General features: G+C 39.9%; 1 protein-coding gene across 1 annotated transcript; it reads left to right on the forward strand.

Annotated features, from left to right (window-relative positions):
- Positions 1-1,778: 1,778 nt before the first annotated feature.
- On the forward strand, positions 1,779-71,403 carry ARSB (arylsulfatase B). The gene is made up of 8 exons (XM_086629058.1): positions 1,779-2,057; positions 4,896-5,082; positions 7,528-7,718; positions 8,279-8,486; positions 34,425-34,668; positions 46,602-46,672; positions 70,200-70,328; positions 70,886-71,403. Exons 1-8 carry the CDS (start codon positions 1,779-1,781, stop codon positions 71,149-71,151), a joined length of 1,575 nt encoding a protein of 524 aa, XP_086485184.1. The 3' UTR covers positions 71,152-71,403.
- Positions 71,404-144,179: the final 72,776 nt, after the last annotated feature.

The raw sequence follows: 144,179 nt of genomic DNA on the forward strand, positions 1-144,179 counted from the left end.
TTGAATGAACAAGAATGGTCTCCATGGGAATGGAAATGTTTGAATGGAACTTTACCTAAAATAAGGACATGGAAGACGTTAGTAAAATATACAATTCAGTGAGACAACTGTGACTTTTGATGGGATCTGAACTAAAAACAAGATAAATTGGGACTTTCCAGTCTTTTGAACAATATGAATCACATCTCAACGAAGAAAATGTAACTCATAGTCACATACCAGCAAGTCAGCAATCCTGGAATTTACTTCAGGGAAAACTGACTTCAGGACAGTATTGTTGCTTCTTCTTCCAATACCACACATTCTTATTGTAGAAAAAAAAAGTGGTATAACTGATCAGTGTTGTTGTTTTCAAACTAGCAGGGAATTCTTTGGGATTTATAAAAAAAATATCTGGTAAATTCATAGAATTATCCAGTAGATCTCATTCATAGGAGCAGGAACTTTCTTTCTGCAGAGACCTGTCAATCAAAAAGAAAGTAAACAGGAGTCTGGCATACTGAATATGTGCCTTTTTTACTGAGAAATATGATTTTTAATGTGGATTATTCTTTCACCTGTCACCAAATGGTTATATAAATTTGGAAATGCACATGCGTACCATTCCAGCTAAATACGAAACACATGGTTATTTGATCTTTACTTGGACGCTGAAATTTACGTGTATTCCATGGATGAACAAAATCCACCAGAGCTGACAGCTATTTCTGTCCTTTCGTAGTCTTAGGTATTTTGTCAAGATTATAACTAAGACAGTGGTCGTTTACAATATTGCTTTAGAAGATTACAGGGTTTGAAGAAACAGCCCTGTTGACATAGCTGTTATTTCTGCTTCTGGGTTGCTTCACTTCCTTCCTCCTCAGTAACAGTCACAAGCGCCATCTAACAGCCAGACCTAGGTCAAGACCTCTCATCCATACGAACAAAACGAAGAGAAAAAAAGAGCAGGGTTGCTCAAGATTTTGCAGAAGGGGCAGGCAGGGGAGGGGGTGAGAGCAGCAGCTGATGATGGCAGGAGATAGGCCATGCACTTTCCTCCTACAGCAACGACCGCCGTCTCGCGCAGCTCAGATGCTTCGTCAGTGGCGGTGGCGATTTGTCTTTCCCAGGCTGCAGCACAGGCTGGCGAGCGGCGAGGCCACGGCTGTTTTGCAGCTGCCCCACTTTGCTTATGCACAGAATAAGCTCTGTTGGCAGTTTCAAACCTGGGTGGGCTGCCACGGTGTCGCATATGACAACAGGAATAACAGTTGGGTTACTTGCACCAGAATACAGTGTTCTGTACTCAGGCTGCTGGATCGACTTCCTTGGAAAGACAGCCGACATGAAACACAAGCCTGCGAACAGTTCCCTGATTTCCCTAGCAAAGGCTGCAGGGCTTAAAATGGATGTCTCCTGTCAGAACTGAAGGAAGGTGAACTGCAGCGTCACTGATTGGGATACCCTTCTAACACCAGCAATAACGTTGCAATCTCTTTTTTTGACTCATTTAATAAACTAAACGGCCTCAGCTCCGCCGCGTCCACCCACAACAGGTGGGTGAAACAGGAGCCTCGCTGCTCTCGTCCCGGCACCAGCCCGGACCGAGCGGCAGCACAGGGCACACCGGCACAGCAGCGCCCGCCCCCGCCCGGCGCTGCCGGTGCCCGAGGGCCGGCGCGCCCCTCGCCCCCGCCCCCCGCAGCCTCCGCCCGCCCGGCGGGAGGAGCCGGCGGCCGCCGCCGCCGCCGTGGCCCGTCCCCGGGGCGGCCCCCGCGGCCCAGTTCCTGGTGGCGGGGATGGCGCGGCGGTCGGCGGCGGTGCCGCCGCCGGTGCTGCGGCTGCTGCTGTGGCTGCCGCTCTGCCTGCCGCGGCCGGCGGCGGCGCGGCCGCCCGCCCCGCACCTGGTGCTGGTGCTGGCCGACGACCTGGGCTGGGGCGACGTGGGCTGGCACGGCTCGGCCATCCGCACGCCGCGGCTGGACGCGCTGGGGGCGGGCGGCGTGCGGCTGGAGCGGTACTACACCCAGCCGCTCTGCACCCCCTCCCGCAGCCAGCTGCTCAGCGGCCGCTACCAGGTAGGGCGCGGGCCGAGGGGGCAGCCGGACGAACTCGGTCCCGGAGGTGTTGCCCCAGCGCGGCCGTGGCCGCGGGAGAGCCGCCGGGGCTCCCTCCGTCCCTCCCCGGCAGCGGCGACGTCCTCCCGGCCCCTTCCCGGCGAGCTGGTGGGGCGCTTCTGGCCTCCGTGTTTTCAGCAGCGCCGTGTGTAGTTTGGCCTTGTCGTATCTCATGGAAAGATGCGTTCGGGAGAAGGCTACTGCGCGAAAACCGGTTGCGCTTATACGCGGACAAACTTACTCCACTTACTTCTGGCTTGCTAGCTCAGCGGTAAACGAAGCACGAGCTTAGTGCAAGTTGTTCTGCTTCAGAAAAGCTGAGGTGCCCTCTATGTTTCAGTTTTATGAACAGGCATGGCACTGTATCATGAAAAATATTTCCGACATAGCTGCCTTCCTTTAGGTGCTTCTGAACTGGACAGGTGTGTGGTGAACGCGCAGCCAGAAGCCGATGAGCAGCACTATGTGCTCAGTTATGCAGCTTGTTTTCCAGTGTAGTGTTTGAGTGCATCCTAACCTGTACATTCTTCTTTGTATGGTAACATAGGTGTAGGCATTTATGCTCCCCTTGGTGGAGTGCACACAGACCGATCCTTAGTCAGGGCATCCAGCTGCTTCGTAACCCTAGTCATGATTTATTCCATGTTTTTCAGTTGCACAGGTGTAAGAATTGCACTTTATTGCACTGCTGTAGTCCCCTTCCCCCTTCTTTTTATTGCAACTTTGGCAGAAACAAGGCGAGGGGAAAGAAGAATACAGCATGAACAGAAAGGAGAACTCCCAAAGGGTTAAGTGTATTTCAAAGACCTCTGCACTCTCTCACAATGTCCCGCACATGGATATTAACTGTATGTGCAAAGATTTGTCAAAGAGAGAGTTCAGAATGAAAATAAATATCATCCTTTGTTAGTAGACGTAATTGCCTGTTGTTGAAGGAAGGTTGTCGTACGTGATACTTTTTGCAAGCAAACATTTGGTCTGTTTTCTAGAAACTCCGAGAGTCTATAATAAAGAATAGGTAATTGATTTTTTTTTTTTAACCAGCTCTTCAAAATATTTTATGTAAATAACCTAAAACATTTTTTCCTTTTGACTATTCCTATAATACAGTTCATACTCTGAACATTTTTATCTAGGAATGGGTCAGCACTAAGTGGACAGTGCTGCATCTAATCTTTAAAGTGGAAATTGGAAATGCTCATAGTTGAGTCCTGATTTAAATTCATCATATGCTTCTGACTTGATAACTTAATCATTTTCATGTTGACCTTGTTACAAATGAGTGAAATAATCTTTGAAAATGGAAGTAGTTTTTCTGTAAAATTGAGGAGACATGTGCAGGAGATAATTATGTAGCAAATATGTGGGATTTGGTTGGGTTTTTTTTTGTTGTTGTTGTTGTTCGGTTTTTTTACTCAATGGTATGATTAACAATTGCTCAGAGATTTGAAAAAGTAACCTGAATCTGATCCTATCTGGAGTTGGGATTTTAATAGTTCTCCTTCGATCTATAAAGAAAGAAGAGCAAAGACAATGGTTTATGAAAGCTATAATTTTTTATTAGTAGTATTTTCCTCTTCTTTTTCTTGATTTCTAGAGACAATGGAAGATATTACAATGCTTTGCTAGCCTGTGTCTTTCACTATAGTAATTACATTTTTGTAATGCTGGGTTTAAAAAGAAGAAATTTTTTTTTCCAGTTCCTGTTTCGAAGAAGATTAGTAACTAGTAGGCCCATTGTGAGAGTCTACTTACCCACTTGTCTAAGATCAGGGCTTATGTGGTTTAAAAGTGAGTTCAAAGTGTTACTATGATGCTTAAAAAATTAATCATGCAGCTTGCTACACTGTGCTTAGTGGAGTTATAGTATCTGATGTCTTGTGCTCTAGGGGGTCTTGGAGCTTTTGTGCTTTGACAGAGGTAGATTACTAGGAATACTTAGTAGGTAAATAAGGTGTGCTGGTTTTTGTTTTTGTTTTTGTTTTTTCTGGAGGAGGAGACGGAGTTGTCAAAAGTCAACTTACAGTACAAAGTAACTGAAGAGATTTCTTGCATCTTTTGCAAAAATGTAGTACTCCGAGTATCTCTATCAGTCATGTTTTTGTAAAGAGATACACCACTTGTTAAGTTTTGTGAAGAGATGTTCACCACTTGTTAGGTTTGGAAACTTAGATGGCACTGTTAAGAGGTGAGATCTAGGTCTGGAGCTTGTGTTATCCCTAGTATCTAAATGCCTTTTTTGGAAAAGTGAGCTCACGCTCACTTTAAGCATGTAAATCAATATATAATGTATGTATATAATGTACATTTAGAATAGTAATGCAAAAAGCGCTCTCTTAGCCTTTGTCACCTTTTCCTCCGGTGACTGTTCTCTGGTACAGGCAAAAGCTGGGCAGCTTCACTTGCCATGTGCCCATTTGCCCATTTCCATCCCATTTATAAATCTGTCACTCCATGTTGAGGTGTTGTCCCTAGCTTGCAGAGAGACCATAATGGTTGTTGTTACCTGTTATGTTTTTAGATGAAAGCGCAACAGGCTTTACTTTTTTTTATTGCACTAGATTCATGCCTGGGAAGATCTCGTAAAACCCTGCAGTGCTGTTTCCTTGTTTTCCTCCATACTTCCCCTGCGGCTTCCTCATCTTCTTCCTCAGTGCTACATCGGTGAAGACATGAAGCCCTAAAACTGATGCTGGCCTCTGATGTAGCTTTGTTTCTTTTTGCGCATGCTGATGAAGTGGCTTATGGGAACGTGTTGCTGTGTTGTAACTAACCCTGCATCCTTCTTTTCTCTGCTAGATCCACACAGGTTTGCAACACCAGATAATTTGGCCCTGCCAGCCCAGCTGTTTGCCACTGGATGAAAAACTCCTCCCAGAGCTGCTTCAAGAGGCAGGATACGTTACTCACATGGTGGGGAAGTGGCATTTAGGGATGTACAGAAAAGAATGCCTTCCAACCCGCAGAGGATTTGATACTTACTTTGGTAATGGTTAGATTTAACATGGGTAGCAAATGCAGAGTTAAAAATTATGAGAAACTGCCTGTTTCCTCTAAAACTGGCAAATTTACTAGTAGTGTATAAGTAAATCAATACCTGGGCATCCATGTTTTCCAAAGTAAAATAAGGTAGTGCCTTAAACGTATGCCCAAGCCTTACAACTTATTGAAGAAAGTATCATAAATATTTAGTGGCTCCAAAGAAAGTAGTTCTCTCGTCTGATCTGCATTTAACTTGATTCCTGATGATTAGAAGATTTAAGATGTAGTGATTAGATTGGTTTTATAAGTGTCTTTAATCTGAACATTTTGTGTTAGATCAGACAGCAGATATTGTTTGCTCTGCAAATAATGTTACACTTCTAAAAGCTGATATTTTGAAGAGAGAAATAGACATCATAGTGCACTGTGGTCCTGCTTTGTGAATAGAGTAGCATTGGTTTTCCAGAACCTGAAGCAAGCAAAAGGGTGCGAGGGCCTCTGTAGAACAGTATCCAAAAGGTCTGTTGCAGGAACTCACGATTTATGAAGTCAAATCCTCAGATGTAAAAAAAAATTCCAGAATGAGATTGTCCAAGTGTGAGTGTGTTACAAAGCTTACTTGGAGCTACACGTTGTTTATTCTTCCTCTCGCAGAGGCTCATGTCCCAATATGGATTTTACGTCTGCTAGATTTGCACAAGTGCCACTAATGTCAGGTGAATCAGGCTCCCTGCAATACATTTCATTCTCTGTGGCCCTGAATGCGAAGTTGTCTCTCTCCACTGGATTGTTTTTAAGACACTTCCATTAAATGTAGCATTTCTAAACAATTCATTGTCTTCAAAATAACTTTCCAAGCTGTTGATAGTACTGCTGCACCCGTCTACAGCTGAGAAAGTAAGATACAGATAAGCTTACGCTGAAGTCCGTGTTCCTCTTGCCTAACTTTAGGTACTCAAGTGAAGAGCCTGGCTGTGGTATGTGCGTGTTACAGACAGCGATGATCGAAACTTTAGGTGGGAAGAGCTGCTCCCTTAGATTTTGTCTGTTGACTCATCAGGGAGCTTGAAGCTGTGGTTTCACAACAGAATTAAGCTAATATATGTGGATGGATCGTAATGTAACAGCTAGTTGCTTAAACATATATACCTCCTCCCGTCCCTTCACAGGTGCTTGGGGTCTTTTTGACATCATAGATGTAGATGGGCTGGCTGTCCTTGTGGAATCTCACCCTGGGACCGAGAAGGCTCTTAATGCGGGGGCCTTAATACAGGCTGGCTCTGGGCATGGTCATTGAGTGCCCAGTGTGACATTATTTTTCAGAGAATGTAGCAGTTTAATATCCTATAAGGTTCATATAATTCCAGTAGGTGTTGATTGCAATTAAGGGGCATTTGATTCTTCAGCAAACTTGATGCAGTGTCTCCCACACAGGACAAAAAAATGGAAAAATGGACAAAATGGAAAAATGCAACTTGCGGCTCTGAGTACATTGATGTAGGCAGTCTGCCCACAAAACCTCTCCTTATGCTTTGAAAAAAAAGCCTTTTTTTCCTCCTAAAAATGTATTAGAGTTTCATACTATTTTAAAAACAGAACGTCATTCTTTCTGTACCTACTTCCCCCCCCCCCTCCCAGGTAGCTGTATGTGCAGCTGGTGAATAAAAATTCAAGTTCCTCTGGTTTGGATTTTTGTCCTCAATTTTAGTTTTATTTTGCAGAACTTAAGAATATATTTTACAGATTTGTCTGGTTTTTTAGGGTATTGGGGGATAAATCTGAAATCTAATTTCCAAAGTAGCAATTACTGAGATTCAAAAAATTTTGAAAAGGTTTGTTTCTGATCAATAAAAAGCAAAAGCACTCAATGCTTAACAGCATAGCCCTTGATAGGAGCAAATTTATATGTCTGTAGTTTTTGCATAGTTTCTTTTGGGTGTCTTTAAACGGTAGTGTCTTTTTTTCACCAGTTGGTGTCAGTAGCGGATCAGAAGTTGCTTTACAGCTGACCAAAAAATGCGTCATGCTCGGATGTTTTTTGATAAATTAAAAAAAATTCCAAACTTACGTGAAAATACAATTATGCAAAATCACACCAGCTAAAAATCAGGATAGTACATGTGTAGGTCACTGCCTTTTTTATCAGTGCATTAGTTTGATGCTAATCTATTTGTGTCAAGTTATGAAGTCATTGAACTGCTTTCAGAATGTTTCGTGTGTTTTGAAAGTACGACTTATATTAACAATAAAAAGTCTATGAAGTATTAAAGGTTGAGCTACTTAGACCTGTGAAGGGATGTTGTTGCAGACGGTCAAATGCTGAATGAATGTTTCAGCTCAAAAACACTAAAGTTTTGACCTTTTTTTTTCACTTTTTTTTTTCCCCCTAATGTATCTCTTTATATGACATTATGTTGGCCCACTTATTTGACATCTTTTCCTGTTGTAGGCTATCTTCTGGGGAGTGAGGATTATTATTCTCATGACCGTTGTGTCCTGATCAAAGCAAAGAATGTAACGCGCTGCGCTCTGGACTTCCGAGATGGAGAAGAAGTTGCAACTGGGTTTAAAAACATGTACTCTACTAATTTATTCACAGAAAGAGCTATAGATCTTATAGCAAATCATAAATCTGAGAAGGTACAGTCGGCAGCTGTTTTTGATAACTTTTTTAAAGCATTCTTTAGTGCTAAAATTAATGAGATATTGATGGAGACACCTGCCCTTGAGCAGTAATTCGGGCCTTTTCAGCAGGGTGCATAGAGGTGAATGTGAGAAGTAGTGCTGGTAAAACCTGCCTTGTTTGCTGTCAGAATCAGCTTTGGCTGCACAGCCCTGGCCTGCTACCCTTCTCCGTTTCTTTTTTAATAATAGAAGTAATGAATTTATAGAAGTGATTTAGCATGTAGCTTGCTTTTCTAAAAAAGAATGGAAAGTTTAAGGGGAGAAGTTTTATAGAAAGAAACTGTTAACAACTGTGTTATGAAGAAAAGATGCACCTGATGTTTTCCCACAGCTTTACAAAAGTCCTTTATCAAAGTTTTATTCGGTAGTGCTTAGGGATCAGAAGAGAGAAGTGTAGAAGAAATCAAAACACAGTGCCTGCAGCTGTTGATGAATCAGGGCTGCTTTTGCTGTGGTAACTTTTATGTTTAGTACTTTATGTTCAACTAATTTCCATTCTATCCCTTCTACCCCAGCCCCTCTTTCTCTACCTTGCTTTTCAGTCTGTCCATGAACCTCTCGAGGTCCCTGAAGAATACTTGAAGGCGTATTCCTCCATTAAAGATGTGAAGAGGCGTCATTATGCAGGGATGGTGACTCTTATGGATGAAGCTGTAGGAAATCTTACTGATGCTCTGAAAAGATACGGTCTTTGGGACAACACAGTTCTTGTTTTCTCTACTGGTGAGTTCATTTAAGTATTCTTTCAGTAATCACTTTGATAGAGTGTCTAAGAAGCTGACTGCAGAGACTTATGGCCCCTCTGTCCTTCCTCCATGTATTTTCTAACTACCAAAGAGTGATGAAAGTGAAACAGGCTTTATACCAGAAGGGGCAGTTTCTCTCCCACCTCTTACAGCTTTCTCAAGCATGGCAAAAACAAGTCTGAAGAAGTGTCTATGCAAATGAGGAATACTCCTGTTGGAGTAAAAACAGTATTGTTAGAACTGAGGAGTATGGTGAAGTTGGAGGCATCTTACTTGCCCCAGTGGTTACTGAGTTTCTGTCGGAATCAAATCCTTACTGAGCACGATCTACCAAATTATTTGTCCTGAGCTATAGGTAGCCGTCTGATTAGTCTAGAAGTTGCCACATGTTGCATGAAGTACGAACAGCCAGACAGCAAGCAGTTGGAAGCCCAAACTCTTTATTTCCCTTGTTTTCATATAACGTGTAATTTTTGACTTGCTTGAGATATTTAATTGGCACCGTACTCCCATGAAGCAAAGGTCTGTTCATAAAAAAGCTTAATATGCAATGATACAGTCTGGGCTGCCAAATTACAGGCTGAGTTTTTGTATCTACTAGCACACGATCTGTTTTCTAGATTATTAGGATAACACAAATAATACATTACAAAGCAGTCTCCTTTGTTTCCAAATTAGGAATGAAACAGAACCTTTTTGATATACAGCTGCTTGGCAGGGTTTCAGGAACATAGTTGTTCTTGTTTGATTGGGAGTGGGAAGTAGCCTTTCAGTGCTTACTGTTACTCTTTTGCCCAGGCATTGCATATTAGGGCTGTCAAAATGGCAAATTAATTTTCTACGAACACTAAAAAAACCAAAACCCACACCAAAAAACACAAACCCCAAGTTTTGATGAAAATGCAGTGATGTGTTTTGAGTTCAGCAGCTGTTTCCTGTAGCACTCGGAATCTTGGAATTTCATTTTGAGTCCAAACCTGTTTGCGTTGTGGTTTTACATTTGTGTCCAGGTTTTGGCTCTAAAAGGATTCAATAAGTCGTCTGTGCCTGTTTCTGTTTACGATGTTTTCATATTTAGAACTGAAAGTAAGCAAAGCCATGTGGAAAATGATACCGATATTTATTCCAAGTGAAAGGAATCCAGTCTTTGCTGATGGGGTCTGGGTAGAGTTATTTCAGTGATGTTTGTTCGGTACATTGTGACATAAAACTAAAGACATCTGAGTTGGAATTACAGGGTATGACTGAATTAAAAAGATAAATTTATTTTTTTGTTGATAAACCATTTTTTTCCAAACAACGATAGTATATCCTGCTTTTAACAGTAGTTATCTTGTAATCAGTTACAGGTATGTTTCAACAAGAGTCAAACGGTCAGGAGAATCCAGTCTCTGCCCTATCTAATAGAACTTATCTTGAGTTAATTGACATCTTAAGCTGTTGGGAATGGAGTTTAATGTAACTGAAATGCAGGGAAATTGGGCCTAGATCAAGCAGGTCAGGGGACAGTGACTCAGGTATTTTCAGTGTTCTCTCTTCACTTCAAACAACTGATCTTTTCAGGGATAAAACATTGCATGCATTAAAGACCCAGTTTCCAAAGAACAAATGTTGAAACCATTAGGCATTTAAAAAAAAAAAGCGTGAAATCTATTCAGCTTTTCTATATTATATTTATCTGTTTTGCAGATGGTGTGTTTTAAAATTGGCATTAGAAAGTGGTTGAAAAGAAACACGAGAGGGTCTGCAGTTGAGTGTCTTGTTCAGAGTTGTGCTGTGTGAGATCTCTGCATGGATTTCAAGTCCTTTGTAAATGGGAGTCTTAGTGTGCCTTGCTGTAGGTATAATATGGGTGTCTACTTATAGTATGATATTACCTTCAGCTCTTGAGCGCATGCCTGCTCAAGGAAGCTGTGTCCCCTCTCCCTGCCCCAGCTACTCTCCTGGGACTGGAAAACCCTCCTTTTGCTCAGTATGGCAAGAGAGACACATTTACCTTTACAAACAGGAATTCTCTCTGAGAAAGTTCTGCCCATGTTTTGTGGTTAAGAATTAATTTAAGGATTTAAATAAAGACTGCGAGGGAAAATCTAGGAAAGGATAAAGCCTATCCATAACTTTAATGAGCAGCACCTATGTGTCTCCTCAGCGTAATAGTTAAAGACACAGCATCATAAAAACGCTCTGGCTTGTTTTAAGCCTGTGTGGTTTGATGACTGTAGTGTTGGAAACCTGTAGAGGAAAAAAAAGTGAAGACCCTACTTTGTGGTAGATTTTACTAGATTCGTTACTAGTCCCTGTTTAGCTGCAGCCGAAATTCACACTCAGATGTTTGCATCTCTCACTGCTTCAAAATTCACCCCCCTGCAAAATAATTTACAAGCGATACTTGCTTTCGCATGCTATAGCAAGTAGCATTGCAATAAACATACAGTCTTACGGTTCATTCCTTCACTGTGAAGTGTTGACCCCAAAATTAGAGATCTCTTTTTAGTGAGTGCTCGCTGAAATACTCTAGAACATGGTGTAATCTTTGCTGTCATGGTAGATGTCTTTTGATTAAAGTCTTTCATATTTCTTCCTATTTGTACGTATTGTGGCTCAGCCAGGATTGCCTTGAGAACATGCCAGTTGGCTAATGGAAATACTGCATGTTTTTAAAGGGCTTTGTAAAATGTATGGAAGAACTCCATTTCCTCTTTGAAGAGAACTGATGGAGATAGCAGGCTAAAAGTGAAATAATCTGATGATTAGCAAAATCTGTCTCCATCAGCATATCGTGTAAATCGCCATCTCTGGTGTCTTTGGACAGATGCACAAGCTATTTCTACATGTAAATAAGAAAAAGGGAAAGATAAGTTAGTTCAATGGTATGTCATGTAATATTTGTGTATCAAGTAGTAGCTTGAAAAGTCTTGACTGGTGCGATATGAAATAAAATTTGCTTTTACAGACTGGCTTTTATACTGCAGATACAAGTGAAGTCTATGCTAATGAGATCAGTGGTGAAAATGAAGTCATTGCCTGTTCCAGGAAAACAGATAAAAATAGATGCAGCAATGTCTTGGGTACCTATGGCCTTTTATCCACTTTGAATCAAAGAGAATGAGATGTAATGTTTATTTTTCTTTTTAGGAAGCATAAGAGATTACAACTACCAACTTTTCCTGAAGAGACCTTGATTTAAAATAAATAAAGGTCATAAAAAGCATTTAAGTGGTTCAAATTTACCTCAGCACTATTAACACTGCCTTAGAGTCCAAGTTTTGCTTCAAATATAGGCCTGTGCTTTGAGGTAAGAAGTGAGGGTTTGCCGTGAATAGCATGTGTTTATAGTTTCTGCAACATATTGTAAGTAATTTCAGTGGAAACTTGCCAATGTAAGAGGAAAGGAATCTGACCTCTAATTTCAGTTCTGTATTAAAACTACTATCCTTTGCTCTATTTAACCTTCAGCTTTTTAATATGCTAGTAGTTTTGAAACAAAACTTCTTACTGCTCTTACTTCCAATATATCTGTTAATTCTTAAATGTGGATTAGCACTGTAGTGTCTGGTAGTTGCCATAAGAGGGCTTTAAACAGTAAAATATGTGGAACTTTTCAAACCTTGGTTCACGTTGCTCAGAGGAAACCACATAAATCCTTTCCATAATGGAGCATGTGACAGTGATGACTCTTTTCCTTCCAGAAGAGGATTTTTTTGTCATTTTAGAATTGTGATTAATAAGAGCTTAGATTGTTTTGGACATACTTAGTGATGTTTTTACAGGCTCTCTCTCACCCCTAGTTTTTTTTTCCCCAAAAATTTCATATCACCCTAATAAAGACTTTCTCTCAGTCTGTTTTGTTATTTTTGTTTGGGTTTTTTTTTGTGTGTGTGTGTATGGTTTTTTTTCCCCATTCCAGACAACATGTTGTGGCTTTTGTCTAATAAAATGTTGGGATTTGTTTTGCCTTTTTCCAGCTCCTACTTTGGTAGAAACCAGGGATCTGACTTTTACTAGTTCCCTGAGGCAGTTTTTTATCTTCCTCCTGATGTCTTTGTTCCTGAATGAACTCCTGCTCTTTCTCTTTTGCCGATAAGGGACTTCAGAGAGACTTTTAATTGTAGATTGTCCAAGCCAATTGAAGGACAGATTAGTTAGAGCAGTTATTGTCTGGCTGTGGTGCTAGAGGTTCTAATTTTAAAGGTTGCATTGTCAGATTTTTTTTTTTAGTAAACCTGCTCAATTATGGATCTGAAGACTCACTTTAATTGGTCTTGTCAGGAGGTTCTGGGAGGTTCAGTACGTTGCCAGCAAGGAAGATGCCTGGACATCTACTGCCTGAGCATCTGCTGCTTCCTAAGAGGAAATAAGCACAGGTGCCTTAGCTGCAAGCACCTTCAATCGAACTAGTTATTTGAGTCCCTATATTCCCAAATATTACATTTCTGTTTCTTGATTATTTAAGCTTGTTATTATACAGGCAAAAGTTGTGGCTGATCGCTGAACTTGGCATTGGTCCGAGTTGTTGCATGTCAATGATAGTGAAAGGTTCATGTGGTTGGTGTTTTGTACTCCAGTGTTGGCTTTTATTCTTTTTTTAGGCTTATTCCACATTAAATTATGGGTGGTAAGAATAAATTTCCTGGAATGAAAAGAATATCTTCTCTGCCATATCATGCAGATAATAGTAATGAGACATGTAGTCTGTTTTGTAAGAGTGTATTATCAAAGGTGGAAATGTTATGATGGAAATTAATTTCAAAATGAAAACTGAGAAGTTGCTGATAGTCAATAGGTTGACAGGTTTGTCCTTCTGTTTTAAAATCCTGTGAAAACCCAAGATGTTTTGTAGGAAATGTTTATGTATCTTCCCTTCCTTCTACCATTAACCTCTCCCCATCCACCCTGCATTTTCTGTGCAAAACCTAACACTCCAAGCCCAAGTCCCTTAATAGAGGTTGACCTTGTGCCAGACACTCACTTCTGTTTTCGCTTTGTGCTTAAAAATTCCATCATAAGTGGAATCTTGAATTTTTCTTCCTGTTTTGAGCAAATGCCAATGCTTAAAGTGAAATTCACTTGTAAATGAAACAAGTGGCTTTTGCCCAGAGTTGCAAGCTGCCCCTTTTTGTGTAAAGCTTTGACTTAAGCATGCTAATTGTTATCCTAGCAAATTTTTTTCTCAGGCTGAGATGAATGCTGAAAACAACACATTTTACGTGTTAACAACATTTAATAATTTTCCACAGCTCTCAAAAGGTCGTCTTGAACTATGATTACTATTAAACTATACTGCTTCGTTCTCCATAACAGTGTTTGAGAAGCCATTATTCTTTGTGTCAGAATCTTCTACACCCAAATCAGTTGTCAGGTTCAGCGCCCTGTCACTGTGACAAGTCCAAAGTTTTCTCAACTATGTCTCATTTAACTTTCTTACTGCAGACATATGAACAGTTTGTCAGGTTATTCCTGTTGCTTTTAGGTTAAAATTTCCCTCTCTGTTTCTCTTGTATTTAGTGATGGTGAATGCTAGTGTAGACCTGACACAGCAGGGTCTGTAACTACTGAGACCTGTTTAATTACTGAGACTGCTTACAATGAAAGCAGTCGCCTGCAACTGTCTGCGCTAGGATTGCTCCTATCATGAAAGCTGTACTGGGAGGAAAAAAAAAAAAAAAGAATTCAATAGGATGAAAAAGGACATTGTGCACTCAGCTTTTGTAGGGCTAAATTTCTAACTGTTGGAATCTTGTGAACATCAAATGCGTTTTTTTCCCATGAAATCAGTTTTCCCTTTTTTTAATTTTTTCCCCCACTTTAGGAAAGTCAGGAGAATCATTCTGGTGAGTTACAAAAAAACTGTAGAGGTTGATTTATCTGGGCACAACACAGTAAAAGTTTCTCTGTAAATGCTCTGTAAAGTTGCTCAGCAAATGGTGATCTGATGCAGGAGAGGTATTATGTTTCTTTGATTGAAAATAAAAGCCCTCTGGGTGTATTTAAAGCTCAACAAGAATTACATTAGCAGAACTTTATAGTAGAAGGTGTGGTTTTCTCTTCCTATTGTCCCTCTAATGGAAAGGCTTTCAGGAGTTCTTGCATCACACACACAAAAAAAACTGTATTAAGCACTGAAAATATATTAATGCGTCAGCACTCTGATGACGCTTTTTTTGAGTGGCCTTTCTGCTGCTTATATGGAGCATTCAAGTTTACTCTTTCCACTGAGAGTGTACAGTGTCAGATTGAAGTACGCAGCAGATGTTTTTTAACCAAAAGGTTTTGGTTCATTTCATTGGAAGTACATGTTTTGTGTTAGACATCGGAGGGAGTGTGCTTGCATTTCTGTCACACTTGCAGCATGATTGAAAAATGCAGCAACAAATGGATCTTTCAGATGCAATATGGGGAAGCAGGGAAGAACTTGAGTTCAAATTAAGGGCAAAGTTACTCTCTAATTCATGCTGCGAGTCTCTTATCCAGAGTGTAGATCTCTGCTGTGTATTCTGTACTTTCTTTTTTTTTTACTGAAACCTCAATGGGAGTTCCGCACTTGGAACACACACAGAATAAGCATTATTCATGCTGTGAAGATCAGAGGGAGAAATTTTCCCCAAATGTGATCCTTTACCGCTATTATCGACAGCACTGTCTGTTTAGCTGTGAGTCACAACCATGAGCTTAAATCACACAAAGGAAGGGCTCTGAAGTCCTGTTCGGTGACCTAGACTTTCAGCAAGAATGTTAGAGGTCAAAAATGAGATGCATTTACAGAGCTGTGCATTGAAGCTGTCTGGTGGTTGCTTGTATTGTGTCTGGCACTAGTAAGTGCTATTTAATTCCCTTTCATATATACAAAATTCACCTAGAAAATTAAAAAACGTCTTCTAAAAAAGAAACAGCTAACTACTACTTGTTTGTTGATATTGGCAACTGATTGTAGTGTTACATTCAAACTTCTGTGTATGACAGTTATACATGTAGACTTGTCTCGTGCTTATATCCATCACTTCTTTTTTAAATAATTATGTATTAAATGGTATGTAGTGGTATCATGTCCGCTAAATAACTGTGTGGGTTTTAAACTATTGTGTCAGTGTTGCTTGTAGTTCCCCTACTTTGCTTTTTATTACTATGAACTATTGACTGCCTCTATAATTTCAGTAGTATTTAGAACAAAATCATATAAAGCCCAGTTTTGCATTAAGGAAAAGGGATGTTGGCACTCATGTAACCAAAACTGCTGAGGTTTGCTTTTTTCTGTGATCTCCCCATCAGAAATAGGCAACAGCAAGAAAGGTACAGGGATATGGGTTTTGTCTCATCTTCTGTCTTTTGTTTGTCTGAGGTTGTCTGCATGTTGCATGTCACTCCTTTTATTTATTTTTAGTTGCAAACTTCAGAAATTTGTGTTGTAGAAGTATTGTAGGTAACGTGAGTCACTTCATTGACGTGCTCCGTTTTCGACAGTACTGAGACACTAACATTGTTAAATTGGCTTGTTAAATTCTGTAAGTTACATATGAAATAATTTCACAGTTAATTTTTAATATACTTTCCAGTTCTGCTTCAGTTGGATGGACCCTCACACTGACCTCCATATGGCTCCGATTAAGTATAAGAGCATGATTGCTCATAAAGCCTCAGCCCTTCAAAGGAGCACTAGATATATAACATGTAACAAATGTTTACAGAATTAAACTGTGGGTGAATTGGATATGCCATCTTATTTCTGGCATCTTTTTCTGTGCTTGTTACACCCATTATTATTCAGTAGTTGTGGATTAAAGGAACCTATCTGATCACTAGTATTCAAGGTGGAATTGTATTTTATTTTTAAAATGCAGTATTACAATATCAGAAAGAAAAGTAAAAACCTCAGTATTGGAAAACAAAACCAGAGTTTCACAGAAGAGAGAAAGAAGCAACGTCTTCCGTCATCCAGTTTAGTGTTTCATACTGTTTTGGATCAGTGAGACAAAGGTAGTTGAAAATCTGTCCTCAATCTGTCATTCCCTGTAATTCATTCTCTGTTAAGGGAATTGTGCTGCCTGGCTGATGGTGGCACAGTGGTAGGATCGCTTTAGATACTGTGAAATTCGGGATTACAAGTGCATTTCTGTTGTTGCTGTTCATAACTCATTGTAAAATCTCCTAATGCCGTAGCACAAGAAGAAAAGACGAAAAGTAGTCCCAAACCATGTGAATTTGAGTTTCTTTTTACTTTTCCATCCGTCTGAGCTCAGGTGTTGCACAGTGGAAATACATCAGAAACTTGAGGAGAGAGAAGACTTCTGCTCCTCCCTTACTTTACTGGGACTTGGTGGGTATGGGTTTCTGTCCGTTTCCCTGATTGCCCATCTTAGGTATCCAAATGCTGAAATGTTTTCCACTTTCTGTGGGAGGCTGTCTTCTCATGTGACACTGTAGGTGATTTCAAAAAAGCTTAGAAAAACTTTGAGCAAATAAAGTTTCTCTGTTTTTCCTCCCAACTCTTCCTTGCACAAGTTTTAGTATTTCTTTCTTGACCTTTGTTGTTTCTTGTTTTAGACTACCACCATGAATTCACAAATACATTTGATACTATTAAATTACCAAATACTACTAAAGATACTAAATATTAAGATATAGCCAAATATATGCCATTTACTGATTAACTGATTTTTTAACCAACGTTAACAAAGGAGATAGCTACATCATCTTTTTTGTCTATTGCCATTATTCTTTTAGAACCTATGTTTCTTCTATAGCCAACTTTCGAACATTGAATACGCAAGGAGAAGAGGAATACTGCTTTTAGCATGACTAGGAATCACTCAGCAGTGTGGATATCTATACTGAATCTGTCACGTAGAGCATTAATATTTTTTTAATATCTGCTATTACATTTTCTTAGAATAGCTTGATTTTATAGAATCATTAAATCATAGAGTTGTTTGGGTTGGAACGGACCTTTAAAGGTCATCTAGTCCAGCCTCACCTGCAAGAAGCAGGGACATCTTCAACTAAGATCAGGTTGCTCAGAGCCCTGTCCAACCTGACCTTGAATATTTCCACAGATGGAGCATCTGCCACCTTTCTAGGAAACCCTTTCCAATGTTTCACTACCCTCGTCATAAAAAAGTCCTTCCTTATATCTATTCTGAATCTACCCTCTTTTAGTTTAAAAACCATTATCCCTTGTCCTATCACAACAGGACCTATTAAAAAGTCTGTTCCCATGTTTCTTATAAGCCCCCTTTAAGTACTGGAAGGCTGCAGTAAGGTCTCACCAGGGCCTTCTCTTCTCCAGGCTGAACAGCCCCAGCTCTCTCAGCTTGTCTTCATAGGAGAGGTGCTCTATCCCTCTGATCATTTTTGTGGCCCTCCTCTGGACCCCCCTCCAATAGGTCCATGTCTTTCTTTTACTGAGGGCTCCAGAGCTGAACGTGGTACTCTGGGTGGAGTCTCACCAGAGCAGAATAGAGGGGGTCACATCCCTCGACCTGCTGGCCACGCTTCTTTTGATGGAGCCCAGGACATAGTTGGCTTTCTGGGCTACAGATGCACATTGCCAGCTCATATCCAGTTTTTTATCCACCAATACACCCAAGTGCTTCTCTGCAGGTCTGCTATGAATCCCTTCATCCCCTGGCCTGTATTGATATTGAGGGTTGCCCCAACCCATGTGCAGGACCTTGCACTTGGCCTTGTTGAACCTCCTGAGATTCACATGGGCCCACTTCTCAAGCTTGTCCGGGTCCCTCTGGATGCGAGAATTTCCAAGTAAAAACTCCACATAACTGTCCTTCATATTATTTTCTGTGTCTCACTTTCCATTATTTGATGTTATTCTTATGCATAAAATATATTAGATATATATTTGTGGGTGATATCACTTTAGCGTGCATTGAAGGAGTAAGATTTTTTCCCTCTGCCTTAATTTGTGGGAGAGTAAAACCAGCAGAATTTATTTAGTGTCAGAATATAGATGTGCTGAATGACAAGGAATCTGTACATTTTACAGGTTTTGAGGTTAAAAAAACCATAAAGAAATAATAAAATCCATAAATGCGTGGTAAATTTAGATTAGATATAAGGAAGAAATTCTTCACTCTGAGGTTGCCCAGAGTTGTTGTGGATGCCCCATCCCTGGCGGTGTTCAAGGCTGCATTGGATGAGGCTTTGAGCAACCTGATCTAGTGGAAGGTGTCCCTGCCTCTGGCAGGGGAGTTGAAGCTAGGTGATCTTTAAGGTCTCTTCTAACTCAAACCATTCTGTGATTCGATGTTGGTTATTCCAGATTACAATAATTTATAGTAAGATATTGTAGCAGTTAAAAATTAATTGACTTCAAAAGTGAAAGGAAAGTTTTTTTCATCATAGTTTTGTGCTCTTGCCTATAGATTTTCCTGATCATCTGCATCTCTAAGATTTAGAAGGGGTTTAGGCTTAGAAGGGCATAGTGTTGCCCGTCTCCTGTGCATTCAGAAAAGAAAGAGTTTTTTTGTGAAACAAGATTGGGAACTGTAACGGAAGGTTTTAATATCAGAAAAAAAAATCTGTAAAATAGCTAAGGCTAGAAGATGGAAAGTGTCCATCTTCAGAGCTAGTAAAGTTGAGCCATGTGAGTTTGAAAGTAACTGTGTACGTTAGATGTTAAGATTTGGCCATATGTGACGGTATCAGATCATGTAAATGTCTGATGTGAAACTGGCTTGGAGAGCTCTTACCACAGGGTCCATTGCAGTTTTTTTAGCATTTCGTACTAACACTGGAACTAATAAGCTAATTTCCCCTCCTTTTGTAAAGATCCTTGTTTGTATTTTTCAGTTCCTTACAGCTCAGTCTTAATCTTTCCTCTACTTGATCTATGCGTTCCTACTAATTGTCTTTAAGCCCTTTGCAGATCTCTGCATCTCTGGATGCCTTCATGTGCATTCTAAGACTGGAATATCTGTCTCTTTCTATACAGCATCTATCTTTACATTTCTCATTAAGCAGGAAGAAACAGCCCCACTTTTTATCTGAACTTTGACCATTGCTGCTGTGTGGAATGCTGCCTGTGCCTGCTCTCAGGTTTGACCCCTAATTGCATTTTCTCAAGTTAAAATATAGCCAGAGCTTTGTGTACATTGAAGTGAGCTGACCCTGAATTCTGTATTAAGATTCCTGAGTTGCTTGAACTTGGTTAGGAAGAACCAGAAACCTAAAGCAGGAGTTTTCACTTATATTTTAGAGTAAATGCCTTTGACCAGCTACATACAAAAACAAATAATGAAGCAACAGTACTGCCTATCTTTTGTTATTAACTTCCTGTATTATATATGATACATGTTTAGGCTATGCAAAAGATTGTTACTGATCACTGCAGAGAATTGCGTGTGTTGGAGCACTGCATTGGTTCTGATATCTTGCAAGAAGATATTTTATCAAATTAACAACAAAATAGAATATGTTGACATCTGATACTCAAAATTTAATGACAGTTTTAATAGTTATGTCTTCTTGAGTCTACTTTCTGTTTGGACTGCAGCATTGTAACACATTTTGCAATCAAATCAGCATTTGTAACAAGTGGATCTTAAGAATGGCATCCAATGCCTAGGTAGATTTACCTATTTTCCTGGATATAAGGAAGAAATTTTTTGCATTGAGGGTGGTGAGACAGTGGAACAGGTTGCCCAGAGAAGTTGTGGATGCCCCATCCCTGGAAGTGTTCAAGGCCAGGTTGGATGAGGCTTTAAGTAACCTGATGTGGTGGAAGGTGTCCCTGCCCCTGGCAGGGGGGTCAGAACTAGGTGATCTTTAAGGTCTCTTCCAACCCATTCTATGATTCCATCCATGCTTTTCTGTGAAGTCCAAATTTTTTCAATAGTTTTCTTCTATTACTGTTCTCATGGGGGTTAAGAAAAAAAAAGTGTTTTCTATTGCTTTTCTCATGAAAGTTGTATGTAGTTGCAGTTTTGGCTGCAAATGATGTGAATTCGTATCTGTCTTCTTGAATGTATCACACATTACACTGCCATCAAGTTGTATTCCAGTAATTTCAATGGATTGAAAAGGCAAAGCTTTTTTTTAAAACAGTTTAATAATCACATTTTACTGACCACAAATGGTTCACGTTGACTAGGAGATACAAACTGCTGCTGGCCAACAGTTACGGTTCATTAGAAAGTCAAAGGTAGCAGAAGGAATGCAAGTGCAAAAAAAATTGAAGGAAAAATGCATGCCTCAGGAGAAAGAATAACTGTGTAGACAGTGATGGTGATGAGTGGGACTAAGGTTAGGAGCTTTTTCTGCCCGCAGGTGCCTCCCTTCAGAGGCGGTTGCCCCTGAGGTCTCTCAGCTGTGTTCAGGGACAGCATGTGGCTTCCTGTGATTCTCTGCAAGCAACCTTGGGTAGCTTGAACATTTTTAATAGTTACAGTGGTTTCAGTTTCTTAATCCAGATAATTTGTCAGAACAGTGTTAAGAGTAAGCACGCATGCAATTATACCAGCCTGTTTTAGGAACTGTTGACCCCTTGTGCGATCTGAGAGCTTTTAATTAGCTTAACTCTTTAAATTAGTTTAGTCAGAGCCAAGAGAGCACATCTTGCTGCAGCCTAAGGCAAATGAGATAGGCTTTGGGAAAACATGGACCTGAAGACATTGACTAATTTAATGGGTCACTTATTCCATAATCCTGAGAGAGACCTGAAGTTGGATTTTTTAAGAATTAGTAACTCCTTTGCCAAAGTGGGAGTAGGGTGAAGATGGGACTTATGGACTCACATATATGGGTAAGGTAATGGTTACTCAGGAGAGCAGCTGTAATTGTGGAGACTGGGGGAGCTCACCACACAGGATGCCACCATCTCCTTGTCTCACCCTTGTTTACAGTGATTCTGCCCATTTGACTGAATCAATAGGTCTTTGCTAACACAAGATTGGACTGAACAGGCTGAGGAAGGATCATGTGAGTGGTTTGATCAATAATATGAAAAAGATTATAAATTCTGGCTGTTGGTGACATCAGGGATGACAAGCAATAGCTGACAGACTCCTTTTGCAAGCACAGGTTGAACCATAAAGTTGATGTGCTTTATGGCTTTAATATTGCTACATTAGATAAGGAATCTTCTGCAAATGAAAGGATTAACTTATTTCCTAAGTGTGAGTGTACTGGGAAAGACTTGGCCGTGGATGGCTAAAGCTCTGTTTGTAGTGAAACACTGTGTTTGAGCTGAGGAATCTGTTAGTGCATTTTGGATTTTGCTGCTTCTTTCCCAGTATCAGGAATGGAACAGGAAACCAGTTAACCCATAAAGGATAAGAGTTTCCAGGATAAACTTTCTAAGGAATGATCATTAGGCACAAAAACGTCTAAACCGAAAGGCCCACCAAGAGCAAGATATGCAATTTAACTATTCCTTTGAAGCCTACAGGTATTTCCGTTGTGCGTATGAACAGCTCCCCTTAGAAATCACTGAGAGTTATATGTGTGTATTTGAGGACTGAATGTAGTCTGTAAAGCTAGATAGTTGCCAAGAGGAGAGATTTCACAACTTCAGGACGCAGGAAATATGATCAAAAGTGGCAGAAAGTTCAAGGATGATGATGTTGGAAAAAGGTTGGATCTTACCAAGAGGAAATTGCTGGTGACCTTACTGAACTATCATGGTGTCTTGCAGGCATGTTGCAGAGATTCAAACATGGGAGCAATTAGAAGAGGGCACATTTTGGCATATAGCTGGGAAAAAAATGAGTCACAAAGTTGGAATAAAACTATTGTTATTAAATTAAAAATTTTGAGTTTAAGTACTCCTTTGTGTCACTTGAATGAAGCATTGATGTGACAAAATTAAGAAGGAGGAGAATACCAGCTACACTGTAAACACTAGGGCTTTTTGTGTTTGTTTGGAGAAAATAGGTTCAGTTTTACCCAGCTTAACATTCTTTTTCTTAGATTCAGCAGTGTGGTATTCACTGTTATTACCTGTCACCCAGCAAAGATATTAAATAAATAACAAGCAAAAAATTATTGTGAAATGCTCTATTCAGCAAATATGTTCCCTGCCATTTCCCCACCTGGAAAACATAATCCATTGCTGAAAAGCAGATTTATGAAAACTGGTTAAAAACACTGCTTAGATCGTTAGGGAAAGAAAATTAGATATGTAAACTTCCATTTCTCTTAATTACCTGTGTTTCAATGTCACCACATTACCTTATCACATAATCCCTTTCCTCCCATGTAAATTTGATTGCATTTAGCAAAGCTGAGGTAGCTGTTTGGAGAGGCTTGAACGTTGCTGAATGTACCTGTACAAGACTGATGGATTTTCCACCTTGTCTATGCATGCTGAATAAACTCACCTGCTTCATTTCATTGTCGTCTCTAGGAGAATGAAACAGCCTACAGGAGACAGAATAGTTGCAACAGATTACAAAGTAATTAACTTTTTTTGTTGCCCCTGAAGTTTAAGACTAGTGTTATAAAGAATATTATTTTCTTTACTCTTTTATTTATGTATTTGGTTTAGAGAGTTGTCGGATGGAATTTCAGTTTTTGTGGTTTGTGTGCTTGGTGTGAGAGTTAGCTTAGGGGCAGATACTTCTAAGGTGCATGCTGCCCTTTTTTCAAATGTCCGGTGCGGTAAGTAGTAACTGAAGAGTTTTGTTTCATTTTTATGTCTTTATGCCAGCAGACGTGTGTTTCTTTCTGGTAGTGAATTGAGCCAATATATTCTGGGTACCGCTAGGGCCCCAAGTGATTAAAAACTCAAGTCACTCCTCTTAAACAAAAGTGATGTGAAAAACAGATGTAAATCCGTCCAATTGCCGGAATGGAGTCATAGTTTGCACTGTGTAAAGCCAATGCCTGTGCCTGCACTGAGAAGAAAAAAAGACATCTGGGTCCTAGCAGATGAAATATTAAAGTTGTAGATGCACAAGAGGAGTTGGGCTACTGCTGGATGAGCAAGGATCAGCTGAAATGTTCCTGACACTGAGTCCCTGCCACTCCTGCTCCTAGGAGCAAACGTCTTAATTCCTTGTGTTGCGGTTTCTGCTGTTCCTGGGCTAGTTGGAGAGTTTCAGGGCAGTTTTCCCTGGCTGCAGGCGCTGTTGGAACGTGCCCATCTGCACCGCCTTGCTGTGCGCAGGCTCAGCTGGACTGCCCACAGCCCTCTTCTTCCTCACCAGCCTTTCTCCCGAAACCTTTCCCAGCTGTATCCTGGTGTGCTAAACCACTTAAATTAGCTCCGTATTGCTCTGTTTATTGTGTGCCAAAGAAGTCACAGGAGGCAATCGGAGCAGTCCCCCTTCAAGGAGATACCAGGAAGAGGGGTTACAGGATATAAGATGGAAAATGTGCGTTCTGGACACAACCGTGAGGCTTTAATGCCTGTATATTAGATTATTTGTCTCTGCTGTTTGCATGTGATTCTAAGTTTTGGCAGCTTCATATCCATGCAAGTGGGTTTTTTTGATTGTTTGTTTGTTTTTTCATTTTAAAGGGGCAAAAAAAGCGTTAGGTCAAAGTAGTTGTTTCTTCCCTCCCCCTCAAAAGACAAAACTGGAGCAAAGTGGTATATTGATCCTCTAAGGCTGGCAGCCTTCCCTGCAGGCTGTGCACACCTAACGTTTCTGCTGCATCTGAAGTCAGGGGCATCTTTTCTTGTACGTGACTCTGATCAGCAGTAGATGTAAAACTAGTTTTCTGCCGACTCCTGTCCTCATGTGTTGGAATTGGATCCTCTGTTCTTACCTTACAGCTGCAGCCTAAAGTACAAAACCAGCAGGCATCAGGACAGGTATTTTCCATGCATCCGGAAGTGTGGATGCGTTACTGTTGGCTAGTTGCTGCTTATGCCGGGTGTCCGTAAGCACAGTAACAGTGGTCTGACTTCCTGCTTTTTTTCTTCCAAAAGCTGCTATAAATATGCCTTCTAATTAGATCCATAACATTGTTGGGATAACAGCACTAGATTTGTTCTAAGACAGTCACGCTGCCTCCAGAAGCAGAGGAAGAAACCCAAATGTATTCAAAATAAACTTCCGAATGCTTTTACTGAGTAGAAACACCTAGATGTTGCCAGCTATTGGACAGTCTCTGCACTTAGAAAATCTAATACTTGAAATTCAGTGCTTCCCAGCATACTTGCGGTCTTTTGTCAGTCCTATCCAGTCCTGTGTTTGTTGAGTGTCTGTCTACCATATGGACATATCTCTTCTGTTTGGCAGGGAGAGAGGGGGGGATGCACTTGGAAATGAAACATTCTTCTGAGTTACATTTACAGCACTTATTTATGAATAAGTGGAAAGAGGACGCATATAGGAGGGACTCCGTTATTCCTTTTAGCAAAGAGAAACCACCTTACTTCCACTCTCATCTTTGCAAAGCAATTAGTCTATCAGAAGTAAGAAACAGGAACAAGTACCAGAAATTATTATTGACCATATTTCCCCTTCAGACATTTTGTGTACATATTACATACTAGATTACACGCAGCTGATGGCTTTAAGATGTTGGCACACTTTAATTCAGGAGTAGCAGGAACTTAAAAGGTTGCTTTTTCTTATTATTTTGAAGATGCTTTGATTTGATAACCTATGAAAATGCCCAAATCTGCATTATAAAATAAATCAGAGTTGTTTGTGTGTTTTTTTTTTTTTCCTGGTCTGTACTCACTTTTAAAATACTGTATGACTTTAGACAAGCCTTTCAAATAGAGCTTGGCATGGTTTATATATCAGACAGATGTGTGCTAGATCAGCTTACTGCAGGGGCCCATGAGGAGGAGTTACAGGGTACAGGAGTTTTCTCTTGCAGCTTCAGAAAAAATAATCAATTCAGAAAAGTGGGAGCTTAAGCACAGGTGGAAAAAAGAAAAGACAGCTGAGGCATGCCAATGCTGGGTTTTAAAAGTGCTGAAGATATAGTAAGAGTATTTGGCAAGTATTTTGTAGCTGTTTTCAGGAAAAAAGGAGACCTGGGTGTTTGTACCCAGGAGCCAGATCTTCACAGACTCTAATGTTTGGTTAAAGTTATTAAGCACCAGTACATGATAAACGATTAGTGACTTGTGATATCTATTTATATGAGCCTAGATGCTTAGAGTTAAGTTTTTGTCTTACTTTGTCCTTGCAGATGTATTACTTCAAATGCTTTCTTTGTGCTGTGTTCTGAATAGTGGTTTTCTGTGTTCTGAAATAAGTGGTTGCATAGTCAAAGGCTTGGCACACAGCTTTTGACTTCTCTATTTTATTTTTTTTTCACTGAATCCTAATTGAATTCTTCCTTTAAATGCTGATGGGTTATTTCTTGCTCTGTGGATATGTGAGTTATATACATACTGGTCTGTTAAACTTTTGGATGGCTATTTTTAAAAAATAAACCTACGTTTCCAAAAGTAGTTACATATTTGAATTGATTAACCTCATAGTCATAAATATTTTGCATGTTGATTTTTTTCGGTGATATGAAGCAGTTTGGGTCTTTTGTTACTTACTGCTAAAATGTTGGGATAACAGCACTAGGTTTGTTCTAAGACAGTCACACTGCCTCCAGAAGCAGAGGAAGAAACCCAAATGTATTCAAAATAAACTTCCAAATGCTTTTACTGAATAAAAACACCTAGATCTTGCCAGCTATTGGACAGTCTCTGCACTTAGAAAATCTAATACTTGAAATTCAGTGCTTCCCAGCATACTTGCTGTCATTTGTCAGTCCTATCCAGTCCTGTGTTTGTTGAGTGTCTGTCTACCATATGGACATATCTCTTCTGTTTGGCAGGGAGAGAGCAGAATTTGTTGTGCTGTGAGACACGCAAAACAGTCTAGAAATACTTATGCTATTGGATTGTTGTGCTGGAAGAGGTTTTTTAAATTTTCTGTTAAGGCTGTTTTTTTTTTCTTATAGGAAAGAATTAATTACTGATGTATTTTCCAGATTTATTCTTGTAAATATTTTCCATATTCTTGGATCACTCTTTGTTCTACAAATGCCAAAACCAGTTATTAAACTTAAACAGTGATAATTAGGATTACTAGGACACGTATGGTTCTGTCATTGTAATCAAGGTTGTATAATACATATCACAAACTATAAACTCTCTGTAGAACGAGAATGGAAGGTTTAGAATAAATAGTCATAAAGGACAGTTTATGTAAACCCTGCATGTTGTTGAGGTATTCTCACTGTCTAAAACAATTTGCACACTACATGTGATCAGCAAGGGTGATTTTTTTCCCCCTTTTTTTTCTTTTTTTTCTTTCTTTTTTTTTTTTTTTTTTTCCTAAGGAGCCTTACATGTAGCTCCTTATTTGGACTAAGAAAATACAAAGACTGAAAAGAAATAATGAAGTTAAAACTGCTTAATAACTGCACTAAATACAGTCCTGGATGAATCTGTGGAGAAATGGAAGCTTCAAGGAGCTTGTCTAGAACAGTTTGCCAGGCACATCAACAGGACTGTGTGGTGTAGCTCAATTGTGGTTCTAAGAAGGCAGCAACCTCAGTGGTCACGAAGGAGACAAAAAAAGGATACTATGTTTAAAAAAAAAATAAAAAGATACTTTGCGATAGTATAATTGAAACAAGATCTAAACTGTAAGAAGAAAATAAGTAGCTATACAACAAGGCACACTGCTTTTGAATAATATGGAGAAAAATGCACAATTATTTTATGTATTATTTATTTTTATTTATTTTTGTTTTAAATTTACTGCTTAAGTCCTGTGTAAGAGCTGGCAAAAAAAGCAGTGAGGGAAATCTTCAAAGTGAAGTTCAATTTTCGGCCTATTTGCAGAGAAAATAGTACCTCTATTCTAGAGCATTAATGTGAGGCAACATGATGAGCAGAAGCTGTGTCATGGTTTGATGTGGGGAGGGGGTGGGGGGGAAGGTCCGGGTGGCAGAAGCTGCCCATCAGACCGGACTCCCATCCCCCTTGGGGCTTGAGCCAATCGGTGCCTCTGCGAACTGCCCTGTTTACTCATCTAGAGTCCGTGGGATGACCCCCGCTGATGGGGAGGTGCTTTGTTAAAGGAGATGCCTGAGCCTGAGACAATTGTGAATCATGGGCACAGGTCGAGGTGCATTTACGCATCTAAGTCTGTATGGAGAAGCATTTAAAGTCTGTATGATGACCCACGCCAGAGCGAGTGGCTACGACTCCCTAAGAATCCGAGACTGTGGTAAAGCCCGCACTGGGGCAATCTGTTGGGGAAGGATTGCCTCCCAGCGGGTAGGACCTCACGCTTTTCCCATGAGTAGGGGATCCACTGGAGCAAGGGACAATGGTGTAAGGACTCCTTCTCCTTTAAGAGAAGCAGCAGTAACAGCATGGAATGAACTGACCTGCACTCCCCCATTCCCTGCCCCCCTGTGCCACTGTGGGGAGGAGGTAGAGCCGGGAAGAAGAGGCAAAGAGGGGGAGTGGTGTTGTTTTTAAGATCTGTCCTTGTTTTCTTGTTATCCTCTCAAGTAACCATTTTTGTTTGCTTTTCTTTTTGTAGGTAGCTGTTAATAAACTGTTTTGCTTTAAGAAAACAGCCTCTTTTGCCCGGGACCGTGGTGGGTGGGTGCTCCTCTGTTCCTGTCTCGACCCTCAGCTCTTTTATTACATTTTTCTCCTCTCCACTTTACTGGAGTGGGAGAGCTGCGTGGAGTTTAGTTGCCAGATCGGCCTAACCCACGACAAGCTGCTAAAATACTATGTACAGGGTACAGGTAGTAAAAGTTGCAGAAAGGAAGTCACTTGGGCCGCTTGTCTACACAAAGAAGAAAGTTAGTGTGTTGGTCAAACTGTAGCTCAGTGTTCTTTGGAAACTCTTATTGAATTTTTTTTCCCCACTATCCAAAAAATAAACCACAAAGGTCTCTTTATAGCTTTCAAAATAAGTTTTTAATTCCACTACATAGGCAATAACGATTTTTGGGCATACAACTGGGGGAGATTAAGCTTGCATTCTTAGGAAACTGGCCTTATACAGTATTACAGGACTTGTTTCCGTTTAATTTATCATCTCAACAATAGCTTTCGAGGCCATTGATCAATTTAAACTGAGCTTGTCAGAGGAGTGAGCTCTGACATACAAAGTTTTGACAAATCTATTAATGCTATTAATATTGCCTCTAAGTTCAGTAACCACTATGGACTTGTCTTAGCAAGGAATGTGCATGAGCGAGAGATACTTACAGTACTGGGAAGGACATTTGTCAGGGTTCATTCTTAAGTCAACACCTTTGCCTTTTTTGGTTTCCTATTGTCTAATCAGGTATAAATCCCAAATGAAGCTTTTCCCACGGTTATGAGTATCTATTGCCGATGTGGGTTATCTTCACAGTATGAAAGTCTGTTGCTTTGGTTCCAGGGTAATTCAATAACAAAGTGAGTCCATCTGAAGATTCGAATCCATGCATGCGTCATTAGTTATTGCTCTCGGAATTGTTTTATTGCTGTTTTTCATTGTCCAACTGCTCTTCAAAGAGGTTTTAGTCATACAGCTGTTTACTAGTTACATACATCCCACATCACTGCGTATATATACTGCCCTAGTGAAAATGTTTGGCAGCTGGCAATTCTTCAGAGGAGTGTTTGGGAGAAACAGAAGGGCCTCTCTGTTTAGCTTTGTTTATTGATTCCTTTAAGAACTCCTGCAAAACATCTCTGACAGTTTACAAATTACAGATTTAACAAACTACACTTTCTCATGTATGTGAAAATGAATATTAATTACAAAAACAGATGTTTGTGAGAAGAAAATATTGACCATCATTTTTAAAGGCATATTTAGGATGCACAAGCTTTACTTTGCTTTTATTTCACTTACGTTGAAAAGTTTTTATTAAATTAAGTAAACTTTAAAAAAACACCCTTCCTCCTCATTACCTTTAACGAAAAACTCACAGTAGTTTGAAAGACACCTTCTGTTGTACAAAGATTTTTAGAAAATAGATTATGTTCTCTGATTTTGTGTGTGAGAAATGTGTTCTATTTTCATCCAGAATCTTTTGGGAAGGAGGCACTACAGCTTTTTGTTGTTTCAGCTCACTCCATTAAAGTATCTTAATGTGAACAGCATTGTATGGACTTTCAGATGAGTGAGAAAGTGATTAGATGTAAACAAGTGTATGAGAGCAAAAGAAATAGTCCTATAAGAAATGATTTTTTTCTTGAAGGTGTATTTGGGTAGTTACCAGAGTCAAAAAATATTTTTTTTTTTTTCAGGTATTTTAATCAAAATAGAAGACAGAAGTTCTCACTTCAAAATTTTGGTTTTGGTATATTAATGCATGGTATTTACTGAGGATCAGCTTTGCCAGTACTTTGAAAAGTATTCAAGGTGTTAGGGTACTGTGCATGATGATTTTGAAGACAAAAGTTATTTCATCTGGAGAGCTTTGTATCAAGCTATTGTATCAGGATGCATGTCCCACAGATACATTCATATGGAGAAACTAACATAAAATGTGATGGTGTTTTGGGTTTGGAAGCACTGCATTGGTTTTGAGGAGTGTTTAAACCTACTAATTTTGTTAGTATCACTTCCAATGAAACTATTCAGTGTGGCAGTTGTTTTTTTTTTTTTTTAAGATACGTTCAGATCCTATCAGATTGCTACTCCTTGGATACTGAAAGACAATACAAAACTAAAAGAGAATTATGCTACTCACATGAGTCGTGTAAATTGGCAGAGAATTGTAATGTTAGATGTGAGTGTGGCTTTTGTACTTAGGGACTCTTGGCCAGTTCCTGACCCTCAGAAATATTTATTGCTTAAGAAACTCTTCTGTCTGTGATGATGTGGTTCCCTCAGATTTAACTGTTGTAGGCTGCCTCACTAATGCTTACAACTGTCAATGCACTTCCTTTGCTCTTTAGGATTTTTGCTTTCTCTTCCATAGTGGGAATGACATCTCTTCCCAAATCAGTGCAGCATGCCATTGGTGTTTATGATACAGTTACTACATTATGCAGATTTCTCGATAGTCAACAAGGCTGATGTTAATTCAAGGGTGCACAAATTTGATCAAAACTACCTTTTAAAGTAGCCAGGATATTTCTATTTCTCTCCTGATTTCTGTTGTTTTGCCATTTACCTTGCATGTGTCTTCTGTGCATTTTCTCGTTGGTGGTGGCAGTGCCTGGTACAAACTCCATTTTAATCCGTTCTTGTATCAGCAAGGATGTCTCCCCCCGGTGTTCTCTTTCATTGTCACAAATTTCAGCTTGTAGAAGAAAATTCCATCAGAATGGAAAAAAAAGTCTCAATATCCTCCTCCTTAAAATAATACAGAATGATGGGAGTGATAAAAATACTCTGAGAAAATAGAGGTAGCTAAACACCTATCAAAGGTAGTCAAACCAAGCAAACAACAAAGCTCTTTGAAAGTATATGATGCTTCCATTTAAGAAAAGAAACAAAACTGAATAAATTAGCTAGGAAATGCTTATGCCAAGAACCATAATTTCTGACTATAGCCTTGTTCTCTCCTCTTTCATCCTTTCTTTAGGGACAAGAGCTGGTTTGTTTTATGATTTTTCTAGTGCACATACTATGTTGTGGGTACTACTGAAGTCTAAATTATATAGATATAATTACAAAAATTATTCTTACAGATAGGAAAAATATGCTCACTACATTTTCCAGACTATTTCACTGTTATTTTTAATGAAAATCATATTTGATGTTTATCTCCAGGAAAGAGATAATTGAAGTATCATGCTTGGGGGAGTCTTGTGTTTTTAGCTGAAGTAGCAAGGCTGAAGCTTTAATGATAACAATGTTATAAATCAGGGCCTCTAGTTGTAGGTACTTTGATTTCAAAAGCTTTGCTCTGGAGACTGTCTGCTGAGATTAGGTATTAGGATGAGTCATGGAGAGAAACAGTTGCAAAAATGAATGATAAATCATTCAGGAAATATTGTTTTGAAGTGGATTTAGAATTGGATGTGAAGCCAGTGTAGAACATTAAGCAACGATGATCCTATTTGCCTTTTACCTAAGTGGATATTAAGTGTGTGTTTTAAACTACAGGGTGTTTCCATGTGGACTTTGGAGTTCGTTCCATATTTGAGATACTTTGCTAAAGTAGCACGAGGAGTTGATAAGAAATAGTTTTATTTGGGAGAACGTGAGAATGGCTGCACTTCCACAGATGGAGGATCCACACCAAGCATCCCCTCCCTACAGCAATGCCTGGCAGTGCATGTCTAGGAAACAGTATTGGAACTCATTGTTTGTGCCTTTCACCAAAAGTTTTCAAATCTTCAGCAGTTTGTGGCTGAAGAAATTCCTGAGACAGAGGTGATGTCTTTTCATGTAAAAGCTATCAATTTTTTTTGAATCTTTACCTTCTCTGTTGGCTTTCTGAACCCATGCAAGCTTTTAGCATCAATTGTATACATACACAGCTGTATCTTAGGGGAAAGATACCTGAACATACATAGCAGGTACCTTTTTTTTTTTTTTTTTGTCTCCTGCTGTCTAGATATACCCTCCTAGGTAAGACCAACTAGAACTCCAGTTAAGAGTCCTGTAGTGGTTGTTCATGCCTTTCTTTCTGCCACATCTTCACCTCATGCAATCACTGGCTTCTTGTTTATTGCCTTCCCTCACCTTTGCGATTTAGTGTTTAGCTTAATTCATCTATATAGACTGCATTATGATCTTTCATTATTATGTAACTTGCTGCTGTTTAACAAATTCTTGATATTTGAAGTCCTAGATAATATTTCAGACCATACAGAAGTGGTTATCTAGAACCTTGAAAAACGGTATCACTTATGTACAAACTGCCAGTGACACATCAGCTCTGTTCTGCCTACCTAGAAAGGAAACAAACTTCGGTCATCAAAATAGGAATCATCCTTTCCCCTCCTTCAACACTTTCTTAATAACTCTGTAAGAAATTAAGCAGAAAGGGTCTTTTGAACATGAATTCCTGAGGGAGAAGGAAATCATAACGTTCTAGCAATGTGAAAACAAGAAGTCAAAATGAGTGAGATTAAACTTGTTTCATATATTGGGTTTTTTCATTTATATATCAGATAAGCGATCAAAACAGGAATTTTTTTTTATATATATACTTAGTGTACTATGTCTGAATGCTGATAACACATGAGTTTTTACAGGATATATGTTAGATAGACTCTTTGTCTCAGAGGATTTATTGTGTAATGAAACTGGCACAAGAAGAATGTCTTCAACATTACAGAAAATAAAGAAAAAATAAGTATAATAAAGATTTGACTGTAACCCAGGAAATGCACACTTTTCTCTCTCTATTTTTCATAAAAACAGTCTACTTCTATAATTTCCTTGGTACTTTGTTGCTGGTATTCAAGAGTAAAAAAAATAATCTCATGTGCTAGTATTAAACTGATATGGACAGTAAGTAGCCTGTGATGTGAAGACGATATGTAACATACTTAAGATTTGATCTCACTGTATGTCCAAACTGCGCTTTAATATAGTGTAGATAGGATACCTTTTATTCTAAGGCCACCAAAGGTTAAAAGCTACTGAAAGCTCTGTCCCATGAGTATCTGTGACAGGAATTCCTGTTTATACTAAGAGTAGAAGGAATTGTTGAAACTGATTTTTTTTTTTTTTTTTTTTGGTAACTGACAACTGCTTGCATTCTCAGATCTCAGTGCTCAACATTTTTGTGTGAGAAATATTGGTATGAAGTGTTTGGTTGCCTGCATTTCTTATTGAAGACAATAAACCTCTCAATTTATTTATTTTTAACACAAGAGTGCTGGACACACAAGCAGCCTTACTGGAAGCTAGTTGGGCCACAGAACGCTTTACACTTTTCAAATAATGTTGTTATTTCCAAGTGCTTCATTTAGCATAGGCCTCCACTTTTTAAAGTGTTCACAGAGGCATGCACTAGTTTATTTCTTGCTAGAATGAAATGGGTCTTTGGTGTGCAGTAGAAAGATGTTCAGTGGGGGTTTACATGGATTCCTGATTAGTGAAACAGAAGGGAGTTTGTTTTGTTGTGGTTTGATTACAGTAAAGTTCTTCTGTAAGGTGTTGGACATGTACTTCTTGTTTTTTCCATCAAATTCCTTTATTTTGACGAGAAAATACAATATAAACACATCAATTAACACTGAGTGTCAGTTCAACAACTGCTATTTGAAATAATTTAACCTCATTAAAATACAAAAAAATTTCACTTTAAAGAATTGCCATCAATGACTCTTCTGAGATCATTACAAGAGGTTTGAACAAAAACAACTGTACAGCAATACCAGAAGTAACATCAAAGAATCATTAATTCTGTTAACTTCAAGAATCTGGATTTTATTCTAAGTGTGGAAGCTTGGTCAGAGAGAATTATAAAAGAGTTACATGAGCTATGGCTAATTCATGCAGGTATTTGTGTAATAGCACAAATCAATGTGACTGCCTAAAAAATCTAGGAAAACAATAGTTCTGAACTAGGAGGACAGATATTGTCCTAACACAAGAATAACAGTTTTCAATTTTAAATATACCATACCACTTTGGAAAACAATGTATTGTGAGTACTAATGATGGTGTTGATAGCAACTCTTCTAGTGGTCTGTAAAGTAGCTGGAACTGTATTTTCGAAGTCTCTGATTCTGGAAGCTTTGGATGTCTAATGGTATTTAGAATCAACATCAGAGCTTGCTCTTAAAGTCTTTCTAAATCATTGGCTTGTAGTAGGGTATCATTTCTGCCTAGCAATAAGTTTTCATTGTAGTAATTTGTAAGACTGGCAAGAATTAATGTAGGTTTCTTATGTGCTCTGAACATGCAACATGTTTTATGAAAACTTAAGAGCAAGTGTCATGGAAGTACTTGCATAGCACACTTACATTGTGAAAATATTTTCTCAGATGGATGAATAAATGTTGTGGAGAGGATTGTTCTGTTGCTTCCTTACCAATAATTCCTTTTGATTACTTGTTTTTCAGATAATGGAGGACAGACTTTGGCAGGGGGGAATAACTGGCCGCTGAGAGGAAGAAAATGGACCCTCTGGGAAGGAGGAGTGAGAGGAGTAGGCTTTGTTGCAAGTCCTTTACTGAAACAAAAAGGGGTAGAAAGTCATGAACTCATCCATATCTCTGACTGGCTGCCAACACTGGTGCACCTTGCTGGAGGACATACCAATGGCACTAAGCCTTTGGATGGCTTTGATGTTTGGAAAGCGATCAGGTAACTTGCATGTCAAATCACTGAGTCAGCATTCTGGTAGGAGAAGACTCTACTCAGCCCAGAGAACAGAGCTGGAACTTGGGCAGGTGGTGGTGGGGAAATATTACATGTTCCTTTCCCTAAATCAGAGGAAGGTATAAGTGCAGTTAACTTTGCTATCCCTGGGAGAATTTTCCCGGTTGCAAATTAATCCTGGTCACAGATGCAAAACCTCCATACAGCTTTAGGTTGGTATGTTGACTTTATCAGTGTGTACACAACAATGCATAAACGTGGTATACTTTTTCAAGAATGCTCTGTGATCCAGAAGTATGTTAACTGATTTTGCACAGCATGGAGTACAAGTTAGTGAATTTTATGGACCCAGCCCTGCTCTCTACAGAGCCCAGTTGGGTGTCTCTGCGGTATGCATCTGGAATTGGGCATGTGGGAAATCTATGCAGACATTAAACTCACTAAGCATAGATTCGACTTTGATGGTTTTTAGCTCAGTGCAGGACCTGTCAGACTGGCTCAAAGTGTGACCATTTGAATAGTTCCTTATCATGCTGTCCAGTGTCTCAAAAAGCCTGTGAGGTTGAGTATAAAAGTAGACCTGGTGTGGTTCCTGAGAGGTCATGATATTGTGCCTGATATAAGCAAGCCGTAGCGCTCAGGAGCACAGCGCAGACATGCTTAGATGGCTGGAAAAAAGAGGCAGCTTAGCTCCAGTTGGGTTGACACTGAGACAAAGCTAATGACTTTTACTGGGCTGTCTCTGTCTCTGTGCAGCTCTCATGCTGTCTGGATTAACTGGGATATCCCAAAGCCCATTAGTTCAGGTAATGGAGAGTCTTCTGTGCATTAAAAGAAAAATGAGTTAAATCCCATACATTTTTCCTCTGGAAGAGAATAATAAAAATGATATCACAAATGCTGAATACTGGAGGCTCTGGACACATCTGAATATGTGCTTATTGCTGGTGTGTTGAGCTCCGCAGAGTAAGTAGAACAGCCTGTAAAAGAAAAAATGAAATCGGCATTAACTGATAAAGGTGATTTTTTAAGTGGAACAAACTATTAAAAGAAACTCTGGTGTTGGCCCTTTGTGATACGTTCAATTGAGATTTATATTTAATCAGTCCTTCACCTTTCAAAGCTTTTCTTTTATTTTAATGTTCTTTCATTCTACTAAAATGGATTGCAAAGTCCTTAAAACCTGAGTTTCTGCAGAATTTTGAACTTCAGTGACCAACTCTTAATTTTGCAAAAATTGCAAGGTGACACTGGTTTAAATTCCTTCGTTTATTCCTCTTGTAGTGTATTCATTGATGGGTTCATCATTCATTCATTCATTGATGTTGTTCACAAACAATCCTATTGTTTATGTTCTTAGAAGTTATATTATTCAGCCTTGAAAAGAGAAGACTGCGAGGGGACCTAATAGCTGCCTTCCAATATCTGAAGGGAACCTACAGGAAGGCTGGGGAGGGACTTTTTACAAGAGTGTCCACTGATAGTACAAGGGGAAATGGGTTTAAGTTGGAGGAGAACAGATTTAGATTAGATTTTAGGAAGAAATTCTTCAGTACGAGGGTGGTGAGACTTTGGAATAGATTGCCCAGAGAAGTTGTGGATGCCCCCTCCCTAGAGGTGTTCAAGGCCAGGTTGGACAGAGCCTTGAGTAGCCTGATCTAGTTGAGAGGCATCCCTGCCCATGACAGGGAGGTTGGATTAGATGATCTCTGAGGTCCCTTCCAGCCTATGCCATTCTATGATTCTGTGATTAATTTTAGCTGGTCTTGGAATATGGTTTTAATTTGCATAAGAATCATTTAGGACGGAAAGTTTAGTACTGCTAAAGCAGAATAAAAGGACTAGCAATTCTATTTCCTACATGCTGTTCAGCTGAGAATTAGTGTTTTGTTTCTTTTGATAGTCTTTGTTCTGTTTTTATAGCTATCAGACAATATTATATTATGTGTGTTATAACATTTTGTCACCTTCTCAGGGTTACCACCCCAGCTTCCAAGAGAAATGTAGTTATATATGTAGCAATTGCTGAATTTTCTGCAGTTTTCTACGCAGTGCATTACAATAAACACTAGTTTTTGTGTGTCTTAGCATCCTAGACTGTGAATTACAGGAGTTAGTTGCTAAATAAGCATGAGCAGGAGTGTTTGGGTTAGGGACTGAGATGAGAAATTGAGAGAGCGAGCAGGCAGAGTTGAACCCATCTACCCATCCCTGGTTAGTGCTATATACACCTTGAAGTGAAAAACAAAAACAAAACAACAAACTCAACCCCCCCCAAAAAAAATCAAAACAAAAAAACCCATATCTTGAGTTCAGAATTGTTTTATTTATACCTTTAGTAAGATTATCTGTTTTGAAAACTGCTACGCTTGATTTCTTTCTTAGTACTGCCTCTGTTTCTGAGGAGCTATGGGATAGTTTTCTGTATCTTTGCAGAGGGCTCATGGCCTTGTGCCCAAGTGTACTGTATGTCTCTCTTCCAACTGGAAGAAGATAAGGATGTGTATAATTGAGGCCAGGGACCATTAACTACCGGGAAGGAATTGAGACTCCTGCCCAGCCAGAGACTGTAAAATGTTTAACATGCCAATGTTACTGTAGGAAAACTTAGCATCAGCGAGATCCTGGAGTACTCCTAATACCATAGGCTTTTCTTCCAGCTACCAGGAGAATTCCTGCCTAATTCAGGTTTAGTTTCAACCAGGTGTTCTTTGTCATGGACTGATCTTTTCAGATCAGGTCACTTCAGCAGGAAAATTATACATGGGGAAGGACAGGTACAGCTGTGCATACTCTGCACGTTTCTGGCACTTGAATCTTACCTCTTCGTGGAGGGACTGAATGCAATGTTTGCTGGCACTGCCAGGGAATAGGTGACATCCAGTATTTTCAGTAGTGTCAACCAGAGGGCTTCTGTCTAGAGTGGGGAAAAATAGTCAGTTTTTGTGAATTGTTAGGCTGCTCTTTGGCTGACCTTGCAGCTGAAATGTCAAATTTCACATTATTTTCCCATGTAATCAGGAGAAACGAGTGTATTAAATTTCATGAACATAACTCAAAAGGTCACTTGAATATTGGATAGCAAACAATGAAGTCACAGTGCCCTTTTGGTGACATCTGATGGAAAGTTCAAATATGTTGATCATAATGAGTGAAATGAAATTTTGCTAAGATTCTACCTCGTTTGAAAAACATAAATTAATAGTTGATCCCTGTGTTACATGTGAATTTTTTTCAGCCCAGTTTAATACAAGTAGTTGCATATGCTTCTTATGATTTTTTTTTTCCCTAAGCTTACTTTTTCATATGTGGGTTGTAGATTTGAAACCTTGATTTAGATGCTCAAAAGAATTCATGAGGCAATGCAGACAGATATTCTCAGAAGTCATAAAATTTTGGATCTGTTCCATTATCTGTCTGATCTGTCTACAAATGGTCAGTTTTCAAAGGATGTGTTCTTAATATGATATTTATCTAATAAATATAAATAATATAATTACGAAGTAACTACATATAGTGGTATATATGTTTAATATAGATCATGATATAAATAATATACAAATTAGATATAAATTTTAAAATCCTAAATATAAATTCTGAAATCCTAAACAAAAATGAACTTTCTGTCATGATTTTAAGATGATTAGTATTCCAAATTAGGAATTGCATTAACGTGACACTGATGATATTAAGTTCTTGTAGTAAATAGAAGCACTGAAAACCATACATGTATACAGCTGTTTGGTTTATGCCTCCTTTACTTAATTGTGACCTGAAGAATCAGAAGAAACTTAATGGTAGGAGCAAATGGCATGGACAGATGTGTCTTGTGGACAAAAATATCTTCTTTTACATTCTTTTTAGCTAGCTATACTTTAAGTTTCTTCATAAAAACTCAGGAAATACAATGTTCTTCTTGTTCTCATTATTTGAACATTTTTACTTAGATAAAAATTTGCATGCTACTTAATAGCTCTGTGACACAGACTCTGAACTCAAAAGCTGGTCTAGTCTTCCCAAATTGATCTGCTGACCTAGGAGTCTAGGAAATACTGTTGCAACACTGTATCAATGAGTGACCTAATTGAAAAGGAGTGTGATTTTATTTAAAATAGAAACTGAAATAAAGCAGGTTTTACTTGCGCTCTCACAAACTGACACTCTCACTCACCAGAAGGTATTTTCAAGCCATCCATCTGCCAGCCAGGCACCGTGACACTTCTGACCAGATATGTGATGGTGCAGGGGTCCAGGGACACCAGCTATGAACTCTTTCTGGCATCTTTTGTGTTCTTCTTAGATTGGTAGCCATGCAGAGGTTCTGGTTATGCCTTTTTGTACCCTTTTGGTGCTGCTTCTCTGTCTTGTCTTACCTCTGTGAGTCACCAGGTGCCATCACTGGTTTGTCTCCAGATGTCTCTGTCCTGTGAAACTGGCCTAGATGTGCTGGGGTCTTGCTGACCTGCTAATCTGGGTGTCATTAACACAGACTATTATGAGGGCCCTGTCCCTGCTGTGTGTTTGTCTCCCCACCCAGATCTTCCCAGTCTTTCTCTGTTCTTGGCCTTTCAGCTACAGTTTTCCACAGTAAAAGGTAGTAGGCCACCAAAAAAACTTCTACGTGCAAAATTTTATTGCAGCATATCTTTAAACTAGTAGCTGCTAAACTCTATTTTCCTCCAAATAGCTTTGATATTAGATTTAACTTTCCTTTTAATGTCTCTAACTTGTTTTCAAAAATAACTTGGGATAGTATCACTGTAGCAGCCTGTTTTTGGATATCCATCAGACCATTCCAATCTCAGGTACAAACCTTCTACATAAATCATAGTAGACTGAACTTTTCCAATACCTTAGATTACCATGAGTAACACTACAATATAGCTGGAACTTCTAAAACTGTGTACATATTAGAAATTAGAACTGAAAATACAGTGATAATATCACTAACATATTTTACAATAATGGTAATTGAGAATACCAAGTGCAATTAGTGGAAAACGATACTAAAATGCAACTAGTCGACAATCTAAACTGTACTGCATGTTTCCTAGCAAGTATCTCAAAAGGCACTTGTGTTTCTAAGAAAATCTGTTCTCTAGATGCCTGCTACTCTATTGAAATTGAGACACTAGGCAAAATAATTTTCCTTATGTAGAAATTTGCTCTGTTTGATACATTGTTTTGATATATTTTGGTTTTAAGTACTAAATATCTAGTATGTCTGTGCTCAGAAAAAGAGTTTTGTTTTGCATTAACAGGAAAATGGAAAACCAAATGATAAAGCACATGAAGCAGTATGACAGACACTGTGAGATTCAGGAGAAAATGTAGTAAAAAATAACTAATATTTCCTCAAAGATGGTTAGCAAGCATAGGCTTTCAAGTTTTATTCATATGTTTTGCAGGGCAAGTTTCAATTTTTTGCTTTTGTAATGTTAGAAATATCAGAATGAATTGGATGAAGTAAATGAAGCAAGATCAACTTGAATTCTTGTGTACCAAAGTTACATTAATTTTAGGAGTTAAACACCTGTTTGAAAAAAATTTTCATTGTTGTGATATAAAATAACGCTGAAGAAAGAGCAATCTAAAGCTGAAAGTGATACTTCTTTCCAGCATATCTGAAATACAGTTATTTTGGAAAAGCATGTACACGTATGACCCCGAGAAATACAATGTATGGCAAGGTTATAAAGGCTCAGTTTTTGCTGAGTGACACTGAGGATGTTTTTGTGCAAGATAAATAGATGTACCCTGGAAAGCCTTGGATTCCTTCCCAAGGACACTTTCTGCCTATTTAACAACATCAACAACAAAAGTGAAAGATTACATGTTCATGTTTGTTCACATTCACTAAGGAATAATAGATCTTTCTGTACGTTTTAAAAACTTTGCAAAGCAGAAGATAGAGCAATACTCTCCACATAAACTGGCTGATTCTTATACCAACTCTGAAGATAGTCTGTATGTTTCCATCAAGATGTTTTTACCTAGAGGACTTTTTCGGGAAAACAATACCTTTTAACTGCTTAGTTAAATAGTCAGTCAGACATGGTAGAAAAATAACCAGACAAAAGAAGTCGTTCCTAATTTTTAGGGAGAGAAGCAATGTATTAAAATATTGGAGTCTAAAAATAAATATTCTAGAATTAGAACATTGTAAGATATGGTTACACTTGAAGCTACTAAAATACAAAGGCAGAACTCCCTAGAGAATCTTACTGCTTTCTTATTCTAGTTCTGATGGCTAGAATATATTCCTGATGCAAAAGCTCCTTGGCAGGACATTTGCCAAGGTGGGTCTGGTGTTGAGGCTGTGTCTTTTGAGGGGACTAAGGTCAGCATGGAGCACCATAAATGGGAAGGAGGACAGAGTTTAGGCACAGGGATAAAGGAACTCTGCTGCAAGTGTAAATTCTCTACTTGTTGTCCCCAGGACATTACTTCTGTCTTCCTGATGTACTTTTCTGTCAGCCAGCCATTTTCTTCAACGCACAGTGCAATCTCCTTTTCTCTGGCTATTGTTTTGTGAATAATATATGCTGGTTATAAACCTGCATGTTGTGTAAGAGAATTACTGTAATAACACCCAAACTGAACAAGCAGTTCAGTACCAGTTAATAGTGCTACAGAGCTTAATGCAGTAATGCCATAAGCTTCAGAGAGTGTATCTCATGATTATATATGTCACATTTCCAAGTTACTAATACCAATATTCTATCCCAGAAAAAAATGGATTCAATAAAAATGACAACTGCAGCATGAAAAACTTAAATTAATGCAGGTATAAGCTTTATATTTTGTGTTCTACATGCTGTGCAATAATGTTCATGGCCGTGTTTAGTGTACAGTATCCACCCTCCAGATTAAAAGTCATAAAGGAAATTGCCTTTAATGATATGATAGTAATAGTAGTCTGTTTGACCAGCATGAATATCCTCCATTCTGACATTCTACCTAGGGTAGTACTGTATGATATATACTGTATGCATATATAAACAGGAGAAGCACATAGGAGTAAGTTACTTCTTTCTTCTGTGTTTGGCCCTGGTGAAAGATGCTAGATTACTTAGCATAATTCTGGTGTTTGCTTTCATTTAGAAGGATACTGAAAAATGTAGATTTTAGCTCAGAAACAGCAAAGTAAGAATATCTTCCCCAGCAGTTACTCCACAGTCATTTCCATGCTATAAATTTGCATCCTAATTTAACTTGTGCTAACTGATTCATGTTACTGTTATGTATGAACAGATGGTGAAAAGCACACTTGACCACAGCTGTAACTGGAGAATTTAGAGACATTAAGACTCTATTAAATCAAAGATAAAAGTTGGTTAAATAAGGCCAGACACTCCTTAGTTAAGTATGTTACCACTATAGATAGTGGCACTTACAGGACAACCAGGTGATCAGGCCCAGTCAGCATGGTTTTATGAAAGGCAGGTCCTGCTTGACTAACCTGATCTCCTTCTATGGTAAGATGACCCACTTAGTGGATGAGGGAAGGACTGTGGATGTTGTTTACCTGGACTTTAGTAAAGCCTTTCACACCGTTTCCCATAGCATTCTTCTGGAGAGACTAGTTTCTCATGGCTTGGACAGGTGTATGCTTCGCTGTGTAAAAACTGGCTGGATGGCTGAGCCCAGAAAGTTGTGGATGGAGTTAAATTCAGTTCGCTGCCAGTCACAGTGATATTCCCCAGGGCTCAGTATTGGGGCCAGTTCTATTTAACATCTTTATCAGTGATATGGACAAGGGGATCAAGTGCACCCTCAGTAAGTTTGCAGGCAACACCAAGTCGGGTGGGAGTGTTGACCTGCTGGAGGGTACAAAGGCTCTGCAGAGGGATCTGGGCAGGCCGGAACGATGAGTGGAGGCCAAATGTATGAGATTCAGCAAGGCTAAGTACCAGGTCCTGCACTGAGGTCACAACAACCCCATGAAATGCTGTAGGCTTGGGGAAGATGAAGAGAAAGTCAGGTAGGAACACCAGGAGGCCCGCATGGATGAATAAGGAGCTCCTGGACCAACTCAGGCACAAAAAGAAAGCCTATAGGGGGTGGAAGCAAGGACAGGTAGCCTGGGAAGAATACAGAGAGATTGTCCGAGTAACCAGAGATCAGGTTAGGAAAGCCAAAGCCCTGATAGAGTTAAGTCTGGCCAGGGACATCAAGGGCAACAAGAAAAACTTCTATAGATATGTCAGTGATAAAAAAAGATCTAGGGAAAATGTAGGCCCTCTCCAGAAGGAAACGGGGGACCTGGCCACCCAGGATATGGAGAAGGCTGAGGTTCTCAACGACTTCTTTGCCTCAGTCTTCACTGGCAAGAGCTCTAGCGGCATGGCCCAAGTCACAGAAGGCAAAGGCAGGGACTGGGAGACGAAAAACCGCCCACTGTAGGAGAAGACCAGGTTCGCGACCATCTAAAGAACCTGAAGGTGGACAAGTCCATGGGACCGGATGAGGTGCATCCGCGAGTCCTGAGAGAACCGGCAGATGAAGTTGCTAAGCCACTATCCATCATATTTCAGAAATCATGGCAATCTGGTGAAGTTCCCACTGACTGGAAAAGGGGAAACATAGCCCACATCTTTAAAAAGGGGAAAAAAGAAGACCCAGGGAACTACAGGCCAGTCAGTCTCACCTCTGTGCCCGGCAAGATCATGGAGCAGATCCTCCTGGCGACTATGCTAAGGCACATAGAAAATAAGGAGGTGATTGGCGACAGCCAACGTGGCTTCACTAAGTGCAAATCCTGCCTGACTAATTTGGTGGCGTTCTATGATGAGGTTACAGCTTTGATGGATAGGGGAAGAGCAACTGACATCATCTACCTGGACTTATCCAAAGCATTTGATACTGTCCCACATGACATCCTTGTCTCTAAACTGGAACGACATGGTCTTGATGGATGGACCACTCGGTGGATAACGAATTGGCTCGATGGTCGCTCTCAAAGAGTTGTGTTCAACGGTTCAATGTCCAAGTGGAGGCCAGTGACGAGTGGTGTTCCTCAGGGGTCGGTACTGGGACCAGTGCTATTTAACATCTTTGTTGGTGACATGGACAGTGGGATTGAGTGCACCCTCAGCAAGTTTGCAGATGACAGCAAGTTGTGTGTTGTTGTGGACACGCTGGAGGGAAGGGATGCCATCCAGAGAGGGACCTTGACAGGCTGGAGAGATGGGCCTGTGAGAACCTCATGAAGTTCAACAAGGCCAAGTGCAAGGTCCTGCACGTGGGTCGTGGCAATCCCATGCACAAGTAGAGGCTGGGTGGAGAATGGATTGAGAACAGCCCTGAGGAAAAGGACTTGGGATTGCTGGTGGATGAGAAGCTCAACATGAGCCGGCAATGCGCGCTGGCAGCCCAGAAAGCCAACCGTATCCTGGGCTGCATCAAAAGGAGCGTGGCCAGCAGGTCAAGGGAGATGATTCTGTCCCTCTACTCTGCTCTTGTGAGACCCCACCTGGAATACTGCATTCAGCTCTGGAGTCCCCAACGTAAGAAGGACATGGAGCTGCTGGAGCGAGTCCAGAGGAGGGCCACAAAGATGATCAGAGGGCTGGAGCACCTCTGCTATCAAGATAGGCTGAGAGAGTTGTGGCTGTTCAGCCTGGAGAAGAGGAGGCTCTGGGGTGATCTTATAGCAGCTTTCCAGTACCTAAGGGGGCCTACAGGAAAGCTGGAGAGGGACTTTTTACAAGGGTGTGTAGTGATAGGACAAGGGGCAACGGATTTAAACTGAAAGAGGGCAGATTTAGGTTAGATATAAGAAATTCTTTACATTGAGGGTGGTGAGGTACTGGAACAGGTTGCCCAGAGAAGTTGTGGATGCCCCATCCCTGGCAGTGTTCAAGGCCAGGTTGAATGAGGCTTTGGGCAACCTGGTGTAGTGGAGGATTTCTGTGCCCATGGCAGGGGGGTTGGAACTAGATGATCTTTGAGGTCTCTTCCAACCCTAACCATTCTATGATTCTATGATTCTATTCTAAGATTGGATGGAAAGCTGCCCGGTGAATAGATCTTGGAGGTATTGGTCAACAGCTGTCTGAATATGAGCCAGCAGTGTGCCCAGGTGGCCCGGAAGGCCAATAGCAATCTGGCTTGTATCAGAAATAGCCAGCAGGAGTAGAGAAGTAGTTGTACCCCTGTACTCAGCATAGGTGAGGCTGCACCTCGAATATGGTGTTCAGTTCTGGGCCTCTCACTACAAGAAAGACATTGAGGTGCTGGACCATGTCCAAAGAAGGGCAATGGAGCTGGTCAAGGGTCTAGAGCACAAGTCTTAAAAGGAGTGACTGAGGGAACTGGGACTGTTTAGCCAGGAGAGATGGAGGCTGAGGGGAGACCTCGTTGCTCTCTCCAACTACCTGAAAGGAGGTTGTGGAGGGGTGGATGTTTGTCTCTTCTCCCAAGTAAGAAGCGACAGGACAAGAGAAAATGGCCTCAAGCTGCACCAGGAGAGGTTTAAATTGTATATTAGGAAAAATTTCTTCGCTGAAAGGGTTGTCAAGCGTTGCAACAGGCTGCTCAGAGAAGTGATTGAGTCACCATCCCTGGGGATATTTAAAAGATGTGTAGACCAGACGCTTAGGGACATGATTTAGTGGTGGATTTGGCAGAGTTGGGTTTGCAATTGGACTTGGTGATCTTAAAGGTCTTTTTCAACCTAAATGAATCTGTTATTCTGTGATATTAGGGTGCAGGGTGGGAGACTTAATCTGTCATGCACATTTTGGGAAAAACATTTTTGAGGCAGTTTTTATACACTGAATTAAGAACACCATAGGTTAATTATTATACTTCCTCTGTGTTAATTGCAAGGCTGTATTATCTGAATACATTAAATCTTTCATCTGATCCTCCTTGTTAATTTCATACTTACTCAAAATGTGAGGCATCCAGAAATGGTTTTAGAAATTGAATAGAACAATAGTAATTTTAATTAGTTGTTATTGAAAATTTTAGATTACAAGTAAATATTGTTTAATTATGTATTTTATATATTAAAATAACAGCCATTTTTGAGATTTCCACTAAGTCTTATATTACCTGATTTTTTTTTTATTCTTAATGTCAAGTGGTTATGGGGCGCTGGTTGAATTTTTGAGTCTTATAATAAAGCTCCTTAACAGAAAGAAAACAGCTTAAGTTATTTGGAAGTTTCTAAAAAGTGTTTAGGTTCACTGTCAAATAATAAAATACTGTTGTGTCATGATGTAGCCAGGATTCTTTCTAATTATGTATTCCTACTAATGTTGTCTTTTATAAGGACTATATTTCTTTTACTCAGTTTTTTTAGGACTGGGATTTACTTAACTCAGAAAATTTATGGGTAGTTCAGAGGCTCGTTCCACACCATCTCTATGTATACAGTCAATGGCTAGAAAAAGAAGGATGGGTTGGTTTGTTTTTTTTTTTTCACAAGAAGGTTCAGAGTATCTAAGTAATCCTTGTGACCTCAATTACAAATCGAAGGTGGGTTTTCTCAGGGTCAGCAGATGCCTCTAGTGTTTTTTGAGGCACCCAGCCAAAATGCTTCCAGCACCCTAGATAATGAGTCTTGTTCAGGTATGCAGAGAGCATAGCAAGTGCCATGCCAGCTTACCTGTGAAATTTGTTTTTTAGAGTTGATTGTGGTTGAAAACTCGGCTTTGGTAGGGCCAATTCTGTACTCTGTAAACTTGTGAGTAATCCCAGTAAACGCCAGTGAACACAGGGAAGACTGATAGGGGCAAAAGCTGCTGCTACTAGGCTCGGAAAGAGCACTCAGATTAAAGTTGATAGCAATTAGTTTATGATTACGAGCTCATTCTGTATTAGGATGACAAAAAGCCTTAAAATAAAACATGTAAAATCCTGATGAGCCGTAGAAGGAAATCAACATTTCCTTTTGAAATCTCTCCTAGTGAAGGAAGACCTTCTCCCAGAGTGGAACTGCTGCATAACATAGACCCCATGTTTGTGGATGACTCCCCATGTGAGTATGCTAATAATCGTTCAAGACTTATTAAACATACAGTTTCTCTTCTTAACACTCCTTGTTTTCCTTAAATGAAGTATTTCCTGCTAGGTGAAACAAAATAATGTAGGATGCCTTCTGCTTTTAAGCAAATTTCTTTAAAATCCAGAGACATTGTCCCTCAGGTGCTGTAAGTACTTAAATGAATCTTGATGAAGCGCACTTCCTATTTCAGAGAGCTCTGAAGCACTGCTGAGTAATGAAAGTACTCTGGGACTTGGAAACATTGAGGAACCACCATGTGCCTGAGGTGCGCAGGGAGGCACGCTGCCAAAAAACTCTACCAAACCCTGTCTTCCGTGCTCCAGGTTGGCAGGTGGCTCCCAATGAACTGCTCGCCCTAGCACATCTTGATGAATCTGTGTAATACAAACTTGCAAATGGAAAACTCGAGTTTGTGAGAAGCTGAGAAGTCAAACCATGTGATTGTTTTTGTTCCATAATCACATGGGTTGGATCTTTAATGCCGTAATCTCAAGAACTGGAGCTTAAGTTTGCCAATTCTGTAGCTCTTAAGCACCGTCTGTTTTATAATTCTATATCATTAGTTTGCTTAGGATAACAAACTTTTCAAGCGGAGATTTTTTTCATGCAGAACATTGAAAGAGGTGCTTTCCAGTGTTTTTACAGCATTTCTGCATTTCATTTAATAAAGAAGTGCATCCAGGCAGAGGAGAAATAGTGCAGTGGGGACAGTGATCTGTTGCCTGCGAGACGGATGCATGTTGCGCTGTAGTAACTGGATGGAAAGGGATATGGTGGCCTTCTGCAATGCACATCTGGTTCTATGATGCTTTTCTCAGAAGGAGCAACGTTGTACCTGCCTAATGCTGGCTGGATGGCACAGCCTGCAGATAATTCCTACATGCTGATGGAATTAAGGTGTAGCTACTCCAATTTCCCTTCAAAGGATGCTCAGTGAGTCATAGTATTCCTGTACGATGTTATGCCCTGATGTGGTATTCTCAGGCTTACTTCAGAGACCATCTTTTCCTTGTGGGAACTGCTGTGATTGAGCTTAGTGAAGGTGTTTGAGTAGACAAATTCCTGGTGTAAATAGAAGGAGTTGAGCAGAGTAAGCTTTCTGGAGCTCAAGCTCAGGATATACTTCCCTGGGTTGTTTCCATGATGCCATACTCTGATGATACTTCAGTGTTTGCTACATATAGTGTGTCCTTTTTGTATGCATTTTGTGAGATGTGGGCAGGCAGCAGGGCAGGTGGACAGAAGCTGTAGTAAGTGGAATTTTTATGCTGGTTGAGATGTGACTTTCAAGCATTGTGAACAGAGGAAGAGGTATGCATGCCTGTAAATTTACAATGTTTTTATGTACCTGACAAAACTGGAGTAATTAAAAAAGTAACTCTTCACCCACATGTCCTTATGCACCATGCAGGGTTTCCCTGTGTCTTCTCAGCGAAGGCCTATGATTTTGGCAAGTTACTTGGTGCCACCTGCTTTACTTTCTGCCTTAATGGCATTTTTGGTCAGGAACTGGTAGAGTTGACCTCCAAATTAGTATATCTCACATTTTTTCTAGTTTTGATTTTTGATACCATTCTTAAAGGATTTGAGAGTAAATAGTTGTATTTCTGATAGGTTTGACAAGATGTATCACTGTTACACATCACTAAATATACATTAAACTGTGCTTTTTCAAATCACTGTTATTTTAATTAACTTACTGTTTCTAATGCAACAGAGGATGTTAATTTATAGTCCACTGTTGTGAACAAGAAACCTGGCTTTCTTTGTACTTCATCTGTTGTCATAACTTCCTCAATTTCTTGTAAGTTAACTGGAAGTTGGAATGGTTTTGTGCGTTGCAAGATGAGTCATTGTATTATTTATGATACTGGTTTTGACCCATCTAGTGAAATGACCCAGCCTTGTCATATAAGGATTAAAATTTCTATTTAGCAATCTGAGTTATTAGGAGTATATGTATATATGTATATGTAACTCAGCTGATTTCTACTTAGTGTCTGTTTTTCATTTGTGCAAATAGGGTAATAAGTTTAGAATTAAGATCCAGATAAATTATATTGGTATCTCATTTGTCATCTTCAGTGCTAACAAAGGGGGTCATGTCCCTGACCACAGACTTTGCCTCCAGGCTCCCTCTAACCTGTGGCCGGTGGAGTGGTCGGGGTTAAAAACAACCTTTTTTCTTAATGAACTGATCTGGTTTGCAATGTAGACCTACAGTAATTCTGGTGGTGTGATGGAGGAGGCAGTGCAGTGAAAAACTAAGGTGGGATCTCCAAAAACTGGGATGGGGAGCAGGGTGGATTATGGTCTTTGTAGGGCAGCCAGTGTGGTGATGAGCTATTGCCAAGATGGCCAGCCTGTCCTCTCCCTTTCTCCCATCCTTTCCTGCTTCCCTTGAGCTGGATCTGGAAATCACATGGTGACAAGATGAGTCTTCTGCCAGATCAGCCTTCAAACTATCCTGGGTGGCAGGGGAAGAGGAGAAAAGGTTTCTACCACATCAGCCAGCTGAATCAACTTGCCTTGTAGCTGTATGACTGAGAGCAGAGAGGAGTGTGTGATTGGTGGCAGATGGAGGGACTGACCGCAGAACCCGGCAGCCAGATCAGCTCAGGCCACTGAGGAACCTCAGCCAGAGGCAGTAGTTTCGTGGAGTTTAAGTTAGTGTAGGTCACTGCTGCTACCAAAGAGGAAATCCTGCCTCCCACAGCGCCTCACCACTGCTCCCCTCTCTCATGGGTCACCAAAACCACTCACAGAGCCAGGCTATGAACCAACTCAGGATATTGGTTCAGATTTTAATAACTCTCCTTATTTTAATTTTTTTCCCTCCTTTGGGTGTATCTTGGATATATAGCCAAGCGCTCATTTTGGCTCCAAGAATGGGACTAGAAGCAATTTCAGGGGATAGGTGAGACTGATTCTGTTGGCTCTGAAATTAAACCCTGAGGTTTCTGTTTCATAATGTGTGATGAAGTGATCCAGCAGGTTTCTGCTGGAGATGTGCTTCGCTTCCTCCCCTCCCCATTCCCAGCCACACGCTCCTGATGCTTATTTTGCATCTATTCTGGCACTCCTCGTCCACCTCCATGGAGTGATCCAACTTGCTAGCCTGGTTTTCCTCTGTCAGGTAGATTGAATCTGCTCATTGAAGGGGCTGATGAATGCCAGAGGCAGCACAAGGTGGGGGTGAGGAGGGCTGTGGAGTTGGAATTGGGGAGGCAGAGGGAGAGCCAACCCTCCTAGCGCTGTCTGGCTGCTCCCCGAGCCAGAGCCCCAGGGGGAGGGAGTGGGGAACCACACCTTTGGCTTGGACCTTGCTGTGCTAAACCAGTCTGGTGAGCTCTGCAGATGGAGCAGGACCCAGGGCCCTCAGACGTGGTTGCTCCTCTCCTCTCTTGCTAAAAGCCATCGCTTTTGTCTTTCTGGTTGCTTCTTCATCACCCTGTTGATTATTTTAAAAAGTGATGAATATATGTCCCGATTACTGGGCCTCAGTGTAGATTTGTAATTTATTAGAGAGTTTGCAATTAAGTAAAAGCAGGACATTGGTATGAAAGATCTACTTTCTTCTAGGTTGGGGTCTGAAGCGTTCCCATTTTGTGTTAGTTTTAAGAGTTTGGTAGAGAAATGGGAAAATTAAAAACAGAAAGCTAAAATTGTGTTGAAACAGACTATAATTTTCTCTGTAATGTATAGGTTAAGAAAGCACATTAAATGCAAATAAAGTGCATGAAGTAACTTAAAAGTTGCATAAATCAAAAATCTGATTTACATGTGTTGGGGAAAAAAAACACAAAATTGTTTTGCCCCATTTTTGTGACTTTGTCTTTAAAAAAAAAAAGCCGAGTTGTTGATGGTTTGGCAGCTGTGTGGGTGACGTCAGCTCTTCCATTGTGAAAGATCTGCTTTCTTTTAGACAGCCTTATGGCATTTCATCAACTTTTGGTGATTCAGCTGAATTAAAAACCAACTGGATTTAAGTCTAAATTCCCCTAACTGCTAAACCAAACATATTTCTGACCACACAGTCATTGCTAGATGGCCTGTCTTGAAGCTGTATTGAAACTTTATATCCCACAGAAGGCAATTTTATTTTGAGAATCAGGACTAAATGACATGGTGAAAGGAAATGTGCCCTTTAATTCAGAGTTGTTAATCAAAGTCTGTCAGTAGACACTGTATAGTTTTTTAATCTGACTTGCCAAATTTATTAATTAATGTAGCGAATTTCTCAAAATCTTGTAAACTACATGTGTAGCATCACTTTCTTTTCAAAAAGAATTTGAATTTCTTTAAATTAGAAAGAGGTCTTCAAAATAAATATGTTGTTGGGTGGGGCTGTTTTAGGCTGAAAAAACTTTTACCTTCATTTAAAATTCCAGACTCAACCATAAACTAGAACTTCAAAGGCATAATAAAATTGTAGGCTACTAATTGTAGTCAATTTATTTTGAAGATATCTATTCATAGAGGCAGACATCCAAGACAGAGAACTTGTAAAAACATCTTGTGATTTTTCTCCGAACTTTTATTTGCCTTGAGCAAAATTAATCAAACATTACGTTGCTTTCCTTGACATTTGAAAAAAGGCATTACCTCATATATTGTGCTATTAATTGCCAAAATAAATAATTGCTTATAAGGGGCTAGATCTGCTTTATGCAGAATGAACATATGATATATTACAATAGAGAAACTATTTCAGTTCTGGGACTGAGGTATCATTGATGGGCATTAAAATTGCATTATAATGGATCTAGCATTATATATTATATCCATACATACACCAAAATGATTAATCTTGATTAAGGAATAGACATTGTAGGTTCCTTTAGGCCCCATTTATTACTTATTTGCCCAGGTGAAAGATGATTCCTGAGACTTTGTAGGCCAGAAGTGATTTCTTCCCCAGTTTTATTACTGATGATCTAGCTGGTTTAGAATTATTAAAAAAAAAAAAAAAAAAAAAAAGTGAAAAACCAATCCCTGGTAATGAAGTTATTCAGTAGCAGCAGAACAGGTATGCATGGATGAGTGTGTTGTGTGGGCTTCAAACAGGATAGATACACTCCATGTCTGTGAGAGACTAAGAACCAGAATCTACTCTTGGAGTCAAAAATATGCAGAAAAGCAATCAGTATGGTTAGCTGACTGAGCTTACACAGAGACAGCTGGAATGGAACAATGGTCAAGAATGGGGAAAAAGACGGATGTGTTCTTTGCTTTTCTGAATTTCCTTTTCCTTGCAAAATTGTGCATATGCATGCTGACCATCTAGACTCTGTCAACTTTTCATTACAAGAAAAATATAAATTGCAATGACCCCTGTAAATTTATAAGGCAGGAGTTGCCAACATGTGACCGTGGGGCCATGCATGGCCCTCAACCACTGCACGCGGTGCTTTTCATTCTGGTCTGGCTGTCTTGGGCAGAACTCAGCTCTGGTCCCTAATGGAAGGCCGCCATTCCAGCTGACTCTGCTGCCACTCACATCAGAGATAAGTGGTGTTTTTACTCTCGTTGCCAGCTATATGAAGTTTCTGGGGTGTAGCTCTTGCTGTTGGGAAGTGTGGCCTGTAGTTATGTGCTGCCTTGGCTCTCAGCCCACCTGCGTCTAAGTGTGAACCAGCCATCGCTGCCGTATTTGGTATCAAGTGTACAAGGATTGCATATTTGGTGAGCCTCATAAATACTAATCCCCACGTTTCCTTTGGGATGCAGATAATCTCTTTTAAAATTTAGAAATGTTAAAGTCATTTGATAAAGTCACTTGATCCAGTATCATGACTGGAATTCAGAAATCCCTCAGTACTGCTTCTTTTTAATGCTTCATTATATCCTACACCTACTTGAACATAGCACTAACATTTTATATTTTTATGCAGGTTTTGACATAAATGTTAGATTACATTTTTCAAATGAAATATCTCTGAGCTGAAAACCTATAAAGTTTTAATAATGCACTGGATATTAGAGTCAAGTTACACACTTCTCAGTTCTCTTTACCTTGAACACTGCTACCTTACAGAGACAGAAGTCACATTTGGGTGTTTGACATGTAAGGCCATCTCAACATGAGCTTTGATGTCTTCAATAATTAATAAATACTATTCCATTCAGTTCACAACTTTTCCTGGAAAAAAATAGATTTTGAATTTTTTTTTCTCTTATTTTTCCATCAAAAGTGAAAGTCGAGCATTTGCTTTGACCTTGTAGGCTGTATTAATAAGTTTTTTCTTATTTAGAGTAACTTTATTTCTTTTGTTCTGTAATTGTATAAGAGTGTAAGAATCTGGATAAGTGCTTCACCCTGTTGATATTCACAGGGATTTTTTGCTGCTATGAGTAATTGTGGATTTTACTCAATTGTTTATCTGGTGTGTTTTTTTGTAAAGATATAATCTGTTGTAAACTCAAGATGAATACTTTGAAACAAGAATGAGAGTGTTTTCTTATGCTTATTCTTGTTGAAATTAAGTTAAGAAAAGTATGCATTTTGAAAGGTAGGAAACTGAGGGTGATATTCTAGTATAAATCTATCCTTTGGAATGAAACATTGCTATGAGGAAAACAAATTTATAGGGGATAATGGTGTATCTGTATGTTCACAGCATTCGTCTAAGTGATTTAAGATAGGTGAGCTTTGCTGGGTAAGTTTGTCTACGTCACAGCCCTATGCCTTGTTGACATGACAGTAGGAAGTTATAGTACCTCAGGACTCGATCTGTTTCTTCAAGATCAGTATTCTATTCATTCTTCCACCTTCCAAGGTTAAGGTCATGGCTATTCCTCAAACGTTTCTATTTTAATAAAGTAACAGAAAGACTCGGAGTTTTGTAGAAAACTCATTATTGCCATAAAGTAGCAAAAGGTCACAAAATGTCTTTCCACAGGGAACTAGTAAAACCCTTTATTTTTTCGGTAATTCATTGTCACAGTATAGGCTGGAAGGGCCTTTGACATTCCCAGAGTTTCCTTTTTGAGGTGAAATAATTGCTTTATACATCACAGTTCAAAAAAAAGAGAGCTCAGTTGAAAGTACACATATGCAAAAGCCTTGTTAGCCCACAGAGCCATCTGCATTTCAAAGTTACTATAGCAAGCTTGTCCTTCCTTTTGACACATTTTCGTTAACTAAAGCGTCACATCTACAAACGCATGTGCAACTTTGAAAATATACCTTATGAGTGAGGAAGAGCAAAGACAAAGGTTATACAGATGTAACCAAAATGGAAAACTCATCACTTTTGAAGGGCTACTACTGACTATTGAGCTATCATTTAGAAACATTGTAGAATATTTTATTTATTTTATTCTTTGTAAGCATGAAGGAAAAACTGCCGGCTTTAAAAGGCTGAGAAGAAAAACAAAAATGAACTGACTTTATGTGTGTGAGGAGGTGAAATCGTAGATGGAAGAAGGTGCATCATGTGACTTTGAGCCTTTTCAAAAAATATGTAGCATTTTCTCACTGGCAGAGAAAAGAGTTGTCTGTAGTACATCAGTAACAGCAGCTGTCCATAGCACTGCAGTAGGCCTAGAAATAACGATGAAGAACTTGTTCGACTCTGATATTGATGGTGTTTGTTTGTAATTGTGAAGAGGGAAAATGCTACTTAATTAGACAGTGCTATTCAAAACTGCCTCCTAACTTTTAGCTTTGATTTCTATGAGATTTATTGTCTTTAGTGCTTCATAAGAAGGCAAAAGTCTAAGCAGCACTAAATAACCTACCGATTATAGGTTTCTTAATGCACAACAAGCGATGTCTGTGCGAAAACAGTCTGTTCACAAACAAGATAATCTTATCTATACTTTCCTTACAACAGCCTAAATAATGTGCTTGAACTCAGTGTTGTTCATGTATTAAAGTCAGACACTGAAATTTTGATATTTAACTTTTCCCATGGTAAAAGAATATTTTTTTCTCTATTTCCCTATAGATTTTCTCTCAGACTAAATTTGCAATGAATGTAAAACAGCCTCAAATCTAATAGAGCAAATGTTGATCAAGACTTTAAAATATATGTATTTTCTGATACATGCAATAAACTCTAAATTTTGGCTTTATTGTGGATGATGGTGACTGTGTCATGATAAGTATCCGTAATATTTTATCCTGCCTGTTTCTCCATCGCTTCCCATTTCTCCATCTCCTTCCAAAATTCCAGTCATGGAAGTAGGAGTTAATTCAAGGAAAATACAATGAAGTTGCTTCAAACCATGTAAGAAAGAATAGACTAGACATTTATAGAATTATCCAATATAATCAGGTAGCTTTAAAAATTTCCTGCATTTTGTGGAATATATCCCTAATTTCTAATTTTTGTCAGTTCATTGATCGAGATTAGCTGAAGTTCAGCAGTTATCAATGAAGACCTTAAGACAATTTGCAGAGGATCAAACAGATTCTGGCGGGATTGGCACTTTTAGCCCAGACTGATTCTACCTCAGTTGACTGTCTGGTGTGCACTGGATCCCAGAATTGAATCAGTTGCAGCAGGAACATCAGTTGCATTCACGCCAAGATAACAACATGCACTGTGCCAGAGCAATAGGAAGAATTTCATAAAACTCCTCCTGGAGTGTGCTTTGTCTTGTGCATTTCTTGGTGAAAACTAAGAAACAGTCTGGTTCACATAATCAAGTCTAGCAAAAGATAATTTTTGACATGAAGTCTCCATTATATAAAATGCTAAAAATAGATTTCCACTACTGCATCATCTACGAAGTTTCTGATGCGTCTGTGTGAAAAACAGTGCAAAATTTTCTGTGTATGGGCAAGTGATAGTTTTGCCTGAAACATCCTCATCTGCTTGTATCTAAGACTTTTTATGCTTCTGTAGCTATAGCAGAAAGAAAGACTCCCTCTTCCTCTCCAATTCCATTTATAAATGTATGGAGAACAGCTATGTGTTTCCTAACTGTTGACAAACAAATGAAGCATTTAGAAAGACCTTATGTGTATAAACAGAAGATACATAAGATCTAAGTGTGTCTCCTAATTGTAAAAAGATTTTGTTCTTTGGCTTTTTTATTTCTTGATAAAATTTTATTTGAAAATACAATCTTACTCTTATCTTGCAGGTGAGTTGTTGATTCTTCTGACTGGTTTAAGATTTTAGAGACTGTATAAATTATATTACTACATTAGAGATCGTCACAATTTTCATACAGTTTGGAAGAGACGTGATTTAGTATTCATCAGTGGAAATGAAAAATGTGGTACTTTCACTGCTCTCAATGCTATAACCACTGTGGTCAAGTGTATATATTAAAAACTTGATTCATGTTCAATATATTATTTCTTGATATTTAGGAGGAGAAAAATCTCATGTTATAGTAAAGGATGTTGGTGCTTAGTCCAAAAGCATAAAGCAAAGAAATTCAAATAGAGTGGAAATCCAGTGACATTTCTGACCCAGTCTGTAGAGTTGTTCTGCTTTTGTTATGTGTACAGCTGAACGATGCGAAGAGTACAGCTTGCCAATTGCTAAAATGGCCTTCAGTAGAAACGGTGTATGCTGGAAGGTTATTTGTATGTTCTTATGTTCCCACATCAAACCTTCTTGCCACCTTCTGTCTGTTTTCGCCAAATCCAGGTACTTCCAAACTTGGAAATACTGAAGGAAATCAGGATATTTTTTTCCTGTATTATTCAGTTTCTTACGGTGTAATGCAGAGTCTCTAATTTGGATGTCTCTGTAGACTGTCTGCAAATCAAACTATAGAGCAGACTGCCTACAAATCAAAACTACCCTGTGCCTGCAGAGTATTTTGCATCTATCAATGCTAGAAAAACGTTGTTGATTAAAATTTAAAAGATTATATAAAGTTAAGAATCTGTTCCAAGTGATTTACCACTAAATTTGCCTACTTTCATATATAAATTCAAAGTTTAGCTACAAATTTGGTGTGAGGAGTGGAAATCAAAATTACCCAAACTCATCCAGATATGCTGTCACCAAGTTAAAGGCTTATTTTCTGTGTTGTCATTCAAAGTATTTTTGTATGTATTTTAAAATGTGAAAAGGAAGATATGGAGAAAATCTCCATCCTAAAGTTTCATACAGTCTATTGGAGAGAAATCTCTCCTGAAAGATGGGAGATCGTGGCTGAAAACCCTTTGGAACAATCAGAGTAACTGAGGGCATGAATTTGGGTCCTCAAAGCCCAGAAACATATCCCTGGTGGTGGGCTAGATTTTTTGAAAGGGGAAGAAAACCTCTCATTTTGTCAGATTGTCGTGGTTTTAGGCTGATCCAGCAACTAAAACTCACACAGTCTCTCCTTCTCCAGTAAAGTAGAGAGGAGAAAAAAAAAACAAAGGGACTGAGGGTTGAGACAAGAACAGAGGGAGCACCCACCAACCATGGTCCTGGGCAAAACAGACTGGGCTTTCTCAAAGCAAAAGAGTTTATTAATGATTACTTAGAAGGACAAAGGGAAACAAAAAACCGATTACTCGAGAGGACGGAAAGAAACAAAACCAGATCTTAAAACCGACACCTTCCCCCCCTCTTTCCTTTTCCTCCCGGCTCTACCTCCTCCCCCCAGCAGCACAGGGGGCAGGGACTGGGGGAGTGCAGGTCAGTTCATTCCGTGCTGTTACTGCTGCTTCTTTCTTAAATGAGAAGGAGTCCTTACACCCTTTTCCCCTGCTCCAATGGATCCCCTACCCACGAGGAAAAATCCACAAACTTCTCCAGCGTGAGTCCAGCCCACTGGAAACAATCCTTCCCCACAGATTGCTCCGGTGTGGCTATACCACAGTCTCGGGTACTTAGGGAGCTGTAGCCACTCGCTCCGGCGTGGGTCGTCACGCAGACTCCAGATGCCTCTCTGCCTTGTCGTGCGTCCCAACACGACCATCCTCAGGCTCAGGCATCTTCTCCCCACGGGCTGCGAGTGGGTCTCTGCTCCACCGAGGCCGTCCTGGTTGCAGGGGGGCCGCCTGCCATCTCACCATCAGCCGCAGGGGAAACTCGGCTCCGGCACACCTCCTCCCGCTCCATCCTCACTGACCTGCTGTCGATGCGGCTGTTTCTCTCAGATCTCAGTCCTCTCCAGGTGAACTCAGCCCAGTGGGCACCCCGGGAGTGGGGTGCCCCCGAGTTCCCCAGCTGGCTCCGCCGCCGCCATTCTCCGTGGGTGGCGCCGGCCCAATGCAGGCAGCTGCCCAGCCGGGAGCCAGGGAGCGGGGGCAGTGCCCTCCTCCCTTCTCTCCTCACTCCTGGGCAAAGCACCTTTTCCAGTTCCTTTGTCCTGACTTAAATAGGGCAATTCTCAGAGGTCTCCTATTGGCTCAACCCTGAGGGGGATGGCAGTCTGATCTGGTGGCCAGAACTAAGCCTAACCCGGTTCCAAAACAGGGAACCAAAACCCTGGTTTTGGTCACAGGGACCAAAACCCCTCTCCTGCCACCAGAACCACCCCCCCCTCCACATCAAACCATGACACAGATGCAGTCTCACGTGAATTTAACTTTTAGTTTTCAGTTTGATTTTCTTCTTATTAAAAGTGTATGGAAGTCAAACATTTAATTGGTCTGAGCCTTTTCTTTATTTCCAGTTTAATGAAAATTAAATAAGTTCAGTATCAAATTGGTGTCTGTTTCTAATTGCTGTAGTGGACAAACAGTAATTTATATAGCATGCAGTTGGCTAGGCCTTTCGGTGTGACCTGAGAATTTCCTCCTTTAGGAAGGAGACTATTGGACAGTTGGAAAAATGCCGTCAGAGGAAAGCTCAGAAGATGTGGTTGTGGGCAGCCGTGCTGACCACAAAGAAAAGTTACAGGGTGACTTCCTGAGTTTTACTTCAGTGAAGTTATGGTTCGTTTCTTGACTTTGTGTTTCCCTTTCTGGTTGCATGCTCCTATAAAAGGATGAGGTGTTTGGATGCATGTTACCTGATGTCTGCCTTTATTCTGCTGTTTCAGTGCTGCAGGGAAGATCAAGTGATATGTTTAAGTAAACAGTTTCTAGATCTTAACTTCGGAGCTTAGCGACATGAATTTTGCAGCAGCAAAAGTTACTTTGGTATTTGGTTTTCTCCGCTCATCCATAAGCCTCAATTTTTGGTAACATTCATAGGATTATGTGCTGTTACTGATTTATTTTTAAAATTTTCTTAAGCTATTTGTTCTGAGAATTCGTGAATCATGTATTGGCACTTTTAGTTTGTTTTGATTTCAGAATCACTTTAATTTGGGGATAATACGGAGGGGTGGTTATAAGGTATGTGATGTTGCCAGAACTGATTGTTGTGAATACAAATGGGGAAGCCTTTCATATAAAGGTTTTGTGGAAAACACACTGTGTCTACTGAACTGTATGGATAAAGGGGAATTTAGCTTCATTTGTTTGATTAAGAGAAGTTGGTAGGGTGTAAATTCCTTGTTTGTTACTACTGATGCTTAACCAATCTGAACCAGAGCCCACTGGAATTAATGAAAGGTTCCCATTAGTTTCAGTGTGGGTTTTTTCAAACCCTAACAGACCTCCTGCTGTTCCACAGTTGAACATTAGTAAGGGACAGCAAGCCTGCCAATCACGCAGGTTTTGTGTGTATGTATGTGGTGAGATTTCTGGGAGGTTGAACACGACTTTCATGAGGGTAATTTTTATGTAGAGTTCCAAAATATTGAAGAAAGTCTGTGTTTTTTACCTACTGCTTCTACTGTTGTAGCACAAAAACAAGCTAAGGTGATTTGAAGGAGTCTGCAGTGTCTACTGATAGAAAAGTAATCACTTGTGAATTTTTTAGCTGCTTGGGTTTTCTTCCTTTTCTATTTAATGGGCATCATGTAAGTAAGTGTTTTAAATCCTGATAATAGAGTCAAATGATTTACATTAGAACAGAAGCTGCGATGTGCAAAACCTTTCCTTTGTTTTAATGGAAGCAGTAGGAGAATGATACCATTGCCATTTTCCTGACAATATATAGAGGCTGGTGAATACAATAGGGGCTTTCTTGGATTATTAAAATAGTATGTTGATTTTGAAGATGATAATGAACGTACTAGAAAATACTGTCTTTCTGTTTGGGTTTTGTATGTAAGTGGTTTTTGGTTTACCAGTCCTAGACTTCTGTCTGGGGATCTCCTCTGTGGTTTTTGTAGGCTACTAATCAGATCACAAGAGGCAGGGAGGCATATGCATCGCCTTACTATGAAAATAATACTGGTTATTGTTTGTTGCTTTTAAGTTCTAGTGGAGGTAGCCTGAGTGGTTTTTTCCCAGTGTTTAGTTCAGCTATTAAACAGAATTCTACTCCATTACATACAGAGTTGTTCACTCCTCTCTAATAAAAACATTTTTACAAAGTAAAGAAACTCTTTTTGAATCACTTATAATGTTTTAGAGTATGATCTCAGCAGAACTAAAAAAAAAAATAAAATTGAACAACTAATTTATCCCCTTGAGATTTGTCATTGCCAGGTGACACCACCTTTTGAAAGCCTGTCTTCCTGAAGTGACATTCTTCAGTAGAGTTGACAATCTGTATGCACAAGATTGAATTATTTTAAGTACAGTATCTATTTTTGGACATATGCATAAGCGCCACTCCATTCTCTAAAGCTGCCTTACTGCAAGCACTAGTTTCCGCAGTTCAGTAGTTTCTTGTCTTCTAGCTCTGTGATGCAACCTTGTTATGGCAATGTTGCTTGCTCTGAGGGCATAACTAACAGAATCCCGTGACGGATGCCTCTTGTCACCCCAATAGCTCTGTACGTGTCTTTCCGACCTCAGTTAGCAGAGATATGTCTGAAAATATGAGCGCTCCCAATGATCTTCCCAAGAATCTTTGCAAACACGCGGGACTTTATTGCAACGCTATCTTAGTGACAATTGTGGCTTATGTGGTGCCTACTGACAAAATGGGATCTCTTTTATCACATGGGCTAAGGATGGCAAGGGACTGGCAGCTCGGAGAGATGTTCTAGCTGTTCTGATAGCAACAAGCTGAGAGGCTATTAAGATTTTACAAATCATTAGAATAAGATGGAGGTTTTCCATGAAACATCTTCAATGACTGAAAAGAAAAAAAAAAAGGGCATGTAATTGAAATTGAGGATGTAGCCAAGATTGTATGTGTTCAGAGAATGTTGTCTAGTGCAGTTGGAACATGGCTGTTACTGGGAAAAGCAGATGATGAATTTCCTGGATAAACAATTTTATGTCTCATCCAGTGTTTTAGCATGTTTGAGTTTTTCTCACTGTGTGTACAAGCTGTGTAGTAGTTCCACTCTACATTTTAGGTGATGACTAGTCAGGTCAGGTAGAGACTGTAGTCACATTGAATGTACTAACAACTACCAAGATGATGTAGTTTCATTCAAGATACTTCATGAGGTTTGAGTTGTAAGCACTCCAAAGTATTTGGCCTGTGTGTTACGTTGATATGTCCCTTGTCAATTAAAGGAATAAGATTTTGATTATTTGATTGCATTTGGCTCAACATCACATAAGATGGGAAGAGCCTTTCTTTGGTCATGCAGGGGATGGAAGCAGCCTGGTCCCTGGAGTTCCCTAGAACGTATGATTTTAATCAAGCAGAATGTACATCTAGCAGAGAATTTTAATTCACGAGGGATTGCACATGTTACCCATCTTTGTAACTGGTTTCTGAACCTTGTCAGTGATACTCTTATTATTTTTGACATGGTAAGACCAGACATACGGTTTCCTAGTTGCATAGAGCTTTTTGCTTTGTTCACAAGTCCTTTTCTAATGATTCCTTACCCTCAGTTTTCTTTTTGACCAGTGCTGACATAATTCTGAAGAAGTGTCAGCTTCTTCATCCCAAGGTTTCACTCTTGAACACTTGTGATGTGCAGACCATTGCTTTATATGTGAATTTAGGAATGTTGTTTCAGACGTGCATCGTTTTAGCCGTATCTATGTTAAAAATCATTGCCTATTTTAATGACTGCTCACTCAGTCTCATAAGGGCCTTCTATTGTTCTTCACAGTCATCTTTAAATAACATATAATAATCCGCAGACTTTGTAATCTCACCGTATAGACCCTTTTCCACGTCATTTGGAATATGTTCAACACTGTGGGTCCCAGCACAGATTCCTTTAGGAATGCAATGGTGGCTTGTCCATTGTGAAGTCAAAACTTTTCTTGTTTCCCATTTTATTAGCTGCTTTTCTATCCACATGAGGATCTTTTCTCTTGTCCCATGGTTTCTTTGTTTCTTGGCCATGTGGCACAAGAGGTAAACTCTTGTTCTAGGTGGATCCTGTTATATATTGTTTAAATATTGGAGTGGAGTAACCAAGTAAGTGATGGTTGCACAGCCAGACAAAATCTATACTGAAATAGAAGTCTTGAGAGCTATAGAGAAAATTTTTAGTTACTAAGAGAATACCTTGGCAATACATTTGTGCGGTATACATTGTAAACTGCAAGGTATCAAACTATTTAGACATCCAGGTAGTATAGTATGCACACACACTTGTGTCACAGGACATGTTGGTGATACTCCTGCTTTGGCTGAAAGCTCTTAAATGTACTTCACACTTGCAGATCAGTTGCAGCTGCTTGTTACTTGTTTCAGATGTGTTTCTAATTTGCACTGGAAAGAGTGTGAGCCATCTAAAATCTTAATTCACCCTGGGTTTTGTGGCTTTTCTTAATGCATGCTTTTCAGTCTTTTCCATCAAGGAGGTTGCAATTAAGCTTGGAGCTTTCTGTGATTATATTTTCCCTGTCATATGGCTGAATCTGTTGCTACCTTATGTTATCATAAACAGAAGTGTAACTATAGGGCAAGGTGACATTTTTCACTTTTTCCTTTGGGAAATGTACTGCAAAAGGTAGATAACTTCTAACGTCCTTATTTTGCAGATCAATAAACAAAGGTAGAAGCTTCATTTGCTTCTGTTGTCCATAAAGAGCACTGATTATATGTATCCGCTTATGAAAGAATGTTTTTCTTACTGCATAGGATATTGTAAAATTGTAGAGGCATAGTCAATCTGACACTCACTTAAGCTGTTTAGATTAACTCTTTGGGCGGGGCTCTGTCTCCAAATAAATAATAAATTAACTTTCTTTTATCTTTCTCCAAAATTGCTCTCCAGTATCCAACATTGCCTCCCTGCACACTAGTATTGTAGACCACAGTGTACAAAAATATAGCATGCTTCAAGCAGTATTGTTTTGGACCCTTAAAATTTTGTGGTCGGGACCTAGCTAAATGGCATGTTAGAGAAAACTGTGTGCTCTTTGATCTCTTACCAACCAAGAAAACTTCTTCTCAACATGGGTCATTTGCATCATCTTAATCACAGACTGAAGGCAGAATATTTTATTTTTAGAGGTACTGTCTATTTATATCTCCACATTTTAGGTTTCTACCAATTGCTTGAGTTGTTCTCATTGAAAGAAAGAAGGAGAGTTAAAGGAATGAGAAGAGTAATTTATCTATGCTTATTAAATCTGTCCAAATATCATATGTATTTATATTGATATAGAATATGTATTCCACTCTATATTCCCTTTTTAAATCTCACCTGAAAATTTGCAGTTTATCATCTTCCTTCTTACAATTAAAAATTAGATAGCAAAGATTAAATGAATATACTCTTAAGAAATTTGTTACATTTAATGAAATGTTTCCACAACTTCATCTTTTAGACTGAGCTAAAGAAATGAAGTCTTTCTTTAAAAAAAAAAAAAAAAAAGTCCGGGTTTTATCTTTTTTTTTTTCAGCTTTGCAAATTTGTACAATACAGGTGTTGACTAGCCTTAAATCATCTTTTACAAATTATGGTTATGTGGTACTTCAAATATTTGCCTTGAAAAGTGGGAAGCAAAAGGGTGAAACAAATAATAGGAAATATTTACAAAGATGCTGACAGATCTGAATTTTTCAGCCTACCTACCAAGTACTGTGTTGCAGTGCCTTTTTGTTGTTATCTTGGCTGGTTTTTTTATTTTACTTGCATTAGGAAAACTTTTTTTAGTGTTTGCTCTTGATTGAATATGAAATATTTTAGGCAATATCAGTGAAACCTGTCGGGAACATCGTAAGACTTAGAAAAATAAACAAGTTTGATTTATAGGCCCTGTACAGGAAGAGGACTAGAGAGCTTCTGATAAAACACCTAAAACTGTAAAATGTAGTAAAACTGGATCAACTCTTTTTTTTTTATTGCCATATAGCATTGCATGCATCAAAGGGTCACGAAGTTATTTTGGTGTACAGCAGTAGTAGAAGAATTAAAAAGGTTTTGAGTTACACAGAAAATAAATTGATTTTCAAACATTTTTGTCTTTTTCACAGTGGTCAGATAAATTAGTGGGGTTTTTATTCTAGGTAAGTTTCTGATATGTAACTAGGATCGTATGAGTGAAAAAGAAGATTATTGATTCTCAAGCATACATTGATCACCAGGGAAGAAATGTGAAGAAATGTTTCTTCCTATTTTCCACCCTGAGAAATCATTACCCGGTAGGATAGATGAACTAATGGGTTAAGCAGAAGGCCATTGTTAAATGTGTGCAAAAATACATGGGAAGACAATATTTTTGCCTGGAAGAGCTGTCCATCTAACCTAAATGATATATTAAATCAGGAGTACACGTGGGATACTTAATGAGATTAGAAGAGCTTTTTTGGAAGGCTAGGAGGAAGAAAACATGGCTAAGCGCATTGCATCATTTTTTATGATCTTCCCTATGCTTAGAAAGTAAAGTGAAAGAACAGATTGCTGGGCAAAGTAAGCAGTTTTGGTTTATCTTTTCGTTTTACTTTGAATCAAGAGTTATTAATTACTTCTCGGGACACACTGCTGAACTGAATGTACAAAATAACTTCTTCAGTATGGCAAAACCTGTCATCTTGTAACATTTCTGTAAATTGTAGGGGCTTTTTTATATTGCAAATTGTATGACTAAAGCAGGAAATAATGTAGGTATCAGATTCTGATCTCAGTCACAGTAGTATAAATCTGGTATGAATCCATTATTTCAATTACTTTATTCTTGCTTTACATTCTGATACAAGTGAAAAACAAGCCGTAAGCAAATAACGGGCTTGTCTGCAGTGTTGCAGACTGATACGTGCATTAGCCATTGCTAGCACAAATTAACATTCTCATTTCTTTATGCTATCTTCTAAGAATAGCTCTGAAAATAAACTAGAGGGTATGCTAGAAATGACTCATTATGTTCATGTATTTCTAAAACTACAGTTAAACCTAAATCTGAATCATACGTACTTATAGTGGAGGGCGACCAAGATGGTGAAAGGTCTCGAGGGCAAGAGGAGGGGCTGAGGTCACTTAGTTTGCTCATCTTGGAGAAGGAAGGCTGAGGGGTGGCCTCATCACAGCCTACAGCTTCCTCAAGGGAGACGGCGGAGGGAGAGGTGCTGATCTCTCTCTGGTGACCAGAGATAGGACACAAGGAAATGGAGTGAAGTCGTGTCAGAGGACGTTAAGATTGGAAATTAGGAAAACGTTCTTCATGGAGAGGGTGATCTGTCACTGGAGCAGGCTCCCCGGGGAAGTGGTCACAGCTCTGAAGCCTGTCAGAGTTCAAGAAGCATCTGGATGACACTGTTAATCATATGGTCTAGTTTTAGGTAGTCCTGCAAGGACCATAGAGTTGGACTTAAGGATCCTTATGGGTCTCTTCCAACTTGAGATATTCTGTGATTCTATGATTCTGTACATACCTTTTGTGAAAGTTTTGACCTTTTCAGTTCAGCAGATACAGAGATTAAGATAATAGAAGGGATTGCGTAAATCTGCTTTGACATACCACTTTTTTTTGTAAACAAAATATTTGGCTTATCCTTAATGGAAAGTAAAGTAACATCTCTTGTGTATGAGCAGGCCAGAAATCTGTCTAGCTCATTATTCTGTTTCTGAGAGTAGCAGCTGTGTAGGAAGGAGTGTATGAGGGCAAGCACACAAATATACTTCTTTTGTGTGCCCACACAACCTGCAGCTAACAGAGCTCCTGATCTTTAGATTGTGATTTTGAATATAAGAGTCCTTTATGGATGTTTCTTCCGCTTTGTGAACCCTTCTTATTGCTCAACCTGCATAAACTTCTGGCATCCACAACATCGCATGGAAACCACAACACTTGAGTTGGGTTCGTGATAAGGAATTATATACTGTTGTTTATTTTGAATATGTGACTTCATAATTTATTTGGTGCCCCTATTAGGAAAGACTGGTTGTTCTTATTCAGCTTGTGGTGGCCATACAATTTCATAGACCTCTGTCCCATCCTTCATCAGTTGTCCATCTTTGAGGATGGAGAGTCCAATTTATTTAGTCATTCTTCACACGGAAGCTGTTCCATGGCTTTAATCTTCTTCATCACATCTCTTCGTATCTCGTATAGCTTTTCCGTGTCCGTTTTGTAACATGGGGACCAAAACTACACAATATCACGTGTGAGACACAACAAGGACCTAGGTGGTGGCATAGCATCTTGTTCTTTGCCAGTTTTAATAATGGTTTTGCTTTTCTTGACTGCCACTAAACGTTACCTGTTCATTGCAACTTTGCAAACCCTTCCCTAAATAGCAATAGCTTGTTCAGAGCATGTTCTTTTGTGCATGCAGAGTGAGGACTGGCTTTTTTCCACCATGTTCATTACTTTCCCTTTTGTTGGACTTATGTTTGTGCATTAGCCAGGCTTGATGCATTGAAAGATTGTTCCCTTTTTAGAAAAGTCCCACATATTCTCTGGTTTTCATTCAGGATGTTATTTCTGTCCAGTAGTAAATTTTTCAATGTCCTGCCTGAAGAGTATGTTACAGAATATTCAAATTATCAAAATGGCAATTATTTTGAAAATGCAGCTAAAATTTTTGATTGATGCTTTCTGAGCACCTTGCATAGATTTTTCAGAGTTGATGACATTGGCCTTCTGAAAAATCAGGTCTCTTGAAGATACAGATGAGGTATTGAAAATTATTTAGGCTTTTATATCCTAATTTGAAATATATGTCTGTTTATAGAGAAATGTGTGATAATGGAAATAAAAGAACTAAGCCGAAGTTTTCATAAGGTGCAAAGGGCCAGGCTTTTAAAGTATTTAGATAATAAACTGCTTTTGCAGCTAGTAGGAGTAAGCCACCTCCATTCCTTTTAAAATCTGATCCTGAAACTGATTTCGGGCTGTTAAGACTAAAGATGATCTTGAAATATGAAATAAACTTGAAAGTCACTTAACAAGGGCAACATATTCTGAAGGACTTGTTTTTTCTATAGAGCTATTAGACTTACAACTTAGAGCTATTTGACTACTTTTTGGTGACTTACAACTCCAAACTAACCACTAAAACATTTAGATGAATTTGTTGTAGTGTTGAATATTTGAAAATAAATATCTAAATGAAACTTCACTACTTTCTTAACTAATAAAATTGGTATAATTCCCCAAGAGACTACTTAAAAAGAAATATAGCAGCCGGTGAGGCTCCACAGTTGGGCTTAAGGAAACAGTGACTTCTGTTTGAAAATAAGAAAATTCATGGCAAAGGCTGTGGGATTTTTTTTTTTAAGGTAAAACCAAATCTTTAGTGTTTCATTACCCACTAATACACTGGTGGTCAAATGGCAGAAAAATAAAATGCCTAGCCTCTTCGCACAAGCAAAAGCATCACATTTTTGTATGTAGGTCTACAAAGAGAGTATGTGGGCATGTGAAGGCAGACTTGATTGCACAGATCCGTAAAAGGCATCTGTCCTCTGACTGCTGAATTAGTCCACAGCGCTGTTGTTACTGCCTGGTCAACCATGATGGAAAAAAAGAAGGAAAAAACCCCAACAATCTAGAACAGATGCAGAGAAAAACTGCTTAGATGCTATGAGAATGAGTGTTTTGTATTGCAAAGGAAACAAAAAGAATGTGACTTCTATAGTCTGCCAAATTGGAAAAGCAATCCCTGTAAAATTCGTATGGTGGGGGAGAAAGAAGGCTGCCCAGACATTTTGTGTTTCACCTGCGCTAGCAGAAGCTGAAGAATGAAGAAAGAGGTAGAAAAACAGCTGGGCTAAAGAGAAGGAAAAAGCCAGGTAAATACAAGGAGAGTAATATCCGAGCTTAAGGTGAAAGTCAGATGATGGGAAGAAGAGAACTCATATCAAGCAATATTTTTATCTTAGTTCTGTATCTGGTGCTTATATAATGTAATAAACTGACGGTCCTATAGATGTCCTATGTAAAGAGTATTCAAACAAGCGTCAGTCTGTTTTCCGTGACTGAAATGTCTGATAAAAGCTGACCTGTACTGCTTGGGAAGCAATGGACTTGTCTGAATAATAGACAGTACATTTCTTTGGCACGAGACAAGTGCTTGTAATGGGTGAGTTAACATGACTGACAAAGCTCTGTTTATAATAGCTCAACATGGAGGAATTTATCTTTTTCTCTTCAAGACGTTTTACTGAAAGATAAAATTCCACCAAACAACTTCAACTACAAGCTCTGGTAAAAGCATTGCATAGTTTAGGAGTCTGGGTTTGTTACCTGGACCAGATAAGGGTTTTTTTCAGTTATTCTGTCTTCTTGAATATTATTTTGAGTCTCATGCATGGCATTCTAAGGATATTTCGCAAAGTATATCTAAAAATACAATTTTTGGTACTGTTTATTTGAAGTATTTTAAATAACTTATCTTGTGTAATACTTATAGCTTCACATACTATAGCTCAGCAATCAGAAGCATATTCTCCATACTAAATCTTAAAATCAGAAGTGCAGACTTGCATGATTTTTCCTTTAGACCAATCCTTAATATTTGAGATATAATGTTTAAAAAACATGGTTGTGTTTTTTGAGCTGCTGAATGTCTTTTATTGTGGTCTTTAAGAAAGTAAACAGCAATGCTGAGTATTCCCAGTAGCAAACTGTATGACAGAATAATGCATACCATAATAGTTTTGAAAAGTAAGCGATATTAATCTTTAAACTGTTTTGTATCTGTTATGGGTATCACGTCGCTGTGTGGGGATTTATCTTCCAGAAGAGATTCTTCTGCAGACATTTATGAAGTTTTTTCCTTGTTTTTATGGATGTTTGGTTTTTTTACCATCAGCTTCAGTGCTTCATGATCTAAGATGAGCTGGGTCCTCCTCAATCTGTGTATGCATACTCTAAACAAGTAGGCCCCTTTTACAACCTTATTTATCTGGGAAAATTATAAAAGTGTGGTGTAAACAGGGAACTTGAGTATGCACAAAAGGTGCTTATTAAAGAAAAACTGATTCAAAGTGTGAAGCCCAATAATAAAATAGAAACTTATCAGGACCTTCATGGAAAATAGAGAAATTATGTCCCAGCATTTCCTTTCCAAGCTTTCTGTTGCTCTCTTCTATCAGATGTGTATTTGCCCTACTGTGTACAGAATTTACACTTTTTAGAAACTTCCAGTTCTGCATCTAGGATTAGATCTTGCAATCATTGTACATCTCATGGATTCTCTTTTTCATTTCAGTGGCAAAAATCTGTCAGCTGAGTCTTTCGAATTCCCTAGAATGATTGAGAGTCATCTCTTGAAAGATGCTAGAAAATCATCATTGGTTTCTTTCCACCTCCTGATGTCTTGTTTCTAATCTGATTATAGAATTGCCTTCTGGTAGTCTATTGGTAAACAGATATCAACTGATACAGTTAATATAAAACTCTTGGATTTTTTTTGTCTTAAACTCCTATCTTGTTTATGAAAGCTGATGCGCAAGATGGTTTGGGTGCTCCTGGAGTGTCTGTCTGACCCTCTCCTGGTTTCAGTAAAGAACTGGTCTCCTGATCATCCCTAGTGTATGCATGTTAATTTTTTTCTGAGCTCCCTCCTATAAGGAGCTTCAGATTTCCTTTTGAGAGGGAATTTGCATATAGTTGACACTTGAGAGTTTCTGTGGTATGGGGCCACATCATATGCAACTCTACCAGAAACAGCATGAAGACATGCTTCACACTGTGTCATGCCTTAGAAATACCTCGCTAGCCAGCTGCAGATCTGTGTGAATGTAGCCAGCTCAGTCCAAAGAGGCAGCTCTCAGCATATGGGTACAAGTCAGGACCTGGGACTTGCTCCCTGGAGTGGTTGGAGAGGATTAACAGTAGTAGCATTGATTCAAGAGATCTTTCAATCCTACATTCCTAACTGGCAAAAGATAGAGGCACTTTTATGAGCAAATTTAGTAATTCCAATCAGGAGTATTCTTAATATAGATATATGAGATACATGTATAATATCTGCATACAAATGAGTCCAGTTACCCAGACTCAGGTGTGACGTTTTCCACTGGTAATTTTTTGGGCTGCGGTTCAAGTTCTGAGTTAAATACACCCAGTGAATCATAGCATAGATCTTTGCACATACATATTACAAATTCTTTATTCAATACATAAAAATAAATGCATGATACTGCTTTGCTTTCCAGCAGAATTCTAAAAATTACTTCATGCATATGCAATGTACCTAACTTAATTTACTATTTCATTAAGGTCTTGGCATTGACAACAGGACATCTTTACCACAGAGCAATTCTTTTCCATGGGATGATACGCTTTTCAATATATCCATGCATGCAGCAATCCGACGTGGAAAATGGAAGTTACTAACTGGCTATCCAGGTAATGAAGTAACTCCTTTTTGTGCAGTACATCATATCTCCCATTCACCCCAAAGACAGTTTAATTCTGTTTAATGTGTTTTAATTTAATTATTCTGCTAACTCCTCACGTTTTTGATCACATGCAAAAATTTAGAAGGGGTACTTCTAAAATCCAGACAACATATGCTTTCATTTTGCAAATATTTTGTATACAAATGACTCTCACAGTAGTAAAAAAACTATCATAGAATCATAAAATATCTCAAGTTGGAAGGGACCCATAAGAATCATTGTATCTAAGAAGAAAGCCCCTGAAATTACTGGATTTTAAATTAAGTTATGTGGAAGTTTGAATCTCAGTGGCACAGCTTTTTTGTATAAATCAGACTCCTGTATAGGTAGCCCTGGTCTTGACAGATTCTGGTGCTGGGCTAGAGTTAAGGAATGCAGCAACAGTCACTGGCCAGTGGCATGTTGAGGAATGTAGTGTGTTTGTCGATTGCAGTATAGCTCTCCTTCTCCACATTGCTGCTCCGTATCTGAGAATTAACCCTTGGTCTGTTCCCATTTCTACAGGCTGCAGTCATTGGTTCCCGCCACCATCTTTGTTCAATGAGTCAAAGATTCAATCATCTGATCCACCAACAAAGAGACTTTGGCTATTTGATATTAGTCATGATCCTGAAGAGAAAAATGATTTGTCTGAACAATATCCTCATGTGGTGGAAAAACTACTCTCACGACTTCAGTATTATTATAAACGTTCAGTGCCTGTGTTCTACCCTGCTGAGGACCCCCACTGTGATCCAGCGGAAACTGGGGCATGGGGTCCTTGGGCATAGCACACAGCACTACTTTCTGCAAAACATTCCTGTAGCAGAGTCTGGTTTATGGACTCAGTGTCCTAGTCACATATTTCTTACCTTGTTTATTAAACTATTGCTAATTGTGAGCTCATTCCTTAAGTCATTCAGTATTTCTTACTCTTAAAATATGTTGGGAATCTTATTTCAGTCTTTTCCCACTCTCTTCTTCCAAACAATTGTGTGTAAAATGTTCATAAAATTATAAATCTGTTGTTCAAATATTTTTTGTCCAGATTATGCTTTTAATGCAGAAGATAAAACATTGTGTCCCTCCTTGAAAGAGATTACTTTTCTTAAAAAGCACAATGAATCATGGCAATGGGGATATCGGGAGTGCATCTGTCTTATGAAATAAACTGATTTTTGATTTCATGTTTGTCCAGAGTCAAATTCTATTAGAAGCTGTTACATATCTGTAAAGAATAGAAAAAAATATACAACAGTTGACATAATAATTTATGCCTTTGACATGTAGCTCTGTCCATAAAAGGGCACAGATAGAAATCTCCCAGAGTAAGAAAAGGAAAACCCTCCCAGAACCCAGCAAAATCCCTAATCCTTGTTCTCAATTAATGTATCAAACTGGAGTAGGGTGGCGGTCAACTGGATTGCAGGGCTGTCTGGCAGAGGGATCTTGACAGGCTGAAGAAGTACGTGAACAAAGACTTCATGAAGTTCAACAAAGGCAGAGTCCTGCACTTGGGGTGGAACAGCCCCGTGCAGGAGTACACGCTAGGCTGTGCCTGGATAGAAAGCGTTTTTGTGGGGAAAAAGATCTAGGTGTCCTGCTGGACAATAAATAGAACAAGAGTTGCCATGTGCTCTTCGTGAAGAAAACTAACGACATGTTTGTGCATGTAAGCACGAATGTAGCCAGCACATTAGAGAAAGCCTTTATTCCCCTCTTTTCAGCAGAGGAGCATAGCGTCAGATTTTGGGCTTCCCTGTACAATTACTAACAAATTGGAGTGAGTCCAGTGGAGCACCGTGAAGATGATCATGGGGAGGAGAGCAAATGAGAGGTGCTAAAGAAATGGGATATTTTATGCTGGAGAAGAAAAGAGAAAGGGAAAATTGTTATCTTCAGCTACCTAATGTGAGGGCATTGAGAAAATGATGCCAGATTCTTCTCAGAGGTTCACCAAGATGAGAAGCACACAGGGAATACATGGAATTCCAATTCAATATGAAAAAAAAAAATCTCACCGTGAGGAGATATGGAAACTGCAGGGCTATGGCATCGCTGTCCTTGCAAATGTTCAGCCCTTGGTTGGAGAAGACCCTGAGCAATGTGATCTAATCCTAAAGTTGGATCTAATTTGAAGTTGGCCCTGTTTCAGTGGTAGTGGTGAGGAACAAGCGAGTGACCTCCAAAGGGCCCTTTCTGCATGAATTATTCAATGATATTATGATGAACAAAACCTTGTGGTTTTTACCAGCCTATGTGATGAGTACCCTTTCTTCTCAGATTTTGTTTCCTTATTACCAAGTAGAGACTGTTTTCATCCTGAAGTGGGATTTGTGCCATGAAGAAACCAGGCCAAGCAACATTTCTCGGTTACTCATCAAATGAGATCAACCCACCAGCTCCCTTAATGTCTTCAAGCCTCTGGATTCTGGCCAGAGTTCTGCTACTGCTTCTCAGTGTCCTTAGCCAAGTTCTCAGGCTGCAGAGCTCTAGCTGTCATCCTCTCCAGAAAGTAGGGATCTAACTGCCTGTTTTCTGGCTCCAGGACCAACTCCTATAAGTTGCACTAAAATTTTGCACACCTTTTCCTGTTTTTTCCCCAGGAGACTTGTGCTAATTGTTACCAAACAGTTTGATGAAGAGACAGACTGGACAGAATTTGTGTATTTGTCTTTTTTTTTAATAGAAAGATAAACCATGGAAAAGATGAAACTTAAGAAAACTGAAAATACAAATAAAAATGAACAGAAATTTCTGCTTTCTGATACAGCTGATTCTTCATTACATTGTCTTAAATCTAGCTTGCCTTCCCACCTTTGATGTTTTCCTACAATAGAAGTGAAGCAGAAGCTCTCCAGAACCTGCTTAGCTGTTTGTCTTTTTCCCGAATATCCTCATGTTTCTCTCTCTCCTTTGTCACTTCTGCTCCTTTATTTCAGTATTTTTTCTATTCTATTTCTTTCACTGTCTTCAGCCTTGAAGATGAGGAAAGAAGAAAAATACTTTAGGAAGAAATAATTCTCCTATAGTGGGCAAACATACATTCACTGAGGTTTGTTTGGATATTTTGGAACCCTGTTTCAGACCAAGGTTCGGTGTCCTTCTCCATCAGGTGGCTGTAACAGGGTATAACCAGGGCAAGCATATGTCATAAGCTCTTCGGATTGTCCCTCACCTTCTAAACTGTCGCTCAGAGCCTCAGAGATTTAGCTTCTGTGTATTTAGTTGCCTTCAGTGATTTTTTTTCTATTCCGTGAGCTTGCACAACCTTTCCATTGGGGTCCTTGGGCACAGTGCACAGCCTTACAGTACCTTGTAAACTGTTGGTGTTCACACAATCACAGATTTCCACAGCTTAACTAGACAACGTGTGGAGAATCATCTGTTTATTAATGACCTGATTCCAGGTAATTTGAATTTTCACTGGTAAAATACATACGCTGCGACAGAAGTTCTTACTGTACTACATTTAGAAACTTTCATATTAACCAGTATCTTCAAAGCATCAGAAAGAATTTGTATGTTCTGCAAAAGTTGTCCTGAAGCTGATAACCTGATCATATCTACTTCTGAAAGAAGTGAAAGTGAGAGCGACACGTAGGCAGCCCACAGGAAGGGCTACAGGTCATTATGCAGCTGTTATCACCTGCAGCTTGCTGTCTCCTGCAGCCGTAATCCTTCCTATTGATTGTCTGGCAGTTCCTTCAGAATCCACTAACTTATGTGATAGACTGAACTTCCAAGCTCCCTGCACGCATCAGGCCTCTGCACAAGCTGTGTGTTAGCGAAAATCCCAGCAGGAGCAGTCACATGAGAGAAACAAAAGCTTCAACATGTTTCGTGAAAAGCAGAACATACAAATGAAAAGCGTTTCAGTTTTGAGCTTTTGAAGATTCTTTATGATGACTGGGGTTCAGGCTCTGTTATTTACTGACCACAGCAAAGGATGGAAAACATAAGGAACAAAACCTTTGTGTAAGTTATTGCGTCACCTTGACAAAGTTCACATCTTCCTTCAGTAGCTCCAGAAAAAAATTCATTGCAGTTGCCTTTCCTAACTATTGCAGTTTGTTTATATTATACCAATATAATGATTTATGCTAGTTTATAACTTACCTGTTTAGTACTGCATCTTTAAGCTTCATATCCCAATTTTCTGTAGCATATAGTTAGTAACATGGTTTGGAATATGGGATTCTGAAAGAACAAGGTGTCAAATCACCTTATGCGACTTTTAGACTTACTGCTTCTCTGTGTTATGCATTAATGATACAGGTTGGCCTTCAAATGCCTTTTCGAAATAAATCATCCAAATATCAGAGGTTCCATCTGTTTAGTACTCTATTCCTCATTCGTTCAGAATGTGTTAGTTAATTTATTCTTGCTATCAAAATGCAGATGGAGAAGTTAACAGCCGTTCCCCAGTATATAAGGCAAGTAGGTCTAATGAATTTACATTATTCTCACTCTTGTGAGAGTTGGTTCTTTTTTTCATAGCACATATTTATTTAGTCCTCTGTCTATACAAGCCAGCATGTAAGACTAGAAAGCTAACTGTTCTCAGTCAATAACCACATATAACATTTTCGATTATAGTAGCAATTACAGGATGTGGTTGCCACAATAAGAAGGGACTGGTCTCGAGGGCGGGGAGAATTTCTGCCCTACATTCCTGTGTGTCATTCAGCGTTCAGCACTCATATTCCATGAGGAAAGATGTCGACTTTCCCACAGAAGTGGGAACCTTTGTTAATGATATTTTTATTACAGGTACTGTTCTTTTTATGCTGATACCCAAGTCCATGGAAAAGAAAGAAACATCAGCTAACTCGTAAAAGCTCAAGAAATTAATGTGTTCAAGTCACCCATTAATGTCAGCTCCTTGGCTGAAGTTAGAAAAGATTAAAGAATGTCTAATTTTAATTTCAGAGGTAAGCAGAGCTTTTATATGTTCTCTTTTCTCTATGTCCTGCAGTCAGCATTTTAATATCTTACTGATATTCTAGTTCATATAATTCATCTACTAGGAAGAGACTGTGGCATGTCACTGTCTTATGTAGGTATCAAATTCACCCTCTGTTTCCTCTTATTGTATTTTAAAATCCAAGGATTAGTTATTTTCTTAGCTACAGTATACATAATGATTTATTTTATTTCCCAATTATTTTCCATGGGTGGTCCTTCATAAAATATTTTAATTGAACTGGGTTAGGGAAAAAAAACATCTGGCTGACACATTTAGGTTGGCATCTGCAAAGAGTTGTGTACTGTTCAGTTGTTTCAAATTGGGAAATACAGAATTCTTCATATGTTTTGTGGTTACTTGAGTAACATTCAAAAATGCAAGCATTTTGAAATCTCTAAATGAAACTTCATTTCATCCCTTTCCAAGTTAAGATTCATTCTTAATCTAGCAAACATCTGAGCATTTTGAATTCAAAACTCTTCATTTTTATATTGCAGAAATTATTTAAGCTTCAGAAAACTAACCAAGTTTAGGAAGAATGCTCACACTCGCTACTCATTTTGCATTGCTTATTTACAAAAAGATGCACACGCACAATGAAGGAACAGCTTTATAAGCAATACAGAAGATCTGAACCTGTTCTTGAGTCAAAGGCCCTATATTCAGCCTGAAAATAATTTGTCCAGCTTTCCTGAAGTTGATAAATGGGTCTTGGATGAAACTCTTGAGTTTAATCCTCTTCAGAATCTCTGATCAGAAGAACTCAAGAGTTTAAACCCGTGTGGTCTGTGCAGATTTGAAGCTCCACTGGCAGTCCCTATTGACCTCTATGAATTTGCTTCTCATCTTACTTTCTGACAAAATTGTTTAAAGTTACTGAGGCTACTAGGGATGTTCCCAAAGCTCTTCCATGTTTTCTTTAAGAAGCAGTAAATGAGCTTGAAGTTACACAGAGAATCCTGTTAGACCCATACCACACTATTGCTGCCTTACCAAAATGTCCTGATGGAAGGGGTGATAGAGACAGAGCCACTGATACGTCATGTGTCATGGAGTCGGGCACACAAGGACATGTGGTCTGTATGCGTAGCCGTGTTTGTAACCCTAGGAAAATCCAAACGAGAAATAGGCAAGTGAATCACAAAACACAGAAATTAAATAGTCTAAATTAAAGAAAACTTGACAAAGAAAAAATACATAATGTCAAACAATACGTGGTGATCCCGAATCTATCCGTAGGTGTGGACTGTGCTTAGCCTGGGAGCACCAAACGATTTCCAAGATGTGGCAGTTGTCAAGGGAAAATTCCTTTTCCTGCCTACCTGCTCCTTCAGCAGCCCACCGCAGGCCCCCCTCCAACTGGACCTCAATGCTATTTCTCTCAGAATATTAACCTTAGCTCTGATGTGACGGAGGGATTGGAGGACACTTTCTACAGCCCAGCCATTCCCTTGGCAGCCCCTTTGCAGCCCCACCCTAAGTGGACCCATAGGTTTTGTGTCACTCTAGCTATAAAGCAAATGAGGTTTGTGTTGTGGTTTAACCTGACTGGCAACTAAGCACCACGCAGCCGCTCACTCACCCTCCCCCACCCCTGGGGAATGGGGAGAAAACCGAAGGGGAAAAGAGAGGGTGACTCATGGATTGAGATAAGAACTTCATTCGGTTTCAGTTTGGGTTGTTGTGTGGGAAGATCCTGCTTAAATGTATGGTGTAGAGTGTTCCCTGGGGTTCCAAGCTGCTTTTTCTGATTCCAGCTCTCTCACATGTCTTCTTCCGGTGCAGTACAATGGGTGTATGAGCTCATCTACATCGAGCAGAACTACTGCAAGGAACAGTAAAAACATTTTGGCACAGCACAGGCAGAGTGAGTCAATCATCCAACCATGGGCAGGTTCAGTGACGGCCCTTGTGATAATGGCATACCGTGGTTAGCAGAGGCAAAGAGGATGATGCATTAAGTTCTTGTTATGTTAGTGTTCCCTCCTGAGAGTGTTATTTTTGCAGGGTGGAGCGGAGAGATACTGGAAAGATTCATGATACATCTGCTGCCAAATTTCAAAAAGTGACTATTGGCTGCCATCATCAAAGTAGCTCCCGGATGTTGATCCCCTAATTCTGGCTAAACTCAATAGCAACAAAGGCAGCTATATTTTGTCTGCAGGACTATAGATAGAAAAAAGTACCGTCAGAATCACTAGATTTGGATCTAAGGAATGCAGTGCTTATTTGGTCGAGTCTTCAAAAGCCACAACAAGGTACTACACCAAAGCCACAGTTCTGGGCTGCTAGATTCTGGCATTCAGGACAGTGATAAAAATAAAAGAGCTCTGTCTTGCTTCATGCCCTGCATTCTTGTGATTTCTTCGAACAAACGAGAAGTTAGAATGCAGCGAATACACGTACAAACAAAGTAAGCTGTGTTCGGTATTCAGCAGTGCTTGTTGAGTAGTTTTGGGCGTAGAGCCCACAGTAATAAATGGAAAACTTTGATCGGGATATCTGTGACCTGCCCAAATAATTTCATGGGATCTACAATTCTGCTGGGAACATCACTTGACGGACTTATTAACACGGGATGTTGGAGCCTTACTTCATTGTGTACCTACTCCCAGCACACTCATGAAGCAGGAGTCATCAATTTTTATTGAATAGAAAGCTCTGAAATGGCTTATTCAAGGACACCTGAGCTCCTAAGTTACCCTTACATTTTTCCTGCCTCACTGGGAAAAAAGTTTTAATGGATTTCTCCGGACAAAGGGAAGATGAACGTTGAGAGCATTAAGTCAGAAGCTTGACTTCGTTTCTAGCAGACATCTCAGTTCCAGCTTGACTCTACTTAACTCGCTAAAACAAGTATCTTTTGTTTTTTCTCTGTAGATTACCGTCATGGCAATTCTGTGACTCCAAACTGTTTTCTCGATGTTGCTTACCAGTGTGGGGTTATCCATGAAAACAGTTAATTTCTGGAGGATCATCTTTTTTTCCCCTCTGCCCTTTGTATTGGTGGTAAGAGGAGCCTTTTAAAAGTCTGTGAAAATCATAATAACTGCCATCCCAAGAACCATGAAAACACTGCTTCTCTGTAGGTGGCCCTTACAGATGTACTGAATTCTCACTTTAATTCTTGTCCCCTTTGCTTTGTTTTCAAATATCCTGTTTTACAAGTCATACTTGATTGATAAAGCACTGTCTGAAATAATCCCAAAGAGGCTGTTAGTCTGGTCTTGTCACACCCCACCCTGCCCTAGCAGTGACATGTTGTAGAAACAAAGTCATTCTCCTGCCTTTTCAGTTCTGTTTTGGCATTACTCTATAATGAAGAGAGCATGGTCGTGGTATATTAAACAACTGGATAAGAGCAACATATACATTACCATTTTTCTGCTTTTAGCTAAAGCTCCAAGACTAATATAGTGGAGAACCCTGGCTAAGACTTTACTGATAGTTTTCTTTTGCCATAAATTCAGCCTAAAGAAATCCAGAACAGCTGAAATGGCACAGCCTTTGGCTGAGTAAAAAAGTAGGCACATTTATAGTATCAAAGAAGACTTAGAAAAATATCCCAGCTGAATTTTGAAATATGTAGGAGGGAATAGAGTGAAACAATTCTATTTCTGTTTATGTTTGCCCTACAAAGTAGCCCACTCTGAAGAAACATTTGCAGAAGTGAATGACTGAGAATCTCTTAGAGGCAGCAGATACAAGGTGTCTGAAATTCCTTTGAGTTAAAATTGCTTGTTGACAACAGGATTTTTTGGTAGTTATTTTTGCCCACAGTACACAAGGCAATGTACAAGGCAATGTACATTGTTTTATGTTAAGAATTTTTTAGAATTCACCCTTTTTCTGTATTTACTTTATAATTAAAAAAAGCCATAGTATAGTAAAAAAATAGCTAAAACCAAAATTTTCTTTATTATTTTGCCTCTAGAAAATGGAGAGCATTTTCATACAAAAAGGCAGATTTTCTGTGCAAATGTTTATTCTATTTATAGCAATAAATAAAATTGCAATAAGCCATCTTTCTGGCTGTAAAAACTGAGTTTAGGGCTAAGAGGCAAGTCTAATTATTAACCCACAAATATTCTTGAAGATTTTTGTACTATTCAATGAATTATGCATTTTATGTTTAACTTGCGACATAAAATATGTATGAACCTAATCCAGAACCCTAATCCAAACAAAGCAAGCTTTCACTTTATCTAAGTTTGTTGTACTTTTAAATTTCACATTTTAGGTCTCTGGTTCTAAATACCAAGAGAAATTAGTCAGTGCATTAGCACCTGTTTTTTCAGAAGCAGTGATGATGCTGAGAACATGCTATATCAGCCATTCTTCTCATGTCCTATAGAAATGTATTTATATGCATCACAAACTGCTAGCAAAAGCTGACTTTTTAAGAGCAACCACTATCCTTTTACTTAATGTGATTCAATGACATTTGTTTGATGGCATGTTCAAATAAAGTAATGGCCTCTTTTTATATGTAAGTGCAGTTTTTAGCCATAGTTTATTTTCATTGTGCTTTGCATAAATGTGTTGCTCTTGTGCATTAGAATAAAAGAAAATGTTTTAAGAACACTTGGTTTCATCCTAAACATTAGCCAGGCCATAAGTGACTATAATACACTGATAATCAGCAAAACTCTAGATGTAGCAGAGATTTGGCATTGTTTAGCTCCATATTTCTCAGCCCAAAATGCACACACAACTGCAGCACTCTTGAAGCATTGTTTCCTTCCAGTGCTGTCTTACGAGCTGATTACTGCATAGATCCCTCTGTATCATCAGAGTGAAAATCAGAGTAATTCCACTCAAAACCATAGCTTCAGGTGAATGCAGCATTCACGAAAGATCTTTGCCCATGAGCTGCACTCAGGAGATTCTGAATTAATTGATGATTACTTAACTGCTGTGTGTCTTAGTTGCCCATATGACGAAAGGGAGAGGAGAGAATACGGTGATAATTTGGAGACAGGACTGTGCCAAAAACTGTGCCTTTTGGAAGAACTCTGTTCAGAATATCGGTCACTCAACCTGAGTACCCTCATGATTCCAACCTGCTTTGTGAACCGGCCCAGTCCAGATGTAGAGCCGAATGAAAGATTCCTGTTTATGATGTCAACTGGAATCATGTTTTTGGTTCAGGGAAAACTCTTTGATTCTTGCTTACTGATAAAGTTATATTTGTTGTGGAATCATGGGCTTATTTTGAGCAGTAATCTGAAGATGTGATGTGCCAACAACTGTTATCTTATGACACTGTTGGAAAAAGAGACTTACTCTCTCAGTTGGTAACTCTCTCAGTTTTTTAATTATCCGTATTACAAACACTCTATTCTTGTTTAATGTTATTTTAGTTTTTTCATTGTGTTTGTCTTTAAAGTAAATGTTAGCTAGATATGACTCCAGAGAAAGATATCAAGCATACATTTATTCATAGAACTTCTGTTTCAAAACAGACTTGCTAATATTAGGAACTATCATTAATAAAATTTGCTCTCTTAAAAATATTATAATCTCAGTTTCTTCAGCCTTCTGCTCAAAAACCTGGAAATGAAAGAAGTTTTTTCCTAAAGATCAAATGACAGCTATAAACTCTAGAAAGAAAAAACATGTTTAAGATAGAATTTTCTTTTGGTAGACTCATAATGAATCCCATACAGACAGAGAGCCCAGTAAATCTGGTAGGTTCTAAAACAGGCCCGTATTTAACTTTACATTACTGCTTAGAAATCTAGTTCCAGAAAGCCGTGACATGGCTACTGTTCTTTCCCTTAGGGTCCGAACAAGGAAATCCAGTGTTTTCTGGTCAGCAGTAGGAATTCCACTTTGTAATCTGACACTCTTCATTCCTCCCCTCTGAAAGGCAGTAAACCAAAAAAATTAAAGGCAGAACAGATTTTAAAATCGTGTAGCATTTGCAAATCCTCATATACCTTTAATGATTTGTTGGCACATACAAACTGAAAGCTTCATGACCTAGCCTTTGTCTTGTCAGTTCCCACTCTCATCACATCATCTAGTTATGCACGTTTCACTGAGAATTTGTGCTTTCATGTTTCTCTGCTTTCAGCCCTATTGTTCCAAACTCCTGAGGAATAATAAGAGTCATAGAAGACCAAAGACTTTTGTGTTAGAAGGCTGATACAGCTCTACAGTAGCCAACTGAGCTGTGCTAGTTTATACCAATAAATACTGTGAAGTTATTAGAAAGGTATTGGTCCTTTTTTTTATTTTTTTTTTTTTGTCTCTGGTCTTTAGCAAGCATGTGGCGATGGCAAGTTTCTGCATATTTATGTAGGGGTAACAATTGAATCTTTTCATGCCCAGAGTAACTCAACTCTAGTTGTTACTGATACTTAGAATTTTTGGTAATTAAAGTTTAATCAATAGTTTTAATTATAAACTAGTTAGTAGTTGATTTTAATAATATAGAATTATAAGAAATCTTTTAATGAAAAGTGTGCTCATATAGTAAACACATGCTGCTATGAAACTGCTGCTATGAGACTTCTATAGCCCTGTACCAGGACCAAAGGGATCGGTCAGAATCATCCAGTAAGGACATGTAGTACAAAGCACAAGTTGATTTGTAAACTGATTTATGATACCTACATAGAACTAGAAGAATGCATGTAGCTATCGAGATCTAGATTAATGAAGATGAGGAAAGCCAACCGTAACGGTTTCATAATGGTCTATGGGTACCTGCCAGAAAGTGTGAACTTAAGCAAAAGGTAATTCCGGCAGGGGGAGATCGCGACCACCAACTCACAGACCACCTACCTATATTGCACCCCAGACTCATTTCTCGATGATTCTAACTTTGATGGCACAGAATCAGAAATGGGAGGAGAATATGCTAATGATTTTCAGGAATTTATATGTTTATGTATGATTTACTAATGGATTTGCATATGTCAGCTCTATATAAGAAGTTTGATTTCGGTGCAAGGTGCGCACGTTAGGAGGAGATATCCCCCGTGCACCCGGCGCCGCAATAAAGAAGTGTCTGCTTATCTACATCCCATTGGTGTTGATAAGTTTCTTATTCCGGATTTTCGGTAACATAGTCAGTCTGTAATTTCTTTCTGACAGGCTCTCGTTATTTCTCTGCTGGTGATATGGTGATGGTTAAAACCAGCTACACAATTTAAAACCAGACTATTTTTTTGTGAGTGCAGTATGTCTATCCGAGTACACTTCTGTCCTAACGGTGCATAAGCCTGCTTATCTGGTGATCGCTGGCTTCATCGGTTGTCGAACATGGTTGTAGCACACTGGATAGAGCAAGCACTTTGCCATACAGTTTTACTTGCTGCTATCATTTCTGTTTATTCCTCTTTCTGTGATGCTGTAAATGATGGATATATATATTTTACAAGCGTCATTGCTAAGTCCATGGACTCTGGACTAAGAAGGTTATCCAGTTGCCTTGACTCCTTGTTCTCATTTAGGATTTGTTCAAGTTCGTGCTGCTGTCAGCATGCCCTCTGACTTCACTGGAAGACCTCAGTGCTATTTGAAAAAAATCAGATTATTTGCAATGAAAGACTTATCAAACATGACATGAGCTGCAAACTCAGTTGGAACTGTGTAAACTTCTGTAAGACTTGTTTGTAGTAGGAACAAATGTAGTAAGGAGAGCAGTGTTAGGAAACCTTTGGTTGCTGTTTCTGTGCTTCCAATACATGTGCTGCACTTTATCTGCATATATTGAATTTATGCATCCTTAGGCACTTCTGCGACTAATCTGTTAGAGATGCATTTGAAGATATACTGATTTTTTAAAAATTTCTTAAAACTATAATACTTGCTGTGATACCCGAAACAGCTGGACTTGCATAAGAAGTTCTGAGAAGTCCACTCCTGCAGCTAGTGCAAATTTCTTGGGAAATCATAGAAAGATTTGGTGAATTCTTACACCTTGAGTTTGAGTACATCCTTATAGTTGACACCTTTGGTATATGCCGTTTAGCTTGGATCTAACTACTCCAAGCTGTGACAGAAACTATTAATGTAAATGAGCAAAATAAAAGCCTGAACGTTTCTGTATGTTTACTATAAAGTCACAACAGTAAATTCCAGCACAATGACTTTATGCTCATAGGAAATGATGTGGGTATTGTTCATTGTCACTCTTATCAGTGAATGTTATACAACTGAAATTTATGCATTGCCTACAAAGCAGAGAGAGATTTAGAAGAGAATGCTTTGGTGACTACTACACCCTGTTCTTAATAGGTCCATCACCTTTGACTTTCCGCACCATCTTCTGAAATCAGCTGCTGGGAGGAAGGAACACTGGCAATAGCGTAGGGAAGTATAGTCTCAGGCTCTACACTCTTAATTAGGAGCCTGGGACTCATGGTTAACCGGGATTAACGTTCCTTTATATTTTCGTAGTTTCTTCCTTGTGGGAAAGGATCACATAAAGCTGAAGGACTTTCAAATAACTATTAATATTAATTAATGATTTTAAAAAAAATAGTTTTTTTCTAAACTTGTTACCGGCAAATTAACAATAAAACTCCCGTCAGGAAGTGTCATTTAACTAAAATCAGATAAACATAACTGCACTTAACTATTGTAACTGCTTCTTTTTCCCACACTGTTGTTTTATTTTTTAAAACTTCAAAGTCTTCAGATTCATCCTGATTGATGCACTGATATTTTAACAATGTCTTTGTTGTGTACTGCAATCAGACAAGTGCTAATCCCCTTGAGGAATCTGGCAGGGCTGTGGGAATCTTCCAGCCATAATTGTATCTCTATCGCAAATGTGATGATATTGTCAACTTCAGCTGAGTTGACAGAATGTGCTGCTGTTGTTGAGGGTGGATTATATCAACTTTCTCTATTGACTCAGGAGTCTAGGGGTCACTCATTTACGCATTCTTCGCTGTCTCTGGTAGGGGTGTTTTTGGTACTGTTCTGGAAGATGTTAGAGATACAAATGCCTGCTGTATTTAAACAAAGAAAGATCGTAACCAGAAAAACGAAAAAGCCAACAGGAAATTCTAATTATGTAGTTAAAATAAAATTACTAGAGAAAAAAAATGGATGATGAATTATAATCGGTTCCCTCACTCCATGTAAACCCAGCACATTAATGAAACTGAATTCTAATGGTGTACTAATGGGGTAAAAAAGACATTTTTCATCTTTATTAGTTTGAACATTAAGGGGAAATGTAAATATAAAATATATGGAAATATAAAGATGCTGAATATAGTTCCACTTACTGTACAACCATGTAACCCCAGGTCTTTATAAGTTATTTTAGCTGAACACTTCAATGTGCTTGTTTTTAATTTACAGTTTCTAAGTGCAAAATAATTCCACTGTAAACTAATTTTTGTGACAATGGACATTGCAGATAATTCATTAAACGCCTAAATGTGTAACATTTTCGTATTTATGCAATTTTTGGATCTCTGCCTCCAGCCATAATTATAATTTGTTCAAATTCTGGCATGGACCATCAATTTCTCTGGTAATCTTAACAGGTTTTCCCCAAGTACAGGGAAAAAATCTTGATTTTTATTCTTGTGAGTTACTCTACAATTGTTCTTTCTCTGTGTTTACATAAGAAAAATGGAAGATACCTGACATTCAAATGATCTAGTAGACCTGTGAGTTGCAAATTATTTACTCACTGGATTTTATTTTCTATGACCAGACTATGGAGAAATAAATCCTGTTTGCTGTTCGATTGTTTTGTGGTTTGTTTTTTTGTTTTGTTTTGTGGTTTTTTTTTTAAAAAAAGGGAGTGCTTAATTTATTCTGATTATAATAGCACTAATGGAGGTTCAGGGTCATTATAGTTCTTTAATTAATTTGAAAGATGAGAGAAAAAAAGGACCTTTATTTGGTTTACTGCATATACTCTATCTGGGCTCCCTGAAGTCCACTTGGCCTACAATCAGTTTTGGAAAGACTGTGATTTGGCTCCGAGTCAGATGTTTCAATTGAAATCAGATAGCCAAAACCACAAGAATCTAACTTGTTAGAAGTGGTAACTGTTCCAAAAACGTGAATCTACAAGACTGGCATACATGCAGTAAGTAGAGGATATACATAAAAGCTTCTGCTGTACCCTCAGCTTACGGTTTTGTTAATTTTTCTGCCATTACATTATTAGAAAACCATGTGCACTTTGCTGTATGAGCCTGGTTTTCTTTGTTTGCTGTTCCAAAGCCAGAATATATATTCTGTATATTAACAGTGGCTTTAATCTTAATTTTCACTGTGTGGTACTAGATCTGAAGCTGCTGCATTGAACCACTTCTTAATGACCTTGCACTATCTCCTATCTTCTCGCAGAACTCGGAATGACCATGCATACTAAGCATGTTGCTGCCACACTGTGAATTCCCAGACAAAATGTGTTGCTTCCCTTTATTGAAGCAAAGAGGTCTAATTCTTCTTATTTACTAAATTATACTTAGAATTTTCTTCTTTAGGAATTTCTTCAAGTGCTGTCTCAAGAATTCACAACCAAATGGGACTCCCAGGAAGGATCATCAACTGAATTAGTTTTGATGCTATGATACAAGTTGTGCTTACTTGTCATTCAGTGACTTTGCAAATGTGTCTACCACTTTCTTGTGGACTACCAAATAAGAAAAGTCTAGGAAAAAAAATCTTAAGAGAAACAATACTAGATGAAAATTGCCATTTTGCTAAGACTTACCTAGCAAAAATAGGTATTTTAATGGTTTCAGTGGGATGGTTAGCCAGGTTTAGTACTGTGCGGTGGCTAGTGCAGTATTATTTTGTGAACTACAGCTGATGTACTGTAAAATTATTGAATTTGGCTATGATGCCAAGCCCTAAGGTGTAGGTAACAGCAAACTAAGATCATTAGGCAATGAAACTGCAATGTATATTATTTTGGCCTTGCATGTCAGAATTTATTTACTGCAGCTCTTCACAGATGTTTTTGTACTGTGGGAGAAGCATGCACTAATGACAATGCAACCTACTCTTGGTCAATATGTGCCTTATTTTTCTCTGTAATTAGTTTCATCCTTTCTCTTTCCTCTTAGGTTTATTAGCCCTATAATTATCATCATTAACAACATTTACTTTTAATCAGTTGTGGTATTTTAATTCTCATTTCTTATTTCTTTTTCTTTATTATTCTCAATAATTACAATGTCCTTGCAATATCAGTACCATCTGCAGCTAAATGGAAATACTGGGTTTCCAAGCTATTATTTTGATTCCATCTTATCTGTTCCAATAATGAAAGCACAAATTCCTAGGACTAATCACTGTAGTGTTTCATTAATGTTATCTCCAGCTACGCATTTCCATTTGTGTTTTAATGTAGATCGTTCATCACTTTTTGAAAAGCTAATTTAATTCCTGTGGAGATGAAAAACGTAAAAATGCAATTTAAAGTTTTCTACTTACACACAAAATAGTTAAAGATGCAGCGTGACTTGCCAACGCTCTGTTTATGAGAGAATCTTTGAGAAATAAATGGTTGTTTCAGTGCTTGTAAGTGTATGATCCAAGAGATCTTGAATAAACTGTCTTTAACAAGGATAGCTATTGTGGAAACAAGTTTTATGCTGCAGTCAGAACTGACCATAAAAATGGGAATAAGATTATTTGATTATTTCACAGAGACAAGGCAATTGACTCATCAGAAGACAGGGTTACCACTGAACATACACAAATTCAAATGAATGGCTGGGAAGAGAAATTTAAATCCCTTGTGGTGAGGTAGTGCAGCAGTGTTTACAGTGTAGATAATTTTAATGGGTGTGAAAAAAATGACTGTTTTCCCTGAGGGCCATCAACCTGTTTTAAGACAAGAATTCAAACATTGAATTTTTGTAATCATGGAACCATTTAGCTTGGAAAAGACCCTTAAGAGTCTTGAGTCTAACTGTTCAACTAGCACTGCCAAGTCCACCACTAAACCATGTCCCTAAGCACCACGTCTACACACCTTTTAAATACCTCCAGGGACGGTGACTCAACCTCTTTCCTTGGCAGCCTGTTCCAATGCTTGATAACCCTTTAGGTGAAGAAATTTTTCCTAATATCCAATCTGAACCTCCTCTGGCCCAACTTGAGGCCATTTGCTCTCATCCAATTGCTTGTTACTTGGGAGAAGAGACCAATACCCATCTCTCTACAACCTCCTTTCAGGTAGCTGTAGAGAGCAATAAGGTCTCCCCTCAGCCTCCTTTTCTCCAGGCTAAACAACCCTAGTTCTCTCAGACAGTTCTCGTAAGACTTGTGCTCTAGACCCTTCACCAGCTTCGTTGCCCTTCTCCAGACATGCTCCAGCATCTCAATGTCTTTCTTGTAGTTGGGGGCCCAAAACTGAACACAGTATTCAAGATGCGGCCCCACCAGTGAAGCCTGAGTTGAAGATCCCTACAGATCTCCCATGCTAGCGTACACAGATATGCACCTGAAGCATAAGCTGTATGCAATAAGCAATAAACTGAAAGGAAGTGTTACAAAAATGCCAGTCTTTATTTTAAAAGAAAGCCAAGGGTAGAAATACATATTGTGGCATAGGGCTGGATCCCTGAAAAAAGTTTAGCAGTCTGTGGTCCAGAATCCTCAATCTCTAGACCAGCAAAAGCTCCTATTTAAGTCTGACCTATATATATTGAGGTCGATTTTCACATTCTTTTAAAGTTGGTATAGAGATAACTATATCAAAGTGAAAGATTCACCTTCCAGTGAATAACTGGAGAAAGACAATGCTCTCTAGAGGGAAATGCCTTAAATCTGCATTATCAGGTTCCTTCAGCAGAGTTTTCTTAGTCATTTAACTTGTTTTTGAAGTTTGTTTTAGCCAGCATTTTAGTCAGCACAACAATTTATTGCTAAAAATCAGTAAGCTCAATTACATGGAATTTAAAACCAAAACACTCAATGAATGTTTTGTGGCATAATAATAAATACAAGGTATTACTAAGTTGAAATACAAAATTAGTGTCACTTCACAGAAATGCCATTTTTTAATGATAAGACACATTTTTTTCAAAGAAGCTTCATGCAGCACTATGCTCTGTGTGAAGGCAAATAAACACATTAATATGTTATATAAAAAATAAGAATATCTTGCATTAATTGGCTTTACATTATTATCCAAAAGAAAAAATCCATTACTTTACTTTGTCGTTAACAGGTTAAGGTACCATAACAATTGTAAGTGTGCTGACACAGATTCGAGTTTTTTTCCTAGACTCCTGTTCGAGCTCTCTGAACAACTTCCAAGGCTATATGTTTTCTTCAAAATAATGTAAAATTAGGAAGCTTGCTAGTTTTAAGCAAATGGTTGCTCACTCTTCCAAGTGTATTCAGTATATGCTCCTTGAAAATGTTTAATGTTTAGGCTGACTGTCTTAAATTTAGTGTTGTATATATGTTAAATTTAGTGTTTGTACATCTTACATTAATTTTTTTCTGTTAAAATTCAGAATGCGTGGCCATGTCACAAGGAAGCTAATATTGTAATACTCTGTAGATTTCCCAGTTATGAGGAAATGGCTACAGCCTTGTAACTGTTAGTACTTAATTGTGATTAGTAATTGACAGAGAAAAGCCTCCTGGTGTGAGTCAGTGGTAGAGTCAGTAAATAGGCCATATAAAAAATACAGGATTCGCATTTAAAAGGCATTTTTCTGATTAGTCTACAAATGTTTTCTTTTAGCAAGATCCAGGTTCTTCCAAGTCAGATAGACTGTATTTGATCCTCCACATTAAAAGTTCATCCCCAAATCAATGTCAGTGTGTACTGCCTATGTTGTTCATTCTTTGGAAGAGACATGCTGTTGAGTGCCCCCAGGCTGCTTAGGATATCTGAATCTCTTTAATCTAACATGCGTCGGATTAGTACTCTAGTGAGGCCATAAACATGAACATGATGTAGCCCCACAGGATGTGAAGGATGCGTTAATAGTATTGCGGGCTTTTTTTTTTTTTTTTTTTTTGAGTTGCTGTAACCTGTAGCGTTATCTTCAATCCGTATTTGATGGTTGTTGCAGGTATTTTATAGCTAAAACTGTCTCAAGGTTATTTTTTAAATTATATGCTAACTGCCTTCTGAAAAATGAAATACATCTTCTGTTAAAGAAGATGGCTTGTACAATATGTCTTCCAAAGGTTAATTTTTTGAATCTTGAGTATATTGGAATAGTTTGTGGCAAGGTCCAAGCAGATGGAAAAAGAGTTACTTCTCAGGAAGCTCAAATTTAAACACAGAGCAACTCTTTTTGCTTTTTTTTGTTGTTTATTTTCAGAGTTCTGGTTTAACCAAAATATATAATGTTGACGAAAGCACTAGACTGCATACTTTCCAAACTGGCTTTACAGTCAATAAGCTTCAAAACATAAATGTTTCTGAGAGAAAAACAAGGATCAAGGTGAAAGCGTGATTCAAGACAGTATAGCTAACTGTATACATGTAAATGAGAATTCCATGCTTCTTTTACACAGTTTGGAAATAAAAACCTGATAGATCACACCTGGTATGTAATTTCATTTTGGAGATGGAAGTGATCATTTCATGTTTTCCATATTCAGAAGTAGAGAGGGTTCCAATACATTTGTTGTAAGAGCAGGAAAGGAAAATAGAGTGAAACTAGAGCCACATGAGACAAGAAAGGAAAAAGATTTCAAAAACATCATGAAGTACTGTATTATGGAGGGCTGACAAGAAGATGAGGATAGACTACTAATTCAGACTTCTGGGCTGGAAAGTATCATATGTCTTCTGTAGAGTATAAGGTGTGGAAATGAGGCAGTCTACAGGAGGAACAAAACAAAAGAAGGTCAATCCAACAAAAACCAATCTGCATCACCATTTTCTCTGTCTTTTCCATCCTGGCAATGCCATGGTCAGTGTGTACAATCCCAAGCATCCAGATGAGGATAAAATATGCTAGGAATCCAATTCCTATTCTTGAATGTGGGGCATGTGTGGAAATCAGCTCAAAAGCAGCATAAACTGCCAGTGGGAGTAGTCGGTGTCTGTAACTGCTCTGATTTGTGCTGCTCTGGGTCTCACCAACATTCCACGTGGAGCTTAGAAAGTCTTAGTGTAACATGGTTCAGTTCTTCCCTAGGCAGGATTGCTCACTGGGATGCCCATTTTAATTCTGAAAAATGTTTCAAGTGGTTATTCTAAAGCTGGAGTTATGGAGTAAGAAGCCTGTCTCTCTGAATTTCTTTGTGTAGTTTGGGTGAATCTTCCCAAATCTTCAGCAATATTTCAAGTCAAGTTTTAAATTGCTTTGAAAAGCTTGGCAGGGTTATAATCTTTGAGATTATCCTATCTCTAATGATGTTAGTACTGATGAATAAAAATGTTAAATAATTTTGAGATGTATAATTCCTAGAAATAGCACTAGACTATTTCCTTTTATCATTTGTAACACAGCCAGTAGAACTGTAGGGTATTTTGGACAAAGTCCTAGAAAATGCCTCATTTGTGATAAATAAGCTAGTAGTTGAAGAAAATATCAGAGCTGCTTTTTTCAACTGGATATATGAGTTGATAGAGCAATTTCAAATATTGTATGCATAGTATCCTGCTCAAGATCATTAAATCATTTGACTGTATATGTTTTCTCTTAGCACTCCTTAGGACATAAAAAGAGATTTTAAGGCATTAGAAGAGAAATGGATTAGCATAGCTGGGTATAAATGTGGGAATTTCAATAGATGAATGTCATATTTAAAACATGGCCTCTTTAATTATTTATACCTAATGGATGTCTCCGTTTGCTCAGTAGAAAGGATACTGCTAATTTAAATTCCCATGAATTACTGCCTCAAAGCACACTTAAAAATATTCTCTGTCCTAGAGCCCCAAATTATGAGAAAGGAGATAAAACAGCTGTTACTGCTGTTCTGTCAGGCAACATTTCTTTGGCTAGACAGCTTTTTTTCATACCACTTACAATAATATGTGTTTCAAAAATACAGATTAGACACAGTGATCAATCTGGATCCCTTCAGTGAGCCTGAGTGTCTGCGTTCAATTAACGGCCTTCTTAAAATACAGTGGTGGATTCCTGCTTGTACCACACTGGCTGAGTCCCAAATTAGTTTAACAATTACTGTCCCCAAAACACCGAGCTTGGTTCAGAGCTGGAATGTGAGACCTAAGAATACTCAACCAGGGTCAGTAGAGATCTCTTGACACCCACCAACAGCTTTCGTCTCTTCTTATGTTGCCTTCTTTTTAAGGGTCTTTGTCTATGAGGCACTGTTTTAACCAACCTTATTTTTTCAATCTGTTTTTATTTTGATGAATGCATGCTGCTGACTTGCATTGATCTGCACGTCTGGAAGAGTGTTTCTTCACTTTCCCATGGAAGTTCTAAGCAGCTCTGTCCTTTGTCCCCTTTACTTGTTCCTAGTATCAAAATAATCTGCATGCTATTAAACTTCACTTTCCTGAGTCACCCTAGACTTTCTGCTGTAGAGATGAAAATCTCAAGATATCTCTCTGGATATTTTAGAATTAAGCCATCAATTCAAATTCAGTACGGTTAAAGACAGCTCCCAGCCTTTCCTTTCAAACCTTTCTCCCATTTCCTTTCTCACTACAGGCAACATCTCCATGCTTTCTGCCACTCAGCACTAACCTCTCCCTAGGTCCTCACATGCAGGTAGTCTAGATATTGTACATTGATTCTGTACGTAATAACTTTGAGATAGTATGTTTTCTGTCTATCCATGGCTAAAACTCTCACATAAACTTTATGTTGTGTCTGAACTATAAAATTTGTTTTCTTTGGACATGATAGATTCAATGTGATATTGGTATTACCTACTTAGGATACTTTTTTTATCATCTGCAATGTAGGGTGCTAATTTTGAATGTCCTCTTCATCTTAAGCACAGCCTCTTCTCATCTCTCATTTGCCACCAAAATGTCCATTATATTACAAACAATCCGTGATGATAGATTTGGAACCTTCTTTTTTCTTTAAATGACACTGTTGCCAAAAATGCTGATCAGTAGTTGTTATTTAGTTCTCAGCATCCTTCTGCTTGTCTGAGTCTAGGCATTGGAGTTTTTGTCTGATTTGCTTACACTGTAAGATATTTCTGGCCAGGATGCCCTCATTTCACTCTCTGTTTGTAATACAGTGTGAGTCTAATCCATGACCAAGGTTTCTACAAGCTCTGGTAAAACAAGTTGTAATAGATGGGTTTCTCCATTCTTGAAATGTCCTTTTTTTTTTTTTTCTTTGTCCCTACTGTCGCTAGTTGTAGAGCAGAGGGATGAGATTCTTTTCTGTAACACCATATGCTGGTTGACACTAGAGGAATGAACTACTGAAAAATTAAATGTCATAACTAAGTGCTTACAGGAACTGAGCTGTAAACAAAAACAAGCATTACATGAGAAAGATACATTTTCTTGGAGATCTATCTCAGCTGATGTTTTACATCTTGCTTTTCTTTGGAGGAGAAGAGCAAACCACTAAAATAACACCCATGCCCTCACTAAGTTCTCTCTGACTCCTCAGCTGTTCTGGAGTTGAGTTCTCTCCTTTGTGTATTTCCCACCATTTTCTGCCTCCTTAACTCCTCTCTTTCCATTTTCATTGAGGTTCTTAGGACAAGTTCCAATTTTAACATTGTCTTTCCAACATTATGTTTCTCCAATAAAATTCTACCCTCTCTGTGTCTATAGTCAGACCATTCCTTTCAATAGAATACTGAAATGTATTCCAGTCTTCTGCAGTGAGAACGTTTTGGAACAGAAGCCATTTTTAAAAATACCAGAAAAGTAAATACAATCAGGGAACAGATTTAATATCAATGTATCTGAAGCTTATAAAGTTGAGATTGATTTGCTGTTTAGTCTAACTACTTCTAATTGCAGTGTGTGTACATGATATTCCCCTTGTTCATTTTTAGCTTTTTGTAGGCACCATGTAGACATTTTTGTATCTTCTCCAATGTTTTTAATAGTTTCCAGTGACTATTCACAGACTAAGTGAGAGCTTCATTTTGAGCCAAATAGTGTCTGTTCTGCTTTCTGCTTTCCAACCTATATGTTATTTGCTAGTTATTTGGATGTCATAGCCTCTTTGGGTGTACTTTCTGCTATCCTGTTTTGTCTGCCCTGTCTATATTCTATTCTTATAACCTTCAGAGAATGTTTTTTGGGCCACATCCAAGGCTGTATTTGTTCAGGTGAACTTCAGGAAATTTCAGGGTAAAATAATCCTTCATTCTAACAGTCCGTGGAGAATATAAATAGATCAATCAAAATGATGTCAGGTACTACAATCTGGGGTTATAAGTAAACCAATGTTTAGGGGGGGGAAACTGTCTAAACAAATGAGTGCCTACGAAGTTAATACATGGGAAGATCTATGAGTAAGAGGAAAAAACATTGTATCATCTTTTCCATGTCATATATTACCTAATCCAAAGTGTGCTTGTTGGATGTCTCTGTTTCCTGTTTGGATAGTGCATTTACGCTAAGTTCTGGTGATGAGTTATTTGTTTGTGCAGTTGGGTTTCAGATAATCAAAATAAAAATGTTTAGAGCTGCACATCAAAGCCAATATCGTAATTAGTTAGCATTAAAACCTCGCTACTTCGATAGAAGGAAATAACAAGTTCCCCACACCAGTTCCAAATAAATAAGCATTTCAAATTAAGAAAATTATATGCTATACTTAGATCTGCCTGAGTCCCAGTGCATGACCTTCAGGGTCAGATCAGGGAATTTCAGAGTGCTGCTTCCTACCTCCTAGTAGAAACTGCCTGCTTTTCTAACCCACCAACTCGTTCAGCCTCACAACCTGATGCAGCAAGCTTGCCACACGAGTTTTGCATCCAGAGTAGTGTGGTAAAAAGTAAGTGTAACAATCTGTGCTGAGGACCAGACAGCACCCCATGAGGTCTGACTATCTCATAGCCCAAATTAAAATGTTCTAAGCCATGGTTGCCCTTTGTATTATATGCAATACTGTGAATCTGTAATCACTTTCTTAAAAACTTTATCATAGTGTTCTGTGGGTTATAATTTTCTTATTATCCAGTGTCGTCATTCTCATTAGTAATTACTTAATCCAATTGCTAAGCCTGCACAAAAGTAACTCTGTAACTGTGTAACTGTTCCTGCTGTGTATTTTTCAATGGCAACAACTTTTAAACAAAAGGAGGAAGAAGAGGCTGCTGCCGCCACTGGATCCACTACCACAGCAACCATCACAACATCACTCCTTGTCCCTTCTGTTAATTGCAGTGAGACTTACATGTGCTTTGGACACACACGGGTGTCTATGTTTAGAACCAAACTTCATAAATTAATGTAGCAGGGATGCATTAATAGTTATTTCCTTTCATTTAGGTAAGCTTTATTAAATCAATAGGCATTTTATCTTTTTAGGAGTCAATAAATAATCGATGAGAAAACTGATCTTTGCTACAGGCATATTTGCAATCTAGGTTTTGTACTTGCTGGTTTCATGCTGTTGATGGACTATCATGTTCTAACACATCTTTTTGAAACAGAGTGAGGCATTTATGTCCTTCAGAAAAACTCCAATCCAAAAGTAGTAGCGCCATCTGTTACGGAGATTACCTCAAAGTGCACTGAAAAACTGAAATACAGAAGGTATTATAGCTTTCTAAAAATTAATATGTCTATTAGCCTGTGTAGCCTGGGAAGAATACAGAGAAATTGTCTGAGCAACCAGGGAGCAGGTTAGAAAAGTTGAAGCCCTGATAGAATTAAATCTGGCCAGGGACATCAAGGGCAACAAGGAAAGCTTCTATAGGTATGTCAGTGATAAAGGGAGGACTAGGCACTGTTTACCATCTTGATTGGCTGCCTGGATGGTGGGGTTGAGTGCACCCTCAGCAAGTTTGCTGATGACACCAAGCTATGTGGTGTGGTCAACATGCTGGTGGGAAGACATGCCATCCAGAGGGACCTTGACAGGCTGGAGAGGTGGGCCCGTGAGAATCTCATGAAGTTCAACAAGGCCAAGTGCAAGGTCCTGCACGTGGGTTGGGGCAATCCCAAGCACAAGTACAGGCTGGGCAGAGAATGGATTGAGAGCAGCCCTGAGGAAAAGGACTTGGGAGTGCTGGTGGATGAGAAGCTCAACATGAGCCGGCAATGTGCGCTAGCATCCCAGAAAGCCAACCGTATTCTGGGCTGCATCAAAAGAAGCGTGGCCAGCAGGTCGAGGGAAGTGATTCTGCCCCTCTACTCTGCTCTCGTGAGACCCCACCTGGAATACTGCATTCAGCTTCGGAGTCCCCGACATAAGAAGGACATGGAGCTGCTGGAGCGAGTCCAGAGGAGGGCCACGAAGATGATCAGAGGGCTGGAGCACCTCTGCTATGAAGACAGGCTGAGAGAGTTGGGGCTGTTCAGTCTGGAGAAGAGGAGGCTCTGGGATGATCTCATTGCAGCCTTCCAGTACCTAAATGGGGCCTACAGGAAAGCTGGAGAGGGACTTTTTGCCAGGGTATGTAGTGATAGGACAAGGGGCAATGGCTTTAAATTGAAAGAGGGCAGATTTACATTAGTTATAAGGAAGAAATTCTTTCCTCTGATGGTGGTGAGACATTGGACCAGGTTGCCCCGAGAAGTTGTGGATGCCCCATCCCTGGAAGTGTTCAAGGCCAGGTTGAATGGGGCTTTGAGCAACCTGGTGTAGTGGAACGTGTCCCTGACCATGGCAGGGGGGTTGGAACTAGATGATCTTTAAGGTCCCTTCCAACTCTAACCATTCTATGATTCTATGAGTATATTAATTTTGTATTATCAAGTAACATTGTCAGTGCTTTATTTGTTTGAAGTCTCTAGGGTTAAAATATTCTTTAAAGAGATGTTTATTTTCGGACAGGCCTATTGAGTTGTCCCCTATTGTATGTTAAAGTAGCTGCTCTCAGAGGTCACAGAAAGTTCAGCTTTACAAAGACACCCTTATTTTTCAGAAAATGAGTTTTCAAAGTCTTTAATGGGAACAAAAATATCTCTGATAAAACTTTTTTAGAATGTTTCATTTGATGATTTGTCCAGAAAGAAAGGGGAAAAGTAACATAAGGATACATTTGGACAAAAATCAGACATGAAAGCACATGCTCTGTTTTCAGTAAGCGTAGATACCTGTGTATGTTTTTAATGTTTCTGCCACAGGAACATAATTCTTGGGCTTTTGTGCTAGTTTCTTCCTCCTAAACCGACATAGTTAGGAAAACATTAACTGACTTTTGGTTTTCTGAGCAGCAGACACTAATTAAAAAGGCACATACCAGCAACTGGATCCAGTCAGATGGACTGTGCCTTTGCACAGTTGAAGACTTTGGAGTCCCAAGCAGTCAGCAGGGCCAGCCTGCATGATCCCAGTGTATTGTCAGAGTGAAAGAGTAATTCAGCTTAAACCCATAGTTAAAAGTAAATGCAGTGTTTGTGGAAGCTACTGCTCTGATAGCTGCGAAAAGAGAACTCCTTACTCTTTCCCAGGAGGAGGACAGCTTTAGCTGTGGCAAATCAAGTTGTGCACTGGTGTAGCAGTTCATTTATGTCTCTGGGATACCCAGAGTGATTCATTTTATTTATCTATTGCAGCAGCCAGTTCCAATCTAGCAGGCAAAGCTGACGTTGAGAAGAGCTGTATGAAGTTAGACACCTGTCATCCACTTGCAACGATCAGTGTATTACACGAGGGCACAGGGAATAGCAGAGGCATGCGGAGACATGTCAGAGCCTAAACCATAATTTTCTCTGCAGATGCTTTAAACAAGTATTGCTGCTAGTAGAGACGTATGTGCTTAGCGTTAGACATCTTGAGACACTTTAAAAATGACAAAGTTCTTTAAAAGCCCAGGTCATCAGAGTGCTACTTTGAAAGTGGAAGGGTGTTAACCAGGATTTTGAAGGGAGACCGGTGGGAAATCGTTTGTTCTGAGGGGAACGGGTTCGAAAACTGAAGCTTTGCAGACATTTTTTGAGACATTTTTTTTGCAACGTAAGCTGTGTAAGTAGTAACTGCATTTTTTTTCAGAAGGTCTAGACTAAGGAATGTTTGGAAATGGGGGGAGCTGGTGTTTACCATTCCCGCTTGCCATTCCACGCATCCTCCACCGGGTCCGGTGGGGGCAGATTAACTGTGACGAGAAGTGCGGTAGTTAATACTAGTTCTCAGCCGGGTCCGTCGGAGGAGGCAGATGAATGACCGTTGGTTACTTAAGCCGCCAGAATGGCGGGTCCGCGTTTATTCCGACTGTTTCCAGAGGCTCTCCCCTTCGGCCCGCCCGCGGGCACCGCTGTGACGCCGGCCGGGGCACGCCAGGCCGCCCGCGGCCGAGGTGCCGGGTGCCCGCCCCGCCGGCTGTCGGCGGGGCCCGGAGCGGGTCGGACGGGGCCTCGCTCGTCTCCCGCTCGGCCCCGCTCCGGGCGCCACCCCCTACACCCGCCCCGGGCACGGGCACGGGCACCCCCGTCGGTGCCGGCGGCGTGGGAGCGGGGGACGTCAGTGTGAGGGGGCCGGTCCCGGGCAGAGCAGGGCGGCAGCGTCCCGTCCCTCCCCGCCCCTCGCCGCGGCTCCCCTCCTCTCTCCTTCCCTCCCTCCCTCCCTGCGGCTGGGGGCGGCCGGGTCGGGGCTCGCCAGGATCCCATTCCGCCTGCCTCGGCGTATGGTCGCGGCGGGAGCGGAGGAGGACGAGCCTGGCGGGGCGGGAGCCGAAGGCGGGAGCCGAGACCCAGCGCGGAGGAGCTGCCACTGGCCGGCGGAGGTGAGGCGGCAGCGGCGGCGGCGCCGCTGAAGTTGTGAGGGGGAGGGAGGAAGGGAGGACGGGGACCGCTGGGCGCGTTTCCATTCATTGCCCGCGCAGCGGCCGGGCTGCAGCTCACCTCCAGCCGGGCTGTGGCCGCAGGACGGGCCGAGAAACCGCCGCGGCGGGACGGGGCACGGCGCGGAGGTAACGGCGGGGACGGAGCTGTGGCGCCGGCGAGAGCCGCCCCGCGTCCGCCGGAGAGGCGGCGGGGCGGGAGGGCAGCCGCTCGCACCTTCCCTGAGGGGCGGCGGGGAACCGGGGCGCGACCCGGCGGGGCGCTCAGAGCCGCTAGGCTGCCTCCCTCCCTCGCTCCCTCGCTCCATCGCTCCCTCCAGCGCGGAGGTGCCGCCGGTCCCGGCGGGACGCAGCTCCCGGGGCCCCCCAGCGGGCGGGGGGCCCGGCGGCGCGGGGAGGGGTGCCGGCGCACACGGATGCGGCACCGAGCGGTCGCGGCTACCGTCGGAGCGGCGGTGGCTGCGCGGGGAGCGGAGGGGGGCTGCCGCCGTCCCTCCTGTTCCGTTTCTGCGGGAAGCGCCGTTGAGGAGCGGGGCGGGAGCGGGGGAACGCGGAGCAGACAGAACGACGGGGAAACCTCCCGCCTGGGGGTTCTCATGGCGGATTCGTGCGGGACAGGGAGCGGGAGCGTGGGAGGGAGCGGAGCTGGGCTGCCCCAGTCGGGCCTGCACCCGCCGGCCGCGGCACCTGTGGCTTGTCCCGCGGAGGGAGTCGCTTGTCTCCCCAGGGAGCGGCTTGGAGAGAGGGTTCAAAGCTCACCTTGGCATCTTGGCGCCTTCCCGCCCGCGGCGTGCGCGTCCTTCCCCTCGCCGTGCTGGGCTCGGTTCTTGCGGAGGGAGCGAGGGTGTTTTGTTTCTTGGGGCCTTTGAGGGAAAGGGCGAGAAGCGGATGGCACAAGTCACCAGTGAAGGTTTGTTGGTAGTCTACGCGCCGCTCCAAAGGAGTGGTGGTAACACACCGCTGAGATCGGATCCCATAATTCGGGAGTTGCGGGTGCGCTGGAGCGATGTCAAGGAAAACAGCACGGGCTGGCGGTGCTGTGTCTGGGCAAGTGCGCGCGCTGCCAGCACCTGATGGCAGAGCTGCTGGGTTGCTCCGTCGCAGTGGGTTTACACCGAGCCAGAAGTACGCAGATGAGATGCCGCAAGTGTGCGCATCCTGATGAGAGATGTATTATTAGGAATAACTGGAAAAAATTGAGTAGCTGTAGCTGACCTCATCTAGAAGAAAATATTATATATGTTAATTACAAGGTTTGGCTTTCTTAGGGAAACATTCCTAGGCACCATTACAGATACCTTAATGAAAATGTCTGCTTGGTCCCAGTCCTGCAGTGGGTTCCGGCTGTGCAAGCTCACACCTGCGAGGAGACACGTTGTTTTCAGGGAGTTTGCTTTGGTCACAGAAACCTTACAGAGCTGTAACTCATTGAGGCCTAAATACACACTGTGCACAAAACATGGCTTATTAGAAAATGTCAGTGACACTAAAATCAATGTTCTAATTTATTCTTGTGAATGAAACATACTACAAAAAATGTAATCCCTGTTAATCTCTGGCACTTTCTTGAGTGTCCACCCATTGTCAGATCCAGGATACATACAGACCATCAGACTGCTCTGTTGGAGCAGTTGTTAATGAGAGGGTTTTATCTCAGACAGTTTCATTGGACCATTCCTTGATTTTCATTGCATGTGCTAGTTGCAGCCACTCCAGCTTTAATCACATTGCTGCTCTTTGCACGAGTTTTCTGTGTCTGGGTCATGGAGTGGGTTTAATCAGTATGTAGGAAATTGCCCACTTTATCTTTTTTTTTTAGTTAATCATCTGTTTTTATTAAGCATTCTGGGAAATGCTTGGGTGATGATGTACCGGCATGTCAGGCGAGTAACAGTAGTGCGTCATTTGCTTTTAAGAGTATAAATCACTGGGACTGGATGCAGCATTTCTACGTAAGAAAGTTATAGTCCTTTTTTTTACCTGTTTAACCAAAATATATTCTTCCACATTTTCTAAGTCACTCTTGCTTGTGCTGGGCTGGTAAGTCTGGATCAGGAATACTGCTGGCACAGTCTGAAAGGAAGCCAGTAATTGCCATGATCCTTTTTCATGTTCTAGCTTGTATCTGTGAAAATTGCTTGTGATATTCTGTGATACAGTGTGATGGTGACATACTAAGTGCTATATATGCTATTTATTGCATTAGCAGAACATGGCTGGGCTGCAGGTAACTATATAGCTGCACCAGGTGTGAAACCCAATGTTTTGTTTTCCGTACATTGTAGGCATTATTGTTTAAATAATAATTATATAAAAAGGAGGATTCATTATTTTTCTGAGTGATGTGAAGAACACAATTATTATTCATGAAGATTTGTATTTCCAGAAGCTTCTCCTGTGTTAGACCTTCCGTGCCAATTGGAGGGCTCCCTAGTGAAAGAGAAGCAGTGGTTGCAATGATGGGACTTGTTCGACAAGGGATGGCAGCTCCTAGCCGATGTAAGAATCCTGGTTATCCACTGTAAGAAGTAACCAGCTTCTAGGAATTTCACCCTCAGCATCTTAAAGGCAACTTGTTACAAGAGGAAAAGGAAAAAGTCTCTTCGTGTAGGAGTAGCCCCCACCAAAGTGGCTGGGCTTCTCCCTCACCATGCAACAGTCCCAGAGCTCTTTGGTGAAGCTCAGAGTAGGGTGAGGATGGCTGCTCTGCTGTCCGTAACTCTCCTCCCTTCCTACACACATGAGCGCGTTCGTGCGCAGGCACGAGCACACATAGCTTCTCTTGTTGGCTGACTCTTTGCACCATCCAGCCTGCGGGGAGGAAAGCAAAGATCAACTTCTGTTCTGCTGGTGGCTTTTGGCAAGGAGAGAAGTCATTTTGTGTCCCCATTCCTTCCTTCCCCATGAACAGGGGCTTTCTGTGTCTTCCCATTTGCTGCTTTTCTCTCTGTTTTCAGTGCCTCCCTTCCCCCACAGCAGTTCCTATTTCTCTGCTTTCTGCCTAGGGGATAAATCATTTGAAGTGTCAACATTTTGAACTCACTTGGGAACAAGAGCAGAGGTGGTGAGCGGCTGGAAGGTGTTACTGACTGACTCTCAGAGCCCTTTATGCGATGCAGAGACAATTGCTGATGTGATTATAACTGACAAGTCTGTTAAAATGATGCCAGAGACTTTTGCTTAGATTATTTCTCCCTTCTGGTTTTCCAGCTTTCATAAGAATTGACAGGATTCTCCTGGGTCGTGGTGCCTAAAATCTTCCCTGGAAATGTGGAACTAACAGGGTCTGTTCTTCCAAAATCATCGTAATGATTTTGTAATGAATGTAAGGCCTTTGTAAAGCTCAGATAAAAGACTAGTGGTGTTATCACTTGACTTTTAAAATCGCTGGGGAGGTGTGGTCAGATATTCTGAAAGCTGTGTAAACAACAGATCTATTTTATTTTTAAACAGTCTTGTAAGTAAAGTAAATAGTTTAAGTAATTTTCATGTTATATTATTGAAAATAGTTAATGCATTTTGGAAAATATTTTACTGCTGATCTAAGATCTTACCTTTTTTTAATTACCTTTGTTTCTCCCTAAGTTTAGACTTGAGGAGGTCACGCATAAACCACGGATAAGTATTTCAACACCAGTTAATCAGAGAATAATCAATTCTCCTAGAAATATTTTCCTAGAAGATAATTTTGTGGAAGGTAATTCCAAAGAAAACAAAACCCATGATGAAAAAATAATTAAATTGTAAATAACTAAATTGTAAATTTGCAAATATGCCTGACCTGTGTGAAGGGATCAGGAATATATGTGAAGTTCTGAACTCAGGAAATACATGTAGCAATTAGGCAATTATCTTTTCTAGGACTGAGCACAAATAAATTGTGGCACAAGATGTTTAGAGACTGTTGTGCTGTTCACGCCATCCGTAGGATCCAGTTTCTTATTCAATGTATCTAATAAAAGAGAAAATAAACCCAAATCTCAGTCTGTTGCTAAAGATTAATTTCTCCAGTTCTCCTTATCTTCTGGTCCTCATAATCATCCTACCCTTCTCAGCTTGGAGCTGTGTAGTGAAGTTAGATGTGAGCTCTTCAAAGGAGAATCCAGCAGGTTTAAGACATAGCTGCATGAGCAGAGTGCTGCAGCGATATTTGTTCCTTAAAACATTTCTCATTTACATTGGTTTAAATGTTATTGGTTGGGGGTTTCTTTGAGGGTTTCTTTGAGGCCTATGGTGAAAGCACAGAAACTAAACGATAAACCAGGAAAATGAAAGACTATAGAAAAAGGGGAAAAAACGTCTTGGAGAAAGCATCATATTTTGTTGCAGCCAGTGAAAGGACGATAATAAATGAACCCAGACACACAAGGAAGCCTTACTTTAAGCTGATTTTTCAGATCTTTTCATTTTCACCTTTATACAGCTTCTAGGGCTTAGAAAGGATTAACGAAGCAATATCGCCGAAGCAGCTGTACAGCCTTCGTTGTCATTGGTGTCAGTGCTCCATTTCAGATTACTTTGTGGTAATACTGTCATCGTATCTGTAAGACTGGAGGTATTGTTAGATTCATGTTTTATACATGGTATCTAGCATCTTTCCAGTGAAAATGTCTTGGGTTTGAATTATCTTTAGACCTTCATGTTTGCCAACTCCTGGCATTGCATACATTGTGTGTATTTTCACGCATCGTTTATTAGAATCCGTCAATAACAGTATTAACGCTCTCACTCTGTTCTAGATGAATAGCAGTAAGTTTTGTAGATGGAATTGTGTAATAGACTTTTAATAGTACAACTGATTTTCATTTTCAAGTTTGACTGTGGATTGTTGGCCTTTTCATCTTGCAAGATTCTTTTTGATCCCAGGTAGGTTCTTCTGTTATGGTGCTTTAGAAAAACATCTCGTAAGTTTACTGCTAATAGAAATGGTCAACGTGATAATTGTAGCAATTAGAGCCTGGGTCTGGTCTGAACTGAATGTGCATTGGTTTATTAAAAGCCGTACAGTTTTTAAACCAGCTTCACTCTAGCAGTGTGGCTTCTTATGGTGTCTGAGACTTTGGGTAGCTGTGCCAGAACTTTCTTGGTTCAGCTTCCAGGCATAATCCCTTAAACCTGCTTGGAAAGATCACCTGTGATGTGGGAGGATAAGTTCAGTCTTTGTATTTGATCTTCTGTTGAGATTGCAGATAGGGTGCCAGTTGGTGCCATCTGTGTTTATAGATTTTGCAATAGTATTCACCGGGAAATTATCTGAAAGCCAAATCAGTTTACATAGGTCAGTGAATTGCAGCTTGCAAGGCTTACATTTGAGATCATTGTAAAGATGTTTTTCAGAGTTTTCATTGAACTTTTCATTTGTCAAAACCTGACCTCATCACTAAAGTGCATGGTGGTGCTAATGCACCAGTTTTATATACTGGCAAATACGTTTGAGATAAGCGTTATTTTAATGGTTGTGTACTCTTGTTTTATCTCTTATTGTTTGCGTGTTGCTTTGATATGTTCTGTGTAAACAGTAATTTTGTGAAGGGAAAGCTCTCACAAAAAATATTTGCATGTGTAGGAGTGGTGAGTGTTTTTCCTGAAATTTTAAATAAGTGATATGTATGCAGGTACTTTACTGCAGGAACAGTGACTGTAGAAGAGAAGGTGCTGCTGACAATAGTACAATTTGTCAGCTGTCTAAAGCCAGGTTTGTATAGAATTTCTCAAGAGTTCTTTGCGTGCAAAGAACGGCAGCATCTTTCTCCATGACTATTTAGCACTGATGAAGACAGTACGTGTTTAATTGCGCTTGCAGTAGAACAGCCGTGGGTATCTCACGCAAATACTCTGGCGCTCTCAGCCGTCTATGGACCTCACTTATTTCACAAAGTAAGGCAGTAAGTGTACGTGGTCGTGGTGACAGTTTTAGCGACTGTAACGCTATTTCGGAACAGAGACCTGATAAAACCTGCGAATCATTCTGCACAGGCAAGTCTGAATAATTTAAAATTTACAAGAAAATTTCAAATATAAGTTCTAGTCTAAATATGATAATATGTTATTTTATAGTTCTTACATGTTGAGATTAGTTGCACATATGTTAATTTTAAATTCAGTCATATTTGTGGATTTGTTTCTGTGCTTTTAGAAAGTTGTTTTAACTTAAGAGTTCAACGTCAAGTGGTGAGTCAAATTTGGCATGATAATGATATCATAGTTTTATGTTCAATAGAAAGTTTCATGCAATGTTATGTCTCTTCTCTCTTTCTCTCTCTCTGCATCCATTTTTCTCAGGACGATGTTGCTCTGGTATGGTTTACCTTTCAAGAGTTAACAAAGACCTCATTTTTCTCTCTGTTTTAGGTTTTCTTTAAGCTACTAAGAGACATAGTACATGACAGCTGGTGTGCAAGATTTTCCACAGACTGCCCAGCTGATTGCTCTGCTGAGATGCTTGATAATTTAGCAGAGGTATCCAGCTTGCAGAAATGTGCATGAGGTTTGTGTTGCACATACATGTTTATTCAGTCATTAGTCATGATCATGACTGCATAAAATCAGTGTAATTACCTTCAACCAATCTTTACATCTAAGTGACCCAGACCGCATTCCATGACAGCCCTGACAGCTTGAATTAGAGCTTGCCTTTCATCGCAGCCAAATTTGGAGTACAGAAATATCCACCCTGTCTTGAGCTTGCTCAGTGCAAGAATGGGACACGTTAACCTGGAAGAGTAAAAGTCCAGTCTAAAGCAGAGCCTTAGGAATGTTCTAATTCATTGGCGCTTGACCAGCCCATATCAGCAGAGTTCACGTGGTTTTTCTGTTACGCATTACGTGCATTGCACAGTAGATGTGCAATCTGTTGCTTTCAGGGTGCATCAGGAGTGTCACACATGCACGTATGCACTGTACTCTGCATGGTATGCTTCTGCTTCCAAGCCCTGTTTAAGGAATGTCTGGGGAAAGTCAGAGAATATATGTCCACACTTTCAGCACAGTTTCTCCAGCTTTTGGCTGCTAGTCTTCCTTTCTTTCCACAGGCTTCTTGGAATTGGGCAAGGAAAGGATCTGGATGAATAGTGTGAGCACGTTGTTCGTAACTTCTTTTTTCTAAAGCAGCTCTGTAACCCGCTTTTTTTTTTTCGGGGGGGGGGGGTGTGTGTGTGTGTTTTTGTTCATTTTTGTTAAATCACTGAAGAAATTCTTCCTCAGATCACAAGGAAAAGATCGTAAAGAGACAGGACTGGAAGAAGCCTTATGAAGTCATCTAGTCCATTCATCTGCCTCAGGTTGGGATCATCCATGTCTGTCATCTGTGACTTCTAAGGAACTCAACAGTCTCCCATACATCATCATGCCATGAAAACATTTTCTTTTCATGTTATCTAATCAACAACTTACTGCAGTTTAACATCATAACTGCTTATCTTGCATCTGTCTTGGACAAAGCAAATAATTGGTTTTCTTCTTACAATGTGTTTTATTATGTTTCTTTTGCTATCATAGCCTTCTATTTCTTTAAGCTCACTTCCTTGACCTCACAGGTGCTCTTTTCTGTACACCATTTATTTTTGTTGCTTTTCTTTGGATTATCTTCTATTACTTAATATCTTTTTTGTTCAGTCCAAGCTAAGGCTGTGATCCACTTGAAGTTTTAATGATGTTTAATAAAATGGAATGGGATCCTTTTCATACTTGCTGACAAGATGTGTGTCTTTTTTGCAGCATTGTGACTCTTTTTCGTGGTCAGGCAGTGATCCACCAGATCCTCATCCTAGGACACATGTTCTAAAAGATTGTTCTCAATGATCGTTTTATAGCTGGTTATTTCTGCCTAACTGTAGCATCTTGCACATGTTCTTACTGAAGATGACACTGTTTTTTCAGGTCGTTCCTCCAGTTCATTGTTTTGAATTCTGATCTTTTCATAGGATCATAGAAAGGTTTGGGTTGGAAGGGACCTCAAAGATCATGTAGTTCCAACCCCCTACCATGGGCAGAGACAACCACCAGTACACCAGGTTGCTCAAAGACTCATCCAACCTGGCCTTGAACACTTCCAGGGATGGGGCATCCACAACTTCTCGGGGCAACTTGTTCCAGTGCCTCACCACCCTCAATGTAAAAAAATTCTTCCTTATATCTAATCTAAATCTGCCCTCTTTCAATTTAAAGCCATTGCCCCTTGTCCTATCACTACACACCCTGGCAAAAAGTCCCTCTCCAGATTTCCTGTAGGCCCCTTTTAGGTACTGGAAGACTACTATAAGATCATCCCGGAGCCTTCTCTTCTCCAGGCTGAACAGCCCCAGCTCACTCAGCCTGTCCTCACAGGAGAGGTGCTCCAGCCCTCAGATCATCTTCGTGGCCCTCCTCTGGACTCGCTCCAGCAGCTCCATATCCTTCTTGTGTTGGGGACTCCGAAGCTGAATGCAGTATTCCAGGTGGGGTCTCACGAGAGCAGAGTAGAGGGACAGAATCATCTCCCTCGACCTGCTGGCTATCTCTTCAGCCTGTCAAGGTCCCTCTCGATGGTATCCTTTCCCTCCAGCGTGTCCACAGCAACACACAACTTGCTGTCATCTGCAAACTTGCTAAGGGTGCACTCGATCCCACTGTCCCTGTCACCAACAAAGATGTTAAATAGCACTGGCCCCAGTACCGACCCCTGAGGAACACCACTCGTCACTGGCCTCCACTTGGACAGTGAACCATTGACCACAACTCTCTGAGTGTGACCATCCAGCCAATTCCTTATCCACCGAGTGGTCCATCCATCAAAACCATGTCTTTCCAGTTTAGAGATAAGGATGTTTTGTGGGACTGTTTCAAATGCTTTGGATAAGTCCAGGTAGATGATGTCAGTTTTTCTTCCCCTATCCCTCAATGCTGTAACCTCATCATTGAAGGCCACCAAATTAGTCAGGCACGATTTGCCCTTAGTGAAGCCATGCTGGCTGTCACCAATCACCTCCTTATTTTCCATGTGCCTTAGCATAGTCGCCAGGAGGATCTGCTCCATGATCTTGCCGGGCACAGAGGTGAGACTAACTGGCCTGTAGTTCCCTGGGTCTTCTTTTTTTCTGCTTTTTAAAGATGAGCGTTATGTTTATCTTTTTTTGCAGTTGGTGAGAACTTTGCTGGATTGCCGTGACTTCTGAAATATGATGGATAGTGGCTTAGCTACTTCATCTGCCTGTTCCCTCAGGACCCACGAATGCATCTCCTCAGGTCCCATGGACTTGTCCACCTTCAGGTTCCTTAGATGGTCTTGAACCTGATCTTCTCCTTCATTCTCCCAGTCCTTGCCTTTGCCTTCTGCGACTTGGGCAGTGCAGCTGGAGCTCATGGCAGTGAAAACTGAGACAAAAAAGTCACTGAGTACCTCAGCCTTTTCCATATCCTGAGTAACCAGGTCTTCCATTTCCTTCTGGAGAGGGCCCTCATTTTCCCTAGTTCTCTTTTTATCACTGACTTTATCTTTTCCTTCAAAAACATGCTACCTTTTCTAAGTTAACATTGTCTGGTAGTAGAATGTCTTACTTTATTTAATCTTACAGATCCTGAAAATACCAGAACAAATATTCTTTGGAAATCTTATTAAAAAAAAAAAAAAAAAAAAAGGGAAGAAATTTTTAACTAGGTCTTTATTTTCTACTTTAAATGATCCTGTCATGGAAAGAAATGTAGAGGAGGAAGAAAATTTTAGGACAACGTATTTTCCTTGTAGTGCAAGTGGTTTAAATTAGCCTTGTATTTTGAAGAATCTGTGGAAAGAAAAATTCACCAGACTCCTGGTAGTCCTGTGGACTGGGGAAAGCAATTCATGCCAATGCTAATGCTCCTAGGGAAATCTCCTTTCTCCTCAAGTCTTTCTGTTAATTTACAGATGATGGAAGTAAATATTTTCAGAAGAAACTGTTGGCCTCCATCCTTGTCTATTTTTGTAATATTAATACTAGTTCATTGTATAATCGAAACCCATTAAAAATGCACTTTCAGGGGTAGTAGCTGTAGTTAAGAAAAGTACAAGTCATATGTGAAAGAAAAACAGGTCAAACTCTGGCAGAATTAAATGTCCATGAGAAGGCAGGTTAAAAAAGAACTTGAGGCATAAATTAAGGAGCAGGAAGTCTGCTACAGAGAGTCTGTAGGATCAACAGATTGTTGGGGAATAAAAAGAACATTGAGGGAAGGTAAGGCCATATTAGAGAGCCTAAGTGCATATTTTGCTTTTCTGTTCACAGTGGAAGAAGTTGATGGAGGTTTCTACAGAGGAGTTCTTTTTTTATGGGAGACTCATTAGAGGGTCAGTTTCAGATTGAAATGTTGGCAGAAAGAGACAATAATTGACAAAAATGAACAAGAACAAATTGCCACATTCAGATCCATTCAGAAATGAAATAACTGCTGAATGTGCTGTTGGTGGCTGAAAATGGTAAATGCATGACAGTTTTAGCGGGATTCTGGGGGAGATTTGAGAACTGTAGAGCAGCGTGCTGGCCGTCTGTAATACACAGGTGTACCAAGGAGCAGACATAGCAGACAACTGTATAAATACGAGGTAATGGGAAAGAGATAATGTGAATTTTTGAGGGGCAAATAATGCCTCATAAACCTGGAGGCATACAGATGATGGAGATTAAGTTTTATTTTTAGGCTTCTCTAGATTTCAGAAAGGCTCTTAAGGAAAACGAACTGCCATGGGGGAAAAAGTAAAGCTTCTTGCATGGGTAAGAAAGCAGAACACCAAGGGTAGATGTAAACGATTTATTGTCACAATGGAGGGAAGTTACCCGTGGATATGCACATGGATCTGTTGTAGTGCCTCTGCTGTTCGTTCGTTCATATGTGATTCATAAGAAAGGATTACAGAGTTTGCGTGTGCTGATGTGTTATTCTGGGTGGTGACACCTGCAGAAATACTTCAGGAGGCAAAGTAACTTGCCAATACAACAGTATATGCAACTCAGTGTTGAAACAAAACTGATGAAGTATTGGGGCAGAGAGAGCAGACCTACCTTCGCTTGTAAAGCGATAAGCTCTGAGTTGACCGTTATCTGTTGGATACAAAAAAGACCCTAGATTTGTAAGAAATGGTTCTGCAACTATGTCACGGTCCAAAAAGCAAACTGAGTGTTGGAAATCTGGGAGTTTGTAATTCTGTCTTAAAGAAATAGAGCGCAAATCCACTGTTGGTGTATCCACATCTTGAGTGTTGTGTACATTTCTGGACCATCATCTCAAAAAGGAACCAGGAGAGCTGGAAAAGACCCAGAGGAGTGCTGCAAGGACAATCAGAGATGCATAACACCTTCCATACAATGTATTAAGTTATTGAGGAGAAGAGACAACTGGGGATGTGATGATAGTTTTGTAAAAACTTGAACAGGGTTATAGGGATCCCAAGGGTTATAGGGATCCATTGTCTCTCCCAGCACAAGAACTAATGAGCATGGAAATGAAACTAGCAGGTGTTGGGTTCGGAACAGCAAAAAGAGGAGTTTTGTTTCATACACATATTGTTCAGTTGTGTAACTCCACAGGATGTGGTGGATACCGAAAATTTATACCGATTCAAAAGGAGACTGGACAAAATGAGTGGAAGAAAAAGTCTGTAGGGGATTATTAAATACATAAGCATGACCTCTGGTTTTGAAAGTCCCTGAGCTGTAAATTATTGGAGACCGGAGAGTATTTGGGGAAAGTATGACTAAACACTAACACTATTCTTATCCTCTTCCCCAGACATCTGCTTTTGGCTGCTCTTGGAAGCAGGGGTACTGGGTAGAAGATTTGACCTGGCATAATTTTAGATTTGTCTTTTTAAATTGTAAAAACTCAAGACATTTTTCTGTGAGTTAGCAGCTCAGGGTAGCATCTGCAAATCTTGTACTTTGTAGACCAAAAGCCTCCTCTTCATTTTCCTTATAATTTAAGACACAAGTATATTTTTAACAAAACACAAAAATTACCATGAACATTTGTCTGTCTCCTGCCAGTTGGCGTCAGCTACAAATTATGTTTCACTTCAGTCATGCTAAACTGCCAGATGAGATAATACATATTGTCTCGTTCAGGGAATCTAAGCAGCTATGTCTGTAATCCTAACTTGTTTTTTCTGATTTATTTTCTCCTATGCGTTTCTGAAATCGTGTTTAATATGGAAGTTTTTTGTTTCTCTGCCCTCTCCCTTCTACTATAGATACATTTTAACTGCTGACATGAACACGAAATATGTGAGATACCCTGCAGAGTTAGAGAAAAGACTGAAAGCTCTTAGATCTCCGATTTGGACAAAGCAGTGTAGAGGAAGGAGGGTGCTGTGTTACTCATTATTCTACAGACAGTGATTTACTGGATGGATTTAGAGTGTTGATTCAATGGTACGTCTTTAGGGTACTCGCCAGCAGATCAAAAACACATAACTACATGATGCAAACATCTCACATAAACGTATCATGTCAGCCCAAATTTTAATGTTTAGCCTTGTACTAGTAGGTTTTCTGCTCTGTCAGATATTGTTCATCTCTCTACGACTCTGACAATGCCAGACCAGGTATTGTTTGTCCTCCTTCAGCTGGTGTGAAGTCATCATGAACGCAGCATCCTGTGCTCTGGCAAACTTGACAAAAATGTGATTGTGTTTGCACCTGCTCGGGGGTAAATTTGTGTTGTGTGGTGATCATACCAGATGGTAATGTACCAGATGGTAATCTGGCGTTAACGAAGACAGAGCCATGTGTTGCAGACGCATTCTTTACTTTTCTGTCGTGTATTAATATATTTAACACACTTTTCGCTGGGTTTTCCAAAGTGGTGGTTAAATTAGCAATGAATGCCTTTCACTCCAGACTGTATTTGCAGGCTTCTTCATGTCTTACCACTTGGATGTTTCCTCTATTCTTGTAATACCAAATAAACAATTTTAACCTCCTTTTTTCTGTGGTCTGAAGCATGGGAGAAAGTAACTTTGCCTGGAGGTGAAAAGCCTGTGCAATGATTATACTGCCATAGAGGGCTTTTTTGTACCAGGGATTAGACCATTCCGCATTAGTGGTGGTTGATTTCCCAGGTTATCCTGCGCTGCTGCAGTGAAGACTGGTTTAAAGAGTCAAGGATCAGGCAGGTATTAGGAAGTTCCTTCCTGAGCCTTTATAGGCTGTTCCCTCATCTGCTGCTGCGGTAGACTGATGGTATTGAAACTCCATACAGTTTACTTCACATACCAAAGTGGGCTTTATTGAAGTATGTGGCTTTGGAAGTGGGGAAGGAAAGGCAACATTTGGGTTTGTGTAGGTGAGACTACTGAAGTTTGTGTAAATAACTGAGAGTACTGTTTTGTTATTGTGGGGATATTTGTATATAGTAGCTACTTTGATCTCTGCACGCTGAGTGAACATGAATTGATGTTACTACAGCAGAGTTGTTTTGTGACTACCCTAACAATAAACTTTAGGAAAACCCAGAAGTATTTTCATGTTCAAATATCATCATCTGATACCTGCAAATATTTGAACTGATGATGCAGTTCACTTCTCTGAAAATTTATTAAAGCTGTACCAAATGCAATTAGTCATAGTCAACAGCATCACAGCTGGGTATTTTGGAATTGATAAAGGAAGATAAGTTTTCTGCTTAGACAGGAAAATCGTCCAGCTCTTCTTTTGGAATAAAACACCTCTCCTGTATGGACAGGGGAAAGTTCGGCCATGTCATTAACTGGTTATACTGAGAAATATGTCAAATAACATGAAGCTACCATTTAGTTATCTAACAGTCTGCCTTTTAGCCGAAGGGCAGTGCAAAGTTCTTTGCCAGAGAATCAGGGAATACATCTGAAGGGCTCATACTTTAGATACAATCTGTGACAACAGTCCTAAGAAAACCTTTTTAATGATTTTCCTCCATTTAGCCTTTTGCCATTGAGTTATACTGAAAAAGAAAGGAAGAAAAAATGGCCTTGTATGTAGCTATCAAACAAGTGATCGATTGGTCATTGACTTTGGACCTAGTATCTATAATAGTGATTCTTCTTCTAAGTTTTTATGTAACCAAACCATGCTTTTGAGGAGAAAACTGTTAAACACTCTTTTTTGAGATTAGATTATAGAAGGGAGATCATTAATTAAATGATAATCTCTAGAAGTCTTTACTACCATCCTTTCCTCCTGCAATAATCATGGTTAAAATTTTGAGCATGGTAATAGTAATAGTAAGATGTATCTGTTAAAGTCGTCAGACCCTATTTTATTCTTAATTCTATATTACATGATTCCTAAAGATGTCATAAATTGTCTCAAATGCACAAGAAGTTCTAATGTTGTCATAGAAAATAATTTAATAGCCGATTAACAAATCTTCCATTTCAAGTCTTTCATTCTTTATCCTTATCTATGGCCATAGAATTCTCTGCCAAGGGAGAGCCTACAGTTGCAGGCATTGATGTTTATTGCCTCACTTTCCATTCATGCTTGCTCAGGTGACTAATTAAAATATATTATTTTATTGAGTGCAGTTTTTTTTTCAGTGAGGATGAGTTCAGATTTGCATGAAACAAGCCAGATAATTTTGAAAACAGACATGTCTCTTTCCAATACACTTTCGTCTGCTGGAAGGAGTGAACAAAGACAAAGACTGATCAAAATCAATGCTGTCCTTCCTCTTTTCTGTTTTTATGTATCTGATAATGCGAAAGGTTATTTATAAGTACTGGTTAATTAAAATCCAGTGCATCAGACCTGTGTCTGCCCGTCTGAGCTGAGGCATCGTTCATCAGTGGAGGGGAGCAACATATGTGTAGCCACCTTTGGAAACACATGTAATATACTCCACATTCTCTCTAAAATCCTCAGACATTATGGCCCATTTCAGGAAGATGTTGGTCTGATAAATGAAGAATGGGCAATTACAATCCCCTTGCATACCGTGGTGAAGCAGTTTGCAAATTAAGGGGAGACAAAATTACTCAATACTTTTTTTTTTGTGGGCTGACTTAAACTATTATGTGCCCCTCCTCAGGCAAGTTATCAAAAATATAAAGCTTATTTCCCATTTCTTTTTTAGGAAGCAGTGTTTTGTTTTTAACGTTAGTTTCCCATGATTTCCTACAAAGCCTCAGAAGCTCAAAACATCATTATGTATCTCCTTTTTCAGAGAGGAAGCAGGTACAGTCAAGTGTTTGTTTTTTTCTAAAGGAACTGTAATTGATAAGAATAGCTAAAAACATTACATGAAGTAGTACCAAGTAAGCACAGATGTCTAGAAGAGTCCTGTGCGCAGGGCATTGTCCTGATAAAGGGAAGAACAAGCAAAAGGTCTAAGTGAGGGTACAAGGGTGGACACATGGGCTCAACAGACAAGACTTCAAAATCTGGGCTCCTCCTGGCAAAACCCACGGATCTCCTTTCTCCCCAGGCAGTTTTCTGTGAGCTTTCTTGCTCTGGGCAAGGAGCTCTCTGTTTTCTTTGGATCGGCACAGACGTCTCGATTTCACTTGTGAGAAGCAAAGAGCGTACCTCTTAATCTGTGTTTATCTCATTACCAGATGACAGAAATAGTCTGTCTGCTGGTCTTGCAGTGAAACTAGTGTCCCGTTTAAAAAGTAATAAATAAGTCCACCTACTGGTTCTGTCTGCTGTTCATAACTAGCTACCTCCTGAAATCTCTTTGCTGTACACTACTGTTCTGTAGTAGAATAAATGGTTCAGTTGTTGGTCCCTCCCCCTGGATTATGGCTCTCTGCTGAGACCCAAGTTTTTGAATGGCTCCTATTTAATCTGTTTTGTTTTGAAGATAGGGTACATTTGATTTTTTTAAAATGGCAGACATTCTTTACCTGTCAGCCAATTGGAAGAGAAGCAACCGTTGAATGAAAAATTTCATATTCGTTCTCCTGTAATGTAACGTGATTGACATTAACAATGGTGACAGCATTGGTGGACAAGGGTCGACCAACGGATGTCATCTACCTGGACTTGTGCAAAGCTTTTGACACTGTCCCGCACGACATTCTTCTCTCTAAACTAGAGAGGCATGGGTTTGATGGATGGACCACTCGGTGGATAAGGAATTTGCTCAATGGCCACACTCAGAGAGTAGTGGTCAACAGCTCGATGTCCAAGTGGAGACCGGTCACGAGTGGCGTCCCTCAGGGGTCCGTGTTGGGCCTGGCCCTCTTCAACATCTTTGTTGGTGACGTGGACAGTGGCATGGAGTGCACCCTCAGCAAGTTCGCCGATGACACCAAGCTGTGTGGTGCCGTCGACACGCTGGAAGGGAGGGATGCCATCCAGAGGGACCTTGACAGGCTGGAGAGGTGGGCCCGTACCAACCTCATGAAGTTTAACCAGACCAAGTGCAAGGTCCTACATCTGGATCGTGGCAATCCCAGGCACAAATACAGACTGGGTGGAGAATGGATCGAGAGCAGCCCTGAGGAGGAGGACTTGGGAGTACTGGTGGACGAGAAGCTCAATATGAGCCGGCAATGTGCTCTTGCGGCCCAGAAGGCCAACGGCGTCCTGGGCTGCATCAAGAGGAGCGTGGCCAGCAGGTCGTGGGAGGTGATTCTCCCCCTCTACTCTGCCCTCGTGAGACCTCACTTGGAGTATTGCATCCAGTTCTGGAGTCCCCAACATAAGAAGGACATGGACCAGTTGGAGAGGGTCCAGAGGAGGGCCACGAAGATGATAAGAGGGCTGGAGTACCTTTCCTATGAGGACAGGCTGAAAGAGTTGGGGCTGTTCAGCCTGGAAAAGAGGAGGCTCCGGGGCGACCTTATAGCGGTCTTCCAGTACCTCAAGGGGGCCTACAGGAAAGATGGGGAGAGGCTGTTCAGGAGGGCCAGTTGTGATAGGACAAGGGGTAATGGTTTTAAAATAGAGGGAGGTAGATTCAGGTTGGATATTAGGAAAAAATTTTTTACTATGAGAGTTGTAGAACACTGGAACAGGTTGCCCAGAGAGGTGGTGGATGCTCCATCCCTGGAGACATTCAAGACCAGGTTGGATGAGGCCCTGAGCAACCTAATCTAGTTGGAGATATCCCTGTTCCTTGCAGGAGGGTTGGACTAGATGACCTTTGAAGGTCCCTTCCAGCCCTAAACATTCTATGATTCTATGATTCTATGATGAGGAAGCAGTTGGTTTTCCCTTTCCTTTTGCACGAACGTTTCGATGTTTGTAACTTACAGGCTGGCACAAAAGGGTCTGTACCCACTTCTGTCGTTGCTGACTGTGGCTCAGAGTGCTCTGCAATTCTGAAAGCTTTTGCATCCTGAAGTTTAAAAAAATAAATGAAGCGGTCAATGGAAGACTTTGTCTGAAAATGAATCTGCTTCTCCTGCCGCATTGGAATTATTTGGGGATGCAAACCTGTGCAGAGGCCTGTAGCTATTCCTGCATCCTCAAATGCCACTGGGATAGCCAGTGTTCAGTCTGGCAATAGGAGTAGTTCTTGAGGTGCTGGTAACCATTTGGTGAATGTCCCTCCCCGCTTTTCCAGCCATGTGTAAGCGATCTGAGCATTGCCCTGAGTGGGTTAGTTCCTTCATCGTTTATGTGTGTGACTTTCTGGAGGGAGTGTGTGGTCCAAGAGACCTCACAGATTTCCTGGATGTGGCCCACACTGTAATTGTGTCTGTTATTTATTATATCCTTTCAGAAACAGAAGATAAACTAGTTTCCCTAGTGATTATGGGTTTTTCATATGCTTAAATGAGTTTCTGCCTTTGGAGCGAAAATATTTTGGCTCCCTTTCACTTATTTGTCTGTATACTGATGTTTTTGCTCAGCTCAGCTGGAAGATTTACCACCTACACATTGGTTTGTTCCAGCACAAGGTAGATAGTTATTTAAATATGTAAACAGTTAAATTTTTAAACGCATGCACTGACTGGAAAATATTAGAAAAGCAAGTGACTGTGTGTTGCAGTTTTTTTGATATTAAATATTTATAATAATGTGATTACTTGTTATATAGCAAACTTTTGAGATGTATTTCGAGTCTTATGCATACACACAGAGTCTTGATTTTGTTTAATTGAACATGTGAAAAAAGTATTATTTGACCATAATTGAAATGATTTCATAAAAAATTTTTTAGAACTCACAGTTCACTCTTGTGCAGAACTAATACATAATTTCTCAGGACTGGAATCTGTTAAGAAAATACCAGCAGAGACAGACATTATAGTATCATCCCTCATTCAGCATCAAGCTTCCCAAATTAAATATCGGCAGGAAAAACACTATATTGAGTTTTATCTTGAAAAATGCTATTTAATACTATGCAGCTATGCAGTTCAAACTAAAAAGCAAGTAGATCTGAGAAACCTAAAAACTGTTAATATTTGAAGAAATGGGAAAATAGATAAGATGGGGATTTGAGATAGTAATGAAAAAAGATCAGTTCCAGTTGCCTGCAAAAATATCCCATGGACAAGAAAGGGAGGAAAGAAAAAGTGTTTCTTCCTGTTTTATAACACATCTCTCTGTTCTGCAGTATATTTACATTTGTTTGAATTGCAGGCTGTTTCAGGTACCTGTTATGAAAAGATGTTGACAGAATCAGAGGAATTAAGAAGAAGATGTCAAAAGGATCAAAGGGTTGGAGGGATGATTTATGAGCAAAACAAAACTACTTTTAATGGCTTTGTTAAACAGTGGTGAAATGAGGTCAAGGAAGGAAGGTGATAATAGGATGAAATGAAGGAAATGTGGGCTGTTTGTCAGGGTTACTTTGTGTATTGAAATAATTTTCTCTGGTACTGTTTCCTGTCAAATACCAAAAATTGCATTAGTCGGAGAAGATAAAATTAAATAGGATGCTTTGTTCAGAATGCAATGCTGTAACAAGCCGTCTTGCATTGACCTAGACTGAGCAGACTGTCTGTTCCCTATCTCCAGTTTTAAGAACAATTTGTGGTTTTGTTTTGTTTTTAAATGAACTTTAGCTTCATTAGTGCTAAAGTTCACTAGTTCTTGAACTTGCGTTAGAAGTTGTGATGCAAATATTTGTTGGATATTTACCTTAATATAAAGAAGCTGGAGGGTCACCACAATGCTTAGATATGTGGGATTGTAGTTAACTCTTTCACTCTCCGTCTCTGGGAAACTTCTATTTCATGCATTTAAACTGATACGTTTTCCATAATTTTTCCCCTTTTATGATTTTCTTTTTTGGTTTCTGTAATAACGTAGTTGTGCCTATCATTCCCATCTCCTCTCTTTCTTGAAGCCTATCACTTATAAGCAGAGAGAGGGCACTGCGCTGAACGAATTGCAAACTGCGTCCTGCCCTGTCTCCCTCACTCATGAGGACTCCACAGTCCCACCAGGCAGCAGGACTGGTCCACTGCGGATGTGTGGCCATGTGACCAGAAAACATGTGCCAAGCATGAAGCCAGAGATCATGTTGTACCTGTTACATTAACCGGGATTTACACATTTTGGTTGTATGAGTGTATACAAATATAGTTATTTATGACTGAATATTTGAGAAGCTATATGTCTTGCAGTAACCAAAAGGGTGGATGCTCATCAACCGTCCACCAGGCATAGCCATGCAATTCCTTTTTCTTAGATCAAGCTCATTTGACGTCACTGTTGTCTTAAAAAGATGGACAAATACTGAGGACTTTTATATTTTGGATAGGGATGTTACAGCTGGTAGAAAAGTCCTCAGTCTTTCATGTGTGATGATGCAAATAGGTGGTTTATAAAACCTTTCATTGGAAACTTTAAATCTAACCAACAGACAATGAACTACATCGAACAAAACGAACAAATATGACATCTGCTTTAAAAAATTGGGAAATGTTAATGCAGGTTGTTTTAAACAGGAGGGACAGCTGAGCTATTTCCATCCCCCTTCCAAAACCTCATAACTAAATCCCCTCTTACAAAGTAATAAGAACCACTCACAATGTACTTTTCAGATAACTCAGGGACCAGCCACATCTTAGTCATACATTCTGGGGTTTCCTGAAGAGTTGGGATGTGGCACAGTGCCAGGAAGTGTGGTTTATTAAATTTATTATCTATGATAAATGCAAATTTTGAAGTTATAAGGCACTTGAGATACTTCACAATTTTAGACAGCTTTCTGTGATTCTGCTTTTATTTTTAGTTAGTGCATTTACAGTTGATATTTTAAAAAGATGAACATTACCAAAAAAATGAACAAAACTAGTTCTTAAAGTTAGCTTATTCCTTTTTACAGTTATTTTTTTATTGCATTGTTGACTCATGAGGCTTTTTAAATGTAGGAATGGTTTGAGTCAGTTGACTTTCAAAGAAGCATTCAGTCCTCAACTGTCTGTATTCTGGCATGGCTGCTATTGAAAAAAAGTTCTTCTAAGAAACCTCAGTATTCTGAGACATAACAGAGGGATATTGCTGTGTGATTAGTAAAACATGTACAATATCAGTTGGTCTTTCATTTATAGCTAGGGAATGATTTTTTTTTTTTAACGTAACAATTTAAAATAATTTCTGTAAATTTATAAAACACCTTATTTGGTTTTGTTCTAAAACAGGCTCCAGTAGTATATTTGTTGTCCTCCTATAAACAGATGAAGATGCAAAATGAGATTAGAAGTCGGAGTTTCCTTTGGTTTGACAGGAACAGTGCAGCAGAAATTTGAGCCATCTTGGCTGGGTGGTGTCAGTTTCTAGATAAAATGTCAGGTATTGATTTTGTATTGAAAACATGGCTGTTAAATTAGGTAGCCTGTCTGTCTTGTTTCAGCTAAAATGAAGATGCTTGCTTCAAAAGAGTTCATGTTTACTTTAGCACCTTGAATTATTTTATCTCCTGCTCCTGCCATTTCCTCAGAGTCTGTATTTATTATTCCTTTAGTCAATTAATAAAGCTCATGTTGAGCATTTGAGAAGGAAATGAGTGCAGATAATAGCAAAAGGAGAGAGGTGTTACTTACGTAAGAGATCTATTGCTGTTATGAAGGAAGCACATGCTGACACATATGTGGTGCTTACACTAAAGCATTTTCCATGTGCTCCTCATGTGTATGGTGTATGTTCATGTACTCTGGGCATATAGTCTCATTTTGTGGCACTTTTGGTTAGCTTTTCACGTCCAGATCTCATTAGTCGGGAGACTGATGGAGGAATCTTGAAATTTTATTCTTTTTCCATGCTGAAATACAGATTTGCCTTTACAAACGCGATTGGTGAGCTAGAAAAGGTCATACTTACATTGATACTTCTTGTGGATACATCAGAGCATTGTTCTACTTTTTTAATGGTTGTTCTGACTTTGGTAGAAGGAGAAGGTTCTGAGATTACATGTCAGCAGCCTTGGAAAGGGGGTGCAGTTCAGGGAGGTGGTACCAAAAGAACAGGGCACAAAAGCCTCCAAACATTTAATGGCTGCTTCTGTACTGAAGCTGGGAGTCATGTTCGTTATGTTGTATCAGCCTTTGATCTCAGAATGGCCCAGGAAAAAGCTAACACACACTTTTTGTCTGTTGCTTTCAACCGTTTTCGCAGAGCTGCCCTGCCTTTCAACTTCAGAGGGCTGTGAAGGAAGCCACTAGGCACAGCTTGGGAAACGTCTGATTTTGCTCAAAGAGGCTGGAATTGATCATGCTAACTTAATTGAGGTCAGACTTTCTGCGTATCAGGAAAATAGGAATTTTCCTCTGTAGAAGTGGGTTGGAAAATAAATTTTCAATCACTTACAGAAGCCTCATTCCATTTGTTTGTTTGATTATTTATTTATTTTAGCTTTGAAGACACAAATTCCAATTCTTAAAACATGGTTAGCCGAGATAACAGTTGCACCATGAATTGTCTGTGATATACTTTCAGGTGTTTTCAGGAGAACTGTAATTGTTAAAGTGACAGGTCACAGTTTCCATTTGGGGGTTTAAAAAAAAAAGAAAAAAAAAAGAATGAGGGTATTTTAAATAGTGCTGTGAGCATTGTATCTATTCTATTTCTCTTCAGCAGTGATTTCCATTTAGTATTGTCTGGAGTATCTATTTTTAAAGCTGTTACGCTGTATTAAGTTCATGTTAAGAGTTTGGGGTCTTTTGTTAAAACTGTCTCGGAAGCTGTCTGGCATTTGACAGATGTAATCTTCCATTTCTTCATAAAATTCTGTTTACTAACTTTATGGGAAAATATCAGCATCAATTATAACAGAAACTGATGCTGGAAATTTTAATAACTAGGAATAGCTGTAGACAGCCTGTAGCTGTATATTTGTATTTAAAGTTTATACGAATCCGTTCATCTAAAATGGAAGAAAATTACTTTTCTTAAAGGTGTTGAAAGAGAGACTACCCTTTTGGCAGTGATAGTGTTGCAGTGCCAGTAGAGATCTGACTTAAGTTTATATAGAGGTATTATGCAGGGTAAGAGGAAATGAATGGAAATGTGTGGTTTCCACCCATCAAGATTACACATGATATATATATACTTAGGATCACATAAATGAGAAGAAATTAATTCTGCATGTGCAGAAGTGCTGGAAATTTAATTAAAAACCCCAGTCCAGCATAGCTGGTGTAGTCCCCACTAAAGCCTTTTTTCAGCAGCAACTGCTGCATGCCCATTTTCAGTTGTCATATAATTCTGGAGGAACATCCAGACACTTGCTTCGTGAATTATTTGAGAGCACAGAATTGCCAGAGGGCCTGTGGGTCCCAGAGTCTGGTCTCCAGCTGTTGAATGCAGCTATACAGTAGATTTCTAGTTTTAAGAGATTCTCAAAAGTATCTTTTTGCCCATCACGGCATGCAATTCAAAATGCTTCCCAGTGCCATCCATTAAAATGTAGGCTTCTGTTCTGTTCTAGGACACATAGTATATCTGTTATAGGTTCCAAATATACAAAAATAAAGGTTTGGTTTTTGACATTAATCCTTTGTGTTTTAATTTATTAGGATGCGATAATAATCAGTGTTCTCAGAACTTAGTCTCGACTTGTTTCACCTCACAGGTGACTTCAGTCTTTGCAAACTGAAGAGGAGCCAGCTACAAATGTTGTTGAAAAGAAGCCAAGACTATACCCCATGAGTGTGATTGTCCTTATCACTGTGTTCAGGGCTGTTGAGTTTATTCTCTTAGGAGCAAATCGACTGCAGCATTACAATTGGTGCATTACTAGATTGGAATGGTATAACTGTAATTGAGAGTGCAAAACCAGCAAGGGTTTTATTAGATAGTGTTGTTCAGTGTTTGGAAGAGACACTGTGGCTCTTTTCACAGGTTTATAACAAAACAGATTCTAGCCCAGTAATGCCAGCTTTAAACAGCATCCTTTAAAATCACCAGGGCCAAAGAAAGTGCATCCAGAAAATCTGGAAAAGCTGAGCAGTGAGTTCTGTGCTCCGTTAATATTATTTACATCCCCATCCTCACAACCTCTCTCCCCAATTTACTTTTTTTAACTTCTGGAGAAGTTTCAGAGATGAGAATATGACATAAGTGTTTTGTCTCTAGTTTATTAGATTACATGTGATGACTTAATGTTGTACAACACAGACTTGTGGGCTGGATCTGGGTTTTGTTATGGGAGGCTGGGAAGGAGAGATAGGAAGACAGCTGGGTGTACAGATGGGCGGGTGGACTGAGCTGTCAGCCCTGAACAGTCGGATTGCTGTTGCTGCCTGAGGAAGTAAGAGTGGATTGGTGGTGGTGGGCAGTGGTACACCAGAAACAATCACTGGCTTCCATCACCAGCAGCTTCAGCCTAGCCCTCTGCTTCAGGCTGTAGTAGGGAGCAGTGTTTTGCTCCTCGAGCAGTGGGTGCTACCTGAAAACCACACTCTGCCTTCTCTAGGGAAAAGGTGCTGAGTGGGCTTGATGGAAATGATGAAAAGCCAGGCTTTAGGTAGGACATTGTGCTATCTGTGATGGGATTGAATTAATAGGTGCTGGAAGAAGTGTATAAAACTAGTACTAACTGATAACAGATTTGTGAGAAATTTATCTGATAAAATTAACTTGATAATGTTTTTACATGAAGTGACAAGTTCAGTTGAGGGATAAAGATGTTAATCGGCTTAGGTCAAGTATTTAACCTTTCAACACCCATTTTTGTTCACAAAGTAGAGCAGAGTGAAATCAAAGGATCATCTGTGATCTGGCTAGATGACAGGTGCCTAATGTAACTGTAAATATGGAGTTGTAATGGTTTAGCTGGGTTTGCAGATAAGCTGCTGGATCTTCACTGATCCTTTTACTAGTGACATAAAACAAAAATCACATTACCCCTGCCAGCCTCTGAAGATTTACAAAACCAGAGCTGGTAAGGTCTGAAAGGAGCCTTGTGGTCAAGCAGTGTGGCTTCCTGGGCAATGGAAGCATTAGGACACTTCTGAATTAATTCTTGTTTGAGCTGCAACATAAAAACATCAATCCGTGCAAATTTAAAAATCACCAGTGATCGAAAAATCATTCATTTCCCTGCCAGTGACATACAGCAATTAGTAGAATGACAAATAACAGAAAGAGACAGTGATGTGGATATGTTGGTAAGCTGAGTCTGGTTAATGGCAATTCTGAAGTCAAAGTCATTGTGATAGGAAACCTGAATAACTCCTGTGGGCATGCTCTATGTGAAATGTGGCAACTTGGAATGGGTGGTCACAGCAGATAATCAGCTCAACGTGATCTCTCAATGTAGCAGTATGCCCAGAAAGGCCAATTCCTGGCTATTAAAAATTGAGATGCTCTGCCTAGGAGTAGAGTTTATGTCATGTATTTGGCATTGGTACAACTGCTGCTGGAATACCCTGCTAATGTCCTTGAATCAAAGATGACGTTGACTGTGACCAGAGAAGAGCCAGAGAAATCTATGGTGGACTGAGAACTATACCCTGTAGTGTATTTATTTAGTTTAGAGTGTCAGTAAGAAAGTTATGGGCAATTCTAGAATCCAGATTATACTTTTTTCCCCCTGAAAAATAATCTGTAATTCAACACTGAATTATTTCAGGGAAGTCATATGGCTGAAGTTAGATAGCAGTCCTTCCTTTCTAGCTCCGTAAGGTATGAATCTATTTCACTTGTGGGACAAAAGATTAGCTATATTTCTAGCTGTGTGTATTTGCATAGATGCCATCTGAAAAAGCATGGATTTCATGTATAAGGTTCTGGGGCTAATCTGTGTGCCATATAGTACTCGTCAATATTGAAGTCCCTTAAGATGTTGCACTTTGAGAACTCTGGAAAAAAGTCCAGACAAAAAAAAAAATTAGCAGTGACTGAAATAGGCTGAGCTGCAGCACTGCTTTCATGTCAGTCAAAATAACAAGTGCATCTCTAGGTGTGCTTTCTACCCTGGTGAGTTTCTTTGGGGATAGTTCCTCCTGCAGCACAGTCACCTGCGCACCAATGCAGTGTTGCCACGTTTAGTTGCCCAGGTGGACTCCACTAGTCCTTACGTTGGCAGCAACCTGTGGTCTGGAGTTTTTCCCCCTCACAAGCTTGAACGCTTTTTTTGAGACTTCTCTTGTATGAAATGATACACTCTTGAAGACCTGAATGTAATTGAGAACATCTGTAAATCCAAATAATTCTCTAGATATATTACTCTTCAATAATAAACCGTGGCAGCTGGAGGACTGCTTTATTTATACCTGCCATGTCTTATTTCCAGGCTGAAACACCAGCATGTGTCTTTGATTTCATTAAAAAAAGGTGTCTTCCCAGCTGCAATAGAAAATTCCTTCAGGCCAGAAGGAAAGATACCTTTTTGGAGATTTTGTCATTGTCATTCTATTGTATGTCTATTATAGGTGCTGGTTTTTGGCATGATCTCGTTAGTTGAGCACTTGCTGTGTCACCAGAGCTCCATTTGATTTTTAAGTCTTTTCTTTCCAGCATGACTTCTGTTGTTTCACAAAAAAACCCAAAACTACATCAACAAAAAACCCAGCCAACCCAAAAAAGCAATTAAAATTCTTGTCTTTTTTGCCCTGCCCTGCCAAATTAGCTTTGTTTGAGATCCCACATTGTATAGTAAAATAAAAACAAACCTTGATCTGCTGTAGTGCTTTGAAGAAAAACCTGTGTACTGAGTTATGCTGTGAAATAAAGCCTTCATAATATATGAATTTAAGTATAAATTTCTAGAGACACATTTGGATACTTGGCTTAAAAAATAGATAGTACAATGTTTTATTACCTGATGTAACCAATTTCAGATCTAAAAAAACAAATGGAAAACATGTCTTAGCAATGTAGACTTACCATTATTTTGCAAAAATAATAGTTTGACTAGAGTAAAAATACAAAATGAAGTCAAAAGGCTAGAAATATCAAGCAAGGTCTGTTTTCAGATTATGTTATGAATCTTCAGTCTGGGTGTGCAATAACTTTTACCTAATAAGAAAAGGAGTGAATAATCAGTGGTTTCTAGCAATTAACTGATCTGCCTGCAGGATGATAATTAAAATGAGTCATGCATGTAAAAGAAAACTGAATCTTTTTCTCCCTTGGCTCATTCTTCTTCCATAAATTTGTTTTCAGAATAGCTTGCTTTAAAATTCTGCCAGAAATTGATATACCAGTATATTAAGTCATAAAAATGCTGGGTACAATTTCAAAGCAACTCTGTGTACAAATCCCATGTAGTGCTGAAAAATTCGGCACCTGCTTCATGTTACGAGAGCTTAAAGCCTGCAATGTTTGTAGAGTCAGTAGAGAGAAGTGGAGATTTCCAAGGGAATGGTGACTTGCAGAATTAGTCTGTGGAAAGTGTTGCTCATCTCCTCCCTACCTTTGGAGGGCAGGTACCTGGCTGGTAGGTGCCGGTCATGTCTACAAACATGGGATTCTCTCCTGAGGACACGTAGGTAAGAGATCTGTGCTGTGCCCTGTAGTCCCACTTGTTGGTTAAAGAGGTTGTGTTGGCACCTCCCTTTGCCTGGTAGTTGTGGGGTGCTTGCACTGAAAATGGATTACCTGTCTTCACACCTCTCTGTAGGCTGGGTAACCTGTGTGTGGCAACCCATGTGCAGTCATCACCTCTTGGTGATGTGTCCTCACCAACAGGACGGGGAGTTGTCTGAGGGAGAGGAGTTGGAGGATTTTCCCCTCTTATGGAAGCTGGCCCACTCATGTTGGGAATGAGAGCCAGGAGGAAGGAGAACATGGTTGAGGGAACCTGATTCTGTGCATCTTTTTAGCTGGTGCCTGCAGTTGGGTGTGGTGCCTGGCATGGGGAGTTATCGTTTCCGGTCCCTATGCTTAGGACCATGACTGGTTTTGGGTGACCTCTTAAATATATGAACAATATAAGATGTCCAAGGAGTCTGGAGAGTGTAAAGCAAAACATGCATCTCAGGATTTAATCAGAATTTTTGGTTGTTATCTGCAACTGGTGATGCAGGCAGGTGTTGGGCTTCTGGTACAGTTCTGCGTGTGAAGAGCACCTGTTTTGGCACTGATGGAAGATACAAAGAGCTGACTGCGGAGCTGTCAGTACTGTGAGGCGGGCAGACAGGCAGACTGACTGCTGCCCCAGTGTCTTGTTAGACTTGTCTTTCAGAAGCTAACTTCCTCCCAGTTCTAATTTTAGGTGCCAGCATAAGCAACTTGATGTTAACTTTACACACCGAATTACCAGCTGTATTTGAAAACTTCACTCACAGTATCACCAGAAAAAGTGAATTACATGGTATTTGATAGTATATTTTGGAAGTATGTGATGCGATGTGTCCTTTGTTTACCACCTTGAGACATTCCTCATATTCAAGGCTTGATTATTTCCAAGGAGCTGAATACCAATGGCTCCAGTAAAAATCAGTGGAAGATGTACTGCTTGCTATCCCTGACTGCTTTATGGGTTAGGATTAAAGGGAGAGCAGGGACAGGGGACGTAGTAGTAGGGGTCTGCTACAGACCACCTGACCAGGAGGACCGGGTGGATGAGACCCTCTACAGACAGATAGGAGCTGCCTCACATTCACGAGCCCTGGTCCTCATGGGGGACTTCAACCACCCCGATATCTGTTAGAATGACAACAGAGCAGGGCGTAGGCAATCCAGGAGGTTCCTAGAATGCATGGATGATAACTTCCTTCTTCAAGTGGTAGAGGAACCAATGAGGAGAGGTGCTTTGCTGGACCTTGTTCTCACCAACAAAGAAGGGCTTGTGGGGAATGTGACGCTCAAGGACAGCCTTGGCTGCAGTGATCATGAAATGGTGGAATTCAAGATTCTTAGGGAAGAAAGGAGGGTGCACAGCAACCTCACTACCCTGGCTTTCAGGAGAGCAGACTTCGGCCTCTTCAGGGATCTCCTTGGTAGAGTACAATGGGATGAAGCCCTGGAGGGAAGAGGGGCCCAAGAAAGCTGGTTAATATTCAAGGATCACCTCCTCCAAGCTCAGGAGTGGTGCATCCCAACAAAGAGAAAGTCAGGTAGGAACACCAGGAGGCCTGCGTGATGAACAAGGAGCTCCTGGACCAACTCGGGCACAAAAAGAAGACCTACAGAGGGTGGAAACAAGGACAGGTAGCCTGGGAAGAATACAGAGCGATCAGGTTAGGAAAGCTAAAGGCCTGATAGAGTTAAATCTGGCCAGGGACATCAAGGGCAACAAGAAAAAATTCTATAGATATGTCAGTGATAAAAAGGGATCTAGGGAAAATATAGGCCCTCTCAAGAAGGAAATGGGGGGCCTAGCTACCCGGGATATGGAGAAGGCTGAGGTTCTCAATGACTTCTTTGCCTCAGTCTTCACTGGCAAGAGCTGCAGCTGCACAGCCCAAGTTACAAAAGGCAAAGGCAGGGACTGTGAGAATGAAGAACCGCCCACTGTAGAAGAAGATCAGGTTCGAGACCATCTAAAGAACCTGAAGGTAGACAAGTCCATGGGAGCTGATGAGGTGCATCCATGGGTCCTGAGGGAGCTGGCAGATGAAGTAGCTAAGCCACTACCCATCATATTTGAGAAGTCGTGGCAATCTGGTGAAGTTCCAATGACTGGAAAAGGGGAAACATAGCCCCCATCTTTAAAAAGGGAAAAAAAGAAGACCCAGGGAACTACAGGCCAGTCAGTCTCACCTCTGTGTCCGGCAAGATCATGGAGCAGATCCTCCTGGCAACTATGCTAAGGCACATAGAAAATAAGGAGGTGATTGGTGACAGCCAACATGGCTTCACTAAGGGCAAATCCTGCCTGACTAATTTGGTGGCCTTCTGTGATGAGGTTACAGCATTGATGGATAGGGGAAGAGCAACTGGCATTGTCTACCTGGCCTTATCCAAAGCATTTGATAATCAAATGTCTCATATGACATCCTTGTCTCTAAAAAGGATAGACATGGTTTTGGTGGATGGACCACTCGGTGGATAATCAACTGGCTGGCTGGTCGCACTCGAAGAGTTGTGGTCAGTGGTTCAATGTCCAAGTGGAGGCCTCTAACGAGTGGTGTTCCTCAGGGGTCGGTACTGGGGCCAGTGCTATTTGTTGGTGACATGGACAGTGGGATCGAGTGCACCCTTAGCAAGTTTGCAGATGACAGCAAGTTGTGTGGTGTTGTGGACACGCAGAAGGGAAGGGATGCCAACGAAAGGGACCTTGACAGGCTGGAGAGGTGGGCCTGTGAGAACCTCATGAAGTTCAACAAAGCCAAGTGCAAGGTCCTTCACGTGGGTCAGGGCAATCGCAAGCACAAGTATAGGCTGAGCAGAGGATAGCTTGAGAGCAGTCCTGAGGAAAAGTACTTGGGAGTGCTGGTGGATGAGAAGCTCAACATGAGCCGGCAATGTGCGCTAGCAGCCCAGAAAGCCAACCTTATCCTGGGCTGCATCCAAAGAAGCATGGCCAGCAGGTCGAGGGAGATGATTCTGTCCCTCTACTCTGCTCTTGTGAGACCCCACCTGGAATACTGTGTTCAGCTCTGGAGTCCACAACACAAGAAGGACATGGAGCTACTGGAGCGAGTCCAGAGGAGGGCCATGAAGATGATCAGAGGGCTGGAGCACCTCTGCTCTGAAGACAGGCTGAGTGAGTTGGGGCTGTTCAGCCTGGAGAAGAGAAGGCTCCAGGATGATCTTATAGCAGTCTTCCAGTACCTGAAGGGGGCCTACAGGAAAGCTGGAGAGGGACTTTTTGCCAGGGTATGTAGTGATAGGACAAGGGGCAATGGATTTAAATTGAAAGAGGGGAGATTTCGATTAGCTATAAGGAAGAAATTTTTTACATTGAGGGTGGTGAGGCAGTGGAACAGGTTGCCCAGAGAAGTTGTGGATGCCTCATCCCTGGAAGTGTTCAAGGCCAGGTTGGATGAGGCTTTGGGCAACCTGGTGTAGTGGAACGTGTCCCTGACCATGGCAAGCGGGTTGGAACTAGATGATCTTTGAGGTCCCTTCCAACCCTAACCATTTTATGATTCTATGAATCTATAGATCAAAGGGAAGTAAGCTTGGTTTTCTTAAACATGCTAGGATTAAAGGTAAAATTAATCTATTCTGTAGCATATCTTTTGCTTTTGGTACTTGCTTTAGAATGTTTACTTGGAGCTGTGCTGATATACGTTAGTTTTTCCAAAGAGATTGACAGAAATGGATTTTTTTTTTTTTAAAAGGTTTGGTTTTCTAAAATGGGTAATCCTCTCCTGAAGAAATATAAGAAAATACTGTGCTGTCTGCTAGTTGAGAAAATGAGATTTATCCAGCAATTGACTTCAAATGTTTCACTAGGTAAATTTTTCAAAGTTTTTTTTTTGGGGTTTGGGTTTTTTTTTGTTTAAGGTAAGATCGTAAAGACTTTAATTGAGAAAATTGGTTTAAATTAGTTTCTCAGATCATAAAGAATCAGAAATAGTATTCAGACCACCAGGCTCCTAGTTATAATTAAAGTAAACCTTAAGAAAAGGTACTTCATGTGTAAATGTTGCCATTTGCTAGTGGCTATATATATTTCCACATCAAAGGAAATGGGCTGCAAGTAGTTTTTTAAGGCTGGCTGCCTTATACTTTCTGCAGACGAAAAATGTTAATGTTTAAACACATGGAATCAAGGGGTTAAGTTCTCTTTAAGTGATTATTCAGACTGGCTAAATATTTTGCCAATTAAGAAGCAATAGATTTTATCTGACCCTCTAGAGTGGGTTGGTGATTGTTAGAGCTTGATCATTTATAGGCTGCACTTGGTGCAAGGGGCTAATGTTTATTGACCGAACTCTTGAGTTCAAGAGAACTTTTTCTGAAATACAGTGGGTTGTAGTTTTATGTCATGTTGTTTCCAGAGAAGTGTTGTGTTTGTTGGTTGTGGTTTTTTTTTTTTTTTTCCCACAACGTCGAAAATACTTTTAAGTTAGTGATGCAGTTAACTAAAGGTCCATAGCTTTGCTTGCTAGAGTTGCTGGTGACAGATGCATAGGCACAGAAATACATATGTATTGGAAATTAATTAATTTGATTTAAAACCAGCTCTTTTGTGGATGGATTTAAAATCTGGAATATCTTGGAGACTGTTTTGCATTTATCCTGCGTTTTCAGAGAACTGAGCTTCACCGTGCTTAGTGTGTAAGTAGTATACTGGCCACATGAGGATTAATTAAAACTATGGGCCTCTTCAGATTTTTTGTGCAACACCTGTAATAGGAGTTTGACATGGAGAGGAGAGCTAGAAAGAAAAGGATCAGGTTAATTTGACATCTGATCAGGAAAAGGAGCAGGTTTTGTTTTTGTTTTTTTCTTTTGTGAGCAGGCTTCTTTGTATCCAGGAGGAAAAAAAAGAGAAGCATTTTTCTGGGAAGGTAGGTCTAACTGTGGTTAGGAGTGAAGAAGTGGAAGTTTGCAAAAGGCATACAGAATGGCCATGTCTTGAGTATTTTTTTCCCTTTTATTTGGGACGTTCATCATCTCAAAAGAACATAACTGAAGAATGCCTTCTGACCCCGTGAACTAAAACATCCCACTGTTTCCAACGGGATCCAGTGCAGGCAGGTTTCAGACAGCTTGATGTAGCTGACAGAGTGACACTGAGCTACTCCTTGATGCGTTGTGGCCAGTGGTTTGCTCATGGCATGTGCGTTGCTGGACTGAATGCTGTTATCCTGCTTACACTGCTTTTGTTAGTATGCCTGTTTTTTTCTGTGCAGTATGGCTTCATAAATTTCTGTTACTCGCAGAATTACCAGAATCTTTTTGTGTCTTTATCTCATCTGTTAAAAGAACTATTGTATTTATATTAACAACTTGCAGTAAATTTGTGATAACTAGGTACTGTTCTTGAAAGCCTGGAAATTTTTTATGAAAGTGTCAGGGTTTTTTTGTTTCATTTTGGGATTTTTTTTTGTAAAATTTCCACCCTCGTTAGAGGCAAGCTTGCCAATTCTCTTGCTTGCAAAGAAGGATGCAAATGAAATCTTATCTGAAAAATTATTTCTTTATCTGCATTGAGACAGGAGAGTCCTCTGGTGTTGCAATTTACTTTCTTATCACTTACAAGGTAAAGGTCTGTTTTGTGTAGTGGATAGCTCTTGATATTTCTTATCTGGAGAGATTTTAGCTTCAGAGGGTATCCACCTTTGTACTAGTGAAGTTTGGGTATCAAGTTTACCTTGACATCATTTTGGTGCTCTCCTGTAAGTAGGAGTATTCAGATGGTATGAGACAAATAATTTTTTGTTTGCTTTTTTGGTCGTTTTACCATTGAAGAGCTTCTGCTGATGTTCAAAACACTGGTAAACAGGCAGGTTTTTTCAAGCGCTGTTTCTCTAGATTTAAAAATCTCACAACATAAGTGCTTTATCACTTGAGGCATACTTCAAGTGATCAGATATGTGTTTGGGTATGGTCAGATGAATTCGTTAACCAGTGGATACATTTAGGCTATTTAAATTTCTGTTCTTTGATTAAGCTTGCAATTCTAAACTGCTAATAAAAATACGCATGGTATTCTAGGAGATCCTGGATGCTTGCATAGTGGAAGTGAAAGATGCGGGTTTGTGTTTTGTTGTAACGTTAAGTATCCTAAAAAAGATAAGTCAGTAAGTCATTAGCAGTTATCATATACTTAACTTAGTTTTCTCAAACAAACAAAGATAAGTAGCAGGTGGTAGGTGTAATATTCCATGGAAGCATTGTATTTTAACTAAACTGTGAAATGTACATTTGTCCCTGAAATGGGGTAATTTTACGCACACATTTGTAAACTGCATCCATTTGTTGGTTATTGGACAAAATACTGTGAATATGTCTGTGTTAAAATATTTAGGACACATAAAGCTAGCATGCCCTTGTTACTTAATTTACAGAGGTTTTCTTTTAATGAAGTAGTGTTCTACAAACTTAACTCTGTTTGTGTTACTCAATAAGAAACTGGTTTTGTTTATGTTAAACTGTGTACCCTTCAGTCAGTTAAAACAAACAAACAAGCTAATAACATTTTCAGGTAGATCTCTCCTAAATCAGAAAGTGTTTCTGTTTATCTTCTGCAGAAAGCCTTAGTCTCAGCAATTACCAAGGCTGAGTATTTGTTCACTACTGCAGACCTAATAGAAAGCAGAGATGTCTGGAGTCGTCAGGAAAAAGTAATGTGTGGGCCTGGCTCCTGTCAAATGATACATGAAAAAATACTATGGATGAGGCAAATTAGAGATGTTTTAAAATCCCATCGATGAAGCAATCTTTTCCAGGGGCGTCTGAAGAGGGCAGTGCCGAGATCCCCTGGACCCGAGCGAGGGCATGCCCTAGCTCTGCTCCTGACCAGCCCTGCTCTTCCCCTCTCCCAAACCAGCTCAAGAGAAAAGTTGTCCAGGCTTTTAAATGTAGCATCTTTTTTGGAGGGTCTCTTATATGCTGGCCTGAGAGGAGGAGGAGGTGCGGCTGAGTGTCCAGGTCCAGGGCAGTGGGAAAGGAGGGCAGGAGGGGCAACGCCTCTGTTGTGTTCCTCTTTGCGGGGCGAGGAACGTTCAGGCTGTTTCAGCTGCTCCTGAAACCACAGCCTTGATCACAAGTTCGCCTCTTTCTTCCACCAGATGCTTTCCTTTTGGGTGCAAAAGGGGCTACTCATCTTTTGATCAAAGGAGATCAGTGGGTACAGGAGACTATAAGATGTATGAGAGTTTTAGGAACAGATCTCAGCCTTGGCTGCCTGTAAAGGCCATGACATGACTGATATCATTAAACCAGCCTTGCTCCGCTTCAGATCAAAGCTTTGCAATCTGCTCCCCATCTTATTTCTACTTCCAGATAATTGGGGACAAGCACAGCAGGACACTGTCTGTCTGATACATCTAAATAAATTCTTAATGCAGAGATTCCTCTTCAAAGCATTCCCGGTTTTCCCTCCCCAGCAGTTATGTTTCACAGATGGAAGGAAGCCATTTTGTTTTCACAACTTGTGTCGTTACGTTGAGTCTCCCCTGGGTATCTCTTTTTTCGGGATTACAGTAGCAGTAATGTTGGTTTTGGAAAGAGGAAAATACGCTGATCTGTTCCTGGAAATTTAAGTAGTGCTTTATGCAACAGAGTGAGCCGTGGTGTTGTGGCCCCTGTACTTAGTGCTCTGGATGGAGAAGTGACTGGGAGACGTGGCATTGGCCGCACTCAGATGGGCATCTCCAGGTACAAGGCTATGCCCTAGAAAAATGTTGAAGACATGGTTGTTGGCAGTGAGGAGTAAGTATCGCAAACAAAGCCTAGCTCCTCCTGAGACCTATCAAAATATTTGCTGTCTTGCAGAGGTACACTCAGCAGTTGAGTTACTTATTTGGTGACTGGATGTCTCCCTTCTGTGTCCTCATCTGCTGTGGGGATCACCCACTTCTGCATCTGTTAGCGGTAGAGAGCAGCTTCTGTTTGAAGGGTTCTTCCTGATCTGGTTCAGCCGAAGGGCATTCAAGGGTCTCTTCTGTTCACCTGCTGCTCACTGAGGTGTCCCACTGCTCCTGCCTACGCGAGTAGCAGGCATGTGCTGGTGGGTTATGTCAGTACTTGTTATGAAAGCTGCAGTTATTCCCGTGCCAGGGGAATCAAAGCTTCCCGTTGCTTTGTGAACTGTCCATGCGCTCCTTGTGTTTACATGGAGGAAGATGGACCGGCACTTGTGTGATGGTGCTGGCAGGCAGAGTGGCTCTCGCAGTGGGGTGGAAGTACGTAGTGCATTGTGAGTCCTGCCAATGAGTTTGTGATCCGTTTCTTTGCATCTGGAAACTGCTAATGAGAATCCTGTTCTGCCAGCCAGTGTGTGAGGACACAGTGGGAACTGGTGAGGCTTTTTTGACCCTTTTTTTGTTGTTGGTTTTTAAGGCTGTATTTGGATAAGATTTTTTAAATTTTACTCATCATTTTAGTGGTCACCCATAACGGAACAAAAGATAGAACTGAGAGAGTGGCCCAGACACTGGTTTTATACATTTGTGGCTGGGGAACTTGTTGCTCTATGGTTTGTTTAAGAAAACACAGAGGCTTTGGAAATGCACCTTGGCAGGGGGAGTTTCCTGGTGAATAGCAGGCTTCCATCTGGGTTCGTGTGGATTTAAAAGGAGTGTTTGGATGATGTAGATTGCTGAGCTAGACTCCAGAAAGACATCAACAGTGTTATGCTGGTTTATGTAAAGTCCAGCAGTTAAATACCACATTAAACACGTGAAGCGTAACCTTAATGACTTTTCATGAGAGTGTTGGGCCAAAACATGGTGATACTATACTGATGATGTTAACACATGCAAGAAAAGTATTCTTTACAAGGATCTCAGCAGTAAAAGGTTCATTAAGGTACAAATTTCATTCCAGCTCTGCAGTTTGTAGATTGTGACTTCATTTCTCTCAACACTATATTAAAATGTCTAGTTGTATCTTGGGATCTACCGCATCTCCACAGGAGATTTTATTTGAATTTGAGAACTTTCCTAGGAAAAATAATTCTTTCTGAATCATGACACCATTCCTTGTAACTGTCATGGCCATTCACTGTCTTGTGTTAATTTGAAAACTGTTCCTTCTTCATTTTGATATCGAGTCCTTTAGGAACTTTCTGCCCTGAACAGTTGTAGAACTTGAGTAAGGATCGAGTTGTCTGTTAAGTGCTAGTTCAGTATTGTGCACTTTTCTTTTTCAGTCTTGATTCTTTTTTACTGCAGACGTTATCAGTATATCTAATTTCTGAGGGAGCACAGGAGAGGGAGAAAAGTGGAGGGGAAAAGAGCAGATAAAGGAGGGAGATGCTTGTTCACAGTGTGCTGTTATGTCCACACTGGAAGACTATTTCTCTACTCTGATTCCTGGAGGCGTAAGTCTCATTCTGATGGATCTGTGGACCTTGGTATAAAGAAGAAAGGAAAACTGTAATGCTTACCTGAAAATTTGATTTCTTTAAAGAATAAATTTGTATCAACTAAGTCAGCTTAGTTAATGTTGCTAAAAGATGAGAACTGACCTTTGAAGAGTTTGACAGGCTGAGAAAGTTGAGGCTGTTCAGCCTGGAGAAGAGAAGGCTCCGGGATGATCTTATAGCAGCCTTCCACTACTTAAAGGGGGCCTACAGGAAAGCTGGAGAGGGACTTTTTACAAGGGTATGTAGTGATAGGACAAGGAGCAATGGCTTTAAATTGAAAGAGGATAGATATAAGGAAGAAATTTTTTACATTGAGGGTGGTGAGGCACTGAAACAGGTTATCCAGAGAAGTTGTAAATGCCCCATCCCTGAAAGTGTTCAAGGCCAGGCTGGATGAGGCTTTGGGCAACCTGGTGTAGTGGAGGGTGTCCCTGCCCATGGCAGGGGGGTTGGAACTAGATGATCTTTGAGGTCCCTTCCAACCCAAACCATTCTATGATTCTGTGATTCTATGAATTTGTTACTAGGTAGAACATAGCCTGTTTTGCAGAATGAGAAATTCATTGAAGTATGCTTAAACTAATCCGCTGTTTAGGAAGGCACCTCTTACTGGAAAATACAGGGTTTATGCAGTATGATACGGCTTCACAAGAAGTGGTGATGTACAAGGAAAATCACCAACCATATTAACAGGTTTGGATATAAGTGAAAAGCAGGTGTTTCAGATTCGGTTTTCCTTTGTGGCAAGTTTAACTCTTTTCTGTTGCTTAACAGTGAGGAATTTGATTCTCTGTTACCTTTTGACTTTCCCAGCTGTACTCTTACTCCTGCACAATCTGTGCTATCCATGGCTTCAGGCTATTCCGAGCTTCAACACAGATGAGAAAGCAAACAACCCCTGCCATCCAAAACCAAACTAAAACAAAGCCCCTCTAAAAGAGTTTTTCTTGCCCTTTTTTCCTCTGCTGTGGCATACAACTTCTGTCTTGGGATTTGAGATACTCTTTATTCAAGTTTTATATGCTCTTCCTACCCAGCAAACTTTAGAGGACAAAGAGTTAATGCATGATTAATTTCCTTTGCTAGTTAGGTGGGACTGAACTACATCTTTGTGGGATGTCAAAAGAAAATGAGTTTGCTTTATAGTTTCAAAAACGGAAATGATTTTGGTAAGGAGATCTTTACATCCAGTGCCTGGAAAACTTCCAAAAATATTTGAGAGGCACAGATAAATTTTTTAAGTGAAACATTTGAATTCGAATGTTGTATAAAGCATACTTTCCATCAGTAATATGCATATACTTCCATTCTGTCTTCATCTTTTGAGCATTTTATTCTTGCTCCTTCCCAAGCTGCTTTTTTTTTCCTTTCCTTTCCTGGACTGTCACCATTCTCTGTCTTTATGGTCCTTGAAAAGAGGAAATGCAGATGATGGCATTCTTGAACAAAAACTGATGAGGTTTTTACAGGGTAATGTGTCAGGCTTCATCTTGTAGAGTTATGTCATGTTTGAGATTATTTTGCATAATTTGGGGTTTGCTTAGTTTTGAATCCCAACATGGACTTCTGAAGGTACTCCAAGGTGTGTATTTTCAGTGTGCCCTAAGTTACTAGCAGTCAAACTTGTTCTAGAAGCTTATTCTCAATAAGGCAAACTTTACAGTAAGGCATAGGACACTGGCACTATCCTGTTGTTTAAAGGGAGCTGTTTGTTTACTTCTGGGAACTGTGGGAACTGTTTGCCACTGTTGCAAATTTGCTGTAATCAAAAACCAATGAGACTGATGTCAGGGAAAAAAACCAAAAAGTTCACTACTGAAAAAGAAGTTTTACAGATGGGCCTGGTGAGATTGTTTTTAGACATCTACATTGGTTGAGTGTTATCAGTAACTCTTTATTGAGCTGCAAACAATGCTTTGCCATTTTTTTTTGCTTAGGCAGTTAAAGATTAATATTAAGGTGTTTCACAAGTAATTATTTTTTTTTTGTCTAGAAATTTTGTTTTCAAGACCTACACATATGAAATAAATAATTTAAAAAAAATCAGAGTTCAATTTTTTGAACAGTAGAGAAGAAATGCAATATGATGTCTAACAGATTTATGGGGAAGATCATGGAGGCTGCTGAGCATAGCTCTAGAAAATCATTATATAAATACAGCTACAATCTTTGTCAAGCTTTATGGATCACCTACTTCCAAAATAGGCCCCAAGAGCAGAAAATTGCAGGTTAAAGAATAGTGTACTCTATGCTTCTATGTCTTGAGTTCTGTTGTTTCTGAAATCTGATTTCCCCAAAGCTCTGTAGAGATTAAAAGCAGTAAACTGACTCTATTTGGGTTGCTATGAACAAATGAGGAATTTGAAAATGCAGAAACAAGAAAGCAGCAATTGATCCTGGTGTTACATAGGAACATCTGTCTGGAGTTTCAAAGGCAGCTAGCTATCAGCTAAGGCAGATTTTCTGTCTGGCTGTATAAGGATTGTATTAGCTTGTTGTGTCTATATTGAAGCTACTATTGTTCTCCTGCTGTGAAATGACAGATGGACGTGTCTGTCCTGAGAGATCTGCGACTTTTGGCTGACTTCTACTTTCCGAATTCATGCATAATAGAGCTTGCTCTAGTCCTTCAAGAGAGAAGAAAAACAAAAACAGAAGAAAAACCCAACACAAATGAAACATATGGTGCCAAGCTGTATTGTGAAATCATCAAAAGTATATTCCTTTCTTCTTTTTGAAGACAGATGGGTTGTTTTTCTGAAGGGGACCTATCAGCATTTGGTTTATTTTTGTAAGGACGTAACATATCCACTGCATATGTATGTATATAGTTTCCTTTGCCTTAGATAAAACAAGTTATGTTACTGTTCTACAGTACTCACATAGGCAGCCATTGCTAAAACTTCAGATCCTGAAAAAAAAATAATAATGAATGTGACTGAATTTGTTGACAGGTTGGGATGGGAAGGTGTAGAATTCAGAAATACGTGTTTTGTTTTCTAACGACATGAATTAAGATGTCATTAGAAACATGTGAATGAGTTTTTTAATGAGATAGTTTGCTTTGCTTTATATGTAGCATAAATGTATGGTAATTGGGGTAATAAATATATTATATGTATCTGAAAACAGTTTGCCTGACAAAATCATACTAAAAACATTCATCTCTATTCAGCTCAGATAAACACTTTTTTTTTGTCTTGAACTAAATGATACTAGCATCAAAAAAGGAAACGGAATTAGCACTGGTTTTGGAACATCTGTATTAACTGAATTAATTGGGATCAGTGTTATGAAGTAAAACTACATGCTGGCGCTTACTCTTCAGTTGCCGTTGTTTGATTCAAACACTGGCATTTTTGCTTGTATGACCTTTCCTCTGCAAGTTTGTGAATTGTTAAGGTATGCTAAAGCAATCTGTTAGTCAAGTATGCACCACTGTAATTGTTTAAACTGGGAGCTATAAACCATCCTTCTAGACTGAAGGATCTGTTTAAGTAAAGTGTTTATTTAAGTCCTGTACAAACAAATACTTAATGAAGAGCTATATATTGTAGAAAGGGAGAACATGGAATGGGTTGTTGGTCAAGGCACCATTTTTCTTTTCCAGAATGTTTTATTGTTATGTGAATAGTAGGTACATCTTTTTAAATTACTCAAAAGACAGCTATTAATTTAGTTAAATATTTGGTTTGCCTTTCCTCATGCTATGCTTCAGACAGGTGTGTTGCAGCTTATCCCTGTGTTACCTTCAGTTCTGTACAGAATAGTTGAAGGAACTGGATGAGGCAGTGTGATGTGTATCTATTACATGGACACAGCCGGACACATGGAGATGTGTCAGTGGAAGCATTTTGCTCCTGAACAAAGGATCAGTTAGAGTCAGCCAGTCAGTATGTCTTTCTTTTTTCTTAAACTATTAAGAGACTGTCCAATCTAATTCTTTCAGCTGCCATTTTCTGTGAAAAGGGATTTCTTTCTGCTAATACATAACGTTATAAATCAAAAATAATTTGTTCAATTCAGTGCAGTGTATTTGAAGTCCAGTATAGGTATTATAACCTTGATCCTATTCAATAAAATTTTGATCCAAATCCCAATGGAAGGATTCCTGCTTACCTAAACTGGTGTTTGCCAATATGTATCAAGAATCCTTGCCAGCTGTGAGTGACTCTAAGATGTCATAGTAAAGGTACGATTGACTTCAGCCAACTCTTTTTTGAACAATAAGGTATAAATCGTTACTGCTGGCAAAAAAACATTTCAAATTCTGAATGTAGTTAGGGAAACATGGACATTTGTCAGGAGTAAAGGATAAGAAATATGCTGATCGCGTCCTCCTTCAGCCATGTGTATTACTGTGGTTCTCTCTAATATGCTAGTATTCAGTTCAGTATTCTTCTAACTGGGTTTTGGGTCTCTTAACTGCTCTAGTGCTCTACTGTCTGATGAAATACATCGCTGTATTGCCAGTGTACAGAAGATGTGAGGCCTTGTGCTTGCCTGAGTCTCATATATGCATTGAACATACCACACTGAAATTGTGCATGACTCTACACAAGTTACATCACAGGCTCCAAGCCAATCAAACTAAAAGAAAAGTATGGATGTTTTACTGGTGAATGGGTACTGGTAAAGGGAGTGACTCTACTGTTATACTTTCTGGGCTACAGATAGATTTGAAGCTACAATGCATGTGTTACCCTAACTCAGCATCTGTAGTGGCAGCTAGCATTGATGGAGAATGGAACCAGAGTGCATAAATGCCGGAAATTACTTGTATTGAGTAAACTGGGAAAATAGTTTTTGATTGCTATCTGTTGCTCTTGGTTTTCTTTCTCTTTAAAAACTTCATTCTCTTTAATTTTTCTTCTATTTAAAAAAAAGAGAGAGAGAGAGAGAAGCACCTTTTGATGTGCCTTAGAGGCTAAATAGGTTAGTGTGACCAATATTTAAATTAGTGCACATATGATAGGTTTTTTTCTGGCAGGAGTGGCAGGCTGCTTTAACTGATTAGTGCATAAGTAGAGTAATGTCTTCTTCGTATGCTGAATCCAGTGTTCAGCCTACTTACTGGGTAACCTGACATTTCCATTTACTTCAAGGCAGGTGTAGAAAAAAGATTGCCTTCTTGTTATTCCTGCTGTGTTTCCTGTTTCCTGACAGCCTGCAGAATGGCTTGTGTGTCTCCTGTCCCTGACAGGGTGAGCTGCCCCCCAGTCTCATGGAGAATTTCTTAACTACGGGCCTTTTTAGCACTTACCTTTTTTGAAAACTTGGCAGGAAAGAGACAGTGCTGACTGCAACTGAGAGCTAACAGGGGATTTCCATTAGCACAATAGACTACTGCTACAGCAATAAGGAGAGCCTCAGACTGGAACGATGGAGACACTGGCTTCCTGTGCTTTCCCAGCAGTGCAGCTGAAGGCAATACCCAAAGAGGCCCTCGCTTACCAAATCTGGCTAAAGGGGTTTACTAAGTTGTTCAGAGGTATGTTGTTAAACATCTGTTGAACCAGTCTGGTTTATTGCCCCTCAACAGGCTTTTCAAGTTAAGCAATAAGGTTAGTAGCTTAGTCTGTTTTTTTTTCTACTATCTTTATTTTTTTTTTTTTAAATATTCAAACCACTGATATTCTCTCAGGCAGCAAACTAGTGAAATTTTTTTAACTAGGAGTTGCTGTTAGTAAAGTCCGCTTCTCATCGTTCTTCTCTCTGTCCTCTCCAGAGATCTCAGCATACTATTTAAGTTCCTATGTGATTAACTTCCTGCTCTTACACTGATTTTAATAGCTTACTGTGTTCAGGTAAAAAATGGGAGGTTGCTAAACTGAAAAGTCAGTATTATCCTTCTCCTTTTTGTCAGGGACCCTTTAGTCTGACTCTCAATTCAGAGAGTCTTTAGAAAGACAGGAGGAGATTCTTTAGAGGACTGGGGAAGAGCAGAGGTAAAACTACACTCCCTACTTCTTTCTTTCTATATACAGATTATTTTTTTTTAAAGGTGCTGGCCAAAATGAAGGGAATTGTAAGCCAGTCAATAAAACCTTAAAGAGGAAAGGAGTTATAAGCCAGTCAATGAAACCTTAATCCCCACACATTTTTTAACAAGTTATTAAACAGTTGCTTTATAAGCACCTCTGGGATAATAAAATTGATAAGCAAGCAGTATAGATTTATCCGGATCAAACTGTGTCAGACAATTTTAATTTCCTACCTTGGCAGTATAGCTAGCCTAGTAGATAAAAGATGAGTGGTGGATGGATGAGGTATCTTGACTTAGTTATTTTTTTCATTCAGTGATTGCATGTGATATGCTTGACTCTGTCTCACACATGATTCATAGAAAATGGCTGGGGAACTCCACATGAAATTGTTGTAAAGTGAACACACAATTGGTTGAGACAAGGTCTCCAAGTGTTGCTCACTGACAACTGAGAGGGCATTTCAGATAGATTCAGTGTGTATTTTGGTTTTGTTCTGTATTTTTATTAGGAGCTTGGCTAGTAGAATACAGAGAACGTACTTGTGGACAGCAGCAAGCTGAGATGTTGCGTTAGCATGTTGAAATTCAAGACAAGTTCAGAGTGATGATGGTAAATGACTTTGAAGGCTCTGGGGAGACCTAGCAGCCTTCCAGTACATAAAGGGGCCTACAAGATAGCCAGAGAAGGACTTTCTACAAGGGCATGTACTGATAGGATGGGGAGTAAGGGCTTTAAACTGAAAGGGGGTAGATTTCAATGGGATCTAAGGAAGAAATTCTTCACTCTGAGGGTGGGGAGGCACTGGAACAGGTTTCCCAGAAAAGTTGTGGATGCCTTATCCCTGGAAGTGTTCAAGGCCAGGTTGGATGGGGCTTTGAGCAATTTGATCTAGTGGAAGGTGTTCCTGGCCCTGATAGGGGGATTGGAACTAGATCTTTAAGGTCCCTTCCAACCCAAACCATTCTATGTTTCTATATAGCTGTGGTCTGCAGGCCCTATGAATCCACTGATTGCTTATGAGGAGTCATGAAGGGTCACTAACAAAAGCAAGCCTTAAAGTAGATCTAAATTCACTACACAGGGTCCTGTGCCTTCACTGGAAAATTTAAAAGGGTTCTCATGTGAGAAAAAGGTTGGTTGAAAAGTAGCGTAGTTGTTTTGACAATTTGGAGAGACACTCCAAACACAACGAGTTGAAATTCTGCAAGATAAGCACAACTTACCGTTGCTGTGTTTTGCATAAGTGTTGAAGGAGGAATAAGAAGCTAAAGTAGTCTAACAAATGAAAACCTGGAGTTTGTAGTCGAAGGACAAATACCGTCTGAGATGTATGAGCAAGGTATGTCACATGTATGAGGACATAGTTGTTATTCTCTGCTTAGCACTAATGAGATCTCAGGTGCTTTGATAATAAGATCTGCAAGAAAATTTTGAAGGAAATTACTTTGTTTTGTGTGACAGGAAGAAACAACAGTCATGGGAGAGACATCTCATGAGAAGTGAAAAGCTTTATAGGAGATACTGTCTTGTATTAGAGGAGGGCATAAAAAAGTAGTATGACTTGAGATAGGTAATAGAAAAATAAGAACTGTCTTAGGTATGCAAGTTTCTGTGGCAGCTGCCCAATTCCCTGTGTCTATTATGTGATTTATCCCTCTACATATTCTCAGTAACTTGTTTATGTGCATAGTTAGGCACTGAAATAGACATTTAAAGATGTTGTGAAATAGCTTTTGAGATCAAAGGTTTCCAGAAACAGGTTAGACACAAAAAGGTCTCAAGGAGGATGTAACTGTGCTTGTATCTCACAGTAGGAATTAGATGAGATGATCTTTTGAAGTCTCTTCTAGCTCCTCCTATAGTTTACTAGTATAGGAACAACTTGAGTTAAGGGAAACACTGGATTCTTGAAACAAGGTGCAGCTTGACAGCAGTGAGCATTCATGTGGAAAGTCTTATGACAGAAAGTGATAAAGTGGTATATTTTTTTCAGTGCACTTGCTTGTGACCAGAACCAACAGGAAGGTATTAGTAATCAGGGGAGTGGAGTTAACTCTGTCTAAAGAAAACAGAGGCATTCTCAGTCATTTAAACTAATTTGTAAGGTTTGTTTCCCCTTAACTCTGCTTAATAACTAAAGTAATTGTGCCAAAACCGTTGTGCTCTTGGTTTTGTTTTGGTTTACTAGAAAAAACAGCTTCACATATGTCATCTAACTGGGGACTAGGGAATCTCAGCTGCTCCAGGCATCTGAGTCACACTAGTTTTCCAGGCTGAAGTAGTATTGTTATTCCTGGTGGCTACTGAGCATAGCAGCAAATAGAATTTGGGCAGAAATTCTGTCCAAAAGAACCAAATCCTATTTCATGACAAACAGGTGATGACAAAACTAAATCTTGGTCAGTTTGTTGTCTTCCCTATAGAAAGGATCTCAGATTTAGTATCGCCCTTTTTTTAGAGAAAGTTACGAAAAAATTTTCTGTACCTAATTCTTCTTGCATTACACTTATGGATAACTAAGAAATAAACCAGCCCCGAAAACACCCCATTCCTGTGTACCTGGATCTGATTGGCCAGTTTACAGACTTCCAGATAAATCTGAAGGGGCTGTAGGTCTTGATGGAAATTTGATAGTTAACCTACAGAAAAGTAACATTTAAGACATGAAAGGACAGTGAAAATCCTGGTTGACGAGGGAAGGGCTGTGGATGTAGTTTTCCTTGACCTCAGTAAAGCCTTTGATACGGTTTCTCATAGTGTTCTGGTTGAGAAACTGGTAACTGCTGGCCTGGATAGGCACACCCTCCTTTGGGTTAAAAACTGGCTGGATGGCCGGGCCCAAAGAATGGTGGTAAATGGGGCTAAATCCGGCTGGAGGCCGGTCACCAGTGGGGTTCCCCAGGGCTCAGTCCTGGGTCTGGTTCTGTTTAACATCTTTATCAATGACCTGGATGAGGGGATTGAATGTACCCTCAGTAAATTTGCGGACGACACCAAGCTGGGAGGCTGTGTCGATCTGCTCGAGGGTAGGGAGGCCCTTCAGAGGGATTTGAACAGACTGGATCGTTGGGCTGAGGCCAATGGCATGAGCTTTAATAAGGCCAAGTGCAGAGTCCTTCACTTGGGGTATAAAAACCCCAAGCATCGCTATAGGCTTGGGGAAGAGTGGCTGGAGAGCTGCCTGGCGGAGAAGGACCTGGGGGTGTTGGTTGACTACCGGCTTGATATGAGCCAGCAGTGTGCCCAGGTGGCCAAAAAGGCCAATGGGATACTGGCGTGTATCAAGAATAGTGTAACCAGCAGGAATAGGGAAGTGATCCTGCCCCTGTACTCGGCACTGGTGAGGCTGCACCTGGAATATTGTGTCCAGTTTTGGGCCCCTCGCTTTAAGAGAGATATTGAGCTCCTGGAGCGAGTCCAAAGAAGGGTGACTAAACTGGTCAAGGGGCTGGAAAATAAAACTTATGAGGAGCGGCTGAGGGAGTTGGGGCTGTATAGCCTGGAGAAGAGGAGGCTGAGGGAAGACCTGATTGCAGCCTACAAATACTTGAGAAAAGATGGTGGGGAGGTAGAGGAAGGGCTCTTTACATTAGTGTTGGGTGATAGAACAAGAGGAAATGGGTATAAGCTTAGTCAGGGGAGATTCAGGTTGGATGTTAGGAAGTATTTCTTCTCTGAAAGGGTTGTCAGCCACTGGAATAGGCTGCCCAGGGACGTGGTTGAGTCCCCATCCCTGGATGTGTTTAAGAATAGGGTGGATGATCTACTTAGC

The sequence above is a fragment of the Tauraco erythrolophus genome, chromosome Z, assembly GCF_009769465.1.
Source record: "Tauraco erythrolophus isolate bTauEry1 chromosome Z, bTauEry1.pri, whole genome shotgun sequence".
Classification (NCBI taxonomy): domain Eukaryota; kingdom Metazoa; phylum Chordata; class Aves; order Musophagiformes; family Musophagidae; genus Tauraco; species Tauraco erythrolophus.

Bases quoted from the DNA above. Each gene is read 5' to 3' on its own strand.
- ARSB (XM_086629058.1), top strand. From the start codon at position 1,779: ATGGCGCGGCGGTCGGCGGCGGTGCCGCCGCCGGTGCTGCGGCTGCTG. The intron at 5,083-7,527 runs GTAATGGTTAGA...TTCCTGTTGTAG, and splicing joins AGGATTTGATACTTACTTTG to GCTATCTTCTGGGGAGTGAG. The intron at 8,487-34,424 runs GTGAGTTCATTT...CTTGTTTTTCAG, and splicing joins AGTTCTTGTTTTCTCTACTG to ATAATGGAGGACAGACTTTG.